Below are 144179 nucleotides of genomic sequence, written 5' to 3'. Positions count from 1 at the left end.
CAATAGAAATTATTTAGGATGTGTGGAATTATGGAATGAATTCGATCCATTTCTTGCAGATCAGTTATAAAAGTTTGGGAATCATGGAAAAGGTAACACTTCTTATTTATCAGCGAATATCTATAATGAGCTTATTGGTATAATGAGAAAACTGGTCATATAAAAATTATAAATGAAGTTAGCAAAATATTTTTCCATTAGCATTGACAGTAAGCTCGATTTGTCTCATGTTGACCAGCTAACTTTTCTAATTCGATACATAAAAGACCATGTTTCTGTTAAAAGGTTCCTGAAATTTATATCATAAATCTGAGTATTTAGCGGAAATCATCTTGAATTTTTTAGAGAATCATGATATTGCCATAGAAGATTGCAGAGGACAAAGCTACGATAATGCTTCAAATATGTTGGGGAAGTGTACTGGTCTACAAGGAAGAATCAAGGAGAAATGTGAATTTGCCACATTTGTATCATGTGTGGGATATTCACTAAACTTGAAGTATACTGGCCTACAAGCAAGAATCAAGGAGAAATATAAATTTTCCACCTTTGTAACATGTACGGGATATTCACTAAACTTAGTAGGTGTCCAAGCTGCTGGGTGTGTAAAGAGGCAACAAATTTTCTTGAAATGGTTCAGAAAGTGTACAACCTTTTAATCAAGCGCAACCCACTGATGGAATATATTGACAGAACATTCAGCTTCAAAATAGTTGTTAAATGTCTTTCACAAACCAGATGGTCAACCCAAGCTGATGCAGCAAGTGCAGAATACCACTAATCTCTTCTGAACTGCCATTACAATTTAAAAGCCTTCAAATTCCAATCGAATTAGCCTACAGTTTTACAATTAACAAAGTGCAAGGACAAACTTTAAAATATTGTTGCATCAACATCAGAGACTGGTGCTTATGTCATGATCAGCTATATGTAGCTTGTTTTCAAGTAGGAACTCCAAAAAAATTCTACATATATACTCCATAAAAAATTGAAAAAATGTATGTTTACAACCAAGTATTGTAAATAGTTAGAATATGTTGTTGGTGGATATCTACAATTTGATGAATTTAAAGAAATATGTAGTAATTTTTGGAATGAGGACCAATTTGGATTTTTTTTTACAATAGACATGACTAGTAAGCCTCTATAAGGAAAGTATGGACACAAGGTAATAAATTTCTTAACTAAATAATGTCTTTTCATCTTTAATAAATGCTTACAAACTATGACCCAGAAGTTGTCAAAAAAAGCTGGACAAAATAGAAATGTAAAGGAACAATTAAAAGAGGAATTTAAAAAATATCGAAGAAGCAACCTAGAACAGAGCATGAAAAATATTAAAAAAGAGGATCAACCTATTGTTGATGCAATCGAAAAAGCTAAAGAAGGAATTTGAGGATTTGATGACAATCTGCTGAAAGCTATTGAAAAACAGATGGTTTCTTATCACTCTCCTGATGGATTTGATGACATACTCCAATTAAACAACATGAAAGTCCACTGCATGGCTATGCATTACGCGAATCAGTAACACAAGGTGTACTGACTAAGTATGAAGAAGAGGTTAAAGACAAAAAAGCCCAGGAAAAAATAAAGGAGCATGATGTTAAAAAAATAAATGTAGGTGGAAGAATGCTAGAATTTATCAGCCATAGTGAACATAAAGTTTTTGATACATTTAAATATATTGGCGATAAACCAGTAAAATCTTATAGAGGTAAATTAACAGTTGGTGACAAAGAATGTACAAATGGACTAAAGAATCCTTTAATTAAAAAACACATCACTATGAACTATATAAATACAAAATTTGATGGAGTTGATTTATGGAATTAGGCAGATATTTTGTACCATTCAGGAACATTATATTCTGAAAAGAATCCAAATACAGGGTGATTGTAATTAAAGTTAAACTTTCAGACCAGTGTATAAACAAGGCCACGGGTTAGAATGTCATCAAAATGCAACAGAACATTTTTGGAGAAGGGGGAAAACATATAGCAGAAGAACAATAAGTAGTTACAAAATGTAGCAATAGATGGCGCTGTAAGCATCATAATTTAGTAATGGTCGACTACAGATGACAAATGAATCATTCAGCAACACCTAATGCATGCATTTGATATTAAAAAACTGTACTACTCAGCGTCTACAGGTGTGATACTGTTAGTTATGTAAGTGCATCCGTGACGGTAAGGTCATATCACATCGGATGGGAAAATCGGTTATTAATTGACCTGAGGCCAAAAACTACACAAAAAGCATCAATCAAAATGAAATCGGATTATTAATTTCTGTGTAACTGGCGCAAAAAATTTTCAATATGCTGTCCACCATTTTCTGCAACAAGTTGGAATCGACAAACAGCATGTTCCACAACTGATTGAAGTGTTTCTGGGATCATGTTCAGAATGTGTTGCGCAATGTGTGCCTTCAATGCTGCTAAGTTTGCAATCGGAACACTGAACATACATCTTTCAGATAGCCCCATGGCCAGAAGTCACACGGATTAAGATCAGGTGATCAGGATGGACAGGCTGTAGGGAAATGATGGCTGATAATTCGAGCATTTTCGAAATGGCGCTTCAGCAGCTGCTTGACTGGATTTGCAATGTGCAGAGATGCGCCATCTTGCATAAAAATAATCCCAACCACACATCCACACTGTTGCATAGCTGGAATGATGTGGATGCACAAAAGACACTCATAGTGCTTACCACAGACGGTACAGGTAACAGGACCAGAAGCATCCATCTCTTCGAAAAAATGTGGGTCTATTATAAATGATGCCGTAAACCCACACCACATAATGAGCTTTTCAGGATGAAGTGGTACTGGTTGATTTGTGTGTGGATTTTCTGTTGCCCATATTCGACAGTTCTGTGTATTGCCATATACTGCCAGATGGAAGTGGGCTTTGTCTGTCCACAAAATCTTCCACGGCTAATAAAAGTCAATTTCCATGCAAGCAAGAAATTCTAAAGTGGGTAATTTTGAATGGCTAGCAAAGACGGATCTATCATAGGATTTTACACACTGTGCTCATGGGTATTTCGAATGTTTGGGAAATTCCCCATGCCCTAAACGTTTTCACACCACCACTCAGCTCCTCCTGCACTGCTGTGGCCACTGCTTCCACTGCCATCGAATCAATTCATTTCCTCCTTCTAGCAGGTTTCACACCAAAAGAACCCGTCTTTTCTCCACACCCAAGGCATCGGACCAACACCTTTTTTTCAAACCCTTCCGTGTACAGAACTTCTGCAGATTGATGTCTGCACAGTCATCATTCTTGTAATACAACTTTACAAGCAGAGCATTCAGATAGTCATAGTGAACATCGCAGACACAAAAAGAGGAAAAGTTGTGTATCCAGCGTGTTTATACCAACTTCAATGGGTCATGTGCATGACAGGTGTTTTCAATTACCTTTTCTGACACATACAGCACCATCTATTGATCAATTTTCACACTATTTTTTCTTCTTCCATATGTTTTGCCCCTCATCTGACAATTTTCTATTGCAATTTGATGTCATTCTGATAAGTGGTGTTGTTTCTACAGCGTTTTGGAGGTTTAATTTTAATTGTAAGCACTCTGTACAATAAAATCAGGTAGAGGTATTAAATATTGTTGATGTCTATTTCCCAAAATTATTTTTTGGTGATGGTCTAATAAAGAATTATAGAAAAAAACAAATAATATGTTTGGATGAATGATGTCCACGAATTAATCTATAGATTAGCAGTAATTTGTGGTGAAGAATTAGCTGGAAATAAAAATTATCACTACGAAAAAGTTGGAATAATACAAAGGTTAACAAATAATTTAACAATTTCATTATTAATAATGACAAAGGAATTCCGTTTGTAACTAGAATTTTGAATAATTTACCTCATACATATTTTGGAAAAGTAAGAAGCATTTGAAAAGATGAGTAGACTAGGCTTTAATTAATTTGCCAGTGCTACGGATATATCTACCAGGATATGCATACTGTGTATCTTTCACCAAACTAGATGAAAGATTAACTAGAGGAGATCAAGAAATAAATCCATTAGATGAAATTTGTAAAGAGCATGATATTGCATATAGAGATAAAAAAGAGTTAGAATATAGACATCAGGCTGATAAAGAACTTCAGTTAGCTACTAAAGAGATAATGTATGCTAAAGATGCATCACTTAGTGAAAAATTACCAGCAACAGCAGTAAGAGGAATAAAGTATGGAAAGAGAAAAATGAGTATGGGCATCAATGAAAATGGTTTGGGTTGAAAAACATTAATTATCATATAATATTTATCTACGCAAATGAATAACTTCAGCATTGATTATACTTTGCCACCTAGTGGAAAACTAAACCAAAATCAGCTCAATAATGACCAATTATAAATTCTATAATTTTTTTAAGTGATGCACAAAAAAGAAAGAGATAAAAACTGGTGGCAGTTTACTCATAACACAAGGCATTCCAGTTTTAAAAAATATTTAATATCTAACTAGAAAAGAGAACATCAGGACTAACAAAACACGAAGGTGGTTTTCTTCTATTAACTCTGACACAGAACAACTTTCATGGTGTTTTCATGATAGATGTATTACCTAAAAACAAGAAAATATTGAATATGAAATAGTTAATTTGGATTCATCTGATCATGTTGGTACTCATTAGATATGCTGTTAAATGAATAATGACGAAAATCTGTATTTGACTTATTTGCTTGTACCATACCAAAACAACTAGTTCACTATTAGGAAAAAAGTGAACTGTACTAAGTATTGTGACAGTAGAAACTTTTAATGCAGTAATATGCAGTCATTTGCATATATTAGTTTTAAAACTGAGTACAGGTAAGTCTAATGAACTTTTGAATTTAGTAAATGGACATTTGTGGAAGTTATGTGCACACAGACAGCTGCAAGATAATGGTGAAATCCGCTAACGAAAAAAAAGACAACTGGAATCAAAAACCAAAGTTTTCCAAACACATATTGAAATAGAAATGAATTGAAAAACTTAGAATTTCTTTAAACACTTGACAATGACTTAAGTGATGTTTATAATACATGTGCAGAATTAAAATCGTCAACAAATTAAAAAATAGAGAATATAATTAACCAATTTCAGCATGAATTAAGTAGCATTTTCATAGAACCTAAAAGTTATTTTGATTTTAAAGATAGAAGACTGTTATCCATAAAAGATCCTGTAAATACTTATGATGCTGTTAAGAAAAATATTTGGAAAATGAGTTAGCTACTCTTGGTACAGAATCTGTATATACCAAGATTCTCACAGATTTTAAGCTAAGTAATGGGATTTATGATGGTATCATAGAACATCACAATAAAGAGGCAAATAACATGAAAAGAGGCCTGCATTGAGCATTAAATAAAGTAGATTTACTGGAAAGTGAACTTAAGTCATTAGATTTATTAATTAATAAGAATTATGACGTCAGAGTTGGTAAAGATCTAGAATACTGAAGTAAATTTAAAATTTAATAAAGTTTTGATCTATATAAATAGATAACCACATCTGGTAATTGAAGAGTAGAAAATTTACTGAAACACAGAAGCTTCACATAGTAACAATTAAAAATCAAAGACAAAGATTTGAAGGAATTTGTACAGTAAGTAAAACTAAAAAGAGTAAAAAACGGGGGTATAGAGTTGAATGATTCAAGTATTCATTATTAACGAATTACATAAAAGGATGAGGAAAAATTTTGAAATAAGAAATGTTATTTCTCTTGGTAGAGATCTTTTATGGCAAGCTGATCTAGGAAAATGGTTTCTGCAAATTCGAAAGGAATTTCATACTAAATAAAAGATATAAATATTTAATAACTAACATTGATGGTTTTTCAGAATTTCCATGGTCTATTACAGTTAAAGGTAAAACAGGTAAAAATATGGCTGATGCTTTTGGGAAATCTTTAAACTTCAGTAGTTCAAGAAAGTTATGTATGGATGATAGTAAAGAACTTTATAATAAAGAATTTCAATAACTTATAAAAATATAATATTAATCATTATTCAACTTTTTAAGAATTAAAGTGTCTGTTGTTGAAAGATGTAGTAGAACACTTAGAAAGAAAAATATGAAAAAATTTGACTTATAAAGAATTTATAGAAAGTTGATTTATTTAAAAATCTAGTTGATAAATACAATAATACAAATCATTCAACAAAAAATGAAGCCAATATTAAGCTAAGGACATACCCAAATTTTAAGGGGATGATAAAGTGAGAATCAGCAAACTTAAAGGAACTTTTGGAAAAGGATACACAGCCAATTGGTCAACAGACATATTTGAAATTGAAAGTTTACTTATTCTAATCCAGTCAGATATGGAGAAGATGTGAAAAGAATATTTTATGAAGAAGAACTACAAAAAACAAATTATCCTTATGTATATCTCGTTGAGAACGTTTTGTAAAAGAAAGGAGACAAAGTATATGTCAAATCGTTAGGCTCTAATAATTTTCATAATATTTAGGCAAATAAAGATAAAATTATTCTATAAAACTTTCGTGAGTTTTGAATTTTCCTAATGAAAAATAAATCTTAGAAATGGAGAGCTTAAAAGTAAGCCAACTGAAAGCTAGAACAAAGGATATATAGGAAATTCTAAACTGAGGAAACAACAACTAATTGATCTCATCTGGAACAATATTAAAAACAATAAGGTAATCATTTATAATATAAAGGAACTAAGAGTTAAAGCAAAATAACTAAGAAATTAAGGATATTGTAAACTACAAAAGGAAAAACTTATTGTATTGATAAGTTATAATTTAGAAAATTTGTGTTTTGAAGAAATATTTAAATTGTAACCAGGATGAACTGAAACATAGAAAAATAAAATTGTTGGTCATATTAAAAAGAATAATCTATATAAAATACAGAATGGAAATGTATATCTGGACATTTCAAGCAAATATTAACTGAAAAAATTAGTAAGAGAATATCAGAATAAAGTAGATTAGAAAATCGTATCATATTATCAAAAATTAACTGAAAATTTTATGAGAGAATTTCGAGAGAAATTAGATTGGATTTATATATAGATTGGATTTATATACCATGTGGTCAAATTTTATGTGCGGCTTCCTGGTAAAATTAAATTTGATATACTTATCAGTTGAGGAAGAATTATCTGAAGCTTTCATTATCGAATTTCAAGACAAAGGATCAGGATCTTCAGTGTATAAAAGCGAAATTTAACTATATTTTTCATAAAGAATGTGTTGATAAATGGTTAGCAGACCATTCTTCTTGTCTAATGTGTGCTATTAAAAGAATATAATTAAATCTGATGAAGATTAATTATATCATTACCCAATTGTTCTTGTGTGTAGCCATCCAAAATACTGAAATAATTGTGCCAACAAAATATGCATTTTCTCTCATTATTTGGTATAAATTTACTAAATTAGGATGATAATTGAGTCTTAACAATACTTCATAAACTGGAAGTATACCTCCAACATTATTTAAATGTTTTTGAAAATTTCTGCTTGTACTCTAATAACATAATATTTATACTTGTATTTATCATTGAATAATCTTAAAAGAACAAAAGTGGGTCTTAAATTCTGATCGATTGTTTCAGGTGCAACATGAGCTAATTGTCTATTTCTCTGCTTCTTTCTTGTATTATTTCCAAATATTTACATCCAACTCAATTAAATCTTCTATACATTTATCTCAAATTTCAATTCATCTTTAATATTGCAAGTGAGTTGTTTTATATTAAATTTTTAATTCACCATGTTCATGAATTGATAATAAGACTTCATCTCTAACCCATTTTGTAAACTATTTGGCTTTTTGTTTGATTTTAAAATTAATGAATATAATCCAAGTTCACTGATAAGTACAGTGTCGTTTTCATTAGATGTTACATGGATATTCTAATATTTTAGTGTCATCTACAATTACATTTTTCTAATTGCATATTTTGTATCTGTATATTCCAATATCTCTGCAATGTCTTTAGGTTTAAATCACAGATTTTTGTTTTCATCAATACTCATATATTCATGCTTACCATTGTATGTAAGCTTGTTGTTGAAGAGGTCTACTGACTCCATTAATATGGAAAGTATTAAATAAAATACATTTTTTCATTTCCTTTTAATATATTCAAAGTGGGCAAAGTTAATTTTTTTTCATTAATAAACAGTGTTTGTGTGGTCAGTGATTCACCCTCCTTCATATCTGTGTATTCAGTTGCATGGTTTCTTATTATGTTTTGCTTCAAACCAAGCATTTTTTAAACTTTGTTGTAGACATGCTTTCGTCTAGTTTTGTAATATACTGAACAATATGTCTAAAACTGTTTGATTATAGACCTGAATTTCTTTTTCATAAAATGTATGTTCTACTAAAAACTCGTAAATGAAATAAAAATACAGTTATCTAATGCGCAGCAATGAGAAAAGGGATTAATTTATCTATCTCAATTTTTATTTAGAATAGGGAAAAATAAAGGTTGGAGTATCACTCCACTGGGTACTCAATTGGTTGAACATAAAAATTAATTCCACTTTTCTAAATCTTATTATTTTTATTGCATGTAAAACATTTGTGATTGAGTCAGAAAATAACCTGCTAAATCAAAAAAATTATACAATAATGTAGATAATTATCCTGCTTTTTCCCAGTATTCACTACATTCCTCATATTTTTAATGATGATTGAAATAAAACCATTTTCAATTTATCGAAATTCTTTCTCCAAGTATCATATAATTTTTGTTTCTTAAGTACTTTATATCTTCTTAGAATTTTTGCTACCAATTTCAACAGCTTTGGTGATTTTGTTGTATTTATTAAATAATAATTTTAATTAAACTAAAGAAAAATTGGAAGCAATTAAATCAAAGAAGTGTAAAAATTGCGAAGTAGAAAATCAGTTGATAGTCTTCACTCACACATGTACACAATGATTAAGCATTCACAATCCACAAATCACATATCTAAGAGTAAGCACTCAAGTAGATATAAGATATGCCTTTATGATTTTAATAAACAAACAAAGAAGGCAAATGTAAGTAAAACTAAATAAACATTCGCAACGGAATTATAATTCTTAAAGACTCTAGTTTCACAGAAAGCTTAGAAAAGTACTACTTTAATGATAGAGACTAAAATAGAGCGAGGCAAAGTTGCTCAACTGCATGATTGTTGTAAAAGGAATAATTTAAGGGTTTATAACAGATATGGAAGAGATGATTAATTAAGTTAATTATTTCACATTATGTGCCACCACTACGAAAACTCTTAATAATAGGAATGTAGTTGAGCGCAAAACCTTAGGTCAATCTCTTGGTATTAAAGGCTACTACTAATTAAAGAAATTAGAAATAATTAATTAAATTGTGTTTCTAGACTTTATTTCATTCAAAACTATTCCAGAAGACTAAATCGGTATGACTAAAACATGTGCCTAACATTAATTGTTTTTACAAGTTTGAGGATGTTTTTTTTGAAAAACTAAGCCATTGAGACAAGAAAAAGCATTGAGGTTAGATAAAGTATTTTCTTCAGTAATAAACTATTTGAGCAAGAAAAAGAGTACAAATGACTGAACAATGAATTATTTGAAATTAAAGGCATAAGACCTAAACTTAATGTAAGATTTAAAACACAGTCTGTAGACTATAAAATTGTATGTTTAAGAATGCAAATGTTACTAAACTGGATACATTAGTGAGAAAACAGATTATGTAACAAAAGCTCTTAACTCTATGGTAAAGGCAGCTAAAAAAAGATCTAATTTTAGAAAAGGAGATAAACTGAATATAACAACTGCAAATCCAAAAATGTTTTATCCAGTCTCTACAGGGTATAAAGCACCAGATAATACTCAAGAATCTATTTAATTTTTTTGCAGTAGAATCAGAAATATATTAACATCTGTTTGGCCTATTGATATATAGGAGATACTGCATGTAATATTCAAATGTTATTGTTTTCCAGAGATAATGGTTGAGGAAAAAAGATAACAACTCTGGCTGATGATATAAAGATGATAATCAGTGTTTTTGTAGAGAAATAATAGTGCCATTAACGTATCATACAAACATTATCTTGAGCAAAGAACTAACAATGACATTAAAAAAATTGAGTTGAAGATAAATAAAATTTACAGAAACGGTTAACTGAAATATTATGTAATCAGTTAGGAGAATATAGTGAAGAAGAAGGATTTACTCTACACTATATTAAAAATGTTGAAAAATTATTAGATACCTGAGTAAATCTTGTATGTACTGAGACCTTCAATTCAGTTATCTAATAAGGTCCTAAGAAAGAAATAAACATACATCTATAAATAAATCATAATCATTTGGATGTAATTTACAGTATTACAGCTTCCTAAGGATCATGACTTTATTGTAGTATATACAATGAGCCATACAACAATAAAAACAAGCACAGTTGTAAAATAGAGAGAAAAATCTGTATACAATGTAATGGTTTAGTACACAGAAGTGAGGAAAATGAGATATATTGTGAAAACTGTAATAAATGTTATTACAGTGACAATGCTTGATAAATCACTAAGAAGCTTCTGATACAGCTTATAAATGTACATGACATAAGTGCATTTGTTTGAGATCTAAAGAAGTTTTGAAGTATTGTGTGGAAAATACAGTAAAACCATATACTATCTTAACAGGAGCTAAATTACTGTTTTTGGAGATAAAACAATTAGGCTTAGAAATCATGGATAATAGTAATTTTGTACAAGGTTAAACATTATTAATAAAAATATTTTATCCCTGAATGACACAACATTGGTCTTTGGGCTGTGTCATACTAAACGAATGCAAGGTTTACAAAAATCTGAACATCAACAGACAACATAACTTACTATCATAGTGACTACAAAATATCAAACAATATTGCTAATATCTATAACCCCTGTGTCGTTTTCATCACTTTCTTCCTTTACTTCACTTAGACTCTTGAAGAATCCCTTTGAAACATATGGTGTGTGTGTGTGTGTGTGTGTGTGTGTGTGTGTGTGTGTGTGTGTGTGGATGTATGGCATTAAAGACATAACATCTTCGAATTTTTTGTCGCAAGTTGGAATGGGTTTTTAAGTATCTCATTGGTAGCTGGAACAGATTAAGTTCTGATGTGCTCACCTTTTTCTAGTGACATTTACAGTTCTGAATTCATCAAAATTAGTATACTGAACCTTCACTTTTAAATGTGATGTCATTCCTTCATCAAATCAAAAGCTGTCGATTCAGAAAATCGGAACTGAGATCCATCATCATGTTTGTACTTCTTTACAATACTTATCTACAAAGGTGTCATATCTATAAAGTCTGCTCACTTCATTTTAACGACTGAAAATGGCTTCTTCTTGCATGATTCTCTAATGACTGTAATCCAGTCATCAAGTGTGTACACATAGGGGTTTTTGTTCTTAACGTGCTTCTCAATTCGATCAAAATCTCGGTCATAGGGCAATTGTCTAATCATATCTTCAGAGTCGGTCAATTGTGCATTTTTTCTTTGAATTATAAATTCATCACATACATGTGTCTGGTCAAGGCAGTTTAAAAGCAACATTAAACTCGTGATTAAAAATATCTCGAAATTTCGGATCTTTGACTTGTGGTGCATTATTTTCTTCACAATAATTGAAATAATGTTCTTGATACAATGAAGAAATCGACATTTCATGGTCGAAGTACACTTTATTACAGTTCTGTGAGTGGCTGTAATGACTAGCATACTTAGGTATATTATTTATGAAGTTGTGAACTGTCTGAATTGCTTCTGTTGAAGTTTTCCTTGATGGTTTCCCTTTTTTTTCTGGAAACAAAGAACAAGAATAAACATAATTTTAAACTGAAATGTCCAGGTCAGAGAAATTTAGTGAAAATGTGTTTGAATATGATACTTAAAGAAAGACACTGGATAAATAAACAGAGTTGGAACAACATTATGGTTTTTCTGGGGAGCAACATTAATTTAATCGTTAAATACCTCTTCTGTTTTTTGAAGAAGTGAAACGTCCAGCACACAAGTGCTTTTTAAGTTCTTAAGAGTTCCTAGATTGTTCTGATGCATATGCACACTTAAAAACGCTTCTTTGCATACCAAAATTTACAGTCATTAACCTTAACCTGGTACAAAAAAGTAACCATTCCCCGCTAAACTGCGCCTTTCCTTTTCTTTGAGTACCTAAAAAGGTAAAATATATTAATCAAAATAAAAATATTTTCTTATAAAAAGTACATGATATAAAAAAATTAATTTCATATGTTCATTAATCATAGTTATCTCCTTTGCACTTGTTTCATCTTAATATTGCTCAGAGGGTAATTATTTTGGCTACTGAAATCAACTGTATCCCAAAAAGAATGGAATATCTGCTCTACACATTCATCAATTTTGCTGCAACACTTGTTTTTACATTTACATCCAGGACCACGAATTTTAGCACCACCAGTTTGTCTTGTTTTATCAGATACGTACTCTCTGCCAGAATTTCTACATTTACATTTTTCCCTTTACCAATTGCACATACCTCTAGTTTTTTCTGCCTTCAGGTTCTTTAGCAGGTGATACTTTGGGAAACCGTTTACATTTGTCAGCATCCTTAGCCGAGTAAAGTGAATGAGAAAATCAAAGCCACTTTACCACATGTAACATATGTTAATATATTATACAAATAGCCTTATAATATTAAAAATATTACAAATAATGCAGTAATTAATGGGAGAAGTATAATTTGCTCACTATTCACACATACATATTTTAATGATCGAGTATGTAATAGTTACAATTACACAATAATTTAGACTCTGATACAATACTAAGCCTCACCTCCCAGGGTAGCCGAGAGCACTAATGTGCTGCTTCCTGGACTCGAGTAGGCGCGCCAGCCCTGGCTCGGCAGAGTAACGATGAGGCCCGTACTGCTGGGCAGCCTGGGTGTGGTTTTTAGGCGGTTTTCCACATCCCGCTAGGTGAATACTGGGCTGTTCCCCACATTCCGCCTCAGTTACACGACTCGCAGACACTTGAAAAGATTTGTACTACTCCATGGCTTACATTAGACACAGACAGGTAGGATACGCTAGTTCTGTCCTGGGGGGGGTTCAGGGCGGCTCCGGGATGGGCATCCGGCCACCCTCTGCAACTATCACAGCCAAATCAATAGGAACAAGAAAGACAACCCTAAGCCTCAATGTTTTAAATGTTTAAAAAGTAAGTATTTTCGTCTTAAAATGTCATTTTCGGATGAGTATTCATCAGAGTGACAATATGTGCTTTCACTGGACGAATAATCTTCTTCAGAACTGGACATTTTTGTCTCGGAATCTTCTTTTTCAGTTACAAATGGAAATAACATCTTTGTTTAAAGTGCCATTTAACTGTGGCTTTGGGTTGTGTCACACACGAAAAAGACTACTTCCTCACTGTATGAGAATAGCAAGTTTGAACTGCAATGCCATTTAGTGAGTGAAAGTTAAAATATTTTTGCAATAGCTCCCTCTGTTGAATAGAAGTTGAACTAACACAGAAAACGTATTTTGAGTAAAGCGTGGCTTTGGACTATATTATTCTCACCCCCTCAATTAAAAAAGGAGAGAAATGTTGTACAATTTTGTGTAGTTCTTAATATCAATTTGTTCAGTATTTCCTAAAAGTTAAGTTGTAACACTAATGGATACATATGGGTGGCGCGCGAGGTGCGCGCTCACCTCTTGCGGAGCTACCCGTGTTGCCACCCGCGCCGCCCCCTGACATTGATTGTCCTATATTGACGATGTAATTAACCAATTTGCTAGGAAGAAAAGGAGCATAGAATTCATCATTTAAGGAAGAGAGCTACAATTATAACTTTTTTATATAATAAGATGTCATTGTCTTGCATATGTGTGAAATCAGTTTAAATAAAACTTTCTTAAACTTTGCATGTGACTTGATATTTTTCATTGCAGTAAAAGTAAAGGTAGCTCAAGATATTTTCGGCACCCCCTCCCTAAGGTTTTTCTGTATCCTCCACTGAGTTATAACAAAATGCTTTGCCCGTTTCAGCATGGTAACCCAGCAGAGACCACCATAGTGAACTGTGGGCTATCAAATACTGGTGCAAAGGCTGCACAAATGCGAGCTCACGCCACCACAGTTAGAAAAGAGAGACATCCTCTTATTAAACTTCCTGGCAGATTAAAACCGTGTGCCCGACCGAGACTCTAACTCGGGACCTTTGCCTTTCGTGGGCAAGTGCTCTACCAACTGAGCTACCGAAGCACGACTGACGCCCGGTACTCACAGCTTTACTTCTGCCAGTACCTCGTCTCCTACCTTCCAAACTTTACAGAAGCTCATTCTGGAAAAATCCTCTTATTAAGTTGCTGTCATGCGGATTTAGTTAATTTTATTAGAAAACAGAAACGTAGGAAAAGTAACCTTGCGCGGAGTGCACATGCTTAACACACGCAATTCTGAGCTCTTGGTTCGTGGCACTAGGCTGTCAAGGAATTGCAGAGGGCACTATGAGTTTTGAAAACGAGCACAGAAGCAGTTTCTCACTCTTCAGCAGTGAAATCCGTAGCTGACAGCCTTCTGCTGTTTGCTGTGTTCGCCTCATCGGTGTTGTCAGCTTCAACACCACTAATTTATGAAGGTGTGCTAAAAAGTAATGGCTTCAAACTTTTCATTCTGTTCTCAATATCGGCTGAGGTGGTACATGCCATGTTTATTACTCAGTAGACTTTACCACTTCACTGACGCAAGTTGCAACCATCTGCCACCAGAGGGCTTCCAATTGCGGCATGTAACATGGCGGTGTGTAATATAACTATGCTGGTGCTTGAGCAACACCGTGCGGTTATCGTATTTCTAAGCACAGAAAACTTCATCCACGTAAGGAGCACCCTCTCCTTCAGCACGATAATGCCAGACCACACAAGAGCAATGTGACGTGTGCAACAATCCGACATCTTGATTTCACTGTCATCGATCATCCTCCATAGACTTCCGACTTGGCCCCATATGCCAATCGTCTGTTTCCAAAACTTAAGGAACACCTTTGAGGACTTCACTTTGATAATGATGAAGCGGTGCAAGGAAGTGAGGGTTGTGGCTCCGTCAACAAAGTCAAACATTCTACAGTGACGGTATCAACAAACTCGTCTCTCGTTTGGAGTACTGTGTACATCGCCAGGGCGATTATGTTGAGAAATAAATAAGTAGGCATAATGAACAAAGGTGTAGAATGTTAATAATGTTTGTTTATTTAAAAAACTTATAAGAGTTTTTGCTTGAAAAATTCGAAGACATTACTTTTCAGCACGCCCTCGTATCAGTAGGTGAAAAGCCTGGGATGGAGATAGTGGTCACGTGGGGTATTGATTTTTTCGTCGACTGTCAGCTTCGTTCTCTTTCCTGTGTCGGGTTGGAGGATTGCACAAGAGCATGAAAAATATGCGGACACCAATCAATGGATAACCCATGACTTCCCGTGTCCATATGGACACAATTATTGACTAGTTTTGTTTTTACTTCATTGTTGGCTTACAATTATTTTTAGCGTTGGCGGTCACATATTGTTTTCAGGGAGCGTTTGAATTTTACGTACATTGTGTTAACACTTCATTGTTACCATTTACACTGTGATTGTGACAGCCTGTATTTCAGGGAGTGCTTTGACGTCCGCAATGGAGTATGTTGATGTAAAGTAAGTAATGTTTTGTAAAGAACTTCTTCATTCTGGCATGTGTTTGCAGTATATCTAAATATGTCTATAGAGATTTTCATTTGAGAAAAGTTGTTATCCATCGATTCACTTTCTGTTTATGAAGTGATTATTTCAGCCGTGTCCATATGGACACGCTGGGCAGTTGCAGGGTCAAAAATGATTTCGTTTCTTTTTCTCTTTTCATATCATAACAGAGGTCTGGCAGAATCTTTAGAGCCTAGTTTGACTGTGCAGGATGTTTTAGACATCCTGTTTGAGGAGTCAAACGCTCCTCAGGCTGATGGAATTTACATCACGCCCCCTGATCCAGCAGTCCTCACAGATGAGGATTTTGGTGATGAGGATGGAGGAGGAATACCAGATAATCTCAATCCTAGACAACTCCGGGCTGAAGCTGAAATAAGATTAACAGACACACACACAGAAACAGATTTCAGAAATATAGATTACAGGAACAGAAATATGCAAAAGACCTGGGTTCATGGTGCACTAATTTCAAATTTGAAGTCTTTTCCTGATCCATGCTTTGACATGTATGTTGATAAGTCTGCAGTAGAAATTTTCGAATTATTCTTTGATGACGATCTGATATAATTCCTAGTTGATGAGTCAAAAAACTACAGACCTTTCAAGAACTTTCCAAATCCTAATATAACTTGTGACGAAATGAGGTGTTTTCTGTGGATCCTCATTCTAAGTAGTTGTAACACTCTTCCTAATAAGAGGTTATGCTGGGATTCTAATTTAGACACACAAAATGATTTTGTATGCAATGCCATGAGGAGAAATCGTTTTGAACAAATTCTTATATTTCTGCACTGTAACGACAATAACAAATTTGATGAAAAGGACAAGATGTGGAACACTAGACCCTTTATTGAAATAGTAAGAGACAAATGTAATAAGCTGTTTGTTCCTCAGCAACATCTGTCTTACGATGAATCAATGATAAAATATTTTGGGAGACGCTCTTGCAAGCAGTTTATCAGGGGGAAACCGATACAATTTGGATATAAAGCATGGTGCTTATGCACTACTTTTGGATATCTGGTAAATTTTTCCTTTTATCCAGGAAAATCACCCAATCCAAATACACTATATGATGCACAGATTGGTAAGGCTACTGCCCCACTCGTTCAGATGATAGATGATATGACACTGGATGTAAAACTACTGCCATTCCACCTTTTCTTTGACAACCTATTTACAGGTTTTTCTGTTCTGTCATACCTGAGAGAAAAGGGCTATGGAGCAGCAGACACTATCAGAGAAAACAGAGTTCCCAAATCGTGCCCAATTTCCTCAAAGAAAGCGCTAGTTAAAAAGGAAAGAGGGTATTTTGAATCCTCACTTTGCAAGGATGATGATGTTACAGTCACAAAATGGGTGGACAATTCAGTGGTTACTGTAGCTTCTACCTGTGAAGAAGTTGAACCTGTATCATTTGTAAAAAGATATTCCACAAAGGAGAAGAAGACAGTTCAAGTACAACGTCCTCAAATTATCACAGCCTATAATAAACACATGGGAGGAGTGGATAGAATGGATGAAAACATTGTCATGTGCAGAATAAACATTCGAAACAAGAAGTGGTACTGGGCTTTACTTTCTTGGCTGATTGACGTATCTGTACATAATGTGTGGCAGTTAAAGAAAGGAACGGGAGCTAGGACTACTCAACCTGAATTCAGAAGAGAAATTGTACAAGTTTACCTAAAAAGATATATGAATCCCGTAAAAGGAGCAGGCAGGCCGTCTATCAGTCCTATGTGTGGATACAAATCACGTGTTCCAAGTGATATCAGATATGATGGTATAAAGCACTATATCAAGAAAACTGAGAAGAAGAGAAGATGTGTAGGTTTGTACTGCAAACAGAAATCATCAGCTGTTCGCTCAAAATGTGGGAAATGTGATGTAGGATTGTGTCTAGAATGCTTTGAAGTGGCCCATGAAAGTCAGTAAAACAATTGATTGTGGATTATTTCGTGTATGGTGTTATAAATTGGTTTGTAAGAATTATTTTGTTCAAATTTTGCCATACTTGTATTAAAAATCTGATTAATAAAACATATCTTCAAATGTATTTCAATATCACAGTAAACATTTCAAATACGCATCTGAGTGCCTAACGTTGAAACGTTCCTGATGAAATTGTTATTCATCCAGTGACCAGTCCACATTCGAATTCACTAAGCTCTCCTGATAGACCCACACTCCGCTGACAACACTATGCCCCGCCCTCCCCCCCCCCCCCCCCGACTTCAATGACAGTCATACCGTGAAAAGAAATAATAGGTGGCTCTACTTCAGGACACAGCGTGGCCGCGTCCTTCCCGAAAGATGTCTTCCCAGAGAAACTGCATGGTTGTTTTTAGTCTTCGGTCATACTCCTCCACACTGGACTTTCGACAGAAAGCTCCAGGACTCTAAACTCGCCACGTTGGCTCTTTGTAGGCTCAGTCTGCCTTGCCATATTGGATAATGGCAGCTGGTTAGTGAATTTGAGGGTTGGAACATCAACATTAGCAACACCCCATAGAGTAGCAACACGATGGAACCAAATAATGTCGTCTAGGATAGTGACACGTAAAGGAGTTGGGCAAAAAATGGAAGCATCGGGATAAATGCATGCTTGAACGTAAATGCAGTTGCTAGCCAGGCCTGCAGGTTGCTGTGTTGTATTTGGCCACTAACGCACCCGTGCGATGTCCTCCATATGTTGCAAGTGTTGAAACGTCCCCTTTGAAGAACAATTTATACATGACTGTCCTTAAACTGATACACAATATTTTTTTTAGCGCAACGCAATCTGACTTTCAAAAATCCCTACAAAAAAATGGCCCTGACTAACATTAACCTATGCGTTTCACAAATCGCTTACCTCACAAAAATCTTGGTTACTCGAACTACTGCAATACAGCAGGCGCCACTACTGCCAGCTAAATAAAAGATTCAAACTATGGAAGGCACTAACTACTGATAGGGATAGTTAGCAAATGAAAGATATTAATAGAGAACAAACAATGTATTTACCTTAATATCATCAAAAGTCATAATATATATAGGAGTTCATGACAGTCTTACAAATTCAAAACTCCGCCATATCTCTCCCCACATCCACCACTGCTGGCGGCTCACCTCCAACTGCGCAACGCTACGCGCTGTTCACATCCAGCTGCCGCTGCGCAACACTACAATGGCAGACAACAATGCAAACTAGACACAGACTGCACACAGCACAGCCAGTGATTTTTATACAGAAGTGGCGTTACCAATAAAAAAACCTAAACAGCCTACTTACATAGCCCCCATGCTCCCCACAAAAAATTTTACAAATTGTTTTGGGCAGTGGCCAATAATGATTTGATAAAATTTTTCATAATTACAATAACAAAGAAATCAAATGCACACACTTATTGATACAATGTTGGTCAAAAGCTAAAATTTTCTCACAGTCTATAAAGACAGTCCTCATTCGTCACAGTAAAATTACAGTGTTTTCCTTTTTTTTCAAAGTCTGAACAGTAAAAGAGAATGCACACAGAAGTAGGGGATTTCCATGCAGTCTTGAAGAAGTAGTGTCCTTCCAACGGAAAGACAGTGCTGACTCTTGACATGCAGACAAGTAATGGGCCACAACACAGCAAACCAACAGCAGAGTCATTTGACGTTTTGAAGAATATTGGTAGGTAGGTCATCACAGAGTAGACCCACTGTAGTCCTGGTAGAGATTATGGTATTGGTGGGTCACCAGAGGTACAGACCCACTGCAGTCCTTGTAGAAATAATGGTATTTGTGGGCCATCAAAGATGCAGACTCACTGTAGTCCTTGTAGAAATAATGGGATTGGTGGGTCATCAAAGATGCAGACCCACTGTAGTCCTTGTAGAGATGGCCAGCAGCCATCTGTTGTGACTGTGCAGGTGCACAATCACCATTGAAGAGTCTTGTGGAGAATATAGCAAGTCCATAAACCACCACTTGTGCACTCACCAAAAAAATATATATTTTTTTAATTGTCCTTAGAACCAGCAATGCTGTTATCTAACAGTCCCTACTTCTCACATATTGTCCATATACTATGACCAACAGAAATGTGTGCAGTGAAATGTGACTTACAAGTTAATAATATGATGAACTGGTGACAATTGCAATTTTATAACATGAGAATACAATTACAAAGGTACAAAATACATCATTAAAGAACATAATAGTACAGATAACATTTGTAGTAATATGGGCTTTACAAAAGAATCGAAATAACATATACATCAGTGTTACAGGAATTATGACGTAAGTACATACATAAAAGATCAGAATAACTTTTGAAATATCAACTTCACACCTAAGCATTAAAACAGAACAGAATAAATAATGTCTAAACATCTTTACAAAGAAAATAACATATTATAAATGCAAATTATATTTGAGGATAACAGTATTCCTCATCATAGTGAATGTAGCTTGGTACTAGAACAGAAAAAAAATTTCTATGAAACAGTACACAGAGACAGGAAGAAAAGAAATATACAAGGGTACACAAACACATAGTGGGATAACACAAAAGGAAAGAACAGGGTTTGTTTTCAGTGTAACATTTGGTACTGCAGTCCAACCCAGAACTTCATTCCATATATCTTTCCTCTTATTTCAATATTTGTTTCCACCAAAAAAATTCTATCCAAGCATGCTTTCTGTATTTATATGTTCACACATTTCTTACCTCATTATTTATTTTCCATTATCTTACCTCATCATTTATTTCCAAGAAAATCCTACTTAAACCTGTTGTCCCTAAACCCTACTTTTTTGGTTCATATCCTCTTTCAAAATATCTTTTTTTTTGGCCAAACCATTTTCTTATAGCTTCTAAATGCATTTCTTCCAATTCATCGTAGTTAGTTTCTTATATAGTCTACCCCCTCTTAAGCTAACTTAAATCTACTGAGCTCAGATGCTAAACTAAGGGACGAGGCAATGCAGCAGCATAAAACAATTAACACAAACAGTAATGATAAAAAAATACAAATGCCAAAGCAAGCAGCATAAATTAGCAGAGCAATTGCAATATTACAACTAATATAAGGCAATGTGCAGGAAACAATAAAAATAAATCAATAGTAAAACTGGCTTAACCCAGTAATACAAAGTCAAATTCAGTAACACTATGCCTGGCAAGCAGCAGCAGCAAGTGCTATAAACCTAAACATGACAAAGCTCAAGCAGAAAGAATATTACACTAAAAATAACAATGCAGATAAGGGAAATGTATAATCACATCTTAGTGTCTATGTAATTAAAGTGGTGCACCACAACTATTTCTACAAAAGAAATTACCAAGTACTTGAAAAGAAAATTATATATGCAGTTACTGTTATTAGTCCCTTCTTATTGTTCTTTCCATTCCAAGAGCTCCTTTTTCGAAGAATGTGGATCATAAAAAAATTATTTATAGATCTGTTGACAGAAAGTGTTCACATTAGCAAATGCATTTAATTTTATTGTATAAAACCAATGCTGCAACACATCTGGAAACCAGATATCAAATGAAATAAGCAGTTACGCAAACCAAAGCATAAAAATATCATTCAATAGTCATGTGACATTTCATGAGTTAAGTAGAAATCTCTCAACTCTCGTAGAAAGACGCTTGTCATAATCAGGTGTGCAGATGTAAGTATCTTTCCAAGTAATGAGCGCATCACATTCTCGATGCTTTCTACAAAGGAATGTCAATAGTGAGGATAATGGCCCCTTTTTTTTTCTCTCCACCTAATGGCTTTCTTTTGTCAGACGGCTACCTCTCAGCTGGGCGCTCAAAACCATTACGTCAAGGTCACTTACCTTTCTTACTGAAATATTTACGACACCAGTTTCCGCTACAGTGGCAGTCTCATATAAAAAATTTCACAGGTCAAGAATTTGCGTTACAGATGTGTAGAAACAAAATCCTGTAAATATAACAGTGTCCAAAAAATTTTCGTCGGCATTGTGGTACATTCACGCATTTACACATTTCATAACTCTTAAAGTACGATTCTTGGTTTCCGACATCCTTTTTCACAAGGGTCAGAGTCTCTAACCACTACCCATTATTCCTTGCTTTATTACACATATACATATTCGTAGACACTTCTTCAATATTTCATCATAATAAATATGTAGCATAATCAAATTCCTCATATAGCATCAACTTATTGAGCATAAACATACCGCAACAGCGTACTACACATCGTCGTCATAATAATAACATCAAAACACCTCAGTCAAATCTCAAATTCGTCGTAGCTTTCTGCAATAATTTCAAAACCTAAAAAAAATTCTCTGCTCATTTCAATAGTGTCATCTACCTCAAACATACTTTAAAAATCATGATCCCATACCAAATAGATCATTCCAAGCTCTCATAGTATCACAATGGCTCCGAAAAAATATGAACAGTTCACAAAGTACAGGCAAAATACAATTTCATAAGTATGAAATTATCCAACTGTGTAACTGCGTAAACATGTGTCACTGATGTAGTAAAAAAAACGTTTATCTCTCAGTTAAATGATCAGATAGCTGTGTAATTTGTGTGTCAGAGAAATATGGTACCGATGTGTAAAGTTGTATAAGCAAATACCATATTAGCTAGGGCTCCTTGTGCTTGCCAAACACATGGTACACAAAGTAAGCGTGTACCCCCCTGAGGATTAATGTAATTATACCTTTCAGGTGTTACAGATTACAACAATGGAATGAAAAGTATTACGGAAAACCTTTGTATCATTGTCCTTCAAATATCTTTAAAAATAAATGCTTTAAGTACAAAATTAATCACTCAATTGCGTGTCCTGTAGCGCTAAATGTGCGTCTTGCTGTAAGATAATTCTGTGGAAGTGTCGTAATTATCGCCCTCCGAAAGCTAAGTTCTGCAGAAGTCAATGTACTTACCTCATGATAAACAAAAGTGAAATGCTTTGCGTATAGATATCTTACTTATTACGCTTATTGCCGTGATGAAGAAAGTACTGTGCTGTAACGTATTGTTGTGCTACGGAAAAGGCTGTCTCATTGTAGCTATACCACAAAAGTTACTACTAAAACATGTTTTCCTTTCCAGAAGAATTCAGAAAAACTGTGCAGATATAAAACAGAAACACCGCAAAAGCAACATTGTAAATTGTCTCTCATTAGTAGCGTCGTGATAAAATCGTGTAGCTGTCACATAAACTAACCACTGTGTCATCTGGTATCTCACTGAAAGTACTTTAAATCCAGAATGTATTTTCAAGTAAACCAAAATGTTGCATTAAAATCTCAGTAGCAGTACTGGTAAATGTTCTAAGTATGAGAGCCTTATAGTAGTTACATAACCGTGCAACTAACAAGCAAGAATGTACACACACAATAACACTGTGTCTGTTCACTATAACAATGCATTCGTAATTTCTGTTTAAATAAGTTCTCTTGGTTCTTGACTGGATATTTAACTTCAAACATTGTTGCATGTTAACAGATTCTAAGTCTGACAAAGCATACTAGAAATGTGAAGTGAAAAATTTTATGGCAAAGACAAAGTTAAAAAGCAGATTATCTTTCTATAAACGGTTTTACATGTGAAATGTGGTGTAAACCTTTACTCTTTCTAGTGCACAGAGTATCAACTTCAAAGCAATTATCATGTTGTATACATCGGTAAGGGGTGCTAAAATTTTTCTCAAGGTTAGCGTCAATGTTATTTTTCTCTGAGCCAGCCGGCGCACGCTGCTGCCTGTGGTGCGAGTCATTGTCTGTTCCTTTGTTGACGCGCGTCGTTATTGGGATTTGGAGACCTAACTTCTACAAATTCACTCTGACGAGAAGGCCCTGCCCTGTTTGAATCCCGCCAGTTCTGATGCAATTCAGGTCTGTCGTTACGAATATATCGTCTGTCGTCATGTCGGTAGATTCCGTAGTTTCTTCCTTGTCCGTCACGTGGTGGAGAATTTCTCCCTGAATCGTAACTGTGCGCCGAACTGTTGCGTCTGAAGTTATTCTGCCTCCCTTGATAATAATTGTTTTGGTTCCCATATTGTCTGATTCTCTGATTGTCTCTGTGATAGTCATTACTACGGAAATGCGATCTTTCTCTGTAACTATTATTACTCTGCCAGTGGTTGTCATATGGGTGGTGTCTGTTTTGGTCACGATTTGCGTTGTGAGAATAGCCTTGTCATGTCCAGTTATTATTTCTTTCATCGCGGAATTGCGACGGATGTGACCTGTAAGTGTTGTGCTCCTGTTGTCGCGTTCCGCGATTGTCAGTGTCAATTTCCAGTTCTTGCAACAGTCCCTGAAAAGCTTCAATGTCGTCTTTGCAACGTCCTCCTAAAATAATATGTCGTATATGTTCAGGCAATTTGATTAAGCAAATGCGGATGAGTTCTGAGGGGCTGTATGGGTTTGAAAGATACTGATTCTTATGCAACATGTCTTCAAAATATTTCATAAGACTGGAAAATTCAGATTGTTCGAAATGTTTCATCGTTATGATGCCATGTTTTACTCGGTCTTGTGTGGCTTGAGACCAATATGCTGAGAGGAAGGCATGGTAAAATTCTCCTTCACTGTGGCAATCGTGAATGACCGATCGCATTCTTACAGCTGGTTCATTCTCTAAGTAGCCACACATAAATTCTAATCTGTATTCTAACGACCAGTTGGGAGGAAATCAATGAGAGAATTGATGGAGCCATGCTTGTGGATGAATGTCGTTGCCAGAATTCTTAAATGTTTTGAATTTACGTGTAGTAATGAACAGCTTATAGTCAAAATCATCATGTCGGCGAGTCGCATATCGGTCATTGTTAGGTCGTGTCGGCCGTTCCATCTCAAAATTCGGTGCACATTGCCAATTTCTTTCATAACTTCCGAAATGCCCTGTGTTATTATTTTGCGGCTTTTCCGTATTTCTAAGTCCCTCTTCCCGTGTTGGAGCGCGAGTGTCCTCTGAAATACGTAATTCTTGTATTACCTGTGTCAGCTGATCTTGTACTTCCCAGATTTCTCTTTGGTGTTGCGTATTAATTTGATTCAGATTTTGTTTCAGTTTCCTAATTTGTTCGCTCTCTTCTGTGTCATTAAAGACTACCGGTTTTGTGTCATTCAGATTATCATCTACCTTCGTAGATAAATTATTTAGCTGATCTGAAAGTTCAACTACTTTCTCTGATAATGAACTAATTTCCTCCATGTGTCTTTCTGAACCAATTTTCAGAGTATCTACTGTGTCCTTTAAGTTTTCTTGAGTTTTTGCAAGTTGCATAACCGAATCGGTAGATGCAACTGAGTCAATTTTAGCTTGCAGGGTCTCATGATTTTGATGAACAATAGTTTGCAGTTCTTTTATGGCTGCTTTGTGATTCTGTAATGCATTTTCATGCCGCGAAGAAATAGGTTGAAAATGCTCACAAATTTGTGTTTTTACGTCATTACAGACTTTTTGACATTTCGATTCAATGTTATGTAACTCAGTAGTTAAATCTTCACGTGTTTGTCCAAGTGTGGTGTCTAACTATTGAAGATTTTGTTCCATTGTGTCTAACTTTTTGAGATTTTGTTCCACTGTGTCTAACTGTTGCTGTGTTTGTCTCTGGTGTTGTTCCATTGTGTCTAACTTTTCAAGCTTTTGTCCCATTTGTTGCATTAATTGTAATAACAATGCACTGGTGTCTGAAACATGTTCCTCAGTGCTTTTCGGCAGTGAATTTGCACCGGCAACATTCACATTTTGCAAGCGGAAAATGTGTCTTGACTCATTTGAAAAAACGGTGAGGACGCAAAACCTGAATCTACAGTATTTGCAAAATTGTGTCCTGTCATTTCGGATTCCTGACGCGAGCTGTTGCCGAGCGATCGATCGATAATGCTTCCCTGTTCTCTACCTGTTTCACTGTCTACGCCATTGTTTGCAGCCCGCTCCATTTCCCTATGCACAGTTACCAAATTATTGCTTTGAACGTCTGTTAATTCATTACACAGTGGTGCTGGCAAGCTACGCTCGTCGCCACTATTATTTCTGTTTACTTTGGAGCCTAGTGTTACGTTTTTCACACGCCATTATTGTCACAATATTTCACACGATAGCACAGAAAAGCACAATTTGAAGAGCAAAAACAAGAGAACACATTAACATAGCACTGAAAATAATATGTAGTTAATTGCAAGCGCAGCTGCGAAATACTTGGTGCAAATCTACATGCATCCCACAACAACAATGAAAGACTGCAACTACAAAGGAGATTCTCTCTACAATTACGCGCTAGCAATAAACAAAATCTACACTAATTACACAAACTACAAGAAAAAATCAGAAGATTCCAGTGAGGTATCCTCGGCTAAGGGTCGCCATATGAAACGTCCCCTTTGAAGAACAATTTATACATGACTGTCCTTAAACTGATACACAATATTTTTTTTTAGCGCAACGCAATCTGACTTTCAAAAATCCCTACAAAAAAATGGCCCTGACTAACATTAACCTATGCGTTTCACAAATCGCTTACCTCACAAAAATCTTGGTTACTCGAACTACTGCAATACAGCAGGCGCCACTACTGCCAGCTAAATAAAAGATTCAAACTATGGAAGGCACTAACTACTGATAGGGATAGTTAGCAAATGAAAGATATTAATAGAGAACAAACAATGTATTTACCTTAATATCATCAAAAGTCATAATATATATAGGAGTTCATGACAGTCTTACAAATTCAAAACTCCGCCATCTCTCTCCCCACATCCGCCACTGCTGGCGGCTCACCTCCAACTGCGCAACGCTACGCGCTGTTCACATCCAGCTGCCGCTGCGCAACACTACAATGGCAGACAACAATGCAAACTAGACACAGACTGCACACAGCACAGCCAGTGATTTTTATACAGAGGTGGCGTTACTAATAAAAAAACCTAAACAGCCTACTTACAGTGTCAGTCGTGATCAGAACAATGGTCTGTGTAGTTATGAGTGCGTTATGTCGGAGCTAAATGAATTCGAACGTGGGCAAATTGTTGTTGCTCGTACGCTGGGGCTTCCGTAATCAAAGGAGCCGAAGTGTTTGGTGTTACAAGAGGGTACCGAAGACTTGGACCCCTTACAGGGAAAGTGTTGAGTGACCATGAGTTGGGCAATGAAGACGATTGTGACGACAAATAAGAGGGCGTCAGCTGAAAAAGCCACTGAAGAACTGAATTTATCACTGTCAGCACCAAAACTACAGGAAGTGAGCTCCATACGCAGGAATTTGCAGGGCACCCCGAATTCCAAAACCGCTTATTAGTGTTGCAAATTCCCGTAACAGGAAAACATGGTGCCGAAGCCATAAAACTTGGACTATGAATCGGTGGAAGAAAATCAATTGGTCTGATGAGTCTTGTTCACATTGTTTTCAACTTCTGACCGAATTTACGTCCCATGAGTGAAACAGGGGGGTGGGGGGATGGTATCCAGTGATGATTTAGGCAAGTATTTAGCTGTATTCCATGGGGCTCATGACTACTCAGCAAGTTCGCATTAGTACCAAGGATTATGTGACCATTCTGGCTGACCAGATCCATTCCATGGCACAAAGTTTGTTCCTCAGAGGTGATGCTGTGTTACGAGAGGACAGGGCCCCTGTTTACACAGCTCGCATCGTTCAGGACTGATTTGTGAGCAAGAAGATGAATTGTAGCGACTTTCGTGCCCACCAAATTCACCAGATTTCAATATTATTGAATCTTTGTGGTCTACTCTGGAGAGAACGCGCGTGTTCGTTTTCACCTCCATCATCGTTACCCGAACGTACCACTATTTTGCAGGAAGAATGGTATAAGGATTCCTTGAAAGCGATACAGGACCTGTATTTATCTATATATGAAGATGGTATCTGTTCTTTACGACATATCTGAAAGAACAGATACCATCTTCATATATAGTTAAGGCTAACCGGCCATTGGCCTTCTTCTTCTGTGCGGATGCACAAGCATTGCCCGAACTCTTACGGGAATCGGTAAGATTGTCTACCGCGAGTAATGAGTATAATGGGCAAGAGCACTATGAATGTAGTGTGTGGACATTAAGTTGGGAATATGGGTCTCACGGGGAGCGTGCAAAGGATAAATCCCTGCAGTCCCATTCTCTTCCGTGCACTCGGTGGCTCAGATGGAAAGAGCGTCTGCCCTGTCAGCAGGAGATTCCGTGTTCGAGTCCCGATAGGGGCACACATTTTCAACTGTCCCCGTTGATGTATATCAACGCCTGTCGACAGCTTAGGGTCTTGATTTCGTTATCATTCCATTCTAGAGAGTTGCACGGTCACCGATGGTATCTGTTCTTTCGGACATGTCCGAAAGAGCAGATACCATCATCATATATAGTTAAGGCTAACCGACCAATGACCTTCTTCTTCTGTGCGGATGCACACGCATTGCCCGAACTCTTACGGGACTGGGTAATATTGTCTACCGCAAGTAATGAGTGTAATGGGCAATGGCATTTAGCTGCTCGCCCTCTGTAATAAAAAACCGAGTAAAGGAATCAACGATCAACTTGAACAGATGTCTTGTGACGTCCGCTCAGACCAAACGCAACGAACAATACCGAACAAAATGAAAAAAGAAAGAAAAAAAAAAAGATGGATAGTGCGTCTGCCATGTAAGCAGGAGATCCCGGGTTCGAGTCCCGGTCAGAGCACACATTTTCAACTGTCCGCGTTGATGTATATCAACGCCTGTCGACAGCTTAGGGTCTTGATTTCATTACCTTTTCACCGTATTTATCTATCCTGAAGCTTTTCTGAATGCCAACGGGCTTCGTATAACAAACTAATCACGGTAATTTATTGTGGTTTTAGAGTTTCTATATTTTTGTCCAATCCGTGGACCTCAGCTAATCGGAAATGATCTCTCTCTTCCCTAATCACGCACATGCGCAGTTACGGCAAGAAAGGAGCCTCGTGTAGCAGAACGTCTAATGTAGTGCTGGTGTGATGTTTTCGAAACAAAAACAACAGAGTCGGATAAAAATTGAATGTACCAACAGACGTACAGACCGAGAGTGCCATCAAGTTCTTCAAAGGGCTTGCGGGGTATCGACATTGCCTTACCGAACAGCGACAAGGCCATCAAGAGGGTCTTGAACGAGAAACGCAACAGTGTGATAGACATTCGTAGGCTTGGTTGTACCCGTGCCAACGAAGAAGAAGTATTTGTTCTTATAGTGTCATTGGACAGCAATCGAAGTGAAACGATTCATGAATTGTCCCGAGAGAGAACTGGTGAATAAATTCTTCATATTCTGAAGGACCACCTACGCATGAGAAAAACTGCGTCACAACTGCTTCCACTTGATCTGGTGGAAACGCAGAAATGACTACGATAAGATGATGCTCGTGGCCACTTGGAACTTTCTTACTCTGTACATCACGCTGGCTGAAACTTAGGTCAAACCGTACAATCCACTGCTGAAACACCAATCGAACGAATGGCATCATCACGGGTCACGAGGACGATCGAAAGTTCATAAAAACTCCAGCGCTGTGCATGTTATGGTGATTCTGATGTACGACTGTGATGGTGCTATCCTTACACACACTGTTCCCCAACCGCAAAGCGTCGCTGTACTGTTACGTCCTTCACTTTAGGAATACAACCTGCCACCAGTATTGCGAAAGAACCGGAGACACTTTCTGCAGAATGTATCCATCATTTTGCGTGACAGCGTTCGGATGCATACGGTACTTGTTCTGTTTAGTTTGGACGATGTGGCTGGGAAGTGCTGCACTATCCACGATACTTAGCTGCTGGTAGGTGTTACGGATTGTATCGTCGTGGACCATGAAATTTTTCTGTTCCTAACGTTTCCTTCAGAGCTGCGCTGGACATCTTTAGAGGCCGACAGGACTCAGCGGGACCTGGAGCACCTCTTAAGATCTCAAGCGCAGCTCTGGACGAAACGTTATGAACGGAAAAGTTTCATGAAGTTCGACTATACATCCCGTGAGACCTGGCAGCAACTAGGACATCCGATTGTGAAAGCCTTCACTGTATCGCCCACAATAATCTCACGACTTAAAACTTCATGACTTCGAATTGATTCCTGAGATGAAAGAAGCACTTCGTGGCATTTGCTTCGGAACTGTTACAGAGTTTCGTCAAGTATGAACAGGATCGTAAACTCATCGAGTTTGCATTGTGCCCACCAGCTGGCGTTACGAGTGCAGTGCCTTGACAAAATGGCGACAAAACCAGAAAAGAGTTTTTGGCTTCAAGGTAATATTCGGCGACGAAGAAACATTCCATTTATCCGGAAAGGATAATCGCCAGAGTGTGAGAGTGTGGGGCACTGAAAATGCTCCTGGAATTGTTGCGCATGAACGAGATTTTCCGAAGGTCACTGTTTTCTGCGCCGTGTCACGTATGAAGCTATATGGGCCATTTTAGTTCTGTGAGAAGACTGAGACGGATACCTCTTACCTTGATGTGTTGCAGTTGTGGTTGTTTCCACAAATGGCTGCTGATTCCGATAATTTCGTCTGCGAATAAGACGGGGCCTCCCTTCATTGGGGCATCAATGTTCATCGCTACCTAAACGACGAACTTCCACATCGATGCACTTGGAGTGGTGGTGAAGATTATGTGCCTCTGTTACCTTGGCTCCCCATGTCGCCCAATCTAACGTCTTGTGTCTTTTTCTTTTGGGATACATTAAGGACCGTGTTTATGTACCCTCACTGCCAAGAAAAGAGGAACAAGACAGGGAATATATTAATGCTACTGTGCGACCACAAACAGGATGTTGCTAGAGAAGGTTTGGAACGAACTTGACTGCCGCTTGGCTGTGTGTTGAGCCACTCATAGGAAATTTGCAGGGCGAAAAATGTAAACTTAGTGAGTTTATAGTTGTATTCATGCATCAGTCATAACTGTACATGTAATACATTGGAGAATGTAGAGCTTTGGAAATGAATGAATAATTTATAGTAGCCCTGTACGTTATATCAGTTGTAAATAAATAGTTGCCACTATTGAATTTTAACCCTCGTACAAGCCTGAAAGTGTCCACTTTGCCCACAAAAACGGTTCTCTGCACGAAGATGCCCATTTAAGAATACAACAGGCCTCATATTTCATTTAAGGGGAGTTTGCAAGGCCTATGCCGCCAGAGTCAGATAAGCCAAGTTTAAGTAGCTGTAGCTTTGGAACCAATGAAGATAATTTTCAAAATTTTTTGCAGCTGACATATTCATATTATTTATGTTGACTGAAACAGAGTTAAGAAATGAACTGCAGAAGAACCAAAGATATTAATTTATTAAAAATATGCACTTTTTACATTAAATATTTGTTCATGCAAACAGTGATCATACCCTTTCAAATCAATGCCATGAGTGTGCTTCAGTAGGTGCAGTAAGCTATAATGAAGCAGGTCATAAAGTTTCATGTAGTTACCACAAGTAGTTTTTCGAGTATAGCAACATTAACTGAAGAAAAGTCATTTTGGGAAAATCGAGATCAATGATGAAAATGATAAAAACTCACACATATTTTTAAATGAAGGCTCAAAAGCACCCAGAAGGATATTGTTTCCTCTACCTTTTCCACCTCTTTCTCAAAAGCATTTACTGTCAGAATGACCTTGCTTCTATGGTGTTCAATTCAGCTGCACGCTGTAATTTGACAACTCTTAATTCGTCTAAAATTTGCAGTCCCTTTACATTATTGCAGCCAGAATCGATGTTAAGGAGCATCAGTACTGTTATTCGTCCCATCTCTTCATCATCAAATGATAACACAGCATCACTGACTCCTCATTTCAGACTATTTAACCCCACAAGGATTTTCTTGGGTACTCATGTCCAAATCATCTTATTGAATGGCCCATTTGGATTGCAAGTGCGCCCATGTAGTAGACACATTCGGAAGGGGTCTGGGTCAGCAACATCCCTATAAATTTGCTTGATAGCTTCCATAACAACTTCAGGAATAGAATTCTTGTGTCCTGAAAGTACAGACTTCTGAATGCATAAACCATGAATCATGTCCAGTGAGGCAAAATGAATTTACTGCTTTCCTGTCATTTGAGAGATTGTGGAAGTGTGTGACACAGATTGCTTTCTCCATACCTCGCAAATCAGTTCTGTTATTCCTGATGGCCATTCCACTATACTATTGGAGTTCGTTTGTTGTTTCAACAGGCAATCGACTCCTCAATAGCTTGCCACCTGACAGCGAAGTGGCGACCAAAGTTTGCATCAGTTTTCATGAGAAACAAAGCCAAGGGGCAGACATTTTGTAAACAGCTGGGGAGCCACCGTTGTGTGCTACATACCTTTGTACGCTTTCTATAAAAATTTGTCTATAAATGAAAGAACTGAATATCCTTTTTTCTACAACTTTTTCCTTGCGTAACGCGAGTTTCAGACGTATTCAGCTGCTGAGCAATACTGACTGTTAGCTGGTCGTGTGCTATGCATGTTCAACAAAACTTTAAACTTGGTGAAATACTGAATTTGAAATGTGCAAACAAATCTAATTAAATACGAAAAGTACCTAAATGTGTACTCCGTGAAAACTATTTAACTGAAACTCAATACTGAGAGTTGCATGACATGAAGTATATTTCCTGACTTGAAATGTCCAAAAAATAAAATACTGTCCTACTCACAAGGGGAAGACCTCAGACACGGCCAACCGATTCGGCTCAAATTTGGCAGGTCGCTTGTGAACAACCTAAAACGAAGGAATCTAAGATATTTTGGGTCAACGCCCCCGCGTTTTTGAGAAAATCACCCTTAAAGGTTATGACGAGCAATCGACTCAAAATTGGCGGGATCGATAGATAATTGTAAATAGAACATTTTTCATCATCAGGTATGGGGTCCGCAAACGCATACTTTTTCAGAAATCGAGGAAAGAAAATTTTACAACTGCCACTTCTGTATCCACATGGTAAACGCTTTTTGCCGACAGCGCCGATAGCGCGATACTTCTAGATGTCCGTTGAAAATCATGTGCTACTGTGGAATGTTATGACCAACAAATATGAAAAAAAATAGCGCAACGGCCAAGGCAACTGGCTGGGAATTGGAGAACCCAGGTTCGAATCTCCAAAAAACCTAGCGGATGTTATTATTTTCGTTTGTATTTTTCCTATCTCAATTGATAGGGGTAGGAGGATTAATAAGGTAAGTAAATAAAAAAGGAATGATAATAATAATGTAGGCAAACTAATTTTTCAAACGCAGTGAGTTAGTAAAGTATCAAACTTTTAAGCTCTGTCACATGAAAACAACTCCGAGTAAGAGTGCTGCGAATTCCTCACGAGGGATCACAGATAGCCAACTGCGCGACCCTTGTTTACAGCGAGACACGGGACAGAATGTCCGCGGGGAGAGTTATGTTGTCCCACTTGCCTCTTCCTCATATCATAGTTGTGAACCTGGAAGAGTGAAGGTGTCCAGCACGAGCCTTATACAAGTCAATCGGAAAGAGTTGTTTTCCGTCATTAGGCTGCCACGAACCTCGCGGATACATGTAGTGATTTTTCCATCGTTAATGCGCCGGATGCAATAAGTTTTGTGAGTGGATACAGTGTTCTTCCGTAAGTAACATATTACGAGTACTGTATGTAGTTTGTAGTAATTATCTCGTCTGTTTATGCCGCAGTAACTAGTTATTGTTTGTTGTGTCATATCTTTCAGGTGCATAATCTGAATAATGGAGGATGTACGCCCGTCGACTAGCGCTGTAATACATAGTTGGGAGCCTGTCAGACGATGGCAAGCGGGAAGTTACTGACGCTCTGTTTAACTGTTGCAAGCCAAGACAGTTGCATTATCAATGCACTACCGGAAGCAGGCAGTTCTGTTTCTCGGCGTTCCGGATTGGCGGTGGTGGTGGTGGTTAGTGTTTAACGTCCCGTCGACAACGAGGTCATTAGAGACGGAGCGCAAGCTCGGGTTAGGGAAGGATTGGGAAGGAAATCGGCCGTGCCCTTTCAAAGGAACCATCCCGGCATTTGCCTGAAACGATTTAGGGAAATCACGGAAAACCTAAATCTGGATGGCCGGAGACGGGATTGAACCGTCGTCCTCCCGGTTCCGGATTGATAGGAGCGGCTATCGTCCAGCGATTTTTGGAGCTGACGAACGAAATGACTTTTGTTGATACTGAAGTACTAAACCATGAAGACGAAGCAGAAGGTGATTCAGTGGAAGATATCCCGACTAGTGTGAATCGCAAAATGGTCATAATACTTTGGAAATCTCCACGCCACTGGGAGTATGTGCTTCATCTGTTCCCGATGAGTATTACGAACCGGTTACTAAACGACTGAACTACGGCGTTATACCCCTTGAAGTAAAAGTAAAGGCGGTAGCGCTAGCCAGGAATCATCCAATTTGGAACTTACAGACACTGCAAAAGAATGGAGCAACAACAGCCCTGAAAAGGATGAAGGACTTGAAATTGTGGGAAAGTGATATCGTTAAAGGAGGGACAAAATACGACAAATACCAGGCGATAAATAAATGAATATACGACCGATTTGTCGAATCTCGTTGTCGTAACGAGAATGTAACAACGAGACTATTTCAGCAGTGGGCTGCAGGTGCAGCGCTTCAGTATACGGCCAACAAGGATTTTACGTTTGCTGCATCATTATCTTGGGCAAGGAATCTCAAGTCGGAGTATAATATTCGTCAACGGCACGTCACTAAATACGTCTCTCATAAGGAGGTACAAAATATAGAAGATATACAGAAAGTGGCGGCTCTTTTCAGCACGCAAACGGCGTCACTTGGGCCCGGTTTTAATCGTGATTACGTGATCAACACTGATCAAACAGGATGCGAGTATCAGTGAACATTCGACGCACGTTATCGCATAAGGGAGAAAAACGAACCCTTGTCGCAGTAGTAAAAACAAACTTAACACATTCGCACACGGCGCAATATGCCATCATAGCCTCTGGAAAAGTGTTGCCTAAGGTTTTCCTGTGTTTACAAGAAACGAATGTTACATTTGGTCCTCGGTTTATAGAAGAGGTCAATCGTTTAACCGACTTGTTGAAAAATGTTTACATTACCTGCTCCAAATCCGGGAAACTGACGAATGCGATTTACATAACAGTTCTTGATAATGTTTTAAAACCATACGTTTCTAATAACAAGTTTTGTCTAATATTGGATTCCTGGAGTGGACAAATTAATACTACAATATATGAGACAATGTTTATAGATCGCGAGGGTCAGCCGACGTGCACAGTGAAAGTAATACCGCCAAACTGCACACTTGTGTGCCAGCCATGTGATGTTTATTTCTATCGCCAGGTTAAAAACTTTATTTCCAAGCTTCAGAATTGCAGTGTGCTTCTGGAAAAACAGCGGGAATTGCACAACCGCACGGATGCAATACCTATTCACAACATAATTCATAACCAACTTTCAGCACCGATTTTTCAGGCAATGATATCGTAAGCGTGGCACGCATCAAAATTAATTCTCGAAAAAGTCATACTTTTAATGAAAACCAACTTTGCTTTCCGCCGAGTCTTCGGATGGAACAGTGTAGCTGTCGAAAGATTGCGTACATTAGATGTTCTTGGTGCCGTGAGTATATTTGTTTCGACTGTTTATATGACATGTACCATCCATCTAGTTGTTCGGAGAAAAGTGAGGACACGCAACAGTGCGTAAGAGGTTTGAGAAATTTATTTGCGTACCTTATTATTATCATTCCTTATTGATTTAATTACGTTATTAACCCTCCTATCCCTATCAATTGAGATATGAAAAAATACAAACGAAAAGAATAACATCCGCTACGTTTCTATGATATTCGAACCCGGGTTCTTCGATTCCCAGCCAGTTACCTTGGCCTTTGCGCTATCGGTGCTGTCAGCAAAAAGCGTTTACCATATGGGTACAGAAGGGGCAGTTGTGAAAGTTTCTTACCTCGATTTCTGGAAAAGTATGCGTGTTCGGACCCCATACCTGATTATGAAAAATGCTCTATTTACAATTATCTATCGATCCCGCCAATTTTGAGTCATTGCTCGTCATAACTTTTAGGGGCGATTTTCTCAAAAGTACGGAGCTGTAGACTCAAAATATCTTATATTCCTTCGTTTTAGGTTTACACAAGCGACCTGCCAAATTTGGGCCGAATCGGTTGGCCGTGTCTGAGGCCTTCCCCTTGTCAGAAGAAAAATAACTGTTTGGGATTACCTACACTAATAGCTGTAAATTAATCTGCTTGCTTACTACAGTGCCTGATAATTCTGACTACGAACTAGTTCCTCATAAGAATGCAAAGTGAGATCTGCTGTGAAATAAAAGTAACTTACCTCATGCTCAGCATGTTGTTTTGTGTCTGGTGTACTGACGTTCTCGAAAGCAAATAGAAATCATCAGATACAGCAGCTAAAAAAAAAAATACTCACAACAAAATTTTTTTTGTTTGCCAGAAACAATCTGTGGCTTCGTGTGGCGTAAGGTGCAATGCACACACGACAAAATATTCAAATCTTTGCTAAGAATGGTGGAAGAGAATTTTACTTTAAACAATGTTTCTTGAAAATTTAAACTCTGATTATTGTAACAAAAACTGTAAAATATAAGAAAACACTAGCAATTACGGAATTCCCTCGGAACAAAAATTAGAGACATACCAACCAATTGCGTTATACGTGATATAATGAAAAGAGATCAAATTAACACTAATGAGGAATGTTATTAGTTATCTGAGGGATAAAGATTTCCTTCAGTCAGTAATTCTGACAATTAAACATTTCGTTCTTGCACATGCATTGAATACCCTGAAAAATTCCTCCAAAAAAATCTTCTCCGTCAGTAGAATCAATAACATATGTTTACAATTAAGTTTTCAGTTCCATAATAAAGTATTCCAAATAATTTCTCTCAGATTCACAAACATCAAATCCCCTTCTCTGAAAACTCAACTGCCCGCTACTACGTCTCAAATAAGAATGGCCCTACCGCTGTACAACTGACTGGTGACCAAGCGCAGCACACATCGCATTCCACACGAAGTCAAGGATCTTACTCACTACTCGTGCAGCGCGCTCATTTATCCTTTGTCCAAGTGCAGTAAAACTGAAGTGTATGCAATGGCAGAAAACATATGAAATCCTTATGTCTTCTATCAATTGGTGAAAATCACAACCATGCATGTGGAGTACTTTCAAAGATACTCATGTGCACTGAAGAGCCAAAGAAACTGGAACAGCTGCCTAATATCGTGTAGGTCCCCAGCGAGCACCCAGAAGTGCCCCAAAACGAGGTGGCATGGACTCGAATAATGTGTGAAGTAGAGGTGGAGGGAACTGACATCATGAATCCTGCAGGGCTATCCATAAATCCATAAGAGTACGAGGAGGTGGATATCTCTTCTGAACAGCACGTTGCAAGGCATCCGAGATATGCTCAGTGATGCTCTCGTCTGGGGAGTTCGGTGGCCAGTGGAAGTGTTTAAACTCAGAAGAGTGTTTCTGGAGCCACTCAGGCATTTCTGGACGTGTGCGGTGTTGCAGTGGCCTGCTGGTATTACCAAGTCTGTCGGAATCCTCAATGGACATGAATGGATGCAGGTGATCAGATTCAAAATGGTTCAAATGGCTCTGAGCGCTATGCGACTTAACTTCTGAGGTCATCAGTCACCTAGAACTTAGAACTAATTAAACCTAACTAACCTAAGGACATCACACACATCCATGCCCGAGGTAGGATTCGTACCTACGACCGTAGTGGTCACGCGGTTCCAGACTGAAGCGCCTAGAACCGCACGGCCACACCGGCCAGCTCAGGTGATCAGACAAGATGCCTATGTACGTGCCATCTGTCAGAGTCATATCTAGACATATCAGGGGTCCCCTATCACTCCAACTGCACACGCCTCACACCATTACAGAACCGGCACCAGCTTGAACAGCTCCATGCTGACATGCAGTGTCCACGGATTCATGAGGGTTTTTCCATACCCGTACACGTCCATCCGCTCGATACAATTTAAAACGAGACTCGTCCGACCAGGCAACATGTTTCCAGTCATCAGCAGCCCAATGTCGGAATTGACGGGCCCAGGTGAGGCGTAAAACTTTGTGTTGTGCAGTCATCAAGGGTATAAATGTAGACCTTCGGCTCCGAAGGCCCGTATCGATGATGTTTCGTTAAATGGTTGGCATGCTGACACTTACTGATGCCTCAGCACTTAATATGCAGCAATTTGCAGAAGGGTTGCTCTTCTGTCACGTTGAATGATTCTCTTCAGTCGTCGTTGGTCCCATTCTTGCAGGATCTCTTTTCCGGCCGCAGCGAAGTCGGAGATTTGATGTTTTACTGGATTCCTGATGTTCACGGTACACTCGTGAAATTATCGTTGCCATTGTAGCAGCAGTAACTGTGTAAGAGGTCCATGACTAAGGAATTTATTGCTAGCGCACTCGAGCAGATGGAACGTCGATGGACTGCTCACGCGCTGCCTGCGATATGTAACCTACAATAGAATCGCAGACCACAGAGCAGTGTCGGCAGCAGTAGTAGTAGTAGCTCGCAGTCGGGCAGTTGGGTCAAGTCGCTCTTAGAGAACAGTTGTTTAGTTGAAACTTCCTGGCAGATTAAAACTGTGTGCCCGACCGAGACTCGAACTCGGGACCTTTGCCTTTCGCGGGCAAGTGCTCTACCAACTGAGCTACCGAAGCACGACTCACGCCCGGTACTCACAGCTGTACTTCTGCCAGTACCTCGTCTCTCTTTCAGGAGTGCTAGTTCTGCAAGGTTCACAGGAGAGCTTCTGTAAAGTTTGGAAGGTAGGAGACGAGGTACTGGCAGAAGTAAAGCTGTGAGTACCGGGCGTGAGTCGTGCTTCGGTAGCTCAGTTGGTAGAGCACTTGCCCGCGAAAGGCAAAGGTCCCGAGTTCGAGTCTCGGTCGGGCACACAGTCTTAATCTGCCAGGAAGTTTCATATCAGCGCACACTCCGCTGCAGAGTGAAAATCTCATTCCAGTTGTCTAGTTGTATAGCTCACAGAGAGCACTTGTGTCCTGTATGGAAGTACCAAGGCCAGTCGTGAAGAACGATGGCGGTGCCTGAGCGATGGTAAAAAGCGATGGTAAAAGAAAAAAATATTATTAATATTCATCGCTGCGCGAATATGTAATTTGCAAGAAGTCGCTTTGTACTATTGTTATATCAAGGCCACATGTAAATAACCTTCAATAATTTTTCAATAATAATCTTTCTTATAAAGATAACTTTTGACAGTCATTCATCTGAATTTAAAGTTTTTTACTAACTTCTCCTATCCATAGTCATGCCAACTATCATAAATAAAATCAGTTGTTTTTCATACATAACAAATCCTAGTGGCCAAAATTGCACTGGGCTGTGCCAGAAAAATTTCTTATAGGAGCAGATGTATACGCGTTATCCGGCGATTTCACAGAGGTAAGAATTTTCAATATATTCAGAATTCTCTTGCAGGGCCATGACACAGCACTGCTGAGCCAAGATTTTCCAGTTTAGATTCACAGTCAGTTAATTATTGAAAGATTATATATGAGTCACATTTTTTTTTATTGCAAGGTTAGTCACATTTTTATTGCGAGGTTACGGAAATAAATTGTTGGGAAGGTACAACCGACTTAACAACTGCGCCTGACACTCGTTGTATTGTATTATGCTTGTATTGTATTGCTGTATTTGAATAGGCATGCCTATACCATTTTCTTTCTCTCTAGACTGTGTAAACAGATGCGTGTCCAAAATTAGGTAGCTTCACAGATACACAAGTAGGATGATAAAAATAAAATGCTTCTAACGGCCATGCAGACTTAAATTAACCACCATTTGATCAGGAAAGAAGTAAGCAATAATACAGAATTTGTTTTGAAAAGTGCTAAATATTTCAAAATTTTGCTCGGAAACTCCCGTTAAATTACTTGTAAACTAAGCGTACTGAATGTTTTATTAAAAATTAACTATAATTTTTTGGTTTCTTACGGGGTGTCCAGATAAGGACTCCCTGATTTCAAAATTAAATATCTCGAAAACAAAGATCGATAGAGGAATGCAGTAAACGGTATGTTTATTGTGAAAGCTGTAAGAAGTTTATACAGCAGTTTGAAATAATAGTTACAAAAGCTGCTAACAGATGGCGCTGTAATCGCCATACGTAATAAATAGTGATCCGAAGCCCAGAGCGATCAGTTCCACTATTGAAACGTGAAAGGAGGTTAGCGTACCGAAGGAAGAGATTAAAACCATGTACTCCATTGAACAACGCGTTTTTCTGGTGCTAGAGTACCACAGGTTAGAAGAGAGTCCTACGGCCACAAGGCGAAGTTTTCAAGCATGATTTAATGTTCCAAAAGGACCCGATGCGAAAACCATTCGTACGCTCTTCGCAAAATTTCAACGAACAGGCATCGTAACTGATGATCTAGTGGGGCATGTTTGCCGCAAGCAAACCGCAGTTACGTCTGAAAATATCGCCACAGTTTCTGGAATTATTCAGCGAAATCCAATGTCATCCGTCCGTGCATCTCAGACTGGTTTGAAGCGTTCCAGCACGCAGAAAATACTGAGAAAGAGCCTACACATGCTTCCATTCAAAATTCAAACGCACCAGGCCATACCCGTACGAGCTGTGCAACAAAGGGTTGCCTTAGCTAATCAGATGCTCACAATGATTGATAGTGAAGGATTTGATGTTGGCTGCATCTGGTTTACAGATGAAGCACACTTCCACCTGAATGGATACGTGAATAAGCAGAACTGGCGATTTTGGGGTTCCGAAAAGCCATATTGGTGTGAAGCGAAACCCCTGTATTCTCCTAAAGTTACTGTGTGGGCTGCAATATGCAGCACAGGTATTATTGGCCCTTTTTTCATTAGAGAAACGGTCACTGGTGCACGTTACGTTGCAATTTTGGAACAATTTGTCGCCACACAGCAAGCGTTAGTGGATCGACCAGGTACTGAATGGTTTATGCAAGATGGAGCCCGACCACATCGGACCGAACAAGTGTTTCGCTTTCTTGAGGAATACTTCGGGAATCGAGTCATTGCTTTGGAATATCCCAAATTTACTGGTGCAGGCATGGATTGGCCTCCATATTCGCCGGATTTGATTCCCTGTGACTTTTTTTTGTGGAGCACAGTGAAAGACATGGTCTACCCGAAGCATCCCGCCACGCTGGACGAGCTTGAATCGGCGATCTCTGTGGCATGTGAATCCATTTCGGTTGAGACACTACGAAATGTGATGGCGAATTTCATTCTTCGTTTGCGCCACCTCTGTAGTGCCAGTGGTGAACATTTTGAAAACATTGTGATGTGATTGTTTGCAAAGATTGTTTCCATACGATTATTTCACTTATGTACGCTGATATGAGCTGTACAGCGTACAGCGCCATCTGTTAGCAGCTTTTGTAACTATTATTTCAAACTGCTGTATAAACTTCGTACAGCTTTCACAATAAACATACCGTTTACTGCGTTCCTCTACCGGTCTTTGTTTTCGAGATATTTAATTTTGAAATCAGGGAGCCCTTTTCTGGACACCCTGTATTAATTAGTAATTTCGGTTTGGCAAATACTGAGAGGAGATATTGTTTGCCCATCAGCTTATGACACTTTGGAGAGAGTAAGTTCAGAAGCAGACGTCACAGAATCATCGTAAAGAAGAAGGGAAATGGTGGTGTCGTATGACACGGTGAGAAATGAAGCGCTTTTATCGAAGGTCAGATCGCTTCGATGGTCGGAGGGGGCTACCAGGGCTAATGCGTAGCCGTGATCACCTGTCCCCCGGCTGCAGACAAATTCTGCTGCCGGCTGAACGGGGGTTGGCAGACGGCGGCGGCGGCTTCGGACAGCTGCTGCCTTATCGGCGCAGGCGCAGATCGCTGCCGCGCTGCCCGCTCCGGCCGTGACACAGGGGTGCCGTTTCCCGGCCAGCCCCCCCGGCGCTCATTAAGGCAGACACACCGCGCCCAATTACCGAATACCTGGTCGCATTCCGGCCGGCCAGCGCTGGGAAGCGAACACTCCGTCCAACAAGATAGCGTCACGCGGTAAACAATGCATCGGCCGCCGGGCCATTCGTCGCGTCGCTTTCGCTGCGCAGCCGGCCACCGGACCGCGAGGAATCTACGATTTCTGGCGATGGGCCCGCGGGATGCGACCGAATAAAGGACGATTCACGATGCACGACGACGCAGAGTTACTGCTCTGATCACGCGAACGGCCGCAACGATGGCTTTTTGGACTGCTGTGAGGTGGGACGTCAAAGTCCACATGAAATATTAGTTCACTTTATCATATTAATGAATAAAAGATCTACTTAACTTTGACGCACATCTCTGGCGCAGTAGTACTGGATAATTTGCAACAGTCATGGATTAGCAGAGCATAACTTGATGCACTAATTAACAGACTGTTCTCTTTAGGTACAATATTCGACGTTAACGACACCGTAAGTTTGCCTGAAAATTTAACTACTCTGCTATGGCAGAAGCTGTCGGAAGTGGTAAGGTGCCGGGCTAACATTAATTCGATTTTTTTTTAAAACAAATTTATTAACACGAAATTCCTACCCGACATTTACGAAAAACCCATGTTGCCCAACACTTTTTTTAAATGTAGGCATCACAATAAAAAAAATTGTTCAAATGACTCTGAGAACTATGGCACTTGACATCTGAGGTCATCAGTCCCCTAGAACTTAGAACTACTTAAACCTAACTAACCTAAGGGCATCACACACATCCACGCCAGAGACAGGATTCGAACCTGCGACTGTAGCGGTCGCGCGGTTCCAGATTGAAGCGCCTAGAACCGCTCAGCCACGCCATTACAATAATCCTAAGTAAATATGATCGCCGATGCAATATTGATGGCAAATGTCCGCAGCTCGTGGTCGTGCGGTAGCGTTCTCGCTTCCCACGCCCGGGTTCCCGGGTTCGATTCTCGGCGGGGTCAGGGATTTTCTCTGCCTCGTGATGACTGGGTGTTGTGTGCTGTCCTTAGGTTAGTTAGGTTTAAGTAGTTCTAAGCTCTAGGGGACTGATGACCATAGATGTTAAGTCCCATAGTGCTCAGAGCCATTTGAACCATTCACTGACAGTCAGTTTCGGTCAAGAGACGATCTTGAATACTCTGATTAACATTACATCAGATTGAAGGAAGTTGTCTTGACGTCATATACGTAATTTTGAGCTGCAGCGTCTGTCTCATTTAGTCATCAATCATATTATACATTTTTCATGATGTCACATTTAAGCTCAAGGTAGTTTCAACGACACCAATTAAATGTTTCAGCTGAAACTACGTACCTAGTCGTCACTGAAATTTAAATCCCCAAACCTGTCTTAAAATGCATGTAGTAAACCCTGAAACAAAATTTATAATGATAAATTGACATAAATTCGAATTTCAAAACGGTCTTCAGATAAAATCAGTTTAGCAGCAAACTTAAAATACACAATAACAGTTATAGCAGGACCCTACTCGCAACTTTCACATACATCGTTTTCACTCTTGGCATAATTTAAGGTTTACTCAAGTACTGTACGGAAGTACTAGACAATTTCCAACCAGCTTAGGCGCAGAGCTCCTTCAGATGAAAGCCAGGTAAGGAGATCCGAATTGTTCGGTTACCGAAGGTGATTACTTAACTCAAAGATTGATCTGAAGCACAAGAATTCATCTACGGTTAACTCATTTGGTTTACAGTGCCGAGAGCTTGCAACAAGATTTTATTTCACACTTCACTTCAAAAAAATGTTCAAATGTGTGTAAAATCTTATGGGACTTAACTGCTAAGCTCATCAGTCCCTAAGCTTACAAACTACTTAACCTAAATTATCCCAAGGACAAACACACACACCCATGCCCGAGGGAGGACTCGAAACTCCGCCGGGATCAGCCGCACAGTCCATGACTGCAGCGCCCAGACCGCTCGGCTAATCCCGCGCGCCACACTTCACTCCTGCATATACTTCTTGGCGATACGTTACACTCACCATTAAGTTGACACGATAAAACCTGAAACATAAATCGTTTGCCACCGGTCCCACATATACACACACAACATAAATGGCGCCCACAAGACTCAGTGACAATCTTCACGGCATATACAAATAAAATAAACAGATCATCAGATAATGAAAAGTAAAACAACTCAGTTTCGCACGTGGCGAAAAGGTACTCGTCCATAAATGCAACCAGGACGCAGCTACAGTTTAATGAAGACTGTACAGACCTTCCAGCTTTGCTATGACCGACAACCTCTTTCGTATAACGGATAGAGGATCCGAAAGCGTAGGTACCGTTCACTGTCAACACGTTTACGAATAAAAAAAAAACTTTCTGAAGCGATCCGCAGGCTGCAGATACTCGTTGGTCCTAAACAATGATGTTGACTGCTGTAGCTGAGGTCTTGTATTGGATTGAGCTCTTGCAAGCCCTACGCTAATATTGACGTCAGGACGAGGGCGCTGCAATGCTGGGAGGGAGGCGTGATCTTCTGGAACGCCTGCGAATTGCAGCGAGCCCTCGCTATTGTCTGCGGTATCGATTTGCATTGCCGACTTTGCTGTGGCATCGCGGTCTCTGGACGGTGCCACAACCACGGCCAAATGACGGTGACTTCTATAACCACTTTTACATCCCCATACGTACTCCGCAAGCTACCATACGATGCATGACGGAGGGTACCGTGTACAACCACTATTGACACTCTTTCCTGATCCAAGTGGAGAGATGGGAAAAAGACTTTCTACATGCTTCCCTCGAGCCCTGATTTCTCTTTGGTTCTCAGTCCTCATGTGAGATAGAGAAAGTGATTCCCCGATGATTTTACAAACTTTCAGCTATGATGGCCAGGGCTAAAAGTATCATTTTGAGGTATGAGGTACTGGACCAGAAACAACCGAATGGAAAGCTATAGGCGAAAATCGTTCTGGTACCTTCGACATTGAATACATGTACCGACACAACAGGGTTTCCCAGTCTCTTAGCTTACCTGAGCCACATTGCAAGAAAACGAGTATTTTTTGGCTGCATCCTATACTTAATACGAACCGTGATCGCCGAGGAAAGAAAAGTAATGGACCAGTGAGAGAATAGCATCGTATGCTGGGAATTTCAGATTAAAAATGTTCATTTTATCGTAACATTTCATAAACACATTTGTTTGTACCCATACCGAGATATGTTCACTTCTTGGGCCCACAGATTGAACACCACTGTTATAGGATATGCATTCCCGCCGAGCACTTAGGTGTAGAGGTTAGGATAGTAACTTGACTGGTCCAGTGCAGATGGCATATTGTGTACGGACGTGAGAGAACCCGAAGTACAATGTCTGTACTGTAACAGACTGCAATCTACGTTTACAAGTGGAAGTACTGACGATTTTCGTGTGTAGGCAAGCAGATGGAAGCACCAGAGAAGCGGAAAGGATGCACAGGACCAAATATCCGCATAACAGAAGACATCTGGCTCACATGTCCAAGGCTGTTCCAGTGATTAAGAGAAACAAGGAAATTGATACCACAGGACAACGACCGAGAAGCATGACGAACTACACTGACTCACATACTAGAAGGTGCAGTACTTGCACGAGCATATAAGAAGCATGCAATCAGCACTCAATCAATTGCCAGTGAGATGAATGTTTCTCAGAGTACTGTGTGGTGAGTATTACGGAAGACGTAGTTACACTCCTACCGTCCACAGAAAGTGCATGCTTTACGTCGTACTAATTCTAGAGCTCATATCATGTTCAGCCAATGGTTCTTGCATTATCTTTCAGTCAACATTCGCTTTCCTGTGTATGTACGTGGCGTGTTTTTTTAATAAGTACCGTTTTGAAATTGAAAACAGACGTGCTAACATATCTCAGTAATTTTATTTTTACATGAAAGCCTGTACCTTAATCTACGCACTGACGCCATTACAGTATGATTCTTCCTTGTTTACGTTGTATACTGAGTGTTTAAGATGCCCCCGATAATCGTTGAGTCCTGCCGACTGTGAAGTACGGGCTGTTATAAGATTTATTAGTGCTAAAGGCCTAAAAGCGATCGATATTCATCGTGAGATCTGTGCAGTTTACGGAGAAAACATTATGAGTGATGGAATGTTAAGAAAGTGGGTGAGAGCATTTAAAGATGGCAGCACAAATGTGCATGATGAACAACGGAGTGGGTGTCCATCGGTCGTTAATGAAAGTTTGGTGCAGAAGTGGACAATAAGGTGAGAGAAAATAGACTCTTTACGATTTCCTCCTTGCGGGATGACTTTCCTATGTTTCTCGTAGTGTTTCGTATGGCATTGTGACCGAGCATTTGAATTACCGAAAATTGTGCGCACATTGGGTACCGAAAATGTTGACGGATGCGCATAAAACCAAACGTTTAGACAGTGCATTGACTTTCCTTGATCGGTACCACGACGACGGTGATGATTTCTTAAGCCAAATTGTTACAGGTGATGAAACATGGGTGGCCTACGTCACCCCAGAATCAAAGCAACAGTCCATGGAAGTTGAGCAAGGGCATCGTTTTGCTGCAAGACAATGCCTGTCCACATGTGGCGAATCAGACCAAATATCTCAACATATCTTTTCGATGGGAAACTCTAGATGATCCTCCGTACAGCCCCGATCTTGCGCCCAGGGACTACCATCTGTTCCTGCACTTGGAGATACAGCTGGGCGGTCAGCGTCTTCAAGACGATGACGAAGTTAAAACAGTGGCGATGCAGTGGCTAACAAGTCAGGCGGCAGACTTCTAAGAGGAGGGTATTCAAAAACTGATACAACGTTATGACAAGTGCCTCAATATTGACGGAAATTATGTAGAACAGTAGATTAAGGTACAGGCATTCACGTAAAAATAAAATTATTGAGATATCTCAGCACGTCATTTTTTAATTTCAAACGGTACTTACTTAAAAAAACTCGCCTCGTACTTTTGACGGACGACGCCTGTTTAATCAAAGACTGATTGCTAAATAGTCCCAATAATCGTGTTTAGGCTGGTGAGAATCCCCACGCTGCAGTTGTGAACAGTGATCAACAAAGATTATGTCAACGTGTGGGTAGTCGTAGTCAACCAGTACGTACTAGCCCCATTTCTTCTTCCTCCTCACTGAAATGCATCAGTGTACACAGTGTTTACCAGAGAGATACGGCCCATATCCCTGGAATACAACCCACTTTTTTATTCGTTAACGGATGTGGTTCCACCATGATGGACTCCCACCTGTACCAGACATTCCCTGAAATGTGGACAGGCACAGAAGGTCCTGTTTCGTGATCAGCAAGTACATCTGATGTCACCCCACTTAATTTCTTCTAGTGGGAAATGCGAAAAGTCTTGTGCACGAAATGCTTGTCAAGGCTGAAGATGATCTACTGGCATGAATCATCGCTGCCTGTGATACTGTTCAAGCGTAGCAGGGGATATTGAAACGGGTACGACAGAACTTTGTGCGAAGATGCCATGCCTGCATTACGCTGGGGGATGCCGTTTTGAACAACTATTGTAAATGTAGCTCCTTGTGAAATTTGTACAGGTAAATAGAATTCATTATTACTGTGCCGTAGGATTTCCAGTCTCTCTGACACATGTTACGTGTGTCGTTACTACTGCCCGCCTCACCTAGGACGGCGCTTCCGCGCATAGAGGCGGAGCGGAAAGGAAGCGTGGGGGACGAGAACTGAGCATGCGCGGCAGCAGAGAGAGGGTAAACAAATTCCACGTTGTTGCGGACAACAGCCAGGCTCGTTTGCCTACGGTATATTGTATTATACGTTCAAGTCTATGAGGGGAATAATAAATATTAAAGCAAGTTTAGATCAGTTGTCATGAGAACACGTCTTGACGACGTCGCGTCGACTGCTTCACAGATTTACCCTGTGTGACCCCGGGAGGTGAGAACAGCTGACACAGCTTTGTGAGGACGTGGAGTACAATCTTTCTCAAAATTGCAATTTTCTAACGATAAGGTCATTGAAACTGCTTGCAATAATTTCCATTTACTGCGATTTGAACTGCATCATAGGTAAAAATTTAATACACAACAAAATTAACTTCAAGCACAAACCTACATCATTATATTTGCTTGACAACTACTTCTACTCAATAGAATTTTTAAAAATGTGTAAGTTGTATGTGTGTGGATGTGTCTGACTATAGTTAAGAGTAATGGCGGTGTGTAGAAAAGAATTAGTGGTAGAAAAGACTACTGTAAAGGACTATCGTAAATATTGTCAGTAAGTTGTCATACTTTTCGCTGTTAACGGGCATTATGAGTGGAAACTAGCATGTTCGATATTACAGTGAGAGATCGCATTTATAATCCACTGAACAAGCAAACAATTAACCATCATCTGCGAATAACTCCAGGGAATGCTGATCGATAACATCGAAAACCACCGATATCTCGACAAGTAACAGTTAATGTCATTTTAGGGCCTTATCCAGCTCATGCCTTGAAAATGACAGGGATTTACATGTGGAAATATCCGACTTACGATAAATTTATTCAGCTGCATTCTCGCGTGTTATTAAAGTATACAAAATGATGGAAGACGCTTAACTTCTTGGGCAATATTTTGAACGTTATAGTCGGATAACTAAAAGGATACAAAGTCCTAATCAAAAAGGCTAGGAAGTTCTCATTATTATGTATGCAACTGATATGTTGCCAAACACATTTTTTAAACCACAATTCTTTAAAACTAAGAAATATTATTACTTTGTTCCAAAGTCTATATCGTAATACAATCGTCACCTCTATTTGACTCTGTTTCTGAACGATCTGATTGTAAATTTACGATGTTAGGTTCAAGGCCTATATCCGTCATCACTCCCCTGTCAATTTCTTCTTTCCGAAGTTTTTCAGCATGCCGCAGGGACAGTGCGCACGCTGCAAATGGATGCCTCATTATCTATTGCCTCATGCACAAGCGATTGACTGTATGTTATCTCGAATGTTTCCTTTTTTTTTCCTCCCACATAGCCTTAAAACCCTTTGCCCAAAATAATTCTATGGTGCTGCACTGACAGTGACACAGGGGTGACCCCATTCACGCGCAAGGAAGTAAAATTTGTACGTCCTGTCACGTGGCTTGTATAAATTAACGAGCTGCAGGAGATCAGCATGAGTCTGTTTAATACGCTGCTTAATACTTTTATTATTAAGCTAGGGAAAAATATCCGCTTTTCTGGTGTTTGTACTTGATGTTTTTTCTATAACAGTTGAATTATACACATCAAAAAAAGTTTTGCATCACCCCAGTTCCCAGAACTCCTGAAGACAGACGTTGATTGTGGACATTGTATCACAGACACAGTCCCTTTGACTGTTCAGAGATGTCATCAAACCCGCCCAAAGATGGGAACAACAATGCATGAGCTGCGCCTATCAGACAAAGGGGGTCCGACAGCCGATCAGTTCCAGTCATTCCACCAGGAAGGAGGTATACGGCTCGTGTTGTCTTAGTTCAACTATGCCTAGACGGTCAATACCGCGGTTCGATCGCGTCCGCATTGTTACTTTGTGCCTCTCAACGAGGGAAGTGTCCAGGCGTCTAGGAGTGAACCAAAGCGCTGTTGTGCAGACATGGGGGAGATACAAAGAGACAGGAACTGTCGATGACATGCCTCGCTCAGGCCGCCCAAGGGTACTACTGCAGTGGATGACCGCCACCTACGGATTATGGAACGGAGGAACCCTGACAGCAATGCCACTTTGTTGAATAATGCTTTTCGTGCAGCCACAGGACGTCGTGCTATGGCTCAAACTGTGTGCAGTAGGCTGCATGATGCGCAACTTCACTCCCGACGTCCATGGCGAGGTCCATCTTTGCAACCACGACACCATGCACGCGGTACAACAAAATGCCGAATGGACTGCTCAGGTTTGGCATCACGTTCTCTTCACCGATGAGTGTCGCATATGTCTTCAACCAGACAATCGTCGGAGACGTGTTTGGAGGCAACCCGGTCAGGCTGAACTCCTTAGATACACTGTCCAGCGAGTGCAGCAAGGTGGAGGTTCCCTGCCGTTTTGGGGTGGCATTATGTGGGGCCGACGTACGCCGCTGGTGGTCGTGAAAGGCCGTAACGGTTGTAGGCTGTACACGTGAATGCCTTCCTCCGACCGATAGTGCAACCATATCGGCAGCATATTGGCGAGGCATTCGTCTCCATGGACAACCATTCGCGCCCCATCGTGCACATCTTGTGAATGACTTCCTTCAGGATAACGACATCGCTCGACTAGAGTGGCCTGCATGTTCTCCGGACATGATCCCCTTTTGAAAATGCCTGGGATAGATCGAAAATGGCTGTTTATGGACGACGTGACCCATCATCCACTCCAAGTGATCTACGCCGAATCGCCTTTGAGGAGTGGGACTATCTGGACCAACGGTGCCTTGATGAACTTGTGGATAGTATGCTACGACGAATACAGGCATACATCAATGCAAGATGACGTTCTACTGGGTATCAGAGGTACCAGCGTCTACAGCAGTGTGGACCACCACCTCTGAAGGTCTCGCTGTATTTTGGTACAACATGCAATGTGTGGTTTTCATGAGCAATAAAAAGGGAGGAAGTGATGTTTATGTTAATCTCTATTCCAATTTTCTGTACGGGTTCCGGAACTCTCGGAACTAAGGTGATGCAAAACTTTTTTTGATGTGTATAATTGGCAATAACCGACTTCGAAGCAAGGTATGACAAGAATTGTGAATCACGTCACGAAAAAGGGTTCATTTCCGAATGGTAATTACTGCTGTTTTCTTACACATAAATACAAGTTTATTCTCAGAAACAAAACCGGAAGAAGAGTCAGCATGCAGAATAATTATCCGAGAACCTATTCCTATGATAACATTAAAACTGCTAGTATCATCACTCATTTACCAGCAGATTTTCTTCGAATGATCCTAATTGATTCATGGTTCATCAAGGTAATACACCGCTGAACTACCTCATTCTCTTGCATCGTGAATCTTTATATGGGATATAGTTCGTGCAGCACCAATATCACTTCTTAGAACTAAAAACTCTCTTCTTAACGTATCTGGAACCAACGACTTTTAAAATTCTTTACATTGACGAAGCTGCACAACCGTAAAACGTTTATGTGATGTCGGGCATTCATCATTCACCTAAAACACTTTAAAACATCGTTGTTAAAACCATCAATTTCTGTTACAGGTTCCTTGCGATTTCGATGCTTACCAGGCGGCAGGAAGCTGTTTCTACGGTTCCCTCACACTTTCGTTTACAATTCTTTGTACAGTTCTCTTGCCGACACCACATGGTTCTGCAGTCCATTCTTTTGTTTTCAAATGTCAACAGTGGGAGACTTGCTTTCAAATTCACGTTTGAAAAAGTTGTAAATGCGGTAAATAATCCGCCTCGCCTGCTTATGAAGCACTTCACGTTTATAGCCGTCACCTGACTTTTTTTTAATCGCACTCAAACATTTATAAGATACACATTCACAGCTATACTGCTGCAAGAAAAAAAAGGAAACAAAAAAATCTGACAGTTGAATGAACAATTCAGTTGTCGGGATTCAGTTCCTGGGACATTTCTTGAGGATACATTTGTTTCCAATGAATTCTGGCCTTCCATGACAACGTACAGGGTTCTATTACTTTAAAAAATCGTTGTGTCAACCAGATATCTGAGAACTTACTCTGTGAGATCTGACCTTCGTTAACAGTCTGCAGTGTGGCTCTGTGTCAAACGCTTTCTGGAAGCCTGTTGTGCTTCATTCATGGTTGGCAGGATATCGTGCGAGGAAAGTGCAAATTGAGTTTCTCGCTATAAGGAACGTCAAAATAAAGATATGTAGCCGAATTGTCGGAATGCACACTTTAAGAAAAGAAAATTGGCAAACGATGCACACGAAGTAATTATGCGACTGGGACGGAAATCGGTAGATGTGATGTACGTGAGCAGACGGATAAGTGATTACAATTTCAGAACAATTGTATGATTTATGCAAGATAAAGAGCTCCACAAATGGAACAAGTTAGTAACATGTTGGTCCACCTCCAGCCCTTATGCAACCTGTTATTCGGCTTGACAGTGATTGATAGAGTTGCTGGATGTTGTCCTGAGGCATATCGTCACAAATTATGTCCAGTTGGTGCATTAGACAATCAAGATCCCAAGCTGGTTGGAAGGACCTGGCCATAATGTTACAAACATCCTCAGTTGGGGAGAGATCCGGCTTTCTGGCCAAGGTAGGATTTGGCGAGCACGAAGACAAGCACCATCCAGAAGGGTCCCGCTCTGAAAAGAAATTTCACCCCAGATCATTAGTCCTGGATGTCGAGCCGTATAGCGGGCGACAGTCTGGTTGATATCCCACCGCTATCCGGGGTGCATCCAGACACGTCTTCGGCCTGGAGTGTCATTGACTGGAGTAGAATTGTCTTCGGTAATGAGTCCCACTTCGAACTGAACCCCGATGGCTAGCGGAGACTTGTCTGGAGATGCCCTGGGAACGTCCGTTGAGTTTCATTTTCAAAGCTACCCTGAGGAGCTGGTCCGGCGGGGTTTCTTACGTGCGGCTTAGCGATTGATTCCTGCAGACCCATGCTCAAGGCAAGCGTTCTTTCCAATCCGGTGGAAAATTTTCAGCAAGAGGAACCGAACGTTGTCTTCTGATTGGAGGAGACACCTTGTATCATTGAGAAATTCGTCTTGTCGACTGGTCAGTTCTCCCTCTCCAAGTTACTTTGGGTCTCTGTGCACGAAGGCGAAGCAGATTGGATTTTGCACTTAGTTAGCGAGTCGCTGTTCTGGAGTAAGTTGTGTATGACCTATAGCTTTTGTGTGCACTTGGACAGTGATTTTGGATGGGAATTAGTTGCGATTTTCGGCTAAGGAATTCCAACATCCTCAAAAAAAGAAAAAAAAAAGAAGGAGAACCATGGCACAAATATCAACTTACGAAACTGGAAGTCAATGATACGTAATATCAGAGAAAGTCAAGTCCCGCTATATGAAACAAATCACAAGCGTCAGGAGGCCAGCGCATTCAAGACTGGCTTACGTCTTGATGAAAGAAACTTCCATCACAGAAGACATCAGAATCAAAAACACAACTCTATGGGAAACGATTTCTACGCAACCGACCACATAATGACAAAAGGGAGGAAACAAACAAACTACGAACCCCGAATGTCGTAACACGATACGCAACGCATGGATTTCAACACAAACCCTACCAAAACAAGAGATTCCACCAGCCGTTGAAGACTTCGTGCGTGAGCTGTGCAATAAATCCTGTGAAAGATATCATTAAAAAACTGCAGAAAAAGAACGATGTCAATAATAAAACTATGTCTAGAATAACGTAACTCTGTTTTGTCTTTGTATTTGTATTTGCATTTATATTTGTTTTGTATTTGCACATTGCGAGTGTTTTCATTAATAATTTTGCAAAGCTCAGTCCGTGATCGGACGATCTGAAATCCGGAAGTTGGATTTCCGTCGCGTGATTTCTTTGTGATCGAAGATAGGGCTAAATGCAGTTAACGTTTAGTGACTTCAGGCGATCTGGCATTCAGGAGAAGTCAGAGAATGATAAGCACTGCTTTGTGCAATAGGAAGCTCGCGGCTACGAAAAGTCCTCGTTATATAGCATACTATGTAAGAATCGGTTGCCAATATTTAGACGTTTTAAACAGTTTAATAGACCGTGGGTGCCTTTTAATATAATTATGATTTATTGGGCTTTTCACCCCAATTACATTTGTTTCCGTGGAAGTACCTTCAAAATAGCGGAAAAGCTTGTAACATACAATGGCCACCAGTGAACCCGTACACAAGGTGCATATCGATCAACTCTTCATCAATAAACCTATTCATACTGCTCTGTATCGCTGTTAACGGTACCGCTGAAGTCGACCCCAGACAGAACCGAACAATGCTGAAAACAGTCTCGAAGAGGAGTGTGGGCATTACTGTTGTCAACAGCATGTAGTAAATGGAACAGGTTTGTTTCCACACCAGGCAGCGCAAATCGACAACATTTCGACTGTGGTGTAGGTATTTTCAGTGAACTACAGGTCTGGAGCTAAAGTGGAGTGACAACTCAAGCGAAATGCGGTTAATCAAATGAAACTATATGTAAGCAAACCTCTCCAGCCAGCTGCGGTGGCCGAGAGGTTCTAGAAGCTTCAGTCCGGAACCGCGCGACTGCTACGGTCGCAGGTTCGAATCCTTCCTCGGGCATGGATGTGTGTGATGTCCTTAGGTTGGTTAGGTTTAAGTAGTTCTAAGTTCTAGGGGACTGATGACCTCAGATCTTAAGTCCCATAGTGCTCAGAGCCATTTTAACCATTTTTTTTAGACCTTTCCAAGCATCAAACGTCGATGATGTATGTATGCCGACTGAAGTGACGAATGAAAATTTTTACCACGGCCAGGAGTGGAAACTGGGTCTCCTAATTACTAGGCAGATGCGCTAACCACTACGCCACCCTTGTACTGGGGCTTTGTAGGACTACATGGACTCCCGTAGCACACCTCGCTCCTCAACGAAAGTCCCGTGCACGCCTCAGTAACCTGGTAATCCCCTAAACTCCAACAGCTTTGCAGAGGCTCTCCAACAGTATTGGAACGTCAGCATCGAACCAAATGGGGGTTCCTGCCTGAAACCCGGGCATAACCGCTTTCATCTACATCTACATCTACATCTACATGGATACTCTGCAGATCACATTTAATTGCCTGGCAGAAGGCTCATCGAACCACCTTCACAATTCTCTATAATTCCAATCTCGTATAGCGCGCGGAAAGAATGAACACTTATATATTTCCGTATGAGCTCTGATTTCCCTTATTTTATCGTGGTGATCGTTCCTCCCTATGAAAGTTGGTAATTTGAATTTCGTGAGAAGATTTTGTCGCAACGAAAAACACCTTTCTTTTAATTTCCAGCCCAAATCCTGTATCATTTCTGTGACACACTCTCCCATATTTCGCGATAATACAAAACGTGCTGCCTTTCTTTGAACTTTTTCGATGTACTCCGTCAGTCCTATCTGGTAAGGATCCCACACCGAGCAGCAGTATTCTAAAAGAGGACGGACAAGCGTTGTGTAGGCAGTCTCCTTAGAAGGTCGGTTACATTTTCTAAGTGTCCTACCAATGAAACGCAGTTTTTGGTTAGCCTTCCCCACAACATTTTTTATGTGTTCCTTCCAATTTAAGTTGTTCGTAATTGTAATACCTAGGTATTTAGCTGAATTTACGTCTTTTAGATTAGACGGATTTATCGTGTAACCGAAGTTTAACGAGTTCCTTTTAGCACTCATGTGGATGACCTCATACTTTTCGTTATTTAGGGTCAATGAAATGAAAATATATGGTTCCAGAGACCTTTTCTAGTCTAAAATGTGTATGATGTATATATGCGGACTGAAGTGAAAGATGGACCACATAGCTTCATTTGAGTAAAGCACATGTGCCTGGGTTTCAAGCGCGATCCCCCGTTTCGTTTGATGTTGAGGTACTGTTCCGATACAGTTGGAGAGGCTCTGCAATGCTGTTCAATCTTAGGGGGAATAGCAAGTAGGCTGAGGCGTGAATGGGAATATGGATTGAGGAGGGAGGCGTTCTAGGGTACTCCGTGCAGTTGTACGAAGCCAAAGTGCCAAAGTGATGTAGTATTTAGCACATCTGCGGTTTGGGTTGGGATGGGTTGGGTTGTTCTGAGGGAGGAGACCAGACAGCGAGGTCATCGGTCTCATCGGATTAGGGAAGGATGGGGAAAGGGAGTCGACCGTGCTCTTTGAAAGGAACCACCACAGCATTTACCTGGAGTGATTTAGGGAAATCGCGGAAAACCTAAATCAGGGTGGCCGGACGCGGGGTTGAACCGTCGTCCTCCCGAATGCGAGTCCAGTGTGCTAACCACTGCGCTACCTCGCTCGGCCATCTGCGGTTTGGGTTCAACAGATGTTGTATAGGAGTGAGTCTGTCTTCTCTCTCTCTCCATTTTTTTTTCTTTTGGACTTCAAAAACTGAATTAAGTTACACGCTAAGACCATTACGCAACGAGAGTGACGCGCTACCAGACGAGAGTGCATGTTCTGGGTTTCCAACTGCAGACGAACTTCTGTTGCGGTACGAAATCAGGTGCGTCATAGTGTGGGAGGAAAATGGAAAAAGTATTCTAAAGCTGAAGTACGCGCGACGGCACGATCCTTGTAGACAGAATGTTTAAACTGCACATAGATTCACCGCGTGTGGACCAAAAGTGATGTCGCCTCCAGCTGTAGAGAAATGGTTCCAACAATTTGATCAAGGTCGCACAGACGTGGGTGGTGCTGTCCAGGAAGAAAGGCAATCAACCACAAACGACAATGTCGCGGCAATAGACGAACCGATTCACAGCGATAGCAGATTTTCCGCAACACAACGGTTGTGAAGTTGCTCCAGTAACGAGAAGCATATTTCTACAGTCGAGGACTTGAACAATTGGTAGAACGTACCGACCGTTATTTATACAGAGACTTGATGGCTACGAGGCCTGTTCAAAAAATTCCGGAACATTTGTAATTTCGCGCCAATGGTTTGTTCAAGCGAAATGCGGTTGGCATCCCTGCACACGCATGTTTAATGTGTAGCTGCCGGAAATTTCATCGTTGTATGTCTTACTTATTGGTCAGTGCTGTATTGGGTAGAACGTTGTGTCGCACAGTTTGCGAATTTCGAGATGGCAGAGTTAGTGGAGCAATGCGCCTGCATTAAATTTTGCGTGAAACTCAAGAAAATCTTTACAGAGACACAGTAAATGATGCAGGAAGCGTGCGGTGATGAGTGTTTAAGCCGTAATCGGTGGTACGAATGATTCATACGGTTTAAAAATGGCCGGACGGAAGTTAAAGATGACCCTCGATGAGGACGCCCTACGACCTCTACCGACGACGCTCGGTTCAGGGACGTCAACGAAATTGTGTGTGCCGATCGAGGACTGACTGCCTGAGAGATTGAAGAAGAAGGAAACATTTCAGTTAGATCATGTCATGATGCTGACACAGCATCTGGCCGCCAAGTTCATCCCACGGATCATGAGTCAAGATAGCTGGTGATAAGACGTGGGTCTAAGGTTATGACCGAGCGGTTCTAGGCGCTTCAGTCTAAAACCGCGCAACCGCTACGGTTGCAGGTTCGAATCCTGCCTCGGGCATGGATGTGTGTGATGTCCTTAGGTTAGTTAGGTTTAAGTAGTTCTAAGTTCTAGGGGACTGATGACCTCAGATGTTAAGTCCCATAGTGCTCAGAGCCATTTGAACCATTTCTACGGTTATGATGTTGAGAGCAAGGTTCAATATTCACAATGGGTGGGGAAATGTTCTCCAAGACCAAAAAATGCTCGTCAGATCAAGTCAAATGTCAAAGCCATTTTTTGATTATGAAGGATTAGTTCATAATGAATTCATGCCACAGGGACAAACTGTTAATCTATGGTCTATCGGGACGCGTTTCGGGGCCTGCTAGAAAATGTGAGAAGGATGAGGAATGAAGTCTGGCGAGACAATTCATGGCTCTTGCACCACGATAACGCACCCGCACATTCATCCTTGAAAGGACGAAGGTTTGCAACGATAGACGAGATAAAAGAAAATTCGTAGACGGCGCTTCGCGCGATCCAGCAAAAATGTCATACCAAGATTGCTTCCGGAAGTGGAAACGGCGTTTGGAGCGGTGTATCAATTTCAGAGGACAGTTTTTCGAAGAGGACTATCCACAATAAGTAAAACGTAAGCAGAGAAATATTTTGTGGACAAGGTTCCAGAATTTTTTGAGCAGACCTCGTATGCTGAAAAACTGTCACGTATCTGCGTCGCTTTGAAATGTAGTGCAGCGCTCAATAAAGGCCTGTCATAATAATGTGCAACTTACTTTTTCAGGTCCACTCGTGCTATTGCTTCAAAATTTGTCGTTTGCTGTTGTAAACGAGTCAGTTAAGAAATTGGACGAGCAGTTTGTTAACAGCTAGCGTTTGAGAAACAGCGTTGTGAAAGAACAGAAATTCCACGTTTGTTTTCGTTGAATGGCTATTTTTTTGTGGCTTTAGTAACGGCCTCGAATCGCTTCGTCCAACTTTTTTCTAATCAGTCATTTTCAGAAACGGCTGTTTACGACTGATTTGCAGAATTCTGTTATTGTGATTCTTCTGCAAGGAATTTCGTGAAAGTCGATCAATATCGGTAACTATTTCAAAAAACGTCCACCTGGTGCCCTACATAACTCCAGATGATCGGCGCGTGACAGGGTATCATTAGGTATATCGAACACTTCCGCCTTTACGTGAACATATATTTAGCTGTTAGAAATATCTGTTTTCTATGACTACCTCGGAACCCGATTCCATTTGCAGGCTGCCTTTCTAGCGGCTATCAGGAGCAACAAAAATTTGAGTTCAATATTTTATACTGTTACTGATGGAATTTAAAAATGTATCCCGTGAGGTTATGTTCATGACTACGTTTTACTATACGAGGTGCGACAATAAAGTAATGAGACTGATGTGAAAAAAATGTTGCTTACCATTTTAGTCAAGTTTAGTGTTGTCTCCTTCAAAGTAGTTCCCTTCTGATTTAACACACTTTGTCCAGCGGTTCTGCCATTGATGGTAACATTTCTGGAACTCATCTTCTGTACTATCCTCCGAGACCCTTGTCACAGCTTTATGGTCATCTTGTGTTGTTTGAATGATTTCCCTTGACCGCCGTTTTGACTGTTGGAAATAGAGCGATATTTGGTGAATAAGGTGGCTGTGGTAGTACTGAAATTTGTTTTGAGGTTAAAAATTGCTATACTGACAGAGCAGTATGGGGTGGCGCATTATCGTGATGCAGAATCCAATTATCAGCAATGTTGGCACGGACACGAAGAACTCTTTTACGAAGTCTTTCTATAATTTCTTTGTAGTAATATTGGTTAACTGTTTGTCCAGGAGGCAACCACTCTTTATGAACAATTTCCTTTGAATCTAAGAAGCGCACAAGCATGCATTTCATTTTTGAGTTTGACATGCGAGCTTTTTTTGGTCTGGGTGATCCCTTTGAGCACCGTGCGAATTTTGGCATTTTGTCTCTGAATCTTACTGAAAAAACCAACTTCCACACCAGTGATAACACAGCTCAACAATTCTGTATTGATTTACGTTTGCTCTAACAGATCGGCTGCCACATTTTTCTGTTTCACGCTGTTGTGGTGTGAGATCTTTGGGGACAATTTTTGCACAAATCTTTCTCATACCAAGATCTTCAGTTATTATTAGACGAACCGTTTCTTGGTTCAAATGGTTCAAATGGCTCTGAGCACTATGGGACTCAACAGCTGCGGTCATCAGTCCCCTAGAACTTAGAACTACTTAAACCTAACTAACCTAAGGACACCACACACATCCATGTCCGAGGCAGGATTCGAACCTGCGACCGTAGCAGTCACGCGGTTCCGGACTGAGCGCCTAGAACGAACCGTTTCTCAATTGATGTTCAGTTCTTCAGCAATAATTTCACGGATAATCTTTGATCAGATCGTACGAGTTCGCGCACCCTAGTCCGTGAGGTTGGTGGTCGTCCACTGCGGTCTTCATCTTCAATATTCGTTCTGCCTTCACTAAACATTTTATGCCAACGAAAAACTTGAGCTCTTGACATAACCTCCTCTCCAAAAGCCTTCTGAAGCTTACCGTAAGTTGCCGTCGCGTTTTCACCCAATTTACTGCAAAAAGAAATGGCATACCATTGCGCAATATTATGCGGTTCCATTTCCATGACGAGAGACACAAACATGTGTTGTTAACTCATTACAGCACAACTCACGACTGAGCAGTTGCATCGATGTGCCGCTTGGACTAGAAGCAGCTTATAGACCAAGGTCAAAGATATTGTGCCTACACAAGCCTGCAAGGTTGCTACATCTTGCAAAGAAAATCAGTCTCATTACTTTATTGTCGCACCTCGTACATGGGACGGACCTCCTTTACTCTTGACTGGGTGCACAGGCTAAGACATGCGAAGTTAAGATTTCTGTATTAGAGTGAAACCTAATACCTTGACACTTGCCTGTCTTGCGCAGGATACTTCTTAAAAAAGTTAAGTATTCCATTTACAAACCGTGTGTACGTCTTTAGGCAGCATAACTCATGGCGCTCGAATTATCCCGACTATATTCAACCATTATTTGAGACTTAGAGCACTTAGCGACTTTCGAGAAATTTTACTCATAAATTCGAACCTTTGCGAAAGGTTTTCTCGCTGACACCCTCCACAAAATGATGAAAGGAAAAGAGTTTATCGTTTATTACACTTTCGCTGTTTATGCAGTAGAACTGCAGCATCAGACATGACGTTCTAATTTATTACTTATTCACTACAAACTCTGTTGACAACACATTTTGCCAATCATTGTACGACAAATAGTTCGGGTGATATGACGTTTTATACATGGAAGTTCGATTCTTCAAAACATTTGGCGCGTGGGAGGTCTACCGATTTCATACAAGCCGAAAACTACGCACCAATGAACTTTTTGTGTTCCAGTATGGCGCAAAGCCAACAAAGGTGTTTCGTTTCACGAAGCTTTTCCAGGAAAATGATTGTATATTACTTTCGTTATGCTAGTCATGTTGTGACCATTGCTTTAGTGGATAGAACAGTAAATATTAAATAGTATACAACAATTTACGTGCCACCAGTGATCCATTAAGTCAGGAAAAACAACCGACGATGTCGCATAACAATACCAGCTGTTATACAGCGCCTCAAATAATGAATTACTTGACGGTGGAAAAACGTGGAATTCAATAATTATCAGCTAAAGACTTATTTTTGTTCCCTTACATCAAATGAAAATCTCTTGGACAGTATGCAATCATTCCGAAATTGTGTTTTTGAGATAGTTACAGAAAGTGGAAAGAGATGTTTCAGAACTGGTTCAAATGCTAGAAAAAGAATATGAATTTTCAAGGTGAATATTTTGAGAAACAATGAGACCATTTATACCAAAATAAATGTTTACTTTAATTGTTTTTTGTACAGGTGTAAAAGGGACCTTCATAAATATTATATGAAGCTTATACCGTGCAGACACACCGACAGTTGCTATGTGAATTGCTTTAATAGTACATTTATTAAGTGAAGAAACATCACCAGAGTGAAAACATGTTAACATTACGCTTTACAAATATGTTTATCAAACCCATTGTGTCAAACGTTAGTTAAAATTCCATTTGAGGAAAAACCACAAATTTGATATCTGTAATGGGAAACATGCTGTGTTTCAGCATTATAACTTCACATTCTCTACTAATCATGTATATTTGATTTTAAAAAGTTTATTCTTTTGTGTTTCTAGAATTTTGTGTTCAGGTTCTCGATCTCATTTATTAGCTTATTTTTACTTACGTTTTTTAAATTATGATTCTTTTCTTGAGATTTGTATTTAAGGTTTGCTATGTTTATCCTAGATGCACTAATAAAAGACATCTGAATCTGCATTCTGTGATGCGATTTTCTCTTTCTCGCTGCCACATTACATTAATATGGTCATAAATAGACACTTAGAAACCGTGTACACATGATGATAAATAACACTGTAACATTAGCTATAATTTCGATCTTAATAATACGGTATCAATATGACACAATGCATTACCATTATAATGAGACTTAATTACCTGTTGAATGGCGCTGTATGAAAATAGTATTGTTTGTGCACCGCTCTCCGCTATTTCGCCTCGGTTGGAGTCGGGTGATGTTCGTAATTCCTGCGCTTTTTATTCGGTACAGTGACGGTGTTCGTATCGTTTACATGCTCCTCCAAAATTGAAAACAAATAAGAAATGTAAATCATAGAAGTAAGGTTGTTCGAAGGAGAGGCACCAAGTCCTACAACGGCTGAGCGTACAGGGATGGTTGCAGAACGGAGACACAAACAACGTTTGAATTTAATTATCAAGAATGTGCTCCTTAGACACTGAAATGTGAATTGCGTAAATGTAGTTTTCCACCGTACTCTTTTGATTTGTACAGAGCCATTCTGTCGTCATATATTCTGCTCTGGCTATTGCTATGTCTATTCTGAGAAATTGTGTGTGGATGTGTACGCAGTGAAAAGTGCCAGACGAATCCAGGTTTAACTGGCGTCCGTACACAATGCTCACAGCTCAGACGGATTTCTGTACACACGGTATGTGCTTTCCGTTGCCTATGTGGAGCTCGTCTTCGAATTTTCATCAATTCGGCGATATCCAGTGCCTCGTCCGAAAATGGTGGTGGTATGGTTATTGAACTGTCACATTTAGACCTATCAAGAATATCAAGAGTGAATAGCACCTGCAAAGAAATGCTTGCAAAAGGGTAGAAATCATAGTCCGTTAAGTGGCAAGTTTTTATTATGGGTGATTGACAATCAGAATGAGCGCGTATTACTCTTGGCGACGTATGAAAAAATGTTCAAATGTGTGTGAGATCTCATGGAACTTAGCTACTAAGGTTATCAGTCCCTAAGCTTACACACTACTTAACCTAAAGTATCCTAAGGACAAACACACACACACCCATGCCCTAGGGAGGACTCGAACCTCCGCCGGGACCAGCCGCACAGTCCATGACTGCAGCACCTTAGACCGCTCGGCTAATCCCGCGCGGCGGCGACTTATGTTACATGATGAAATCCAGTACTATACTCAAAGCTGTATATTCAGATATCAGACATCTGGCTTTCCGTGCTCATGGAATTTGCTCTGTAGTAGAAATTATTCATAGGAAATTTCAGTCTGCTGAAACTTAAGAATTTTTAAGATGTTTGTTGAAAGATGTTTGTGAAACATATAAACTATACGACCAGTTGCAACTAACGTTCCACTAACGCTTCGGATCACAGGCTGAGCACAATGACTTACTACAAGGACAATTAAAAACTGTTAAGTACTGTGAATATGTTTATCCTCAAAAAGCAACATCAGTTCGAACTCCTAAAGATGTGACTAAACGCCTGGAAATAAATGCTAATATTTTCTATCTCTCTAATCAGTTTTTCCGTCTCTTGTCGATCATGGCGTTTGAGAATAGAGTTCAATTTTTTGTGCTTTATTGCTTTCAGACTGAATTCTAGAAGAACTGGTAAAGAAGCAAAGGGAAAAATTGTAAAGTTTACTAACTGCACTTGGTGTATTGCTTTTGGGTGCAAAGACGAATAAAGTTTATGGTTGTCTAACACGTGAACACGCTGTCTGTGCGAGAAACACCATTCTTTCAACAACACTCCGCAGCAATGGAATGTGTGTCCTTGTCTTGCATTGATAGTGTGTACGCTAATCTTACTTTAAATTTGAGCCTTTTAAAGGTGAATGGTAAGTTAGATGAAATGAGTGGATTTCTTGATACGTACGTATACTGACTGTCCTGCCTTTTACATTTCAAACAAATATTTCCGCTTCCATGATGTTGTTTGGAAGCTTTTTTAAGAGGAAATATCGGAATCATTGAGTGAATTTAGGCATTCTTTCCGTCTTCGTTCATCATACAGTATATTCCAAAATGAAATTTTCACTCTGCGGTGGAGTGTGCGCTGATATGAAACTTTCTGGATAATTAAATCTGTGCGTCGGACCGAGGCTCGAAGTTGGTTGTTGTTGTTGTGGTCTTCAGTCCTGAGACTGGTTTGATGCAGCTTTCCATGCTACTCTATCCTGTGCAAGCTTCTTCATCTACCACTACCTACTGCAACCTACCCTTCTGAATCTGCTTAGTGTATTCATCTCTTGGTCTCCCTCTACGATTTTTACCCTCCACACTGCCCTCCAATGCTAAATTTGTGATCCCTTGATGCCTCAAAACATGTCCTACCAACCGATCCCTTCTTCTAGTCAAGTTGTGCCACAAACTTCTCTTCTCCCCAATCCTATTCAATACCTCCTCATTAGTTACGTGATCTACCTACCTTATCTTCAGCATTCTTCTGTAGCACCACATTTCGAAAGCTTCTATTCTCTTCTTGTCCATACTAGTTATCGTCCATGTTTCACTTCCATACATGGCTACACTCCATACAAATACTTTCAGAAACGACTTCCTGACACTTAAATCTATACTCGATGTTAACAACTTTCTCTTCTTCAGAAACGATTTCCTTGCCATTGCCAGTCTACATTTTATATCCTCTCTACTTCGACCATCATCAGTTATTTTGCTCCCCAAATAGCAAAACTCCTTTACTACTTTAAGTGTCTCATTTCCTAATCTAATTCCCTCAGCATCACCCGATTTAATTCGACTACATTCCATTATCCTCGTTTTGCTTTTGTTGATGTTCATCTTATATCCTCCGTTCAAGACACTGTCCATTCCGTTCAACTGCTCTTCCAAGTCCTTTGCTGTCTCTGACAGAATTACAATCTCATCGGCGAACCTCAAAGTTTTTACTTTTAATACCTACTACGAATTTTTCTTTTGTTTCCTTTACTGCTTGCTCAATATACAGATTGAATAACATCGGGGAGAGGCTATAACCCTGTCTCACTCCTTTCCCAACCACTGCTTCCCTTTCATGCCCCTCGACTCTTATAACTGCCATCTGGTTTCTGTACAAATTGTAAATAGCCTTTCGCTCCCTGTATTTTACCCCTGCCACCTTTAGAATGTGAAAGAGAGTATTCCAGTCAACATTGTCAAAAGCTTTCTCTAAGTCTACAAATGCTAGAAACGTAGGTTTGCCTTTTCTTAATCTTTCTTCTAAGATAAGTCGTAAGGTTAGTATTGCCTCACGTGTTCCAACATTTCTACGGAATCCAAACTGATCTTCCCCGAGGTCCGCTTCTACCAGTTTTTCCATTCGTCTGTAAAGAATTCGCGTTAGTATTTTGCGGCTGTGACTTATTGAACTGATAGTTCGGTAATTTTCACATCTGTCAACACCTGCTGTCTTTGGGATTGGAATTATTATATTCTTCTTGAAGTCTGAGGGTATTTCGCCTGTCTCATACATTTAGCTCACCAGATGGTAGAGTTTTGTCAGGACTGGCTCTCCCAAGGCCGTCAGTAGTTCTAATTGAATGTTGTCTACTCCCGGGGCCTTGTTTCGACTCAGGTCTTTCAGTGCTCTGTCAAACTCTTCACGCAGTATCGTATCTCCCATTTCATCTTCATCTACATTCTCTTCCATTTCCATAATATTGTCCTCAAGTACATCGCCCTTGTATAAACCCTCTATATACTCCTTCCACCTTTCTGCCTTCCCTTCTTTGCTTAGAACTGGGTTGCCATCTGAGCTCTTGATATTCATACAAGTGGTTCTCTTCTCGCCAAAGGTCTCTTTAATTTTCCTGTAGGCAGTATCTATCTCACCCCTAGTGAGACAAGCCTCTACATCCTTACATTTGTCCTATAGCCATCCCTGCTTAGCCATTTTGCACTTCCTGTCGATCTCATTTTTGAGACGTTTGTATTCCTTTTTGCCTGCTTCATTTACTGCATTTTTATATTTTCTCCTTTCATCAATTAAATTCAATATTTCTTCTGTTAGCCAAGGATTTCTATTAGCCCTCGTCTTTTTACCTACTTGATCCTCTGCTGCTTTCACTACTTCATCCCTCAGAGCTACCCATTCTTCTTCTACTGTATTTCTTTCCCCCATTCCTGTCAATTGTTCCCTTATGCTCTCCCTGAAACTCTCTACAACCTCTCGTTCTTTCAGTTTATCCAGGTCCCATCTTCCTAAATTCTCACCTTTTTGCAGTTTCTTCAGTTTCAATCTGTAGTTCATAACCAAGAGATTGTGGTCAGAATCCATATCTGCCCCTGGAAATGTCTTACAATTTAAAACCTGGTTCCTAAATCTCTGTCTTACCATTATATAATCTATCTGATACCTTTTAGTATCTCCAGGATTCTTCCAGGTATACAACCTTCTTTTATGATTCTTGAACCATGTGTTAGCTATGATTAAGTTATGCTCTGTGCAAAATTCTACAAGGCGGCTTCCTCTTTCATTTCTTCCCCCCAATCCATATTCACCTACTATGTTTCCTTCTCTCCCTTTTCCTACTGACGAATTCCAGTCACCCACGACTATTAAATTTTCGTCTCCCTTCACTACCTGAATAATTTCTTTTATCTCGTCATACATTTCATCAATTTCTTCATCATCTGCAGAGCTAGCTAGCATATAAACTTGTACTACTGTAGTAGGCATGGGCTTCGTGTCTATCTTGGCCACAATAATGCGTTCACTATGCTGTTTGTAGTAGCTAACCCGTACTCCTATTTTTTTATTCATTATTAAACCTACTCCTGCGTTATCTCTATTTGATTTTGTATTTATAACCCTGTAATCACCTGACCAAAAGTCTTGTTCCTCCTCCCACCGAACTTCACTAATTCCCACTATATCTAACTTTAACCTATCCATTCCCCTTTTTAAATTTTCTAATCTACCTGCCCGATTAAGGGATCTGACATTCCACGCTCCGATCCGTAGAACGCCAGTTTTCTTTCTCCTGATAACGACGTCCTCTTGAGTAGTCCCCTCCCGGAGATCCGAATGGAGGACTATTTTATCTCCGGAATATTTTACCCAAGAGGACGCCATCATCATTTAATCATACAGTAAAGCTGCATGTCCTCGGGAAAAATTACGGCTGTAGTTTCCCCTTGCTTTCAGCCGTTCGCAGTACCAGCACAGCAAGGCCGTTTTGGCTAATGTTACAAGGCCAGATCAGTCAATCATCCAGACTGTTGCCCCTGCAACTACTGAAAAGGCTGCTGCCCCTCTTCAGGAACCACATGTTTGTCTGGCCTCTCAACAGATACCCCTCCGTTGTGGTTGCACCTACGGTACAGCCACCTGTATCGCTGAGGCACGCAAGCCTCCCCACCAACGGCAAGGTCCATGGTTCATGGGGGGGGGGGGGGGGGAGGGGGGGGGGGCTCGAAGGACCCTTGCCTTTCGCGGGCAAGTGCTCCACTCTCTGAACTATCCAAACACAACTCACAATCCCTCATCACAGCTTTACTTCCACCAGTACCTCATCTCCTACCTACCAAACTTCACAAAAGCTCTCCTGCGGAGGGGTTGTTTGTGGTGCTTGGGTAGTTCAGTCGATAGAGCACTTGCTCGGGGAAGGCAAAGATGGCGAGTTCGAGTCTCGGTTCGGCTACAGTCTTAATCTGCCAGGAAGTTTCATATTTTATATTGTTTGTTTGTTGAAATATGTCACTTTCTTGTTACTAAAATTCTTCGATCACGCATCCATTCTTTGTGTACTAGTTTTTCTCCATAATCAGATAAACTTTGTCGATGAGTTGTTCCTGTATTTTTTTGTATCTCATCGATTAAGACAATTTAGCCGGAGTGCGGATCAATGCCTTTTTCAAGCTGTATTCTAGGGTATTTCAGAATATTGTGGAACACTGGAAAACATTCGTTAACATTTGAGAATATTCCTAAAGTTAAAAACATTGTAGAACAATTTCGAATTTTTTCCCGTAAGAAATACATTGATGCGAAAGATGTGATGGCGACCACCTCAGAAAATCATATCTCACAATCAACATTCACACCACTGCACAACCACTTTAGTGCACAACGAGGGAAGCAAGGATGGCACCAGCACAATAGCCAGTAATTGTAAGTTAGTGGTTTTGGAGGTATGGTCAACTTCAACTCCAAACAATTTAATTTGCATTGATTATACGTTCACATTTTATAATTTTTGGTTCATAAAAGTAAGAGTTTGTTTGCTGTTATAGATGCACTGTCATTCATTCGTTGAAATGTAGTGTTTGCGGAAGAAATATGAATTATTGAACATTTCCACAACCAATAACACCTCGGTTCTTACGACTCAAAAGACAAATTTCGAGTAGAGTTCGGGAGGGAATAATTAGGAATTCGTGGAAACCTGTAATGACTACACGAGGCATGTTCAGAGAGTAAGTGTTCGGTAATCAAACTGTGGTTTTTGTTTTTAGAGGATTGGCAATACTGAGTAGTGGACGGGGGAGGGAATCCCCTGACCAAAGCGAGCAAGGCAGCAACACGTTAGTACGTAAACTCACGTTATAGTTTCCAGTCGCGTGAAAGATACCGGTAAAAAATCCCGACATGTACAAGCCACGTGCTGCTATCCGCTTCCTAGTCGAGGAAGACACACGACAAACCAAAATTTTTTCGCAAATCAAAGAGGTTTACGGCGAAGATGTTATGAACGGAACGAGTGTGTTGAAGTGGTGTAGGGAGTTTAATGGAGGCAGAACAAGTGTTCACGGTGAATAGGGATCTTCCGTGTTGACTGATGAGTTAGTGCAAAAAATCGGAGCAACTGTTCATGAAGACCGCCGACCGTAGTAACAAATGGAGCAGTTGCAGATTATTTGACCTCATATTAGTAGGGGTCAGCCAAGTGAAAGGGAAAGAAGACAAGGATTTCTGGTCAGATGAGTATAGCGTAACAGCAGCAGAAAATGGTGTAACGGGCGTAGGATGAATAGAAAGGTAGGGCAAAGGTTGTGTTACAGTGAAAAGTTCAGTGATAGGGTTGTTCTTATCAGAATCGATAGCAAACTAGCACCGACAACAATAGTTCAGGTATACATGCCGACGTCGCAAGCTAAAGATTAAGGGATAGAGAAAGCATATGAGTATATTGAAAGGGTAATACAGTACTTAAAGGAAGATGCCAATCTAATAGTCATGGGGGACTGGAATGCAGTTATAGGGGAAGGAGTAGAAGAGAATGTTATAGGAGAATATGGGCTTGGGACAAGGAACGAGAGAGGGGAAAGAATAATTGAGTTCTATAATAAATTTCACCTAGTAATAGCGTTTATTTTGTTCAAGAATGGCAAGACGAGGCGGTATACTTGGAAAATACCGGGTGAAACAGGAAGATTTTAGTTAGATTACATCATGGTCAGACAGAGATTCCGAAATTAGACCGGATGATACCGGAAGATTTCAGTTAGAATACATCATGGTTAGACAGAGTTTCCGAAATCAGATACTGGATTTTAAGGCGTACCCAGGAGCAGATATACACTCAGATCACAATGTGGTAGTGATGAAGAGCAGGCTGAAGTTCAAGGGATTAGTCAGGAAGAATGAATACGCAAAGAAGTGGGATAGGGAAGTACTAAGGGATAACGCGACACGATTGAAATTCCCTAAGGTTATAAAAACAGCAATAACAAATAGCTCCGTAGGCAGAACAGTTGAAGATGAATGGACATCTCTAAAAAGGGAAATCACAGAAGTTGGGAAGGAAAACATAGGTACAAAGAAGGTAGCTGCGAAGAAACCATGGGTAACAGAAGAAATACTTCAGTTGATTGATGAAAGGAGGAAGTACAAACACGTTCCGGGAAAATCAGGAATACAGAAATACAAGTCACTGAGGAATGAAATAAATAGGAAGTGCAGGGAAGCTAAGACGAAATGGCTGCATGAAAAATATGAAGAAATCGAAAAAGAAATGATTGTCGGAAGGACTGACTCAGCATATTGGAAAGTTAAAACACCTTCGGTGACAAAAAAGCAAGAGTGACAGCACTAAAAATGCAACGGGAATTCCACTGTTAAATGCAGAGGAGAGAGCGGATAGATGGAAAGATTACATTGAAGGCCTCTGTGAGGGGAAGATTTGTCTGATGTGATAGAAGAAGAAACAGGAGTCGATTTAGAAGAGATAGGGGATCCCGTATTAGAATCGGAATTTAAAAGAGCTTTGGAGGACTTGCGGTCAAATAAGGCAGAAGGGTTAGATAACATTCCATCAGATTTTGTAAAATTATTCGGGGAAGTGGCAACAAAACAACTGTTCAAATAACTTACGGGTTTGCTGCCGGGTGACGTCGTCGGACACCGCCGATATTTCGACAGGAGCACACCCTGCCAGTCTCAAGGCACAAATGTAAGGAAGAAAAAATGTGCAAGCAAATTTAATACCTCGGTTCATAGAGGAGAATCAAGGAAGATACCACACACAGAACAAGTGTCAACACAACCGAAGATAACCAAAGTCGGAAATATCGATGGTTACTATTAATCAACAGGTGAGGTAGCACTAATTTTGTCCCTCTGTTTTTTGAGGAGAGACAGAGCCGGATTCCAAGCAGCATTTAAACAAAATCCACCATCTCCTCAAAAAACAGAGGGACAAAATTAGTGCTACCTCACCTGTTGATTAATAGTAACCATCGATATTTCTGACGTTGGTTATCTTTGGTTGTGTTGACGCTTGTTCTGTGTGTGGTATCTTCCTTGATTCTCCTCTATGAACCGAGGTATTAAATTTGCTTGCACATTATCTTCCTTGCATTTGTGCCTTGAGAATGGCAGGGTGTGCTCCTGTCGAAATATCGGCGGTGTCCGACGACGTCAGCCGGCAGCAAACCCGTAAGTTATTTGAACATTCGATCCGCCGGGAAAAGTTAAGGTCTAACAAAACAACTAGTCACGTTGGTGTGCAGAATGTATGTCTGGCGACATACCATCTGTCTTCGGAAAAATATCATCCACACAATTCCGAGCTGACAAGTGCGAGAATTATCGCACGATCAGCTTAACAGCTCATCCACACAAGTTGCTGACAGGAATAATATACAGGAGAATGGAAAAGAAAATCGGGGATGTGCCAGATGACGTTCAGTTTGGCTTTAGAAAAGGTAAAGGCACCCGAGAGCCAATTCTGACTTTGCGGTTGATAATGGAAGCAAGACTAAAGAAAAATCAAGACGCGTTCATTCGATTTATCGACGTGGAAAAGGCATTCGACAACGTAAAATGGTGCAAGATGTTCGAAATTATAAGAAAAATAGGGGTAAGCTGTAGGGAGAGACGAGTAATACACAATATGTACAACAACCAAGTGGGAATAATAAGAGTGGACGACCAAGATCGAAGTGCTCGGATAAAAAGGGTGTAAGACAAGGATGTAGTCTTTCCCCCCTACTGTTCAGTCTGTACGTCGATGAAGCAAGGATGGAAATAAAAGAAAGGTTCAAGAGTGCAATTAAAATTCGAGGTGAAAGGGTATCAATGACACAATTCGCTGATGACATTGCTATCCTCAGTGAAAGTGAAGAAGAAATACTTGATATGTTGAATGAAATGAACAATCTAATGAATATTGACTATGGACAGAGAGTAAATCGAAGAAATACGAAAGTAATGTGAAGTAGCAGAGATGAGAATAGCGAGAAACTTAATATCAGGATTGACGGTCACGAAGTAGATGAAGTTAAGGAATTCTGCTGTCTAGGCAGCAAAATGACCAATGATGGACGGAGCAAGGAGGACGTTAAAAGCAGACTAGCACTGGCAAAAAGGGCATTCCTGGCCTAGAGAAATCTACCAGTATCATACATAGGCCTTAATTTGAGGAAGAAATGTACGTCTGGAGCACAAAGAATTATGTGTTAGTGAAACATGGACTGTGGGAAAACCGGAAGAGGAGAGAATCAAAGCACTTGAGGTTGGGTGTACAGACGAATGTTGAAAATTAGGTGGACTGGTAAGATAAAGAATGAGGACGTTCTGTGCAGAATCGGAGAGGAAAGGAATATGTGAAAAACACTGATAAGGAGAAGGGACAGGATGATAGGACATATGTTAAGACATGAGGGAACGACTTCTGGATACTAGAGAGAGCTGCTGGCAAAAACTGTAGAGGAAGACTGAGATTGGAATGCCGGCCGCTGTGGCCGAGCGGTTGTAAGCGCTTCAGTCTGGAACCGCGCGACTGCTACGGTCGCAGGTTCGAATCCTGCCTCGGGCATAGATGTGTGTGATGTCCTTAGGTTAGTTAGGTTTAAGTAGTTCTAAGTTCTAGGGGACTGATGACCTCAGATGGTAAGTCCAATAGTGCTCAGAGCCATTTGAACCATTTTTTTGAGATTGGAATACATCCAGCAAATGACTCAGGATGTAGGTTGCAAGTGCTACTGTGAAATGAAGAGGTTGGCGCAGGAGAAAAATTCGTGGCGGGCCACATCAAACCAGTCAGAAGACTGATGACTGACCCCCCCCCCCCCCCCCAAAACAAATGTTACTAAAGCCAATGGCCAAGATAAGTGCTGTCCATATTGGCTAGCACTTGAATGGATGGTCGTCCGAGTATGCCAAGCGCTGTTGAGGAAGAAATGTACGTCTGGAGCACAAAGAATTATGTGTTAGTGAAACATGGACTGTGGGGTGCACTCAGCCCTTGAGGCCAACAGAGGAGCTGCTTGATTGAGAGGTAGCGCCTCCGGTCATGAAAATTGACAACAGCCGGGAGAGCGGTGTGCTGACCACAGAGTTTGTGACACTCGCACGGAGTGACACGAAAACGGAGAGGGAATGTGTTGACATAAGTGACGAAATATAAATCTGTCAATTTAAATGTCATCCTAAAACGGCAGTCATCATAAGGCTGCAACAGTCGTAAGAAATATCGTTTTTTCTTACTTAGGTGCCCTCCCGTTCTTTTCATCATCAAGATATTAAAAAGAGACATTGAATTTCATTGTCTGTTCTTATGAATACAACAGTCTGAAAACCAAATTTGCTACGAGACGCATTACTTGTATCTGCGAAAAGCCGGTTAGCCCGGCAAGAGCCCCAGGCTCAGTGCAAGTGTCACCCCGTGCAAGTGTTCCAACCCCCTAACCACGTGCCCCTTCATATCCCCATACAGTGACGCCTATCATCTGATGATGACACGGCGGTCGGTGGGTACCGTTGTGCCTCCCGAGGCGTGTTCGGACGGAGTTTTTAGTTAGATTTCTAAACCCTCACAAAATTTACAATTGCAGTAGGTTATAAAATAGAACATTTTGTACTTAATTTAGTTTGTAAAATGACATTGGAGATCTAATGATGGTAATTAACTAATGCGTAACCTATAAATTATGACTTCCTTTGAATAAAATGTGGTGCAGTGAACTCTACGATGTTTAGTAGCAACGTAACATTTCTTCCCCCTTTAGTGTTTTACTGTTAAGGAAGGCCATATGAACCACGCTTACTTACTGCATGCCCGAGGAGAGTAACAGCTGCTCCAGAGAATCCCACAGCAAGTGCACTGGCGCGTCTCTGCGACCGGCAGAACCATCTGACATCACTGGAAAGTAAGGGAAATAGCAGTTTAACGCCCTGTCGGTGATGAGGTCATTAGAGATGGAGAACAAACTTGGGTTACGAAAGAATGAGGAATGAATCCGGCAGTTGCCTTTACAAAGGAACCATCTCGATATTTGCCTTCGTAGGCTAGAGAAAACACGGATATCTGTAATCTGGCTGTCTGGACTGGGTGACTGGGGTGTGGACCCCGCTCCCCCCAGAATGCGATTCCAGTGCGTGAACCACTGGGCGTTCTCACATGGTGTAGAGGGCTGGAAAAGGGATTATATATTTCATAGGAGTCCATGTAAACCGTATGTGACTAACTGGGTTTAGAAAGTCCTGACAGATGACCAGAAGTGCAAGTGAAGACTGATTACATGCTAGGACCGCTTAATGTGGATTCAGCAAACAGAGGTCTTGCGAAAGTCAGTCTAGCTCAGTTCTTCCATGAGATCCATAGCGCTGTAGACAACGGCGGGGAGCTGAGGCTGATGCCGTGTCCTTGACTTCGGGAAGGCATTTGACAGTCTCGCACTGCCGTTTAATGAAAAAACAAATACGAACTTACGGAGTATCGGACCAGATCTGTGACTGAATATCAGATTTTCTTGCAGATAAAACTCAACACGTCGCTCATAAAGGAAAAAAGTCGACAAATGTAATTTCTGGAGGACCCAAAGGAAATGTGATAGGATCGTTACTCTTTATAATGTATATAAGTGATCTAGTAGAAAGCGTCGGAAACTCTTTAAGAGTTTTCGGAGATGACACGATTATCTATAAGGAAGTAGCAGCACCAGAAGACAGTATCGATTTACCAAAGGGCCTACAGAGGATTGATGAATAGTGAAGGCTCTGATTTACCAAAGGGCCTACAGAGGATTGATGAATAGTGAAGGCTCTGGCTGTTGAGCCTGAACGTAAATAAACGTAATGTATTGCGAGCACATAGAGAAATAAATCCACTACTGCACAACGACACCGTTGATGACAAATTCCTTGAAACGGTAAGAACCGTAAAATACGTAGCAATATCTGTCCGGAGCGACTTTCGTTGCAATGACCACTTAAAACAAAGATACTCGCTTATGTCCGTGGATTTTCCCATTTGTGGTCCTTGTTGCCGTTGCTAGAATGATTCTCAATTCCTCACTGCTCCGCTGATACAGGATGGTCAGGAATAGGTTGAAAAGCTTGTATGGGTGTTGCAGAATAGATTGTGCTGAGAAGTAATCTTTAAGAAAAAAAATCGATGCGTTGCGCCGCGTCCGAGATGATTAGCGTTGGAGTTGCGCGCTCAAATCCAAGCGGTATGCCAGATAAAATTTCTGTCAATTGTGCTCGTAGCATAGGTGGTGGCACTCGAGACTGCTTTGTCTTTGGGTCTGTTTCGATCCTTACTACCGTCCCACCTCCAATTTTTGTATCGCTCTGTTGTTCCGTCTTAGGAAACCGAACGAAGTACACGTTTGGCAACACCGTCTCTGGCGACCCGCTTCAATTTGCGCGCGCAACAGCGCAATTAGCTAACTTCGATGCTAATTACTTCGGAACGCATTAAATTTGTTTCTTGACAGTTGTTTCTCAGCACAGTCTACCCTCAGCACCCTCACAAGCTTCCAGACTTGCTGACTATCCTGTATTCTTTTCTTATCGTGTTATGTACCCTCAGCGTTACCAGGGAGCATTCAATCTCTCGGTTGGCAATGGGCCTAATGTTTTCGCTCGTAAGTATACCTTGGAAAATCAATAATATGTGTTTTAAAAGACACTGGCACTTTTTGGAAGGCCATCTTCTATGAACTGTGCCACACATTTCTTCCCATAGAAGTAATATTTATTCACACAGAGTGTGAACATTACATTTTTATCTTGGTGATTGAATATGCGATGTTCTCGGTGGTCGCTTTTTGTAGACGAGTTTCTTCCAGGTACGGTTGTTTGATATTTCCGGTATTTCTCTGCTGTGAACCGATGATTTGTTTCTTTGGCATTAAACGGCCACCTATCGTTTATTTATCCCCTGTCGACGATCCACAGCAACATGTATTTGTCTCTACCGAGTCTGATTACGATTTTCGGCGATTCTTATCTCAGCCGAAATTTTCCATAAAGTGTGACATGAAGCAATGAGAGATCTCATTCAGGTGAATAGTTCCTGGTAGATTAAAAATGTCTAAAGAACGTGCACATTCCGCTGCAGGGTGGAAGATTTACTCTGGAACAACGCCTAGGCTCATTTAAACCAAACTTCCGTCCTATTATTTCTTCCGGAGTTGAAGCTGTGAGAGTGGATTGTGAGTCTCTTCTGGACTGCTCAGTTGGTAAGAGCATTACCTGCCAAACGCCAAGTTTTTGTTTCATCTTCCGGTCCCGCGTAGAGTTGCATTGGCAGGGTAATTTGCGCTGCCAATGCATAGATGAGTGATACGGAATCAACGCACTCGACAGGCTGAGAAGCGGATGAAATTGCTAGAACACAACATGACTCCACGAAACTACGAACTCCATTTCAGGCTGTATACGGAGTTTACAATTCCACAAGCAAAGTTCTTAACCGCAGCGCCTATCGTTTGGGTAGAGCTTTTCTGATGACTGAATGAGAACACAGGTCGCTTCCGCATAGAAAGACGGCAGCGGACCTAATTCAAAGAATCTAATCTAACTTAAAAAGATAAAGGCCTTTCCTGGGACATAACGTCCTTCTGCATTGCGACTATCATGAATTCCAAAAACATCGTCAGGGCGAGAATCTACTCGCACTTTTTAGATATGACAGGCTAGTGGGTGTAGGGTAACAAGGTGCATTCAGTGTTTCTAGACTTCAATTAAATGTGACTCCTCCGCCAATTACAGAGAGTCCTATCGTACCGAATACCTCGCGATGTATGACCGGAATGAGGTCTTGAGAATGCAGTGCATTATTATGTACTGGAGAGTCTTCCAAAGTCACAGACAACAGCGGCAATTCTATTTAAGTCATAGCCATTCGGAACTTTATGGAACAGATGCTTTGTGCAAGGATTGCCAAGTAGCTCTTGATGCCGAGAAATGTAAACTTTCGCACGTCGTGAAAAGCAAAACAAAAAAACTAAAGAATATGACCATCCGATTAATAAGTCATAACTGAGCTGCAGAACTTCATTTGCTTCTATCGAAATGGCCGGCCTCTATCCAGTGGTAGGCTCCAAGGGAACTGCACTATGTCTAAGAGGGAGACAGCCTTTAATGAACGACATCATGGGACCACTACGGTAAAAGCTGCTGTAATTACACTACCCGATCGAAGTATCTGGGCACCCCTATGTAATGCGCAGTTGACCACTAGATGTCACTAGAGGCAAGCTCGCAACTATAAAAGGAGGCGAAGAGTGTTGTGTTCTCAGAAGAGGAGCAGTAGCAACACAGTGAGTCGGGCAGGAAAGTTTACAAGAGAACATTCACAAGGTCAATAAACAATCTTGATTAAATTTGGCGGGTGTGTACAAAGGACAAAATAGTGCAATACGAAATCTTTTGTTCGCGCCCAGTTCCACTTTTAAGGTAATTTGGCATTTTAGGTTTAGAAGGAATATTTTCGAAACGATGACATATAAAAAACGTTTCTCATACAAAAATTTATAGGCAATTAACGTTCTTGAAAACATAATCGAGTTTTGTAACAATTAGAAATTTTGCAAAACACCCAGCCACCATTAATTAATTTTGAGAAATAAAAACTGTTGTAACAACATAAATTACAGAAGCTTTCAAGCTACATGAGTCTATGTGTTTTTGAAATATTTTTGGAAAATAATCTGTACACATTATGCTGTCAGAGTACTTTCAATATACCTAATTAAAATATCAAAACATTCATTATCAATCTAGTTATTTAGTTTACTTATATTTGTTTTATGTTTTGAATTGTTATTTTACGTTATACATTCATGTTTATTTGTTTTTTAGTTTATTGTTTCACATACGTGTATTTTGTTAATAAAATAATAGGTAACCAATTATTATGATACAAAATCGTTACAATAATGATAATCTGTAACCAAATTCTTAAAAGATAACATTTCCTTAGACAATGTACACAAAATGAGCGAAATTTCTTCACGTAATATACCCGACGGAGAAGACAATATAAAACAAAATTCAGCAAGATTTCAAATTGTCACGTATGATCCTTTAAATATCCTGATTTTTCTCAGGCGTATTTCAGTACATCGATAAGCCTTGACGAAGAGAATTGATTGTGTACTCGCTTCATTATATTGTCTCTCAAGTAGAATTGACATCATAATCAATCAACAGAATTAGATCTGACAGTCATCTCACGAAGGCTTCCGATATCGAAAGCTGTATACGTCCAACTGGTGTACTGGTGTCATCGAGCCCTGTGGGATCACCAGATGAACAAGTCCCTTGTCCTCAGGTACGACGTTCTAAACGGTTCATTCACACTGGCCACCGCAGGAATCTAACAATAATACAGAAAACAATTTTCAAATATCTTTCGACCTGATAAGACGTTTGTTTAACAGATTTCGAAGTTGTCACATGGGCAATAGGGTTTAAAATAGAGGTTCTCGTATTCTCAGTCCAAACTCACTATTAGTTTCCTTTAAAACCATGAAAAGCGGTTGTCAGTGTGGAAAAACTACTTTGAGCGTCTTGCTCAAGAACAAGAAAAATCTGGTGATCCCAAATGGCTCGATGGCACAGGTACAGCAGTGGAACACATACGGCGTTCGATATTGGAAGAACTTTGTGAGAATATTTTCAGAACTAGTTCTGTTGAATGATTATGATGTCAGTCTCCACCGTTGAAAGAATACAATCAAGCTGCAGTTACTAGTACGTAATCAATTCTCTTCGCCAAGGCTTACCAATGTACTGAAATATGCATGATACAAATCAGGATATTTAGAGAGTCACCCGTGACACTTTGAAATCCTGCCGAATTTTGTTTTATATTGTCTTCTCCATCTTGTATAAAATGAACGAAATTTCTTCACGTAATATATGCATGAAGAAATTTCGTTCATTTTATGTGCATGATTGAAAAAAAGTTGTGTTTCAAGCATTAATTACAGAGTATCATTATTGTAATTATTTTCTACCGTAATAATGAGTTACTTATCGTTTTCAAATAAGAAAATACACGTATGTGAAACGGTAGACTAAAAAACAAATAAAAATATATGTATAACGTAAAATAACTGTTTAAAACGTAAAACAAATATAAGTAAAATGAATAATTGGAACAGTAACGAATGTTTAGGTATTTCAAGTAGGTATGTTGAAAATAGGTAACACCGGTTCCCGTCAGATCACTGAAGTGAAGCGCTGTCGGGCTGGGCTAGCACTTGGAAGGGTGACCATCCGGTCTGCCGAGCGCTGTTGGCAAGCGGAGTGCACTCAGCCCTTGTGAGGCAAACTGAGGAGCTACTTGACTGAGACGCATCGGCTCCGTTGTCGGAAGAGCGGTGTGCTGACCACATGCCCCTCCATATTCGCATCCAGTGATGCCTATGGGCTGAGGATGACCGGCGGCCGGTCGGTTCCGTTGGGTCTTGATGGCCTGTTCTGGCGGAGTTTAGTTTTTACACTCCGACAGCACATTGTGTGAAATTTATTTTCCAAAAATGGTATTTCAGAATCCAGTTTTGTTACGCAGAGATGTATGTGACTTGAAGCTTCTTTAATTCATGTTGCAACAAAACTTTTCATTCTTCAAAATTAATTACTGGTCGTGAAGTACTTTGAGGAGTTTCAAATTATTATAGTAGTTTATCACACAGTTTTTAAGAATATTAATTACATGTAAACATTTATAGAAAAACATTTTTTATATATCTACATCTACATCTACACACATACTCCGCAATCCACCATACGGTGCGTGGTGGAGGGTACCTCGTACCACAACTAGCATCTTCTCTCCCTCTTCCACTCCCAAACAGAACGAGGGAAAAATGACCGCCTATATGCCTCTGTAGACACAATATTTTTGCCAACTGCAATGAAGACACTGCCTCCTATGGTGTCTAATCTGTCTTTCTGATACACGTTCCAACCCTCACTAAATATTTCAGAACTTCCTATCTCAGGGTTCAGCCAGGTCCCAGTCCCTAGAATAATTTGCGCGCCACACGCTTCCTGGAGGGCAGTAAATTCAGGAAATTTATTCCAAACACTCTGAAAATGTACTGCTAATATCTTGAAAGCTGAAGTGTCTTTACACTGAGCGCGTCCTGATTTCCCTGCCTGCACGTCGACTGGTGAGTGTTCATCAGGACACCTCTCACTACTGCCTAGCCTAAAAACCCCCATGTGCACGCCACAAGTACTCTGCTACCCGAGTAGCCGCTTCCTTTGTGTAGTGCACCCCTGACCTATTTAGGGCCGTCCTACAATTCCCCACCCAATAGCGCAAGTCTAGAAATCTGCAGCCAAGACCGTCACAGAGTCGAACGAAGCCTCTGGTTGAGACCCTCCACTCGGCTCCAAACCAAAGGACCCCGATCCACTCTGGGAACGATGCTGCAAATAGGGAGCTCTGCTTGCACCCCGCATGCGAGGCCAGCGGTCTTCACCAAATACGCCTGCCGTCTGTACGAACTGAGGATAACCTCAGAACCCAAGCGACAGGCATCATTGGTGCCGACGTGAGCAACTACTTGCAGACGATTACACCCCGTACGCTCGATAGTCACAGGCGAGGCCGCCTCCACATCTTGGATGAGGCCCCCCAGCAGACAAACCAAGTGCACGTTGGATTTCTTTCCAGCCCTGTACGCTATTTCCCTAAGGGGCTCCATCACCTGCCTAAGGTTGGAGCTCCCAATAACCAGCAAGCCTTTGCCCCCGTGTGCCTGCTCGGGCCCTGCTGAAGGAGCGGCCACCTGCCCACTGACAGGATGAACGGGCGAGGCCAGCTGGCCAGCCTCCACATTGGCTCTCCGCCTCAGGCGAGGCGAACGCGTTGCAGTCCGCCACTCACCCTGAGGTGAGGGCGGCCCCAACGCGCCGGGTACACTAGAAGGTGCCTCGGCGGCTGAGTCAGCGGACACAGCAAGTGACACCTGGGGTGTCTCAAGCGACGCGCCAGACCCTCCGCTGTCGCTGCACCTCGAGGCAGCATCCTGAAGGCGACTGACCGTGGCCAACAGCACGCTCAGGTGCTCGCGAACCGCGGCCAGTTCCTCCTGCGCCCGTACACAACACGCACACACCCTATCCATCCTACTGCTAATATCTAACGACTCCACGAATTTATACTCTACGCCTATCAATAAGCAATATTACTCCTCTCAAATACGAGAATACGCAAGGATTTTATGTAATTAAATATGCAAGCGCACAAACACTCGGAAAGAAATTAAGAATCAAACTACAAAACAAATATGAAAGCTAAATATGCGACTCGCTACTGCACTGCTGCTGCACTGATAGTTCACCAGCGGCTGCTCAAGGCTCACTCACATATGACCGTTTCGAAGATATTCGCTCTAAACCTAAAATGCCAGATTACTTCTTGGGGTGTGTTTTTCGCCTTAAAAGTGAAATTAGTCATAAACAGAAAGAAATATATATTGCACTGTCTTGCCCCCTCTACGCACCTGCCAAGATTCCTCAAAATCGTTTCATTGACACTTGGGAATGTTCCTTGTTAGCGACTGCGAACGTGAACTAGTCACTGATGTCGCCTAAGTAACAGATTTGTCTGACACATTTCTACATCTACATCTGCATCTATATAATTACCCACCAGGTTAGCCGAGAGTGCTAACGCGCTGTTTCCTGGACTCGGGTAGGCGCGCCAGCCCTGGATCGAATCCGCCCGGCGGATTAAAGATGAGGGCCGGTGTGCCGCCCTGCCTGGATGTGGTTTTATGCGGTTTTCCACATCCCGCTAGGTGAATACCGGGCTGGTCCTCACGTTCCGCCTCAGTTAGACGCGTCGCAGACATTTGAAACACGTTTGCACTATTTCACGATTTACACTAGATGCAGACAGATGGGGTACACTGATTCTGTACCGGGGGAGGGGGCGGAGGGGTACGGGGTAGCGGCAGGAAAGGCATCCGGCCACCCCTTCCAATTAACATGCCAAATCCGATTTAACTACGCCGACCCAGCGCACACTGCGGGACACCGGCGCAAGAGTAAGAAGGAAAGAATCTGCATCTACATAATTACTCTGCAATTCTTAATTAATTGCGTGATAGAGGGTTCATTGATCCACCTTCAAGCTATTTCTCTACTGTTCTACACTCTAACAGAGTGCGGGAAAAACTAGCACTTAAATCTTTCTGTGCGAACTCTGATTTCTCTTATTTTACCATGATGATAATTTCTCGCTTTGTAGGTGGGAGCCAACAGAATATTTTCGCATTCGGAGTTGCCTTCTTATAAAGCTGACCGAGTCGACTGTTGGTGACGTGAACGTGAACTGCAAGCGCGAAGGAACAACCAGAGCTAAACCAAGGCCAGTCAGCCCTCCGCATTGCTTCACGGTCCCTCTCCGTGTACTGATGGGAAGGGACCGTCGAGCATTGCGGAGGGTGGTTGCAAAAAACAGCATGAAATCAGTGGAAGGAATCACTCGTGAGTTGCGAAGTGCTTTACGTTTGGCGAATGTGCATTGCTAACACTGCAGTACGGAGGAGATGGTGTTACGATACGGGGAAAGTTTTACGTGGTAAGAGTGTGGTCCCATTATTGAGCTTAACAGAACCCTGGAAGCGGAAGGATGTGAACACATTTTGCAGCAATGTGTACTGCATAGAGTAGAGAAACAATTCGGAGACGATGACTGCGTCAGCATGACAATGCTACCTGTCATAAAGCAGCATCTGTGAGACAACGGTTCGTGAACAGTAACAATCCTGAATTGGACTGGTCTGCCCAGAGTCCCGACCTGAACCCAATGGAACACTTCTGCGGTGAGTTAGAACGTCGTCTTCGTTCCACTCCCCAGCGTCCAACATCGCTGCCTTCTCTTGTTTCGGTTCCTGAGAAAGAATGGGCTCCCATTCCTCCTCAGACATTCAGACACCTCTTTGAAAGTGTCCCCAGTACAGTTCAAGCCCTCATAGAGGCGAAGTGTCCACACGCCCCATATTTATGTCCACCAATTGGTTCTGGATAATTCTCATCACATAGCGTACCGTATATATGTATTCACTGGCAAAACGTTTCGCTCAAGTGACCATCTCCAAATCTTGGATTAACATTACATTAGATTAAAGTAAGATTCCTTGGCGTGAAATACTTCATTATTTTCAGTCACAGCATGTGTCACATATACGTGCATCTACACAGAAGCGCCAAAGAAACTGGTATAGGTATGCGTATTCAGATACAGAGATATGTAAACGGGCAGAATACCGCGCTGCGACCGGCAACGACTGTATAAGACAGCAAGTGTCTGGTGCAGTTGTTTGATCGGTTACTGCTGCTACAAAGGCAGGTTATCAAGATATAAGTGAGTTCAAATGTGGTGCCATAGTCGGCGCGCGAGCGATGGGACACGGCATCTCAGAGATAGCGATGAAGTGGGAATTTTCCAGTACGATCGTTTCACGAGTGTACCGTGAATATCGGGAATACGGTAAAACATCAAATCTCCGACATCGTTGCGACCGGAAAAAGATCCTGCAAGAACCGGACCAACGACGACTGCAGCGAATCGTTCAACGTGACAGAAGTGCAACCCTTCCGCAAATTTCTGCAGGTATCAATGCTGGGTCATCAATAAGTATCAGCGTGCGAACCATTCAACGAAACATCATCGATATGGGCTTCCGGAGCCGAAGGCCCACTCGTGTACCCTTGATGACTGCACGGCACAAATCTTTACGACTCGCCTGGGTCCGTCAACACCGACATTGGACTGTTGATGACTGGAAACATGTCGCCTGATCGGACGAGTTTCGTTTCAAATTGTATCGAGTGGTTGGACGTGTGCGAGTATGGAAACCATGAATATGTGCACCCTGCATGTCAGCAGGGGACTGTTCAAGCTACTGGAGTCTTGTAATGGTGTGGGGCGCGTGCTGTTGGAGTGAAACATCTAGATACGACTCTGACATGTGACATGTACGTAAGCATCGTGTCTGATCACCTGCATCCATTCATGTCCATTGTGAATTCCGACGGACTTTGGCAATTCCAGTAGGTCAATGCGACACCCCACACGGCCAAAATTGCTACAGAGTGACTCCAGGAATATTCTTCAGAGTTTAAGCACTTCCGCTGGCTACCAAACTCCCCAGAGATGAACATTATTGAGCAAATCTGGGATGCCTTGCAACGTGCTATTCAGAATAGATCTCCACCCCCTCCTACTCTTATGGCTTTATACACCGCCCTGCAGGATTCATGGTGTCAATTCCCTCCAGCACTACCTCAGACATAAGTCGAGTCAATGCCACGTCGTGTTGCGGCACTTCTGCATTCTCGCGCGTGCCCTACTCGACATTAGGGAGATGTACCAGTTTCTTGGGCTCTTCAGTGTATATGTGTATTCATTGGCAAAACGTTTCACTCAGCTGACCATCTTCAAGTCTTGGATTAACATTACATTAGACTAAAAGAAGATTCCCTCGCGTGAAATACTTCATTATTTTTAGTTGCAGCATCTGACACATATACGTGCATCTATTATCATACACAATGTGTATCATTCAGCTAGTGCAAAAGTCGACGGCCCTTTGCAGTGCACAGCATACTGTCTGGCCAATGTCGCATCGTATCATGTGATACATGGAACACTGCGGGCGAGTTTTGCACTTGGTGACTGATGAAAAATGTATAATATGATTGATGACTAAATGAGACGCTGCAGCTCAAAATTACGTATCTGACGTCAAGACAACTTCCTTCAATCTGATCTAATGTTAATCAGAGTATTCAGGATCGTTGCTTGACCGAAACTGACTGTCAGTGAATAAATATGTATTACAGCCGTTTTTAGTGTTTTATTTATGGCGTTCTTTAAATACACAGAACTTGTGCAGCACTGCTTAAGGAAAAACCGACTGCTTTCTAAGCAGCTATACAGGCTATAATGAATAATGAATTACTGCTCAATGGATCCAACGTCAGGTTGTATTACCTGGTGACATGGAACGTATACAAAAGGAGGAGAGTGCAAATATCAGCTGTTTGTGTAGCTGACTGAAGAAAGCAATAGAAATCTCAGGAAAATTTCGAGTGGCAGACACGGGAAGAAAAGCTCCTTTATCTCACGAAAACGTTACGGTAAGAGATTTGAGCTCGAAAACTAAGCAATCTTCAGCTCCTGTAAAATCAATGGAGATAATATCAAAGGTTAATAACCGCCGGCACAGAGGCATGTGAAGAATCATTAATCTCAAGCTTTATCCGTGGATGGAACGTAAAGAAAAGATATGGAGCAACGAGCAGCACTCTCCGACACCCACTTAGTGTGATTTGCACAGCATAATTGTAGATGTAGGGGCTCCGACGTAATTGGACTGCCGGATGTCGTTACGCACTATTACAGTTCCGCTCTCCCTCTATCTCTGAAGATAATCGCCTTAGACATCACTGCGAACCAGGTACCGTTTGCCCGAAGCACTATCTCCCTCCTATTAAAGCGACTGGGGTGTTTATATATTTAGTGTACTTTATGGAACAAATGAGCGTAATTACGAGAAGTGGTACGATAAACAAAGATATACGTAAACTCAGACAATTTCTGCAGTCTGGAGCTCCATTTGCTTTTCCTGTACGCCCGTAATGACAGAGCTTTGAATCACTTCGATGTAAACTCTACAATGTGAGTTACGGATGCAACGAACTCCTGGTGTCATAACCGAATCTTGATTATCTCTGATCAGCTTTAATCTTGAACCTATATTTTTGTTGCCGCGTGGGATTAGCCGGGCGGTCTTGGCGCTGCAGTCATGGACTGTGCGGCTGGTCCCGGCGGAGGTTCGAGTCCTCCCTCGGGCATAGGTGTGTGTGTTTGTCCTTAAGATAGTTTAGGTTAAGTAGTGTGTAAGCTAAGGGACTGATGACCTTAGCAGTTAAGTCCCATAAGATTTCACACACATTTTTTTTTATATTTTTGGTTGATTCTAAGGTGGTCGTTGCACAAACTTTCTTCGTGTCCAGCCGACCTTCTGTAAGCCGAATAACAAATGGCAGTAACTAATTGCATCAAGATGTGCGGAATATTTAAGAGATCATACGTGAGTGCCAAATTAACAATCTGAGACAGAGTATTGGGAACCATTAATTCAATACGGTGTACTCTGGTCATATGTAAAGGCTGTTAGAGGCACGAGATTAGTGTGCAGCCATTCATGTATAGCAAGGGGACGAAAAGTAAAAGTACAAATATAAAAGCAGAAATGCTGAACTCTGTTTTTAAATATTTTTTGCTTAAACGAAATGCAGGAGTACTGTCCCAGGTTAATTCTCGCACCGTTTCAGAGACGAATAATGTAGGTACTAGTGTCAGTGGAACGGCTGAAATCTCTTAAGTTAAGCGAAGCTGCAGGGCCAGATGGGATCGTAGAAAATTTGTGGCCGAGTTAGCTTCTCGTTTAACCACAATATACCGTCGATCCGTTGAACAAGAAACTGTGCTTCGTAGTTGGAAGCCAAACTTTGGGCTGAGATGCTGAAAATTGAAACTTTCTGGCAGATTAAAACTGTTCGCCGGATCGAGACACGAAATCGGGACCTTTCACGTGGTGGGAGGGCCGTTCGATAGCTCAGTCGGTAGAACACGTACCCGCTAAAACCAAAGGTCCCGGGTTCGAATCGCGGTATGGCGCACAGTTTTAATCTCCCTCGAAGTTTCATATCAGCGCACTCTCCGTTGCAGAGGGAAAAATTCATTCTAGAAACATGTTGCAGGCTGTGACTAAGCTACATCTCCGCAATGTCTTTGCTAGTCGCGCAACGTTCGCAGAAGAGCTTGTAGCTTTTGTGAAGTTTGGAAGGTAGAAGATGGGGTGCTGGCTGAAGTAAAGTTGTGAGCAGGGGTCGTGAGTTGTATTTGTGTAGCTCAGTCTGTGGATCACTTGCCCACGAAAGGCAAATGTACGGAGTTCATGCTTCCGTCACTCACACAGTTTTGATCTGCCACGAAGTTTCATATTAGTGCACACTCCGCAGCAGAGTGAAAAATTCATTATGCTAAAAATTTCTGAAATTGGATTAGTGAGATGAATGTTGTTCGAGGTTTAGTGTCTCGGTCAATATACAAATACAAAAAAGTTTGTCTTATAGTCATGTAAGCAGCAGTCAGTGGATCCCCGACAAGCTACGCTAGAACAGTATTTGTTCAAAGAAATCCAGAGGTAAGATGTATGATTCCCAGTCGGTCCTGAGACTTTTTCTGTCACTTATCTCATCTTTCACTTCTGACAATGAGTGACGGGTCATGTGAAAAATGTCAAGTTGGACTGCAGTTCGGGTACCACATAAATCTATCCCCCCTCCCTCCGTTTTACTCTGGGTAAATTAGTCCAGAGGTGGGAGAAAGGCGAGGTCATATAACCTCCAATAAGATATTCCCACTAGAGCACTGCAGGTTGAGGAGAGCTTTCCTTAGACAGGGTGGTCAGAAACAGTCTGAAAAGCTTGTAAGAAGAACTTGTGCTGATAAATAATTGTTAATAAAACAGTTAGGTAAGTTGCACCGTTCCTGAGTTATTTAGCATTGAAATTAGTTAATCAGATTGTTATGAGCACAAATTGAAACATTTGCTTGCGTTAGAATTCGGTAATACAGAGACATCTGTGGATTCGTGAGTTACTACTTGTTGAAATGCTCATTACGAGTTAAAATGTGCCGTTTTCGGGAATTTTAAGTTTAATCTAGGTGAGGAAAAGCTATGTTTATTTGGTTTAGGGAAACCAAACGAAGAACACGTTTGATGACACTGCCTCTGGCAGGCTGCTTGAATTTGCGCGCGTGACGACCTACACAAAAACTGTTAGTCCTACAGAAGAAATGAACAGGAATTTCTTGTAGGTAATTTAATGTAGCTAAATTTTATACTGGTATGCGTTTCCGAGTTATTCGAGAAAAACATACAAAGGTGAAAGTGAAGTGCATCAATTATATCGTTGTATACGTCAGGCCTCCTGACTACGAAACTACTGTGCTTTTAAGGGTTAATTTTGGATCGAATTGTCAACATAATTAGTTTTAGCGTAACGTTTACAAAAGTAATTTTTTGTGCACTACCTTCAGGGGCACGTTGAAACTAATAATGTTAACGAAGTAGCTGAGTTTGCCAGTGGCGTGAGAGCCCAGGCAATAGAGAACAAGAAAGGTCGACTGTCGGGAATAGTTCGAGTAGTCGGAAATTTTTGTGCGTTGGTAGGAGAGAGTGTCAAGAAGTAGAAACCCTGAATCGTGAGGGATGACTGTGTCGGTGTATAACTTTACCACTGCTACTGTTATACCATAACCCTACAGGTTTGAGTCAGTACGTATTATCAAATGTGGTATCATTAACTTTTACATATACTGCTCTTTACAACACAACATACATACGTAATGGAACTATTTTGTTAATAAAATATGGTATAAAAAAGCAGTGCAATGTTACCCTCTGAAGAGAATCTTGTTGTTTTGACCGTGATATGCCTAAAGGAGGTTTCCTATCGGACGTGATAGTCAGGATTACGTAATTGTTCAACAAGTAACAAATAGTATTTTACCTACTCAAATTGCTCAACTAATGAAGAAAAAACAGTCGCCTGCCTAGTAGGCATAGGAATATGTAACATTCCTGTTTCAAGAATATAGGTATAAATAACTTCAGTGGAAAGACACAGCCTATACTTTCTCACACTGGATTGCAATGAACCGTCACAAGCATATGGAAATGTGAATGTGGGTGCTGACAGTCATAACAAAACAACCTATTTTCATAAACACAACAGATACTGACACACACTTTCATATGCAAGACTTAGTTAAACTGAATAGTTTCAATAACATTACTATTGAATTTCACTGCTGGATTGTAAATTTGGGCATAGGTTTAGTCTCACTTTAACAAAAGCTTTCATACATAACATGAAATTTAAATATAGTTCACTGGCAAATATATTCTCACTGTTCTCTGAAGAAGTTACTACTGTCATAGGTAATGATCCTTCCGTTAAATTTTCTGTCGTTGAGCACAAAAGATGGATCCTCTTAAACTGACAATATATTATTTAACACACACGTAGGAACATGAATTTAGCAAGTCTGAGTAATTAGCTTTAAACAGTGGGAGTCTTTGAACTTTGCTGCTGTGAGGCACCAACTGACATAATTTAATAAAACACTTACTCGCCGTTTGTACTTTTCCACAGGCTGTACAATGATTATTTACTGTGGAGAATACTTTAAGCCAAGGTTTCTAAAATAAATACTTTTGAAACTAACTTCAAATAGAATTAATGCCTGTCTTTATTGCTTCAGACTGTTATTTTAAGATCAATGATTCACTTTATGCTTTTGAAAGCCCACAAAACTTTAAAGTAAGCAGTTTCAGTTACTGAGATACTTTCAGTAAACAGCAGTAACAATCTTATATAATTTTGCAACACTTACATTGAATTTAAGTACTTTCTTCTTACTGTGTTGTAATGGCATTATTCAATTAATAATTGGGCTTTAATACTTTCAGAACAAGGACCCTCGGTAAGCATAGTTAACAAGGAAAGGACCCTGAGCCGGCCGCGGTGGTCTCGCGGTTCTAGGCGCTTAGTCCGGAACCGCGCGACTGCTACGGTCGCAGGTTCGAATCCTGCCTCGGGCATGGATGTGTGTGATGTCCTTAGGTTAGTTAGGTTTAAGTAGTTCTAAGTTCTAGGGGACTGATGACCGCAGCTGTTAAGTCCCATAGTGCTCAGAGCCATTTTTGAAAGGACCCTGAGTGGTTATGTGATAAGGAATAATTCAAGGTAAGTTATCAAAGTTTTTGTTTTAAATTACCTTATTATTGGAACCAAACAAAACATCCAAATAAGCAGTCCTTCACTTTACATTTCTACAACTCCTTGGTTCCGTTGCAGTGATTGCTCATTGTGGTGGCGAGTACATCTTGGCAGGTGGATTTGCAATCGGTAATGTTGAGCTCTGTCATTTCTTGGTGGCGATGATCCTCAGATTACTAAGTACAATTTCCAGAACAGAGCCAGCAAATTAATCCATCCGAGGATGGGAGAAGAGGAGTTTGTGGCACAACTAGACTAGGAGAAGGGATCGGTTGGCAGGACATGTTCTGAGGCATCAAGGGATCACCAATTTGGTACTGGAGGGCAGTGTGGAGGGTAAAATCGTAGAGGGAGACCAAGAGATGAATACACTAAGCAGATTCAGAAGGATGTAGGTTGCAGTAGGTACTGGTAGATGAAGAAGCTTGCACAGGATAGAGTAGCATGGAGAGCTGCATCAAACCAGTCTCAGGACTGAAGACCACAACAACAACAATCCGAGGATTTGGACAGTGGAAACCAGCACACAAAAAGTCTCTCTCGGCACCAGCACAACACACTGTTCGAACATAAGCTGTTGGCGGTTCGGTAGCTCGTCTCCGACTGACTCCTGATTCACCTTTCTATCCATGCCAACCACATTTTGCGCGCGCTGCAACTTTTCGTTCCAGAGGGGAACCACAACACCTTTTATACATATAAAGAACTAATAACCCTAAGTGAGGATCAGCAAACACAGAGTAACAAGATATTTTGAACAAAACATGTCATTTGCACATATTGACAGTTCAACATAAAATTGTTTGAAAAATTTTCAGTTATATGTAATAAGTTTTGTCTCCTTCCAAGTGAGGCAAAGAATTTAACTAATAAAGACAATACATTTCACAGTACTTTATCAGGACATCAAAGTTTTTACAAAGACAAAACGCAAACACTCTTATGATATCGATTCAATCAAACAATATTTACAACAGCTTAACGACAGAATGTTGAATAAAAGAAAGGCAAAATAAATCAGTAGAGCCTTAGAGTTCTGGTGTTACAGGTGCAGCAGCGTCTGAAGCTCTTTTGTCGTTTTACTTGAATAACTCAAAAACCATGGGCTCCAGCAAAAACATATCCCCATACAAGATGTAATTATATTAAATATCCTGCAAAAAGACCCTGTTAATTTTTTTCTCTGGGATGATAATTTGCAAGTAGTGAATGAAAGAATACGAAAATTTTGCGTGTGGTCTGTGAAGGCCGACTATAACGTTTCAGGTTGTGTAAAATGACAGAGCTGGGGGCAGCTGAATCGCGCTGTATTAGAGTCCGCGCGGGATGTGGTGGCTGATGCGCAGTGACGAGTTTTCGTTCAGTGCGTCAGGCGAGGTCATTCATTTGTTCCGAGGGGGAGGCCGATGCTGTCTGCCACCTTTCAGACGGTCTGCGATGACAGAATGGAGACGCACAATCTATTGGAATCTTTCTCAAAAGGTTATACGGAAACTAAAAAAAAAATAATTTTTACTTTAATTGTAGCTTTGGATGTCAGTTCATTATGATGTGCCCATCATTTCGTTAATCATCGTAGTAGTTGTGAAATTTACGTGGAAGTAAGACTGCGCGAAATTTGAAAAAGTTCGCAATGAAAAATACGGGTCGCCATGATGTTACGCTTAGAAAGAATGTAATTTTTAAGCTTCATCGATAGCTGGTGAAACGAGAAATGTTTTGGGTTTTGGAATAACATGTTGTTGTTGTGGTCTTCAGTCCTGAGACTGGTTTGATGCAGCTCTCCATGCTACTGTATCCTGTGCTAGCTTCTTCATCTCCCAGTACCTACTGCAACCTACATCCTTCTGAATCTGTTTAGTGTATTCATCTCTTGGCCTCCTTCCACGATTTTTACCCTTCACACATCCCTCCAATACTAAATTGGTGATCCCTTGATGCCTCAGAGCGTGTCCTACCAACTGATTCTTCTTCTAGTCAAGTTGTGCCACAAATTTCTCTTCTCTACAGTTCTGTTCAGTACCTCTTCACTCGTTACATGATCGACCCATCTAATCTTCAGTATTCTTCTGTAGCACCACATTTAGAAAGCTTCTATTCTCTTCTTGTCCAAACTAGTTATCGTCCATGTTTCACTTCCATACATGGCTACGCTCCATACAAATACTTTCAGAAATGACTTCCTGACACTTAAATCTATATTCGATGTTAACAAATTTCTCTTCTTCAGAAACGCTTTCCTTGCCATTGCCAGTTTACATTTGATATCCTCTCTACTTCGACCATCATCAGTTATTTTGGTCCCCAAGTAGCAAAACTCCTTTACTACTTTAAGTGTCTTATTTCCTAACCTAATTCCCTCAGCATCACCCGATTTAATTCGACTACATTCCATTATCCTCGTTTTGCTTTTGTTGATGTTCATCTTATATCCACCTTTCATGACACTGTCCATTCCGTTCAACTGCTCTTCGAAGTCCTTTGCTGTCTCTGACAGAATTACTATGTCATTAGCGAACCTCAAAGTTATTAATTTCTGCTCCATGGATTTTTATACCTACTCCGAATTTTTCTTTTGTTTCCTTCACTGCACATAACATATGTGAAGACAATACCCATTTATTTTGTACCAAGGATGTGCTTTTTCATAAGATAATGACCTTGCTTTTCCTGAGTTCCTCACTTAATAAACTTAATAATCCACTGTTTCAGAATTATCTCAAATCACGTCTGCCCAACATGTTAGTGAACTGACATTGTGTAAACCTCTCTGTGTTTTGGCAAAAGAAGTAAATTTTGTCATGGCAACAAGAGAAATACGTAGGTTTTACTCGAAATTCGCCACATGTGACACTTCTCTGAAAGTTACAAATGGTTAACAAATCAGGCAGAAATAAATCGCTGCATTTTCGGCGGGCCGGCCGCGGTGGTCTAGCGGTTCTGGCGCTGCAGTCCGGAACCGCGGGACTGCTACGGTCGCAGGTTCGAATCCTGCCTCGGGCATGGGTGTGTGTGATGTCCTTAGGTTAGTTAGGTTTAAGTAGTTCTAAGTTCTAGGGGACTTGTGACCTAAGATGTTGAGTCCCATAGTGCTCAGAGCCATTTTTGAACCATTTTCGGCGGAAGTCTTATTAGATACTAACCAAATCAGTGACAGATCTTTTTGAATGGTCACCATGCAAGCTTGTGATTGTAGGCTTCAGTTTAGAGCGGCACTTCCCCCACAGCGCTCGGCATTTCCCCTACAGCGCCTGCCCACAGCCCCCAACCACTACTGGTCTCGCCACGCGTGCACTGCCATCTGTGTATCTGATGGCCACGGTATTCTGCATGGGCTTACAGTATATATTATAATTAAAAACGAAAACTGAAGCTGGTGAAAGTGTACAACAACAGAAGCAAAAACTTTCCGGTAAACATGGAGTAAGTCGACTGCAAGATAACTGCGAAAGTGCGGTAATTTCAGTACCAAATATTGTTATAGTTAGTATGAATGTAAACTTTTCGATTAAGTCCCCTTATAATTGCTCTCTAAAGTCAGCCATGGCGTATCTTACAGATAAATACTACACTCCTTTAGCACGTTACATGTTGCAATTTACTCTGCATTCATACCTCCCAGAGGAGGTATTTCAGTTGTCATCCTCAGATTAGGATGCGATATGCAGTGCGTTGTGAATTTCTTCAAACAGCCCCAGGTAATTGCGTAAATCTTAACAAGACTCTACAACATGCGTCGCCACTTCTTCAACTGTATCAATGAGGACGCCGTACATTTCACATTTACAACATCACAGGCAGAAAAATCCAGGTATCTTGGAGGCCAAGATACAGGCATCACTCGCCCTTTGCTTAAGAAAAGGAAACATGATTCATATTAGACTGTAATGTAGGGGGATCTTTATTTAAATCATACGACTAGCTAATTTCGACGACTTGTCATTTTCAGGCACATGTTTAATATTACGTATTACATGTCTTAATTGTGCTTCTTGGTCCGTTAGTTACCGTCTTACATCAGCAGCGAAATGTGCCAGTGGCCCTTTACGCAAAAGCCACATTCCCCGACCACGGGCCATGAGTGAAATTTGAACTCATTTAAATGGGGACTCAATCGTATAGTTTACATTTCAAATACATATGTGCTGACTAGGACAATGTTCCTTAATGATGGTAAAGGTGGATCATAATAACACTTTCACCGTTATATCGCAAACCACTGGATCGCATATCCAAGTTTACTGGAATATTTTTGCTTCTATTTTCGGACACATTTATACGTGTTAATTTTCGCTATTAATTAAGAGAGCCCATAGATGTCTAGTCGTTTAAGACCTATCAACCTTTTTTACTTCTTTGATGGTTCAGGACACGGAAACGTGGTTTTCCATGAATGATAGTAGGCAGAGAGGTAGCTGATTTTGTTCTGTGGCCAATACTCTTTTAGGTTTTCCATCAGCCGAGATACTGAAAAGTTATATTTTGTAAATGTATTTACATACTTATTTTCGTTATCGCTGCTGTGTTTTTAATCATGACTGCTCCGCTGTCTATTTGCACCAAAGAAGAGCAACGTTCAGTGATCCGTTTTCTGTGGTCGGAAGGCGTATCAGGGGCCGAAATTCATCGAACACTTTCGATACAGTACGGGAACAGTATTTTACCATAACAGAGTGTCTACGAATCGATTGAAAAATTCCGAAATGGTGACACAAGTGTTACGCACTGGACGATCGTTTACTGCCACAACTGAAGAAACCATTTAGCGTTCACGTGAAATGATTCTCTTATACAGAAGATTAACTATTGACGAAGTGGCACATCGTCTGCAAATTAGTCACGGTTCTGCCTACGAAATCATCCAAACAGACTTCGGTTTCATAAAGTTTGTGCAAGATGGATCCCAAAACAACTCATACAGTTGCATAAACAAACGCTCTTGGACATCTGCAAAAAACGTTTGGATCGCTATGGTAACGAAGGGGACAACGTCTTAGACAGGAGTATTACTGGTGACGAAACATGGATACATCCTTACGAGCCGGAGAGTAAACGGCAGAGTATGGAATGGAAACATCCAAACTCGCCGTGCAAGAAAAAGTTCAAGACCCAACCGTCCGCAGGAAAACTGATGCTTACGGTTTTTTGCGACGCAAAAGGTCCAGTACTGGAACATTATGGGGAAAGGGGCACAACAACAAACAGTGTACGTTACAGTGAGATGCTTACTGCCAGGCTGAAGTCGGCAATTCGAAGGAAACGCCGAGATTTGCTGTCAGAAGGTGTTGTGGTGTTGCACGACAACGCCCATCCGCATACTGGTGCCCACACTGCTGAAACGCTCCAGAAACAGAAATTTGAAGTACTGGATCATCCTCCATATGGTCCCCATCTTGCCCCTTCTGACTATCACTTACTTGGTCCACTCAAACAGGCATTAAGGGGCTGTCGATATGCCTCGGACGAAGCAGGGAAAAAAGCGGTGCATTCCTGGCTCGCAGCTCAACCGAGAACCTTCTTTTATGAGAGCATCAGGAAGCTTGTACAACGATGGAACAAGTACGTTGAAACGCAAGGGGACTATGTCGAAAAATGGTGTTCTTGTAAGTTTCCTATTTGATTACAATAAAATTTTATAACTACTTTGCGGATAATAATTGTCTTGCCCCCGTACGATAACTGGCGTTTGCACGTTTGAAGGCTGCTCGATACAATTTGCAGGATGTGCAATATAGTGACCTTCTACGTGATGCACATCAAATTGGGCCCGACAAAAATTAAAGTGTTTTCAAGGGAAGCAGCGGATGGTTGCATGACTTCAATCTTACAGAACTGGAAGACGTAAGATAACGAAATATCCAACAAAGTGTCAACTTGACGTTTGACAACAAACTGCGGAGTCGGCCTGAAAATTTATAGATGAGATAAATAAACTTATCCCATCGTCCAGTAAGGAATTTGTTTTCAACTCCGACAAATCGGGATATGAAGAGGAAATGCGTATGAAAAGAATATTGGAAATTTGAGGTACCAAGAAATTTGTATCAAGATCGGCTAACACCAATGCCTTAACGCAATCGTATGCAGTTATGCCGACTATTAGTCTGGATGATAAAATGGCTAGAATGTTATACACTACTGGCCATTAAAATTGCTACACCAAGAAGAAATACAGATAATAAAAGAGTATTTATTGGACAAATATATTATACTAGAACTGATATATGATTACATTTTCACGCAATTTGGGTGCATAGATCCTGAGAAATCAGTACCCAGAACAACCACCTATGGCTGTAATAATGTCCTTGATGCGTCTCGGCATTGAGTCAAACAGAGCTTGGATGGCGTGTACAGGTGCAGCTGCCCATGCAGTTTCAACACGATAGCACAGTTCATCAAGATTGGTGACTAGCGTATTGTGACGAGCCAGTTGCTCGGCCACCATTGACCAGACGTTTTCAATTGGTGAGAGATCTGGAGAATGTGCTGGCCAGGGCAGCAGTAGAAAATTTTTTTGCATCCAGAAAGGCCCGTAGGGTTTCGCAGGGATCGAATGAAGGGTAAAGCCACGGGTCGTAACACATCTGGAATGTAACGTCCACTGTTCAAAGTGCCATCAATGCGAACAAGAGGTGACCGAGACGTGTAACCAGTGGCACCCCATACCATAACGCAGGTGATACGCCAGTATGGCGATGACGAATACACGCTTCCAATGTGCGTTCACCACGATGTCACCCAACACGGATGCGACCATCATGATGCTGTAAACAGAACCTGGATTCATCCGAAAAAATGACGTTTTGCCATTCGTGCATGCAGGTTCGTCGTTGAGTACACCATCGCAGGCGCTCCTGTCTGTGATGCAGCGTCAAGGGGGATCCAATATAACAACGTTTCACCAGGTAACGCCGGTCAGCTACTGTTTGTGAACGTCGTGTTCGTGGTGTAGTAATTTTAATGGCCAGTAGTGTATATTGTGCTGCGAGAAGTGGGAGGTGCTCAGCCCCTACATTTCTTTTTCGCGCGCATGAACTTTCAAGGCAACAGTGAATACTTACGTCACAGCGTGCAATAGTGGGAAAACGAGCGTAAGAGAACTACAACTATGACATGAGCTTTGCTTTTGGCTGGTCAAAAGAACTTCCTTTTGCAGAATGAGATCTTCACTCTGCAACGGAGTATGAGTTTCAACTTTCATTTACTTGATTCCTGGTCTGCGTATAAAAATCATACTCCCTTAGAGCAAACTGTCCCTCCTGAAAAGTGTGTGACATTGCACTTCATGCCACCTGGAACCACTGAGCAGATCAACCTTTGGATGTTCGTTTTTACTGTGCCTATAAAACATTTTGTCGCACAATCTGTGGCTACACCTTAAAGGATAACAAATTTCACGATAGGCTCCACGACAGACTGTTTCGCATTCGGTTGCAAGTCGTCACATTCCATCAATTCTCATCACCCCGTCACGCCAATATGATTCTATACGCTCTCTTTAAGAGTGTATACCTAGCTGAACGTCCCACACGGTTTGTAACTCCCAAGGAGTTCGCTTTGGATCTTGTTGGTGAGAACCTGTGGCGTGGCGTGCCATTTTTCATTCGGTATTCACGGTGCAGGTTAACAGTTAGTTTTAAAGATTTCTTGAATATCGATTATGTCCATTTTATGAAGTGTAAAACATAGATTCCATTGAAGGTTGATCTCTGCTGCTCCCGGACACTCATTTTCTGTCGCCCTCCTAATGCACATGGTGAGTCATTAGCAGTTAATATTTTTCCTGTTATAATTGTTAACACCACACTTAGAAATGAACTTTACTAAAGATGAACTTGTGATCTTTCTCTCAAGCGGATCCTTGCAAGACAAAACCTATTTTCTATATTTTTGACAAAAAAATTTAACATCTGCATTAACAAAGGTTACGTCACTGCACTTGTCCTTTCAAGAACTTTCGAATTCTATTAAAAGTCTATATCGTTTCATTAAAAAACTACTTCGTTTGATATTTCGGTTGGTATGAGAGTCAAAAGAATTACAAATGCAACATAATAATGTGGACATCTCCTTACTATCACTTCTCTTGTCTAGTTTCAATATATTGAACCGTTTACGAAATAAAAGTGACTCACTATACAGGGCGTTTCCTTAAGAACGTGCAAAAATGTAACAGGACATAGAGAACGCTCCACTGAACAATTTGATGCAGGGTTTTTGTTACTTTACTTGTCCATGAGGTGGCTCTGTTGTATCGTATTTACCCCTGTTCCATGGCGGAACGTGCTATGAATCAACGACAGACTCATTCGATATGACGGTGCACCGCCTCACTTCAGAGTGGGTATCCGCAGCTATCTCAGTGGTGTATTTCCTGGTCGCTGGATTGGAAGGGGAGATACTATTCCATGGGCTGCGAGGTCACCTAGCCTGAATCCTCTTGATTATTTCCTATGGGGATATCTAGAATCACTTGTGTATGAGACCCCAGTGGATACAGAGATGGAATTAGTTGCCAGAATTGCAGCTGCCTAGTCCCCAGCGGATATGGAGATGGAATTAGTTGCCAGAATTGTAGGTGCTTAGACCCCAGTGGATATGGATATGGAATTAGTTGCCAGAATTGCAGCTGCCTAGACCCCAGTGGATATGGAGATGGAATTAGTTGCCAGAATTGTAGCTGCTTAGACCCCAGTGAATATGGAGATGGAATTAGTTGCCAGAATTGCAGCTGTCTAAACCCCAGTGGACATGGAGATGGAATTAGTTGCCAGAATTGTAGCTGCTTAGACCCCAGTGCATACGGAGATGGAATTAGTTGCCAGAATTGTAGCTGCCTAGACCCCAGTGGATATGGAGATGGAATTAGTTGCCAGAATTGCAGCTGCCTAAACCCCAGTGGATATGGAGATGGAATTAGTTGCCAGAATTGCAGCTGCCTAAACCCCAGTGGATATGGAGATGGAATTAGTTGCCAGAATTGTAGCTGCTTAGACCCCAGTGCATACGGAGATGGAATTAGTTGCCAGAATTGTAGCTGCCTAAACCCCAGTGGATATGGAGATGGAATTAGTTGCCAGAATTGTAGCTGCCTAAACCCCAGTGGATATGGAGATGGAATTAGTTGCCAGAATTGCAGCTGCCTAGACCCCAGTGGATATGGAGATGGAATTAGTTGCCAGAATTGTAGCTGCTTAGACCCCAGTGGATATGGAGATGGAATTAGTTGCCAGAATTGCAGCTGCCTAAACCCCAGTGGATATGGAGATGGAATTAGTTGCCAGAATTGTAGCTGCTTAGACCCCAGTGCATACGGAGATGGAATTAGTTGCCAGAATTGTAGCTGCCTAAACCCCAGTGGATATGGAGATGGAATTAGTTGCCAGAATTGTAGCTGCTTGGTCCCCAGTGCATACGGAGATGGAATTAGTTGCCAGAATTGTAGCTGCCTAGACCCCAGTGGATATGGAGATGGAATTAGTTGCCAGAATTGCAGCTGCCTAGACCCCAGTGGATATGGAGATGGAATTAGTTGCCAGAATTGCAGCTGCCTAAACCCCAGTGGATATGGAGATGGAATTAGTTGCCAGAATTGTAGCTGCTTAGACCCCAGTGCATACGGAGATGGAATTAGTTGCCAGAATTGTAGCTGCCTAAACCCCAGTGGATATGGAGATGGAATTAGTTGCCAGAATTGTAGCTGCCTAAACCCCAGTGGATATGGAGATGGAATTAGTTGCCAGAATTGCAGCTGCCTAAACCCCAGTGGATATGGAGATGGAATTAGTTGCCAGAATTGCAGCTGCCTAAACCCCAGTGGATATGGAGATGGAATTAGTTGCCAGAATTGTAGCTGCTTAGACCCCAGTGGATATGGGGATGGAATTAGTTGCCAGAATTGCAGCTGCCTAGACCCCAGTGGATATGGAGATGGAATTAGTTGCCAGAATTGTAGCTGCTTAGACCCCAGTGGATATGGAGATGGAATTAGTTGCCAGAATTGCAGCTGCCTAAACCCCAGTGGATATGGAGATGGAATTAGTTGCCAGAATTGTAGCTGCTTAGACCCCAGTGCATACGGAGATGGAATTAGTTGCCAGAATTGTAGCTGCCTAGACCCCAGTGGATATGGAGATGGAATTAGTTGCCAGAATTGCAGCTGCCTAAACCCCAGTGGATATGGAGATGGAATTAGTTGCCAGAATTGCAGCTGCCTAAACCCCAGTGGATATGGAGATGGAATTAGTTGCCAGAATTGTAGCTGCTTAGACCCCAGTGGATACAGAGATGGAATTAGTTGCCAGAATTGCAGCTGCCTAGACCCCAGTGGATATGGAGATGGAATTAGTTGCCAGAATTGTAGCTGCTTAGACCCCAGTGGATATGGAGATGGAATTAGTTCCCAGAATTGCAGCTGCCTAAACCCCAGTGGATATGGAGATGGAATTAGTTGCCAGAATTGTAGCTGCTTAGACCCCAGTGCATACGGAGATGGAATTAGTTGCCAGAATTGTAGCTGCCTAAACCCCAGTGGATATGGAGATGGAATTAGTTGCCAGAATTGTAGCTGCTTGGACCCCAGTGCATACGGAGATGGAATTAGTTGCCAGAATTGTAGCTGCCTAGACCCCAGTGGATATGGAGATGGAATTAGTTGCCAGAATTGCAGCTGCCTAAACCCCAGTGGATATGGAGATGGAATTAGTTGCCAGAATTGCAGCTGCCTAAACCCCAGTGGATATGGAGATGGAATTAGTTGCCAGAATTGTAGCTGCTTAGACCCCAGTGCATACGGAGATGGAATTAGTTGCCAGAATTGTAGCTGCCTAAACCCCAGTGGATATGGAGATGGAATTAGTTGCCAGAATTGTAGCTGCCTAAACCCCAGTGGATATGGAGATGGAATTAGTTGCCAGAATTGCAGCTGCCTAAACCCCAGTGGATATGGAGATGGAATTAGTTGCCAGAATTGTAGCTGCTTAGACCCCAGTGCATACAGAGATGGAATTAGTTGCCAGAATTGTAGCTGCCTAAACCCCAGTGGATATGGAGATGGAATTAGTTGCCAGAATTGTAGCTGCCTAAACCCCCAGTGGATATGGAGATGGAATTAGTTGCCAGAATTGTAGCTGCTTAGACCCCAGTGGATATGGAGATGGAATTAGTTGCCAGAATTGCAGCTGCCTAGACCCCAGTGGATATGGAGATGGAATTAGTTGCCAGAATTGCAGCTGCCTAAACCCCAGTGGATATGGAGATGGAATTAGTTGCCAGAATTGCAGCTGCCTAAACCCCAGTGGATATGGAGATGGAATTAGTTGCCAGAATTGCAGCTGCCTAAACCCCAGTGGATATGGAGATGGAATTAGTTGCCAGAATTGTAGCTGCTTAGACCCCAGTGGATATGGGGATGGAATTAGTTGCCAGAATTGCAGCTGCCTAGACCCCAGTGGATATGGAGATGGAATTAGTTGCCAGAATTGTAGCTGCTTAGACCCCAGTGGATATGGAGATGGAATTAGTTGCCAGAATTGCAGCTGCCTAGACCCCAGTGGATATGGAGATGGAATTAGTTGCCAGAATTGTAGCTGCTTAGACCCCAGTGGATATGGAGATGGAATTAGTTGCCAGAATTGCAGCTGCCTAGACCCCAGTGGATATGGAGATGGAATTAGTTGCCAGAATTGTAGCTGCTTAGACCCCAGTGGATATGGAGATGGAATTAGTTGCCAGAATTGCAGCTGCCTAGACCCCAGTGGATATGGAGATGGAATTAGTTGCCAGAATTGTAGCTGCTTAGACCCCAGTGCATACGGAGATGGAATTAGTTGCCAGAATTGTAGCTGCCTAAACCCCAGTGGATATGGAGATGGAATTAGTTGCCAGAATTGTAGCTGCTTAGACCCCAGTGGATATGGAGATGGAATTAGTTGCCAGAATTGCAGCTGCCTAAACCCCAGTGGATATGGAGATGGAATTAGTTGCCAGAATTGTAGCTGCCTATGATGTGATTCGAAACACACCAGGGATATTTGGCAGGGAGAGCCATAATCTTGTTGTCTGATACCATACTTGCAATGAGGTTGATAGCCGCCAGTGTCAGCTCATTTTATACGACACAGTACAAATGATACGTTTAATGTGCCAATGATGGTATTTGCAGTTAACTAATATGAATAAAAAGTACACAGTAATGTGATTTTATTCCTATTATCTCCTTAAGCTGGCTTCTCCGATCCCAGGTTCCCTACCCCTAATTGTTCAGTGGAGCATCCTCTGTGTCCTGTTAAATTTTTGCACGCCTTTACAGAAACAACGTGTATAAACAGCTGAACCAAAATCCGCGCACTCAGACGCCTCAGCGCGATTTCTCCCATACTAACAGTACAAAAATGCCCCCAACAAAATCTTATACCGTGTAATAGGAGCGCCACGTGAAGTATTCAATACGTCTCGTCCTCTTACGCCACCGGCTTATTCGACTATTTCGGTAACGTTTTTAACTACAGTTCATGTACGCTTAACTCTTACCGTCACGGTAGTTTCGTAATAAGAAGACCAGACATTTAATCTTATGCTGTTAAAATTCGCGTTATTTTGAATTCAGATTTTCAAAAACGTCAGTTGGTCGTTTTGTAAGTGCTACGACAAGGTGGTTTTAGTATTCAGGTATGATTTTAGACAAAATGTCTAGCAGCTCGCATGCACTGTAGCTTATGAAGCTTTTGTAGGCCAGTTCGAGGCTGTTTCACGGCCTGATAGACAGTAACTGTCCCGTATCAATTTGTTCGTCCCGACTTCCCCAACATCACCATGGTGTGCTGAAAATAGTTATTATATGCAACTTTTATATATACACCGTTCAAAAGAATTAGGGAAACACGTGTATCAACGGTATGTTAAATGTATTTTGATACAGGCGGTATTTGTGGTCTTATTGCATGGGTTGAGATCTTCGCTTTCAGTGTAGGAAACAATGAAAATCTTTCACCATTTATTGGCTGTGCTATGCGTTACAGTGTCAGGCGACCCCTCAGAATGAAGTCAGTACCTGTGTCCCTGTGTGTCCTAGTGAGAAACACATATTGCAATTGTCATTTGTGGACGCTGTATTCAACCGAGCAGATGTAATGCAACGTCTTAATGCAGCGCAAGTTACAAGGGCGGTCTGTTTGATCCAAAGTGGGTGGACTCTCGTCGGTCGTGTTGCTGCAGATATCAATTCCTTTCCATGTGTCATCCGCATGTTGTGGACACGCTACGGGGAGACAGATCAGTACACAAGGCTGACGCATTACAACCCCTCATGAAAACGGATATCTGGTCATCTCTGCGTCGCGCGGATACCACCAGAGCATTGCAAGACGATCTCAGAAGGTCCACTGAGGCCACTGTGTGAACAGGTTAGATAAAGGACCTTACTCCACAGACGACCCCAATTGGCACGACATCTTGCAGCTCGCTTTCAGTTCTACCATCCCCATATCAACTGGCAACTTCGTCATGGCGAAACGTGTTAGTGATAGACGAGCCAGATACGCTATGGCACACGCTGATGGCTGTGTTCGTTGCGGAGATTCATAGTGAGCGGTACCTGCCAAATATTCTCCCGGGAAATCGTCAGATTTTCAAGGTTCTGCGACTTCTTGTGGAGGCTACAGTGCTGACTGCTATATGAATCTTGTCGTTGTCCACGGTCGTCTTAAAGCCACGAAGTACATCAGACAGGTCCTGCTGGATCATGTGGTGGCTGCTGCATACGCTGATGACCCTAAATTCCTTCCAGTGCCAGGGCTTATGTACCGGGCTTAAGCAGTGATGTCTTGTGATGCCTAGAGATTGAAGTTATGGAATGGCCGGAGGTGAGTCCCGACCTAAACCCATCGTGCATATGTGGGGCATGCTTGACAGACGTGTTCGTGTCAGGCAGTGGTAAATGGTCGCGAAGATCGTACGTATTATTAAAGCTCTCAAAAAAGCACCCAGGATGACCGGGTGAATGATTGTTTCCGCTTTGTTTCCGACACCTGTCGAACATTTCACTTCTTTTTACGTAAACGATCGTGGATGTAAAGGTGTTTTTTTGTGTGTATAATTTGTGAAAGATAAATGTACGAGGCGTGTTTTTTAAGCAAGTACCGTTTTGCCACACCGCGGACACAGCGGTGCCGTCGGCGTTTTGCGCATGCGCACTGGGTACCTACATCTGTTGTCGACGGACTGTCGCCATTACAGTCTGATTCTTTCTTGTTTACATTGTGTACTGAGTGTTTAAGATGCCTCCGATAATCGTGAGTCGCGCCGACTGTGAAGTACGGGCTGTTATAAGATTTCTTAGTGCTAAAGGCCTAAAAGCGATCGATATTCATCGTGAGATCTGTGCAGTTTACGGAGAAAACATTACGAGTTATGGAATGGTAAGAAAATGGGTGAGAGCATTTAATGATGGCCGCACAAATGTGCATGATGAACAACGGAGTGGGCGTCCTTTGGTCGTTAATGAAAGTTTGGTGCAGGAAGTGGATAATAAGGTGAGAGAAAACAGACGCTTTACGATTTCCTCCTTGCAGGATGACTTTCCTAATGTTTCTCGTAGTGTTTTGTATGGAATTGTGACCGAGAATTTGAATTAGCGAAAATTGTGCGCAAGTTGGGTACCGAAAATGTTGTCAGATGTGTACAAAACCAAACGTTTAGACAGTGCATTGACTTTCCTTGAGCGGTACCACAACGATGGTGATGATTTCTTAAGACAAATTGTTATGGGTGATGAAACATGGGTGGCCTACGTCACACCAGAATCAAAGCAACAGTCCATGGAATGGCGGCATTCAGATTCACCCAGAAAAGTGAAGTTTAAGCAGACAATTTCTGCCCGGAAAATCATGTGCACAGTTTTTGGGACAGAAAAGGAGTATTGCTTGTGGAATTTCTGCCTCGTAATGAGACAATTAATGCAGCAGCTTACTGTAAGGCATTGCACAATCTGCACCGTTCAGTTCAGAACAAAAGACGCGGCAAGTTGAACAAGGGCATCGTTTTGCTGTAAGACAATGCCCTTCGGCATGTGGCGAATCAGATCAAAGATCTCATCACATCTTTTCGATGGGAAACTCTGGATCATCCTCTGTACAGCCCTGATCTTGCGCCCAGTGACTACTATGTGTTCCTGCACTTGAAAAAACACCTGCGCGGTCAGCGTCTTCAAGACGATGACGAAGTCAAAACAGTGGTGATGCAGTGGTTAACAAGTCAGGTGGCAGACTTCTGTGAGGAGGGTATTTAAAAACTGGTACAACGTTATGACAAGTGCCTCAATATTGACGGAAATTATATAGAAAATTAGAGTAAGGTACAGGCTTGCATGTAAAAATAGAATTATTGAGATATCTTAGCACGTCTTTTATTAATTTCAAAACTGTACTTACTTAAAAAACACGCCTCGTATAATTTGATAACGTACCTAGTCCTCAGCTATTGCTCAGCTGATTATGGCAGATGCCCCACTTCTTCTGATCTGTACGTAAAGTTCTTGTTCATTCTCTATCACACCTACACTCCTGGAAATTGAAATAAGAACACCGTGAATTCATTGTCCCAGGAAGGGGAAACTTTATTGACACATTCCTGGGGTCAGATACATCACATGATCACACTGACAGAACCACAGGCACATAGACACAGGCAACAGAGCATGCACAATGTCGGCACTAGTACAGTGTATATCCACCTTTCGCAGCAATGCAGGCTGCTATTCTCCCATGGAGACGATCGTAGAGATGCTGGATGTAGTCCTGTGGAACGGCTTGCCATGCCATTTCCACCTGGCGCCTCAGTTGGACCAGCGTTCGTGCTGGACGTGCAGACCGCGTGAGACGACGCTTCATCCAGTCCCAAACATGCTCAATGGGGGACAGATCCGGAGATCTTGCTGGCCAGGGTAGTTGACTTACACCTTCTAGAGCACGTTGGGTGGCACGGGATACATGCGGACGTGCATTGTCCTGTTGGAACAGCAAATTCCCTTGCCGGTCTAGGAATGGTAGAACGATGGGTTCGATGACGGTTTGGATGTACCGTGCACTATTCAGTGTCCCCTCGACGATCACCAGTGGTGTACGGCCAGTGTAGGAGATCGCTCCCCACACCATGATGCCGGGTGTTGGCCCTGTGTGCCTCGGTCGTATGCAGTCCTGATTGTGGCGCTCACCTGCACGGCGCCAAACACGCATACGACCATCATTGGCACCAAGGCAGAAGCGACTCTCATCGCTGAAGACGACACGTCTCCATTCGTCCCTCCATTCACTCCTGTCGCGACACCACTGGAGGCGGGCGGCACGATGTTGGGGCGTGAGCGGAAGACGGCCTAACGGTGTGCGGGACCGTAGCCCAGCTTCATGGAGACGGTTGCGAATGGTCCTTGCCGATACCCCAGGAGCAACAGTGTCCCTAATTTGCTGGGAAGTGGCGGTGCGGTCCCCTACGGCACTGCGTAGGATCCTACGGTCTTGGCGTGCATCCGTGCGTCGCTGCGGTCCGGTCCCAGGTCGACGAGCACGTGCACCTTCCGCCGACCACTGGCGACAACATCGATGTACTGTGGAGACCTCACGCCCCACGTGTTGAGCAATTCGGCGGTACGTCCACCCGGCCTCCCGCATGCCCACTATACGCCCTCGCTCAAAGTCCGTCAACTGCACATACGGTTCACGTCCACGCTGTCGCGGCATGCTACCAGTGTTAAAGACTGCGATGGAGCTCCGTATGCCACGGCAAACTGGCTGACACTGAAGGCGGCGGTGCACAAATGCTGCGCAGCTAGCGCCATTCGACGGCCAACACCGCGGTTCCTGGTGTGTCCGCTGTGCCGTGCGTGTGATCATTGCTTGTACAGCCCTCTCGCAGTGTCCGGAGCAAGTATGGTGGGTCTGTCACACCGGTGTCAATGTGTTCTTTTTTCCATTTCCAGGAGTGTATATCTTTGTCTTAACCCTTAACTGGTCCGGTGAAAAAAAATTGCATTAAAACTCTAGTGGAGTCTGAGAAACCCCAATGATTGAAAATAAGATGTTATCACAAATAATTGCATTTACTTGTCAAATGAAAATGAAATGTCGTGTGACGAGGGCCTCCTGTAGGGTAGACTGCTCGTCTGGTGCAAGTCTTTCGATTTGACGCCACTTCGGCGACTTGCGCGTCGATGAGGATGAAATGATGATGATTAGGACAACACAACACCCAGTCCATGAGTGGAGAAAATTTCCGACCCAGCCGGGAATAAGATACATATTATTAAATGTGAATGTGTAATACATGAACTATGTGTATATACATAAATCATGTGTGATTACATAATTAAATTGTGCGTGTAAAATAAGCCATGTTATTTTGCACAGTCTGGGCAAATACACACACTGTGTTCCAAACAAAGCAACTTATGACACTTCACAGAAGAAAATTTTGTCTTTCTGCCTTTTTCTCGAGGGCACAACTGACAACGCCCCTTTATAACACGCGGCTCTGGACGCCCCAGTCCTTCGTGTCCACCTCTATTTTTTGCAACAACCTGTTGCAGCTCCCTTGGAAAATATCTGGTTTCATGTCTATCCATATGCTCTTTGATAAGTGCCATTCCTAATGAACTCAAAAATTTCCTTCTTGGCATCTACTGTGCTGTTGAATTAGGCTTGCAGTATGACACAATAACACTGTTTACACCAGCAATGTCCAACATTGCGAAGAAAATAGCGATAGGCCATCTCCTTGTGCGTCTCGAAGTAGTGTATGTACCACAGAGCTGGTCGAGGGTACCCGCCCCACCATTTGTCTCATTGTAGTTGGTTATCATTTCAGGTTTTCCAGAGTCTGTTATCTTCTGGTCGTGATGCATGCTAGACAATAAAATAACTGCTTTGTTCTTCTTCGGAACATGTAAACAAAGCGTGAGGTCTGCAGTATGTCCAGAGAGAGAAGATCCAATTTGTCTAGGCTGGCTACTTTTGAATTCTTGTGGAATTTCACGATTGTTGGCTCTCACTGTTCCCAGGATGGCGAGCTTCTGTGTTTTCAATTTCTCAGCAAGTTCTATGGAGATGAACCAATTGTCAACAGTCACATTTCGATTTGTCCCTTTGATGGGTTCAATTAATCGCAGCACTGTTTGCGTTGGCACTGACATATTTCTGCAAACTTCACTCTCTGAACCAATATAAATGAAAGCATTATTGATATAGAAGTCCCTGCAATCTGCAAGGCATAGAACTTTTATTCCACATTTATTAGGTTTTTTAGGCATGTACATTTTCAAAGGGCATCGTCCCCGAAATGGTACCAACATTTCGTCAACAGTCACAAAACTTCCACCAACAAAATACTGAATACAATTATGGATGAATGCATCCCAAATTTCACGAATAGGAGCAAGTTTATCTGTTTCCCTTCGCTCTGCTCGTCTCTGGGCACAGTCAAACCGCAAGGCTGCAAGAATGAACAAGAATCTCTTGACACTCATAGCGGCCCGGTAGATCTCTCTACCTGTACCATCTGAAGCAAAAAGGCTAGAAACATCTTCGATTCCTGATGTCAATACACCTACCAGGTATAACAGTCCTACCACGCTTTGATTTCAATCATGGAGAATACCAAAACTGCCAGCGCCATCTGTTGCCTAGATGTAGAGGTACGTGTAGAAAGAAAAGTCCTGGGGTCTGTCAGACCCTACTAGACCAGTTAAGGGTTAATGTACATCTCAAAAGTGTTCGGTTCGTGTAATTAGTCCTAATGTCCTGCAAGTTATGTAATAATTGATTATTGTTATTATTGTTGACGCTAGGTAAGAGTAGTTCAGAAATTAAACACATATACCGCAGAAACATCGGACGAAATGCACTGACCACAAAGAGAATTACGTCGAAAAATGAATGTTATTTTTCTCTTAAAAGTCGCCTGTCAGGTCAGTATCTCTTCGTCCTGCCCTCGTATTTGCTCGGAGGGCCTGCCGAGGCATGCGCGGGGTCGCGGTTTCGTTAAGCGGACGCGGTGGCCGGCGCTAATGGGCCGTGTGCCGGGTTTTTCAGAGCCGCCCGGAACAAGGGCGCCGTGCAGCGCTCCGGCGTCGCTAAACGCAAATTAGGGGCCCGCCGGCGCGTAGCTTAGCCTGATTTACCGCCGGCGATCGCCCCGTAATTGAATCTACACATGCCCGCGCCCGCGTCTGCCCCCGCTGATCAGCTGTATTGTCGGGCCTGTCGCACGTGAACCGCTGCTCACGCGGCTAATTACTATAATTCACACGTCGCGGCGTGACTGCAGGGGCCGGCTGCGTGGTGCGGCCGCCATTGACAGTGACACCGCACTCCAGCCCTGAGCCAGACCACCTTAGATGTCGTTCAAAACTCCACTCGTGCTGGCCGTGCTGTTCGTCCGCCGCTGACATACACTGAAGCGGCAAAGAAACTGGTATAGGTATGCGTATTCAAATACAGAGATATGTAAACAGGCAGAGTACGGCGTTGCGGTCGGCAACGCCTATATTAGACGACAAATCTCAGGCGCAGTTGTTACATTGGTTACTGCTGCTACAACGGCAGGTTATCAAGATTTTAAGTGAGTTTGAAAGTGGTGCTCTAGTCGGCGCACGAGAGATGGGACACAGCATCTCCGAGGTAGCGATGAAGTAGCGATGAAGTAGCGATTTTGCCGGCTGGAGTGGCCGAGCGGTTCTAGGCGCTACAGCCTAGAACCACGCGACTGCTACGGTCGCAGGTTCGAATCCTGCCTCGGGCATAGACGTGTGTGATGTCCTTACGTTAGTTAGGTTTAAGTAGGGGACTGATGACCTCAGAAGTTAAGTCCCATAGTGCTCAGAGCCATTTGAACCATTTTTGAAGTAGCGATTTTCCCATAGCCCATTTCACGAGTGTACCGCGACTGTCAGGAATCCGGTAAAACATCAAATCTCCGACATCGCTGTGGCTGGAGAAAGATTCTGCAGGAACGGGACCAACGACGACTGGAGAGAATCGTTCAACGTGACAGAAGTGCAGCCGGCCGTTGTGGACGAGCTGTTCTAGGCCCTTCATTCGGGAACCAAGCTGCTGCTACGGCCACATGTTCGAATCCTGCCTTGGGCATGGATGTGTGTGCTGTCCTTAGGTTAGTTAGGTTTAAGTAGTTCTAAGTCTGGGGAACTGATGACCTCAGATGTTAACTCCCATAGTGCTCAGAGCCATTTGAACCATTTGAACAGAAGTGCAACTCTTCCCCAAATTGCTGCAGATTTCAACGCTGGGCCATCAACAAGTGTCAGAGTGCGAACCATTCAACGAAACATCATCGATATGGGCTTTCGGAGCCGAAGGCCCACTCGTGTACCCTTGATGACCACACGACAAAAAGCTATGCGCCTCGCCTGGGCCTGTTAACACCAACATTCTCTTGATTACTGGAAACATATTGCCTGGTCGGACGAGTCTCGTTTCAAATTCTATCGAACGGATGGACGTGTACGCGTATGAAGACAACCTCTTGAATCCATGGACCCTGCATATAAGAAGTCGACTGTTCAAGCTGGTGGAGGCTCTGTAATGGCGTGAGGCGTGTGCAGTTGGAGTGATACGGGACTTGCGATACGTCTAGATACGACTCTAACACGTATGTAAGCATCCTGTCTGTCACCTTCATTCATTCATGTCCATTGTGCATTCCGAAGTTGCAGACCGGGGTGGCTGTGGGTTTCTGGGCGCTACAGTCTGGAGCCGAGAGACCGCTACGGTAGCAGGTCCGAATCCTGCCTTGGGCATGGATGTGTGTGACGTCCTTAGGTTAGTTAGGTTTAATTAGTTCTAAGTTCTAGGCGACTGATGACCTCAGAAGTTAAGTCGCATAGTGCTCAGAGCCATTTGAACCAGCCATTCCGAAGGACTTGAGCAATTCCAGCAGGACGATGTGACACCCCATACGACCAGAATTGAACTCTTCTGAGTTTAAACATTTCCCCTGGTCACCAATTTGAACTCTTTTGAGTTTAAACACTTCTGCTGGCCACCAAACTCTCCAGATATGAACATTATTGAATATATCTGGTTTGCCTTGCAACGTGCTGTTCAGAAGAGATCTCCACCCGTCGTACTCTTACGGATTTATGGACAGCCCTTAGGATTCAGGGTGTCAATTCCCTCCAGCACTACTTCAGACATTAGTCGAGTCCATGCCACGTCGTGTTGCGGCACTTCCGCGTGCTCACGGTGGTCCTACACGAAATTAGGTAGGTCTACCAGTTTTTTTGGCTTTTTGGTGTATCACTGTAATGTGTTATGTAGCAGTAGGAGCGTGGTGGGATTGGTTTGAATGCGTGCACATTGTTTTACAATATGTATTAAAAACCATTGTTGCAGCTATGAACAAGATACATTTCAAAGATAATAAACAGAAAAGTCTTTACCACAGGCAAAACACTCGAACATGAAAATAATTTTGCTATATATAACTAATTTCACAGTTTGATTCATCTGCCCATACCGATAGGTTTTATACAACCCGCGAAACTTTCAAATACCAAATGGAAGATTTTCATACTCTCTCTGTCGTTATGTGTAAACTATTATCGCTACAGGAAAAAATGAAAAGGACCTTTCTGTAATACATTCAATGTAGTTAAATTTTGCACTGGGATACGTTTTCGCTAGAGGCTGTAGTTTTTGAATTATTCAAGAGAAACGTACAAACCTGCCCTTCTAACGTGTTTTCTTGAATTACTCGAAAACAGTGGCCCCCAGTACAAAATTTAACTACATCAAATTTTCTACGTAAAGGTCCTGTTCATTTTTTCTGTAGGATTAATAGTTTGCGCATAGCAAGTGAGAGAATACGGAAACCTTGCGCAAGATTTTTCAAGGTGCTGAGGGCTGCATATAAACCTATCGGTATTGGCAACTGAATCACCGTGTATAACACTAACATCCTGCTCTGGCTTTCCACAGGTAGTACTAAACATCTATGACTAGACAACTGAGTGGAGTTATCGTTAATGTACGGAGAACAATGTTATGTAAGCAGCAATCCAGAAGCTAATCCCTCTGTTATGGGCTACTAGGATAACTAGTAAAGTAAAGAAGTATTGTATAGCCTGTAACGACCTATGGATGCGAGTGCTGGGAGCTTACCGGGAAAAATAACACAAATTGGGAGCGAATTTTCTCAGAAGATCGTGAACAAATAACTCCATTACATCATGTAACAAAAACAACACTAAGAAAATGACCCAATCCAGAAAAGCATCACAGAGAGAATAGAAGAACAGCAATGCACCGAGTATGGACATACAGTGAGAATGAGAGATCCTGGCCAAAGATGATCTTGATGTACCAACTTAGCAATATATCAAAGATGAGGCAAAAGAGCATATGAAGACTTTTTTGTTTTTAAATTAGAAAGATTAATGGTGAACAACTAAAATGACGAAAAATATATACAATTTAAAAACGAAGATTGCAGCGTGGTGTCATTTTTCTACGAAAAAGAATTGGAGTGTTCACTCTCACTTAACATCTGAAGGACCTGCACTGGGTGAGAAGTATTGTGGGAAGAGAGAATATGTTCCATAGGGGTGACAGGTGTGGCTAAAAAGACAGGGGTCTGTTTGGTAGGGAAACTATGGAGATGATAGATAGGAATGAAGTGGAGAGTGGGAATATAGAGTAGTGTGGTTTGTGGGTATGTTCGTGGTTACAAGAGGAAATGGATAGGGGTGGATGGACATGGGAAAGGACAGAAAAGCTCTGACATGGAGTGGAGAAGGGGGAGGGGGTGGAGAAGAGTTAAAGTTGCTAGGAGAAATAAATATTGGGGCATATCTCTTTATGAAAGAAAGGGAATTGATTGAAGTTGCTTTGAGATAGGATATGGAGTATGTGTAGGTGTTGGGATGGAGGAATGTGTTTGTGAAGCTGAAGGTTCAACTTCATAGCAGGGTTGGTGATCAGTGGGATGACAATTGGAGTTATTGGACTGTAGTGAATAGTATAGGAGATGCGGAGGTGTTTAATGTGTGCATGTGGGGGGGGGGGGGGGGGGGAGATTACAGAATGGTAGAGAATCCATGTGGGGGAAGATAAACGGACATGGAAAGTGAGATAGAGTGCATGGCGTTTGAGGATTTGGAGGGACTTATAGAACCGTGGTGGGGCAGTGAAACATGCAACATTTACATAGCAGAGGATGGGCTAGACCAGGGTTACATAGGTCTAGAGAATAGTGGAGTGGTATAAAGTAGTAGTTTTAGTCTATTGTGGACTTTCTGTTGGATGATTAATGCATAAGCTTTCTATGTTAGTTGTAGGTCAAGGGTTAGTCCAAGATATTTTAGTGCATTCATTAACTAGCTAGGAGGATCATAAATGCCAATGTAAAAGTCATGGAGGCAAAAGGTGTGGGTGGTCTGTCCTATAATAATTATTGCCTGGGTTTTGAAGAGGTTGATCTTGAGGAGCCATTGGTTACACCAGGCGTTAAACTGACTGAGGTGGATTAGGAGAGATTATTGAGATTCTTTTGGCTTGTGGTAGAGGGCAAGGAAAGCGGTGTCATTACTGAAGGTGGTGGACTGGTGTGGAACGTTTGGGCGTGTTGGAAGTGTAGAGGAGACAAAGGAGAGGAGAAAGGAAAGAGCCTTTGGGCATTCCTACAGTGGGATGGAAGGTACAGAAGAGAGAAGTGTTAGGTAACTCAATATCATCACTTTCATATAACTTAGATGATTTGAACTGCGCATGCCAGGAAAGTTCTCAGGAGGCATGAACGTTATCAGTCCCATATTTGATTGGTGTGTGGTGTGATATCTCAGGGCAAAGATGGGAACTGTGAGCTACTGCACTGCTAGATCCGTCAGACTGCAGCACCAGTTGGGCACGAGCTGCTACCACTTGCTGGCCGTGTGACTCCAGCGCCAGTTCAGTTTACTGTGTGACCTTTTCCTGCATTTCCATGCAATACTCTTAAACATTAACTCTGTAACTGTGTGACTTTGTTCTTATCAGATTAATGTCTGATTTATCCTACATTGCAGCTCTTTTAGGTAGTCAGTGGAAGCTCACACCGGCCACCTGGTGACAATAGCCTATTCAAGTGTGGCGCTGCTGTTGGGTGCCCTTATGTGATTCCGAGTTCTGCCCCTCACCGCTAGATGGCAATGGCTGTGTTCTTTTAACTTTATGTCGACTTTTTAACTGTCCCCCATTGTCCCCGTATTAGCGTATCTTTTAACTCCCATCATCTCCATTTACTGTATTTTTAATTCCCCCTTTGTACCCACATTTTTTGTGTAAGAGTTCCCTTGTATTTTTGTTAAAGCCATTTGACTGAAGAGCGATGGACTGTGAAATTAGAATAAAGGAAAAAAAAGTTGCCCCTGCCACTGTCGTTTTACGCAACCTGGATTGTTACAACTGCCCTTCATATACCACATGTGAGATTTTCATATTCTCTCGCTTGTTACACACAGCAAGAGTAATAGAAGTTTTCTGTAGGAAATATAATTAAATTTTTAACTGGGCTACGTTTGCACTACAGGCCATAGTTTTACAGTTATTCAATAGAAACGTTCAAAAGTGACCTTCAGAGGCATCCCAACTCCCTCACTCAGCCGCCATCGCTCATGGTTTCCAAGATGCTGTTCATGGTGCTCCCTCCTACCACTGTACAAAAATTTTCGACTACACGAATTACTTCTCACTTTCGACCTTTTTGGTCTTTATTTACTGATCTTATTATGCCACGGGCTTGGTCAAGCACTTATAAATTTTAAAACTGGCGTTTGTGTAAATTTTACCTAAGAAGTTTGTGAATTTTAAGAGCATAAAGTAAACAAGTGGTTCAAATGGCTCTGAGCACTATGCGACTTAACTTCTGAGGTCATCAGTCGCCTAGCACTTAGAACCAATTAAACCTAACTAACCTAAGGACATCACACACATCCATGCTCAAGGCATAAAGTAAACAATGACATCGCCCTATTCGTCAGACTCTCTGACTACAAAACTACAGTGCTTGTAAGGATTACCTTTGGATCGAACTGTGAATGTAATTAGTTTTAGGGTAACGTTTACAAAAGTCCTGACTGGTGATGGATTAGTGTGGCGGAGGAAGCACGCTTGCAGGTCTATTTACTTGAATAGCTCGAAAACCGTGCCTTCCAGCAAAAAGGTGTCCTAGTACAAAATTTACCTATATTAAATTTCCTACGAAAAGGCGCTGTTCAGTTTTTCTGTAGGACTAATAGTCTGAGCGTAGCGAGGGAGAGTATATGAAAATCTCGCGCGTGGTTTATGAAGGCGAGATATAACACTGCGGGTTGCATAAAACGACGGCGGTAGGGGCAGCTGAATCATCCTGTATAAGTACGGATAGAAAATTTATGCGTATGATTAATAATGAATCAAAATAATCAACACGCTTTACACTCAGTAAGATATGAACCCCTGTTAAATATTCTTTTTCCAGCATCAGACACAGTTCAAATAAATGATAATATATCCCTGTAGCAACTGTCATGCCTTAACAGGTTTAAACATTTCTTGGAGGGTGTGTAGCTAACTGGCGGCAAAACCTGGCAAACAGTGTACATGAGTGTCATAGTGGAGTCCACACTTCCAGCCTCAGTGCCAGGTAAAAGCCGATGTCGCTCATTTATCAGAAATTTTGGCCACTGTCACCATGGTAGTTGGTGCACGGTTAGGATGGGAAAAGCAGACCAGTTAAGACCGATAACTATGTTTTACTTCTGGATAACCGGTATTTTTTTAGTTTCGGTTATAACAATTGCAGTTCTCGCCCTTTAGCGCTGGCTACTTGCAATGTTCAAATAGTGGTATGATCGCCATTTACAACAAGATTTTTGAGCAGAGTTTCAAACAATTAGAATCAATAGGAGAATACTGGTGGTTTTTTGCAATATTCAGGCACTTGCCACTTTTCGAGAAAAGCTGCGAACTGTGGACAGGCTAAGTTTCCTTTTATTTGCCTATTTAATTTCATATTTTCATTCTATGTATCTTTGAGAAAGACAATATATTTTAATCTCTGTGCGATTTCTATGTTTGTTAGAAGAAATAACAGGAATAAAAAAACGAAAATCGGTTTTTTCACAAACCGGTTATTTTGAGCGGTTTTTACAATCAGGTTAAACTGGCTTGAAAAAAAAAAAAAGACATAACTGAAAACCGGTTGTTTCAGGGATAACCACCATCCCTACTCCGCGGCCGCGACGCATGTCCTTCCGCCTCGGGCAATGAGGGGTCAACCGTGCCCTCTTTTTGGCTCAACTGTGTCACTAACACTACCAACAGGAAATTCAAACCCGTGTCTGGGGTGAGGTCGGGTGAGTTGAGCGCCGGTGCAAGCTCGCAGTTCCTCGGTCGCTTGCACGGTGCGCTTGGTGCAGGCTCTCCCGCCGCCGGCGCACTGTAAGGCACGGAATGTCGGGCCAGGGCGTATCGCTTTCTCTTCGAGCGTGCCGGCGACAGGCATGGGGGAGTGATGCGTCATACATAGCCCCTCCTTCCCAAGGGGCTCTTTCCGTCTTCCCGTGGTGCCAGACGCCAAGTTCGGCATTTCCCGGACCTGCCCGAGTGTTGCCTTGCATCAGACGGGAGAGCTGCGACCCAACCCGATGGGAAAGCGACACTTCGCCGCGCCCGTGGGTAACTGGGACGTGTTCTGCCAAACCCAGGAGGTGGTGACGTCGCCAGGTCCAGGTTAGCTGGGTCCACACCGCTGAACGACTAGGTGACCGGCCCACCCTTGGCCGAGAGGTGGAAGCTCGGGCTAGTAAGCGGCGAAGGGCGAGAGGTGCATCCACTTCTCTGGAGAGTGTGGTGTACTTGCCGAAGAGTGCTGGGTGAAATCGTCGATGATGGGACCACTGAAGGGACCAGTACGCGGCAGATCAGGATGATCTTGGCCTAGGGGCGAGGCCGGTGGGCGAGCTGCAGCAGTTCCTCCCCTCCCCCCCCCCCCCCCCCCTCCACCATGCCAGAGGAGCCGGTCTGGGGCAAGAGACATGCTCCCAATCCATTTCGCTTGTCAATTAACAATTAAACATGGCTGAAGAAGAGAAACGAGAATCGTGTGCACCTGCAAGGGGCCTGGGGCAGACGGAAGAGTGTGTCACCGAGAGACATGCCAGGATAACGCAGTACTTGGAGACCAACGTGAAAAATGGCAAGATAAGCCAGGCTGCGATTCTGGCAATAAAAAGTGAACTCACCTCTTCGGCTATTGCTCACGCGAATATCAAGGGGCGGGTCTGGGAACTTGAGAAGGAAAGCGAAAGGCTGCACAAACACCCAGTCAAATCATGGGCAGGTGTGGCATTTCAAGCTGCCTCATACAACCAGAGAGACGATAGTAAAGGTGTCGCAAAGACTGGACACAGTTACCTTCTTGATCCCTTGCTCGGTCAAGACACAAAGAAAGTACAAGAAATTTTACGACAATGATCAACGCTGCCAAAGAAAAAAATAAAGGTCAATAAAGCCAAAGCAACTAAATATGCAGTAATAGTAGATGTTACAACAGAGGAGGACAAAAATAAAATACTAAACAATCAAAAACTATGCAAACTCGTCAAATGTGAACCACCAAAGAAGAAAAATCCTCTTGTTATTATGTACGACATTCCAGTTATCATGGATCATAAGATCATAAAATTTTGATGATATGAGTGCTGAAGAGTTTAAGAATGAATTCAAATTAAGTTTTAAAACCGGACCTAAAGAGTGAGACATGGTTCACCATGTAGCTGAAGCATCTGGAAAAATGTGGAGGAAACCTTACGGCTATGGGCAAGATTTACATTGATTTCCATGCTATAAATGTGAGGGACTATTTGGTGGTACCTCGCTGCCACAATTGTCGAGACTTGCATCACATACATAAGTACTGTGATCGGAAGCCAGTTTGCTCCAGGTGTGGAGCGGAAGATCTTATTAAGAGAAACTGCAGTAGACCAGGAATTTGCATTCCCTGCACTAAGAGGGGCACAAAGACGTGTAATGCCGCTGGGAGAAACTGCCCCACATATAGGATGCTGGAGCAGAGATTAATATCCAGGACCGACTATGGCTGAAACCACAACAGCACACAGAATGCCAAAAAGAAAATCCCCGTGCAAGAGGCGAAGGGACGCGGAAAGGACAGCAAGGTTCAAGCACTTTTTAACTATGGTCACAGAAGGCAGAGCACGAAAGATGGAAATGGTGCACGCATGCGTTCAGACAAACTCTTGTGAACAAGTGGCCGCTCTCTCTCCCTACTGCCGGGGACACAGACTGCCAGAAAATCGGGAAAGGCAAGACAGGGGTCCTGTTGCAGTGGGTCGACCGATGATTGTGCAAGGGAACTCTGCACCAGGACAAACGGTACAGGTTAGCGCAGTTAGCAGCACGAATGCTGAACAACGCCAAGCCAACCACTCATTAGAAGATTGGAAGTAGATCCTGTTAGTATCTATCCCAATCTCGAACATTCCATGCAGCTATCCTGCCTGAAGGAGCCGGCTGTCCTGACCACAGCACTACGACACGTGGTGCATGTAGGACACAAATATTACTGAAAAGTCACCTTCTCAGCCATGAAGGCTGTTGACAGTATATAGTTGAAGACTATTAATCTCCCCACTGACTTCGGTGACCTGCATGACCTTGTGAAGAAATTTTCCGAAAGATGCAATGAAACATTTGAACTATATGAAATTTATAATCAGTCAGTCCTTTCTAATGGAAGAACAGCGTTCGACTGGAGAAAAAACTTTCCAGAATCATACGTGCACACATATTTCCCATGACAACAGGAATACAGATAGGACAGCTAAACCCACTTAATAGTAGACTGCTCATGCTGAAGCTTCGGGGGGTGGTGGAGGAGATGAACCTTGATGTGCTCTGTCTTCAGGAGTCATACTCTCTTGCAGGGAAGATAGCATTTGCCGCTGTAAATTGGCGAGTGGCAAGCTTTGGGGGTGACCCGAAGGCCACCATCATAGTGGTAAACAGAGCATTAAGAATCACAGTGCAATCACTCTTGTCAGATGAACTCTGCAATGTTGTAGAGCTCCAGTCGCCAGTAGTGATCATATATTTGGTTAACAAATACTTCCAGTACAGAACCGATATAGATGTATACCTAGACCAACTAGTACAGGTAACCATGGCGATGAGAGGGCGCAAGATTGTTGTGGTGGTAGATGTGAATGCTAAATCCCCCTATGGCACAGTAGCACCCAGGATGAAAGAGGCAGTAAAATGGAGGCGATTCGGCTTCTGGCCGGGGCGATCTGCTCTGACACAATTGTCCTGGCAGCCAAGGTCTGTGGGTCGTCCTCACATAAGTATGTAGTTGGCATCATGATTGCCAGTGGTGCAATTGACAACCTGTGGTGGCCTTCGCTTTTCTCCTGCTTGCGGGAGAAAGAGTGTTCAGGACTGCTCACCTACACTGACCAGGGGGAGGGGGGGTGAATACACCACCATTGATCTAACGTTGATGACACCAAATATTGCTGGCAACGTCCAAAATTGGATGGTTAGAGACAGGGTCACCACAAGCGACCATAACTTAATCACTTTCAAGCTCTCTGACAAGGAGTGCCGCTGGGATGTAGGGTGGGACGTGCAGCTCAATTATAACAAAATGGACTGGGAACGCCTTGCAAGAGAGTTTGGCTCCCCGACATGGCCGGAAGGGGACGAAGATGTCAACAGACAACCCGAAGAACTGGTGAAGGTACTCACTAAAGCAGTGAGGGCAGCTGTACCAACCAGGAGCAGAGCTGTAACGGCCTCTTCGTCACCATGGTCTGCAGAACTAGTGCTGATGCATCAGTCTGTCAGGAGGGCGAGCAGGTACTACCAGCTAAGTGTCGTCTGGGAAGAGAAACAGCGATGGTTGCAGATATACAGAGAAGCTAAGGAGCAGTTACAGAAGGAGCTGAGAACAGTATGGCTCCAAAGCTGGGAAAGGTATGTGCAGAGCCAACAGGCTATCGATCCCTGAGGCGATCCTTACAAGATAGTAAGTGAAAAAATCAGGTCATCTATGGTGCTGTCCACCATCAGGGATGGGCACCGATTGACAGGACCCTCGCAGGAAACTGCCGAGGTCCTCCTCCGATCCCAGCTCCCTGACGACAACGAACAAAAGGATACAGAAGAACAAAGTCTAATTAGTCAGGAAAATCACAGAGGATACGTGAACTACACTGTGCTGTATCTGTTCTCAGAGGAAGAAGTGGCGCCAGGGAGGTAAGGCCACAGGACCAGACGGCAGACGGCATTGTAGCGGAGGTGGTGCAATACCTCACTCCTCAACTGGTAACACCTTGAACAAGAATATATAATGAGGCACTGCGCCTAAGGCTGTTTCCCTCCATCTGGAAACAGGCCAATGTTGTCATCATTAAGAAGGGCCATGACAAAGACCCAAAAGAATTATGGCAGTCTGAGGAGCTATTGTATGGGAAGGGAGATCTGGCTATCGTTCCCCTAGCGGAAGTGTTGGCGAAAAGATCACGAAGGGGTGTCCGCAGGGCTTGGTCCTGGGGCCACTCTTTTGGGATATAAACATGGAGCCTGTCCTGGACATCCTGGAGAGCAGTGCAGATGTACTAGAGGTGACAGCCTACACGGACGACTTCCTTCTGTAGGTAGGCGGCCACATCCACGAAGATCTAGAGCCCAAGGTGGAAAGGGCAATGACCATTTTGGCACAATGGTGCCAAACAACTAAAATGAAGATAGCACCCAATAAATCGACTTACCAGTTATTAAAGGGCCAACTGGCCAGGAATCCGACAGTACAGATAGAAAGCTCACCAGTTATTTGGCATTGCGAGGCCTGATGCTTGGGTGTTGTCACAGATGGAAAATGGTGTTTTGCCCAGCATATCAATACGGTGACCCAGAGTTCTTTAGTAGTACTAAAGAACTTAATTGCGATCGGACATAGGAGGTTTTACCTACCTGCAGAATTAGTCAAACTATATCAGAACACTATTCTAACCTCCACCGTGGGTGATGGGTCAGGAGTCTGGGCACACAGGCTCACGAGGGTCATGCCTACCATGGCCGTGAGAAGGGTGCAGCGCAACATGCTATTGCGTTCAGTTCGGCCTTACCGACCATCTCCGTGGGGGGAGGGGGGGACATTGCTGGTGCTCATGGGGCTTTGTCCCTTGGACGTAAAAATAAGGGAACAAGTAGCTTGATACTAGGATAAGAAAGGGAAAATCGAAAAGACCGAACAAATTTTGGGGGTTCGTGCAGGGGATAAATTCGCAATCAAAAGAAGGGGGGCAGAACTATGGCAAGAGTATAGGGATAATGAAGACACCGGACGAAGGACTTACCAGCTGCTGCCTAACATCAAAGAACGGTTACTACTCTCACATTTCAAACCAAGTAAAGCGTTTCTGCACTTCCTCACGGGGCACGGACCATACCCAACATATCTGTGCCGGTTGGGGAAGAGGGCTAACCCCTCGTGTGACTGTGGCGCCGAAGAAGGCACTCCAGACCAAGTGATCTACGAGTGTCCTCCTTTCGATGATGTAGCCGCCGAACTAAGACAACAATTACCGAACAGAGACACCTATCACCTGATTAGAGACCAAACCACCTTCACAATCGTCAATAGTCTCGCCAGCGAGGTCTCATCAAAAGTCCTGCTAGAATACCGAAGAGAGAAGTAGTGATCGGTAGGACATAGAATGATATTCTTCGCACGTATCTCAGGTTGCCGGGACATGGACTGGCCGATCGCCGTGACGGTCGTAAACCGCCGCGTCCTGGAACAGAGGGAAGGTGCGAAACTCAAAAGTAGGGTGTAGTCTTCTTGCAAATCTCTTGTAGTACCTGATTTCAAGTTAAGGCCAACCCGGTGCCAAGGGCACGCCCACTGGGGTTAGCTCGGTGGACATGGCCAGATAAAGTAGGTTTGTAGAACCACTGGCACACCTGTAACGTTGCAGGAGTGTAGCTTGGCAGCGAAGTTAACTTAATAATAGTAAAGTGCTGCTAAGAAAGTGTATTGTATTGTAAATGTTTACGACCCACTAATATATACGGTGGTGGATTAATGATGTATTCATATTATTGTTGTTGAATAAAGAATTGGCTCTGAGCACTATGGGACTTAACATCTGAGGTCATCAGTCCCCTAGAACTTAGAACTACTTAAACCTAACCAACCTAAGGACATCACACACATCCATGCCCAAGGCAGGATTCGAACCTGCGACCGTAGCGGTCGCGCGGTTCCAGACTGAAGCGCCTAGAAATGCTCGGCCACACCGGCCTGCAATAAAGAATTAAAAAAAAGAAATTCAAACAAATTCAAACCCGGTAGCACCACTGGAAGGGTGCCGTGTCCATCACAGCACATAATCTCATCAGTGTAAGTATTGTTTTAACTTTCGTAGACGAACGATTTGTTTGCTTCGTCATCGTTTAGAGCCAAAAACATTATACACTATACTCACTCACGGCCGGGGGTTACATTGAAATATATTTCCCCCTCTGGCACAGAATGACTGTTTTCAGGATAAACCTAAACGGATTTTTAACATATTCCTCTTTCAGATCACAGCACTTTGCATAGTTTTTTGTTTCCACAGTGCTGCAAATTCTGGCTGTCAGCTGTGAAACGATCTGTATTGTCTTATTATTTTTCTGCCGCTCATCTTCTTTTGTTGCTTCAAATCATTTGCAGTCGATTTCGAAGCAGCTACGGCTTCATCTTCAGGCACTTTAGCACTGTTAACAACGTCATATGCCACTCCAAATTTATCTTCTTATTGTATGCAACCACTCTCCAGTGTGTCAGGTATAAGAATGTCTTACGATTACCACACTGATGTCAAAACACACGAATGATTTTCAATAAATATAATTAAATATCTTTACAGTAAAATATAATTAAATATCCACAATCCACTTCACTGCAGTTTTCAGTCCTCTTCGTACAATTACGCGCAGCCTTCGGAGTCCTGCCGGCCGCGGTGGTCTAGCGGTTCTAGGCACTCAGTCCGGAACCGCGCGACTGCTACGGTCGCAGGTTCGAATCCTGCCTCGGGAATGGATGTGATGTCCTTAGGTTAGTTAGGTTTAAGTAGTTCTAAGTTCTAGGGGATTGATGACCACAGTTGTTAAGTTCCATAGAGCTCAGAGCCATTTGAACCATTTGAGCCTTCGGAGTCCATCACGATATTTTCTCTGGGCACACAGTTGATAATACGATGTAATAATATGTCTCTTGCGTTTAATTTTATTTCTGTAGACTTCGATTTTAATGCACTCCACACGCAAAAAATCTGATGGTGTACTGCCAGGCAGCACTGGTGCTCAATTGACGAGACAGGTGCAGCCGAGGCACCGGTCAGAAAATGTTAGGGCTGGATTATTTGTTGTCTGTAGGGATTCTGTCATGCTGCAGAATAAAGAGTAGTATTGCGATGAAACTAGGGCCTTGCAATAATATTGACAACTTTTTCCCAGGAAGGCTTCATACGGTAAGACAACATGCAAGCTTTAACTTATAAGCGATCATAGTGCACACTCGTTTACAAAAATAATCTACAGGAAATGAGTTAATGCAAAGGAATGAGACTTTCCGTCGGACTAGCAATGTGCTACAGAAAAGCTGATGATCTCGTTCAAGTGAAAGCAATTTCATTACGATGTAAATTGAATAAATCGGCAATTAACTTCTTGGCATAGACAAAAAAGTTGCAGGCATCGCCTACGTGAAGACGTTGCACACGGCGATGTCGAAAAGAGTAAGTGCCGTATTGACTCTACGTTTGCAATCTTTTTAATGTGGAATTACGCCATGCACGGAAATACACTGGTGTCCAAAATTAAAGCAACAAACGGAAATTTTTCAAGGTTGCGTTTATTTTGCCACAAACCAGTATAAACAGGTGATAGAAAAGTAGAAACAATGTAAATAATACAGAATGTAAACAACTGCAAAATGCATAACGGTAGACAAAAATGTTATTCGTTTTTTCCAACTTAATGGACTAGCGCATACATTCCGACAACTGGTTAATGTGCTCAGTATGGGGTGTGATTACGTTTGGCAGTAATACAGGCGTAACGACGGGGCAGGCTGTGAATGATGTCATCAATCTCATGTTGAGACAGTAATACCCATTTTTCCTGCAGAGGTGCTCCGAAGTCTTGGAGAGTGGTTGGTGGAAGCCGACGTGAAACAACCCGTCTCCCTAGTGCATCCCAGACGTCCCCTGTGGGATTCAAATCGGGAGACCGAGCAGGCCACGTCATGCGTGCAGCCTCTTACGTTTCCAAGAAAACATCAGCCACCCGTGCTGAATGAAGTTGAGCGTTATCGTCCATCAATACAAAGTCTGGATCCACAGCAACTCGCAACAACCGCACGTGAGATCCCAAGATCTCGTCACGAAACCTGACAGTAATTAAACCTTGTCGATTCACTTGTACAATTTTATGTACAGGTGCTCGAGTGGTCAACATAATCCCTGCCCATACCATTAGGCATGCTCCTCGATGTCGGTCTCTTTCCGCAATGGTTGGTTCAAATGGCTCTGAGCACTATAGGACTCAACTGCTGAGGTCATTAGTCCCCTAGAACTTAGAATTACTTAAACCTAACTAACCTAAGGACATCACAAACATCCATGCCCGAGGCAGGATTCGAACCTGCGACCGTAGCGGTCTTGCGGTTCCAGACTGCAGCGCCTTTAACCGCACGGCCACTTCGGCCGGCTTTCCGCAATGTTTGGGTCCCTAAATCGTGTTCCAGGTTCCCTTCAGACGCGAATCCGTGGAGAATCACTCTCCAGACCTAATTGAGACTACAGCAGCTCTCCGACAAATGCCGCTCTGCTGAAGCCTTCTGTACATCGTTTGCCTCGATACAACACGTGCAATGGATACTGCGAGGACAGATGCCAGTTGCCACGCAGTACTAAGGCGGTACCGTCGTCCCCTTACAGCCAAATAACGGTCCTCTCTTTCTGATGTTGAATGTGGTTAGCTCTGTCCTGGTCTTCGGGATACAGTTTCGGTCTCTACAAACTGTCGCCAAATCTGAGAAACAACAACGATTCACATTAAGCCACCTGCGACTGTCCTGCTTCCATTCTCCCTATGGCCCTCCATCGCAGAGAGTCTGGTAAGTGTCTTCTCTGTGACATACTGTACCGACTGTGACTGTGTACACAGCGATTGTGGATGTGGACTATTCAACAAATACTATCCCTTTTGATAGATTGTCCTGACGTCATCGTTGGCGTGGTTGTCCGTTGACCAGAATGCCATCTCCCGTGCAGAACACGATCGTACGGACATCTGTTGACAGTTTGTATCGTGAATTAGACACAGGACGGGGAAATAGCGGTTTGCTGCTTTAATTTTGGACACCAGTGTACTTACAAGGAGAGGCTACGATCTTGAGATCACGGATTTACTTCAAACTTCGTACACCTTTAGTAGGCCACTAAAACTACATCATGTGCAAGTAGTAAGTGCACTACTCCGGCAATTACGAGAAAATCGCAAAAGAAGTTCTACGCGTCTACTATGTAACTGATGTATCTGTGCGTAGGTGCTGGACGTTAGCGTTCACGGTGGTCAAGTGGCAGTCGGCCTTTGGCTGTGGCGAGGCGCACACGCCTTGTTTGCGTCTCGCCTGTTATGCTTGCTAGCGAGCGAGCATTTGTTTACGTCCGCGTAGCGGCTTGTTTCAGAGTCTGATTGCATTGACCGTCATGGCGATTTCTTACCGCTGAGACACAATTAAAGTAACTTTTCCATTAGATCACGAACGACCGAAGGCGTATGAAGTTGAACGTTTTATACGGGATGAAATGCGTCTCCCGCCACAAGAAGTTCAAGGAATACATTTTTCAATCCTTAGTACTACTGTGTACATAAACCTCGCGAATGACGAACTGTGCGCCGACGTTGTGTGGCACCCTCTAACGATCTCAAGTTCGTATACTCTGACGGACATATGGGGACTGTAGTGGTTGATCACGCTGGTTTTGGCCTCCGAACGTTGCGGGTTTTCGAATTCCCGTTGAAGTACCGCCAGACGCTGTGGTGGCCGCTTTTAAACCGTACGGCAACGTTTCCAGTCACTTGGCTGAAACGTGGAAGACGTTCGAAACGTACCATGTCCTCAATGGTGTCCGTCACATAAAAATTTAACTACCGAAACCCGTGCCTCCCTTCTTGGTTACTGCTGGCTGCAGGGCTGTAGTCATGTATGATGGCCAGCAGCGCACTTGTTCAGGTTCTGCCCAGGAAGGCCGTTTCCGTTCCGAATGCCTCCGACGTAGACAGGCTCAGACGCCGACCGGATACGTCGCTCCTCCTGCAGCGCCTACTGTTACCTCTGTCTTATGCACCTGCAGCGGCAATGCCAGCTATGCACCCTATTCCGTGTCGGCTCATCGCTCCTCTTGTGGGGCCCACTGTTACCTCTGTCTTATGCATCTGCAGTGGCACCGCCAGCTATGCTCCCTATGCTGTGTCGGCTCATCGCTCCTCTTGTGGGGCCCACTGTTACCTCTGTCTTATGCACCTGCAGCGGCACCGCCAGCTATGCTCCCTATGCTGTGTCGGCTCATTGCTCCTCTTGTGCGGCCCACTGTTACCTCTGTCTTATGCATCTACAGTGGCACCACCAACTATGCTCCCTATGCTGTGTCGGCTCATCGCTCCTCTTGTGGGGCCCACTGTTACCTCTGTCTTATGCATCTGCAGTGGCACCGCCAGCTATGCTCCCTATGCTGTGTCAGCTCATCGCTCCTCTTGTGGGGCCCACTGTTACCTCTGTCTTATGCATCTGCAGTGGCACCGCCAGCTATGCTCCCTATGCTGTGTCAGCTCATCGCTCCTCTTGTGGGGCCCACTGTTACCTCTGTCTTATGCATCTGCAGTGGCACCGCCAGCTATGCTCCCTATGCTGTGTCGGCTCATCGCTCCTCTTGTGGGGCCCACTGGTACCTCTGTCTTATGCACCTGCAGCGGCACCGCCAGCTATGCTCCCTATGCTGTGTCGGCTCTTTGCTCCTCTTGTGCGGCCCACTGTTACCTCTGTCTTATGCATCTACAGTGGCACCACCAACTATGCTCCCTATGCTGTGTCGGCTCATCGCTCCTCTTGTGCGGCCCACTGGTACCTCTGTCTTATGCACCTGCAGCGGCACCGCCAGCTATGCTCCCTATGCTGTGTCGGCTCATTGCTCCTCTTGTGCGGCCCACTGTTACCTCTGTCTTATGCATCTACAGTGGCACCACCAACTATGCTCCCTATGCTGTGTCGGCTCATCGCTCCTCTTGTGGGGCCCACTGTTACCTCTGTCTTATGCATCTGCAGTGGCACCGCCAGCTATGCTCCCTATGCTGTGTCAGCTCATCGCTCCTCTTGTGGGGCCCACTGTTACGTCTGTCTTATGCATCTGCAGTGGCACCGCCAGCTATGCTCCCTATGCTGTGTCAGCTCATCGCTCCTCTTGTGGGGCCCACTGTTACCTCTGTCTTATGCATCTGCAGTGGCACCGCCAGCTATGCTCCCTATGCTGTGTCGGCTCATCGCTCCTCTTGTGGGGCCCACTGGTACCTCTGTCTTATGCACCTGCAGCGGCACCGCCAGCTATGCTCCCTATGCTGTGTCGGCTCTTTGCTCCTCTTGTGCGGCCCACTGTTACCTCTGTCTTATGCATCTACAGTGGCACCACCAACTATGCTCCCTATGCTGTGTCGGCTCATCGCTCCTCTTGTGCGGCCCACTGGTACCTCTGTCTTATGCACCTGCAGCGGCACCGCCAGCTATGCTCCCTATGCTGTGTCGGCTCATTGCTCCTCTTGTGCGGCCCACTGTTACCTCTGTCTTATGCATCTACAGTGGCACCACCAACTATGCTCCCTATGCTGTGTCGGCTCATCGCTCCTCTTGTGCGGCCCACTGTTACCTCTGTCTTATGCATCTACAGTGGCACCGCCAGCTATGCTCCCTATGCTGTGTCGGCTCATTGCTCCTCTTGTGGGGCCCACTGTTACGTCTGTCTTATGCATCTACAGTGGCACCGCCAGCTATGCTCCCTATGCTGTGTCGGCTCATCGCTCCTCTTGTGGGGCCCACTGTTACCTCTGTCTTATGCATCTGCAGTGGCACCGCCAGCTATGCTCCCTATGCTGTGTTGGCATCTCTTGAGGACGCGCTGGACGTTTTGCCTGTGTCTCCTACACCCCTGCCGTCAGCAGGCACAAGCTGTCTGTTCCGACACCATGGTTGTTGATATTGTAGCGGTACCTACTTCTGCATTTTACCATCTGGCCACATGTTGGACTATAGCCACCCGCCATCCGACGCGGAACAGCATGTTAGGAAGCAACGGTTGCTGAGGAAACAGAAGAGACAAGGCTATACCCCTTCTGATGACTGCATCCATCGGATGTGTGCACAGGATGACGACCCTGCAACTGATGGTGCGCTGTCCTCTGACGCCCTGCCACCTGACGACGTGACGTCCTTCCCTGCATCCATCTAAAGTCAGCGTCCACCTCCGGACACCGACCTTCCACTGCCTGTGTCTGATGCAGATGCCTCCCTTTCTGTGTGTGACAGTACCTGTAGGCGCACCTCTGGTACTGTTCCACTGAACCGGTCTGTAACACGTCTGTCTCCTGGACGGACGACGTCGATGCGGAGGATAGACAATCTGGAGATATACACAGCGATGGACTCCCCTTGGCGGGGTCGGCTCCCTCTCCGTCTCAGAGATGTGCCCTTACCCCGTGTTTGAATAAGAAAAAAAATCAAATGTGTGTGAGATCTTACGGGACTTAACTGCTAAGGTCATCAGTCCCTAAGCTTACACACCACTTAACCTAAATGATCCTAAGGACAAACGCACAAACCCATGCCCGATGGAGGACTCGAACCTCCGCCGGGACCAGCCACACAGTCTATGACTGCAGCGCCTAAGACCACTCAGCTAATCCCTCGCGGCGTGTTTGAATCGACTGTCCTCCTGGCAGTGGCAGCTTTCCAGACTTATCGCATAGCCACGGTCAATGTCAACACCATTCGTGTACGCCACAAACTGGCTTTACTCCATGACATGCTGTAAGCCGCGGACGTTGACGTAGATATCATTCAGGAGGTGCATGTTCCAACTTTCTGTGCTCCCCATGGTATTATTGCACATGTGTCTCATGCTTCCGCCACTGGTAGTGGGGTGGCGATCCTCTTACGTGACGGTATCCTCGCTGATGCAGTTACCTAACATCCTGATGCCAGAGATATGGCGCTCACGTTTAGTGGCGTCAGAATCCTCAATGTCTGTGCGCCATCTGGTCGCCGCCATCAACGTTACACCTTCTTCTCAGAGACAGTTACGCCTCTCTTCCTGGGTCGGCAGGATGCATTGATAATGGGAGGTGATTTCAACTGCACCCAGGCACTCAAAGACCAACTACCACGTCGCTCTCCGTGCGCGGCGCTAGCGACAATTCTCAAGCACCTCAGCATAATAGATTCTTGGGAGCATGTTCATGGCCGGCCGAAGTGGCCGGTTCTAGGCGCTACAGTCTGGAATCGCCCGACAGCTACGGTCGCAGGTTCGAATCCTGCCTCGGGCATGGATGTGTGTGATGTTCTTAGGTTAGTTAGGTTTAAGTAGTTCTAAGTTCTAGGGGACTGATGACCTCAGTCCCATAGTGCTCAGAGCCATTTGAGCATGTTCATGGCGATCGTCTGGTGTTTACGCATTTCACTAGCCATTCATCCAGCCGACTCCATCGTCTTTCCAACTCCTCCTATATTGTCAGTGGGGTGCAGGCTTCTGAAGTCTGGCTCACTGCATTCTCTGACCATGACGCATATATCTGCGCCATCAATCTCTGCCACGAATGGGTGTGGTGCGGCCGTGGACCATGGAAACTGATCACGATCCACCTTACTTCGCCCGACTGCCGGCAGCTCATCGAGACCAAGTGGGCAGCTTGCCGTCGACTCTGTAATGCCTGTGAGTCTGCCCTGTCATGGTGGGTGCTCTGTGCAAAACCTGTTCTACGCAAGGCGTTGATTGGTCGCAAAAAGATGTTCAAATGTGTGTGAATTCTTATGGGACTTCACTGCTAAGATCAACAGTCCCTGAACTTGCATACTACTTAACCTAAATTATCCTAAGAACAAACACACACACCCATGCCCGAGGGAGGACTCGAACCTCCGCCGGGACCAGCTGCACAGTCCATGAATGCAGCGCCTTAGACCGCTCGGCTAATCCCGGGCGGCCACGGGCAGTGTAATGATACCCAGAGGGAAATGGGGGTCTGCCCTCCATGCACATTATGTTGCGCTGTAATCTGTACGTAAACCAGCAGTGTTCTCTCATTTAAATATATGGCCGAAAGAGTCAGCCTACAGGAGTTGTGAAACGAACCCTATCGTCCAGGACCGCGTGCCACAAAGGGTGCAGATTCACCACGAGATGGGGAAATTCACAGGCGTCTATTCTCTATTGAGGCCTAAGCGCTGTAGTGTGGAAGTTAGACTGACGAGAACCTACGTCATAGGAAAACCAAGTAAAAGCCGTTTGTGGTCGAGGAAACGTAGCAGCGTTGAATATGACGGACCAAAGATCGGCTATAAAGAGAAACATTTATGAAAACAATTCTGTAGTAATGCAGGGAGTCAACACACAGTTATTTTAATCTGCCAACCTCCATAAATTTTCATGGTGATCCAATAAAACCTGAATATTGATCATATCTATAATAGTTTAGGATTTACTGTTAAAGTGAAATAACAAGTTCTGTAACGAAGACCTGAATGCTAAAATCTGAACGCTTTGGTCGATCTTAACATCGACATTTAATATAGAGTCGCATCATTAAAATGACAAACGTTGCCGGCCGAAGGGGCCGTGCGGTTAAAGGCGCTACAGTCTGGAACCGCAAGACCGCTATGGTCGCAGGTTCGAATCCTGCCTCGGGCATGGATGTTTGTGATGTCCTTAGGTTAGTTAGGTTTAACTAGTTCTAAGTTCTAGGGGACTAATGACCTCAGCAGTTGAGTCCCATAGTGCTCAGAGCCATTTTTTTTTGACAAACGTTGAAAAGATCAACTCTGTAACTTTATTTGTTCAAAAGATATACAGGGTTATTACAAATGATTGAAGCGATTTCACAGCTCTACAATAACTTTATTATTTGAGATATTTTCACAATGCTTTGCACACACATACAAAAACTCAAAAAGTTTTTTTAGGCATTCACAAATGTTCGATATGTGCCCCTTTAGTGATTCGGCAGACATCAAGCCGATAATCAAGTTCCTCCCACACTCGGCGCAGCATGTCCCCATCAATGTGTTCGAAAGCATCGTTGATGCGAGCTCGCAGTTCTTGCACGTTTCTTGGTAGAGGAGGTTTAAACACTGAATCTTTCACATAACCCGACAGAAAGAAATCGCATGGGGTTAAGTCGGGAGAGCGTGGAGGCCATGACATGAATTGCTGATTATGATCTCCACCACGACCGATCCATCGGTTTTCCAATCTCCTGTTTAAGAAATGCCGAACATCATGATGGAAGTGCGGTGGAGCACCATCCTGTTGAAAGATGAAGTCGGCGCTGTCGGTCTCCAGTTGTGGCATGAGCCAATTTTCCAGCATGTCCAGATACACGTGTCCTGTACCGTTTTTTTCGCAAAAGAAAAAGGGGCCGTAAACTTTAAACCGTGAGATTGCACAAAACACGTTAACTTTTGGTGAATTGTAAATTTGCTGCACAAATGCGTGAGGATTCTCTACCGCCCAGATTCGCACATTGTGTCTGTTCACTTCACCATTAAGAAAAAATGTTGCTTCATCACTGAAAACAAGTTTCGCACTGAACGCATCCTCTTCCACGAGCTGTTGCAACCGCGCCGAAAATTCAAAGCGTTTGACTTTGTCATCGGGTGTCAGGGCTTGTAGCAACTGTAAACGGTAAGGCTTCTGCTTTAGCCTTTTCCGTAAGATTTTCCAAACCGTCGGCTGTGGTGCGTTTAGCTCCCTGCTTGCTTTATTCGTCGACTTCCGCGGGCTACGCGTGATACTTGCCCGCACGCGTTCAACCGTTTCTTCGCTCACTGCAGGCCGACCCGTTGATTTCCCCTTACAGAGGCATCCAGAAGCTTTAAACTGCGCATACCATCGCCGAATGGAGTTAGCAGTTGGTGGATCTTTGTTGAACTTCGCCCTGAACTGTCGTTGCGCTGTTATGACTGACTGATGTGAGTGCATTTCAAGCACGACATACGCTTTCTCGGCTCCTGTCGCCATTTTGTCTCACTGCGCTCTCGAGCGCTCTGGCGACAGAAACCTGAAGTGTGGCTTCAGCCGAACAAAACTTTATGAGTTTTTCTACGTATCTGTAGTGTGTCGTGACCATATGTCAATGAATGGAGCTACAGTGAATTTATGAAATAGCTTCAATCATTTGTAATAGGCCTGTAGTAAATTTAAGTTATTAGTATTTACAGTTGAGCATCAGATCATCATTTCCTCCACACAAAACACGATGAACGATGACAGCGTGACACCTTATTCTATCATTAGGTAATAGAATATTTACTGTAAGGTTTAGTGCATAATAGTTACTTTTGTTCTTTGTTTATGTATCAGAAAGCACATTGGTGCAAGGCTACTGGCCGTGACATTCAAAGTAAAGAAAGAAATTGTATTGCTTTCATGTAAAAGAATTTAACGTTTACTATGTAATGGATATTATTGTTAGAACGTGAAAGTGGTCAAGCTTTGATTATTTAAACATGTTAAAATGTAAAATAATGTAGAATAAGCTGTAGCCAATCAATGGACGGCTTCAGGAAAGGAAACTGCCCGACGGGCAGAGGTGCAGTGCTGGTGCAGACGCGAAAGTGGAAAGTTCGGCTGGAAACACTAAAGGGTACGCGACGCGAAAGCAGAGTCTCGATCTTTAGGCAGCTAGGAAGTGAAACGACTTAGAAACTTTCGCATTATGTGGTATCGCGGAACTTAGTCTCTGACTGGTGAGCAGCCGCGCGCCTGGTGTGAACTCTAACTTTTCGCGGAGATAACTTGTATTTCGCGATGAGATTGTGAATGATCGAACTGTGTCAAATAGATATGCTCTCGAGTGTAACAGTAACTCTAAATACGACCACTTTCGCTATTAGTTTGCTTTCTGAATAAACATTATTCTAACCAAATCGCAACTATGTGACCAATATCATTTATGGGTCGTTAATTTAGTTCCCGATATTATTATTGCTGTTATTATTTGTATTTCGCAAATTTGCCATCAGGCACACAATTTAACCAAAGGGTCACAAGTGTCTAATTTAGGGCATATAATGCAACACGTGAGTAGTGGGACAAAGTTCATGTCATCCCACTCAACATTGTTGCCAGATATATCCAAGATGGCGGGGATGACTTCATCCAAGATGGCGGTATGTAGACTTGGCAAAAGTACATGACCTCATCCAAGATGGCGGCTGTGGAATCATTCAAGATGGCGGATTTTGGCGGAAAGGTAGGACAATTGGGCTACCCCCACTGACCTAACCCTCCTCCCATTCTCTCCCCCCATTAAAATTGCAGGAAATTCAAATTCCAACAGGATAATGCATCACACCACGATTATCTCGACCAACCTAAGAAAATGGCGGGAAAATAGTTCACTTGGACTACCTCTACTAACCTAACCCCCTCCCCCTCCTAGAAAATGGCGGGAAGTTCAAATTACATCAGGACAATGCAAGACACCTAAGAAAATGGTGAGAAAATAGGTCACTTGGGCTACCTCCACTAAATCACCAGACTGCCACTTTCTCGAAGGATTCACGGGAAAAGGACTCAACCAGTACTGGACATAAGTCTTTATTTATGCATTACAGCCATCCAGTGTGTGTGCTCACCACGAGGTGTGGACTCCAACTGACTTAGTACTCAGTACCACCACCAGAGGGCGCTCTCACCCGTGACATAATCCAAGATGGCGGCCATAATGTCATTTGATGATGCAAGTACCGTTATCCAAGATGGCGGCAACAGTGTGTTTGCCACAAGGTCTGGCACTAGTGCACAGTACCACCACCAGAGAGAACTATCGTCCATTCCGTGATGTAATCCAAGATGACGTTCTGGGGTGGGGGAAATGGTGGGAACCAATAGGAACCTTAATCCAGTCACATGCTCAACTTCAGCCAGTAGGATGGTAGTATCTGGCGACGTCATTGTAGGAGATATAGGTGGGGCTCAGCAGCTCTGGGACCTCAGTGTTGTCCAGTCAGTCAGCAGCAGCAGCAGAAGAAGAAGAACCATGAAGCACCAACAGCAGTCGCACTCCAGCACATTCATGCAAAACAGGATTAAACGGAAAAGCAAGTATCCCGTATCACATTTTTCTCTCTGGTTAGCCTTAGTATTATTATTACTATTATTATTCAAAGTTTTCATGTCTTGGCCCATGTCTAATGCTTACAACGCTATCTGACTTTTGTTTACATGAATCCACAGTGAGGCCCAATTCTATTCAAGTAGAATCAACTACGACCAAGTACACCACAAACTATGGTACACTGGAGAACAGACAGCTGTGAATATTATTTAACAACACTACGCTGGTGCAGCAATACTTTACCTTTTCACCTTGATTCAGGTGGCAGCAGAAAACGGTGCGCCTTGGGCGAGGAGTGGCGCGCTGCAGCAGCTGTAATGTTCTGATATGTCCACGAAAATTTGCAAACTACATGGACTGGCGTTCTGATTATTAGAATATGAGAAACTTCCCTGTCAGAGCCCGGAAATCCCGGCAGATTTCAATGTGAGGTGCACCTTTTCGCTGGTCTGGCCAAATCAATATAGCTAACAGGCATGATGGTGCGTGCTGGAATTGTCAAACGTCAGACGGTCTATTCAGGACGAGCGAGTTCATCCTCGTGACACGTGATAGGTCCGAGATGATGTGAAGCTCCACTGTTGGTACAGTAGCAAACTGCCACTGGCTCTCAGTCCACCACAAGTTGCAGACCACAACTCTCACGTACTAGGGAAGGACCTGAAGTTCTCTACCCGGAGAGGACCAGAAGACGAAGACATCAAAGAATCACCACCACTTTCCACCAAGCCTCAGTACTGGAGCCAAATGAGCAAAAACGAAATCGCCTCCCCACTGTACTAACCAGTCGTACTATCCTCTGATCAATGAATCTCCCCCCTTGACTACTCTGTTGGCCTGGTAGCCAATCCAGACACAACAGAGGGGTTCCCACGCTGTGCTTTGCATATCCTGAGAGGAGCCAATCAGCGATTCAAAATCTCTCTTATATGAAAAAAGAAGTTGTTAGACTAGATAGGCATTGTTTCCACGCTAAGCATGGCCACGTTTCGGCAAAAAAAACTTCTCTCTAGACGAGACCACAGTCCCTCATTTATGGAGAGATCTAATCTTTCCAGGCCGACCATTTCCAATTTTTGAAAGAAGTCTGTTAAGCTTCCCATACTGTCGTGCCCGTCAATTATACGTATTTGTCGCTCGCTAAAAGAACCCGACGACTTCCTGGCGTTAGGGGAGTTACAATCTTGTCTCTACTAATCACAGCTGCTCTGTTCGTATCGTCCTAGCTTCTAACATGAGAATGCTCAGAGCCGTATGACACCCCTCCCCCCACCCCCACCGCCATTTCCACAAAAGTTCAGATTACAGCAGTCTGTCTTAAATGGGTTCCTCCATCCACTTTGCCACGGACTGTTGCCTGGCCCAGGTAAAATGTTTTGTGAATCGGCGCCCTCCTGATCCACCCGTAAGAGGAAAGAGGGGAGAGCCACGGACGAAAGTCCCTCTGCAGGTAGAGTCCGTAGAGCACTGCTTCCCAGAATCACTCTCACAGCCTGCAATCCATCTCTCTCCTCGTTCTGCGCTATCTCCACTGTGCCCACAGTTTCCTCGTGTAAAAATGTCACAAACCATGCATAGCAAGTGGGGTGTTGGGAAACACCGAGATCATGACTGAAAATATGAATATTAATCTGTCAGTCTAGTTAAAGCGATAGCGTTTCGTGCCACATCTCAAAATCTGTGTACTGGAGCAGATCTCGAACCTGGGACCTTTGCCTTTCACAGGCAGGTGCACTATGGACTGATCTATTTCTTTAAATTTTTTGTTTAGTCCTTCCATTTTATCCTTCATTCGTGTGATTCTCTCGCCAATATCGCCCTCTTCTGCGCCAGCGGCGAGGTTTCATCTCCTCAAGAAGGGTTCCTTAAGAAGAATCTTTCTTTTATCCTTTTGTTGAAGGTCTTCTTCGTTCTTGGGGCAAACAAAACCGCATGATTCAAAAAGAAAGAAAAGATTTCAATTGTTTATATTGAACTAACTATGAAAGGTAAAAGCACATTGCACATGTCACTGGACAGAGTAAGGTTCAAAGTTTTGACACAGCTGCGCTGTTGTTTGTTTCTAACAACTTGGCGACTACACCACAAGAGACCCAGTTGTGTGTGTGTGTTGGAATTTGGGTGAACTAAATCCACTGTTCAAGTGTAACCAGCATTCCGATGTCGATTCACCACGGAGGCGCGATTGCATATGCAAAGGGAACATCACTGGTCGGCCACGCAAATCTGATGAAAACATCGGGCTTATGCGAAATGCATCGACAAGGACGCCTCGGAATTCCTAAGACGGGCAGATCAGGAGCTTCATCTCCGTCAGAGAACGGTGTGGCGTGCTCTTAAATGACTCCTGCATATGAAGCCTTAAAAGTTGCAGTTGCTGCAGCAACTACGTCCTGACGACCGTTAACAGAAGGTACGAATTTTGTTTTCAGTTCTCATCGGGAATACTCATATTTTCGAATGAATCAACGTTTAATCTGTCGGCTAAAGTAAACCGACAATTGTAAGAATCTGCAGGTCACATATCCTGGCGTCATCGTCGAAGATGAAAGAGACTCACGGAAACTGAACGTATTTTGTGCCGTTTGTGTGCACAAACCTGTATGACTACACTGCTAATTACACAAAGAAAGATGACAGAAATAAAGTATATCTTGGTCCAAAAATACTGGGTAAATCATGGCCAATCCTCTCTTGTATTTATTACAGGATAATTCCCGCCGGCCGCGGTGGTCTAGCGGTTCTAGGCGCTCAGTCCGGAACCGCGCGACTGCTACGGTCGCAGGTTCGAATCCTGCCTCAGGCATGGATGTGTGTGATGTCCTTAGGTTAGTTAGGTTTAGGGGACTGATGACCACAGATGTTAAGTCCCATAGTGCTCAGAGCCATTTGAACCATTTTGATAATTCCGTTTGCTTACAGTTCGTAAATGCTCTAAGATGGAACTTAGATCGATTACGTGGCTTTCAATGTCTTGATACCGTTCCTGATACAGACGTAGTGAGCGTTGCAGAAAAAAAATCGGTAAGGGCGGCTGCATCACCCTGTATAAAAATCGTCAAATGTTTTGTGAAATGATTTGCGTAAAAGTAAAAAAATATTATGTATTAGAGAAACATTTCGTACATCTTTAAATGATGCTCGAACTCATAAACAGCAACTAAGGTGCCAGTCGAGAATTTAAAGTTGAATGTTTAACTTAGAATGTTAAACTGTACCAGAGTGGTCCTTTGCGCGGTCACACGAGCGCGTGCGCGTGTGCACGAGAAAGCTGGTGCCCCGGTGGGTTGATGTTCGTCCTAATCCGTGGGATCACAAGGTGCCGACCAGCGGCGTCCCAACAGGTGCGGGCTAGCGGGAGCTGGTCGATCGGCGAGAGCCGTTAGCTGGACCCCGGCCGGGCATTAATCGCAATCGCCTCTTATTTACGAGTATCCCCGGCGCGGGAACGGAGCCGAGGAGGAAGGCGGCAGCGACGCGTCCTCCGCGCGGCTCAGTTCAGAGCTGTGGCGGCGCGCGCGTCAGGACGGCGACCTTGCGAATTCGTCGAACATCTGTGCCCGCGCTGCCCGTCCGGTCACTGCGGCCGGGATCCGCCTTCTCTCTTTTCGTTTTCTCTGGCGCTCGCGGAGAGTGGGGAGGGGAAGAGGGGGGGAATAAAAAAGAACGCTCTTCGCCTTCCATTCTTCTGGCCTTCCAAGAAGGAATTCCTTAAAAGCTTATCTGACCCCGAAATATTTGTTTTCCACCGAGTGCGTGTAATTGACATGCGTGTTTCTATTTGTGTCTTCCTAATTAGGTAGACTGCGCCAGATCGTAATTCACTCCGCCAGATATGACCCCCTTTCTAGAAAGACGCTTCGTTATTTCTGTATGATTTCGTTGGGAATGAAACATATTTCTGCGTCTCGGACACTTACTTTCACTTTGCTGCAACACTTCTTTGTTTATTTTACTTGCAGTGCCGAGACAATTAATTTCCACATTTATGTCAACGTTATATTTCAGCCTTTTATAACTTCTTTCTTTTTAACGTTACCTTTGCTTCTTCTGTGATGAATGTACTAATTATGTCACAAGTATAGTAAGGTAATGAGGTTGGGAATAAATTTTTACCTAAGGTTATCAAGATTGTGTCAGAGAGATGAGAGATGTAAACTTACTATAACGCCGCAGCGAATTCATTATTTAGTAAGCTGGGAAGCTAAGCAAGGCCTACTTTTAACTGCAACTCATACCTGTTACCCATTGTCAGATATCCTGTAACGAATGTATCCATACTAACATCAGTGTAAATTTAATATTATTAAAAGTGGCAGCAATACAGCCTGGTCGACGTCATGTACACATACATAATTTTACACGTCAGTGTCTTTAAGAGTACATTGTTTTGGTTTTCTGTCTGAGGACTGGTTTGATGCTAGTCTGTCCTCTACAGACCTCTTCATCTCCACCTAACTGCAGCAGCCGACATTCATTTATCTGAAACTGCTTACTGTAGTCAATTCTTGGTCTTCCTCAGCAATTCCCCGTCTCTCCTCCCCTCCTCCCGCACCACTCACACACATTGTCTTCAATTATCAAACTGACATTCCATTATTTATACATCACGATCGCAATTTCGACGTTTTGTCATTGTCAGTTACTATGGAAGCAATCAGCCCCCCCAAAAATTACACAAAGTTTACAAATTAACCATAAAAAAATAAGAATGTAGAATTATTGAAGTGGGGCTACAGTACCCACTGAACAACATGAAGTTGTATGTTATCTGGATACCACTACCTCACATAAGTAATTCTACATTCTTATTTTTCTTTATGGTTTAATTTGTAAACTTTGTGTAATTTTTTTGCGGACTGATTGCTTCCAGACCAACTGATCATCACAAAACGTTGAATCGTGATATACAGGGTGTTACAAAAAGGTACGGCCAAACTTTCAGGAAACATTCCTCACACACAAAGAAAAGATGTTATGTGCACATGTGTCCGGAAACGCTTAATTTCCATGTTAGAGCTCATTTTAGTTTCGTTCTTCCAACTACGCTCAATGGAGCACGTTATCATGATTTCATACGGGATACTCTACCTGTGCTGCCAGAACATGTGCCTTTACAAGTACGACACAACATGTGGTTCATGCACGATGGAGCTCCTGCACATTTCAGTCGAAGTGTTCGTACGCTTCTCAACAACAGATTCGGTGACCGATGGATTGGTAGAGACGGACCAGTTCCATGGCCTCCATGCTCTCCTGACCTCAACCCTCTTGACATTCATTTATGGGGGCATTTGAAAGCTCTTGTCTACGCAACCCCGGTACCAAATGTAGAGACTCTTCGTGCTCGTATTGTGGATGGCTGTGATACAATACGCCATTCTCCAGGGCTGCATCAGCGCATCAGGGATTTCATGCGGCGGAGGGTGGATGCATGTATCCTAACGGAGGACATTTTGAACATTTCCTGTAACAAAGTGTTTGAAGTCACGCTGGTACGTTCTGTTGCTGTGTGTTTCCATTCCATGATTAATGTGACTTGAATAGAAGTAATAAAATGAGCTCTAACATGGAAAGTAAGCGTTTCCGGACACATGTCCACATAACATATTTTCTTTCTTTGTGTGTGAGTAATGTTTCCTGAAAGCTTGGTCGTATCTTTTTGTAACACCCTGTATAAGCGGAGTGGCAACATTTAGTAACTTTACCAAAGCTGTGGACCCAGTCCTTATAAAATTTTGGCAGTTCCTTGATACTTCAGGATGTGTCCTATTAGCCGATTTCTTCTTTTCATCAAGTTGCATCACAAATCTATTTTTCGTCCTGTTTAATTCAGTACCTCTTGATTTGTTTCTCGACTTGCCCGTGTAATTTTCAGCACTGTTCTGCCGCACCACATTCAAGAGTTTCTGTTCTCTTCTTGTGTCCACGTCCTACTTCCATACAATATATACTCCAGACAAATATCTTCAGGCATTTACAATGATTTTATTTAGATGCATTTCCACAAATGAGTTTCTTTTTGTATTTCACTGGGAGTGAACGAGACAATGACAACGCGGGATCGTCTTTCTCTATTGATATGGAGCTTTGCAGTGAAAATCACCGCGATAAAGGGTTACCATATTACCCGTTTTTACCTCGGAGGGCATACATTTTTGAGGCCCTTCCCCGACCCCTCCCCCCACTCAGTTTTGGAATTTTTTGCAAAACCACCCATTTTTAGTATACAATAAAATGTATTATTTATTTATACTTCAAAGGATAAAAAGGACACCTCACGAAGACATTAACCGAATGGGACGACAATCGGTAGATGTAATGTATGTACAAATGATAAGAATTCCAGAAAAATTGAATAGTTTATTCAAGAGAAACTAACTCCGTGCTAACAGTCGTCAGAAGTCCCAACGATACCTACCAACCGCTGTGTCAGTCTCAGCTGATAGGCGCCACTGGATGCGGATGTGGAGAGGCATATGGACAGCACACCGCTCTCCAGGCTGCTGACAGTTTTCGCGAACAGAGCCGCTACCTCTCATTCAAGTAGCTCCTCACAAGGGCTGAGTGCACCACGCTTGTCAACGTCACTCGGCAGACCTGTACGGTCATCCATGCAAGTGCTAGCACAACAGCGCTTAACTTTGGCGGTGTGACGGTAATTTCCACTGTGGCAAGCCGTTTGCTAATCAAGAGAAAAAGTTTCACATATTGAGCGAGCCAATACTGCGTTAATCCACCGTTGGTCCTTGTGCAAGCAGTAATTTGGACTGGCATTGATTGAATTATTCCACGTCCTCCTGAGGGATATTGTGCCAGATTCTGTCCAATTGGTAAGTTAGGTCGTCAAAATCCCGATCTGGTTGCAGAGCCCTGCCCACAATGCTCCATTGGGGAGAGACAGGGCGACGTTGGTTGCCAAGGTGGCATGACGATAAGCAGCAGAAATTCTCGCCATGTGCAGATGGTCTTTATCATGCTGAAATGTAAACCCAGCATGGCATGCCACGAAGGGCCACGAAACGGGGCGTAGGACATCGCTAACATATCGCTTTGCTCTAACGGTGCCACGGCTGACAATGAAAGTGATCCTGCCGTAAAATGAAATGGTACCCCAGACCATCACCCCCGGTTGTGGAGCCATATTGCGGGCGACAATCAGTTTGGTATCTCACCGCTGTCTGGGGCGTCTCTAGACATTTCTTCGCTGCTCATCGAGGCTCTGTCTTATCACTGAAGACAATTCCAGGTCGCAGACGTTTCTGGGGATGTGTCAGACAGCGGTGGGATACCAGCGCGACAATCGCATGCCATACAGCCTGACAACCAGGAGGGTACTATCTTTTCTCAGCAGCACCCCTTTGATTCTCATCAAAAAATGGTTAAAATGGCTCTGAGCACTATGGGACTCAACATCTTAGGTCATAAGTCCCCTAGAACTTAGAACTACTTAAACCTAACTAACCTAAGGACATCACACACACCCATGCCCGAGGCAGGATTCGAACCTGCGACCGTAGCAGTCCCTCGGTTCCGGACTGCAGCGCCAGAACCGCTAGACCACCGCGGCCGGCTGATTCTCATCCGCGACACCCTTACTGCACAACGTTACGTCGACGATATTCTATGCACCGTTTCTTTTTTCTTGCCCTTCATGGCAAGCCATGCTGGGCTTACATTTCAACAAGATAATGATCACCCGCATACGGCGAAAGTGTCTGCTAGCTGTCTTCGTGCTTCCTTGGCCCACAAGTTCACTGGATCTCTCCCATACAGAGAATGTTTGGGACATTACGGGCAGGGCGTTCTAACTACCTCGTGATCTTAACGATCTAACACGTCAATTGGACAGAATTTGGCGAGATATCCCTCAGGAGGACATTCAACAACTTTATCAATCAATGACAAACCGAATAACTGGTTGAGTCAGAGATGGGCCAAAATGTTATTGACTTGCTCAACTTGTGAAACTCTTTCTCTTGAATAAATTATCCAAAATGGTTCAAATGGCTCTAAGCGCTATGAGACTTAACATCTGAGGTCACCAGTCCCCTAGAATTAGAACTACTTAAACCTAACTAACCTAAGGACATCGCACACATTCATGCTCGAGGCAGGATTCGAATCTGCGACCGTAGCAGCAGCGCGGATCCGGACTGAAGCGCCTAGAACCGCTCGGCCAGAGCGGCCGGCGATAAATTATCCAATTTTTCTGAAATTGGAATCGTTTGTTTGTCTGTCCTTGTACATCACATCTAGCGATTTCCATCCCGTGCGGATAATTCGTTGGTGGTGCGTCGTTTATTTATGTATCTTAGAGTGTTTTTTTAAATCCTGGATCTCTGGCAACAGCCATTCGGGAAATTTATCGCAATTTTAGCAGTCCTTTTATAAATATATTTTGCTAAATGTTCAGTGGGCGAATGAGCTGCATAAGCTCCCTGTTGAAAATGTATGCTGTTGTTGATTGTACTGTACAACATGAAAAATGTAAAGTTTGTTTAGTACTATGACAGAATTAACTGCACAAAATATTTCCTAAAAAGTCCAAGGAGAAGAAAAATATGTGAAATAAATCATATTATCTTAAGTCCCCCAGTTTTTGAGCTTTAAAATATCGTAAGTCTCCCCCTATGTGTTAGCCGACGGCCAGCGACCGTGAGAAGTTGGGAGCCACGTTTTCAACAGTCTCGTTCGTTTCACTCTTAGAGCAGGGATATTAATGGAGTAACCATAGTGTACAGTGCACATGATCAACACTGAACGGAAATAGTGATGTCATTCTGATACGAAACTGTTGTTTACATTTTGTGCTAAGACATAAACGTCAATATTCCTGATATTTTCTCTGAATTCATACATTTATTTCTTAGTAACAGCAATAGTGTGAAATTGTTGTTACTACGGATGCGATCCGAAATTTTTTAAAGGAGGAAAAGTTTATTTTCACAAGTAACGTTTAACTCCAGTTAGCAGACTAATAAGAGGTTCTCTATGTGTTGATTAATATCGAGACACTATAATGAAGGCATAAAATGGTAGTTCTCATTGAAGTGACTGTGTTGTCATATATTTAAGAGACAAGTGCTAGGTAAATTATCTAGTGTGGAAATATGCCACCAGTCGATCTGTTCAGTGTATACACATTTCAAGCAATTTTCATCTGCAGAAAATACTTTCGTATTATACAGATCTCTAAACTATTGTGTTTATTTTATACAGTCACAGTACCAGCACCCTAGACGTCACATTTCCCCAGTGGAGTGATCTGTAATGCAGTGTATCACTGAAACTGCATATTTTGGTAATGCGCAAGTATAAACACAAAAATCACCAAATACGAATTGTTGGATCTGCAGACACTTAAATCAAGATGGTTGATACAAGGATTCCTTCTGTCAGCCAATCACACACAGGGCACGTGACCTTACCAGCCAATCACAGCATAGTTCACATGACTGAGGTGACTGAATATATTAATGCTATTGCTGCTCGTTTCCCTTACAGTTACTAAAGCTATGCTGTTAAGTCTCAAACTAACCACAACCTCGGTCACGTGTCCTGTGCTGTAATTGGCTGATGAGATCACGTGTCCTGTGCTATAATTGGCTGTCAGAAGCAAGCGAAACAGCTGTAAAGTTAATTTCAGGGTCTACAAAACTAGCAAGTCATAATTCCTAGTTTTTGTATTGATACTTGCGTATTACGAAAATAAGCAGTTTCAATGATAGACTATATTAAAGATCTCTCCAAAATGCGTCATTTTTGGTTCAAAATGGTTCAAATGGCTCTGAGCACTATGGGACTTAACTTCTGAGGTCATCAGTCCCCTATAACTTAGAACTACTTAAACCTAACTAACCTAAAGAACAGCACACACATCCATGCCCGATGCAGGATTCGAACCTGCGACCGTAGCGGTCGCGCGGTTCCAAACTGTAACGCCTAGAACCGCTCGGCCACTCCGGCAGGCTCATTTTTGGTACGGTTTGTTATGTTAGAGAGTCGGAAAATGTCACGTCAGTCCATAAAAACTTTAATTGCAGTAATAATTAGAAATTGTAGAACTAGTAACTATTACATAGAGAATGAGTTTGTGCGATTGATATTTTAGAGTCCCTAAGTATGAGGGAAAATTAAACGTATAAAAACATATGGAAAGTAAAAACGGAACGAGTTGCTACATGTCATAATTCCAAAGTCGCTGTTTTTCGGGAGACTTTCACTTTGGCGTACCAGAAGTCATTTCGCAATACTGCAGCAGCATAATTTATTAAAACAGAGATGCGCCAATACGAAAAAGTGTAATATAAAGTCCAAAAATGTAGGTGGCTATACCTTCTTTTTCTTAGTGTAAAAAGTAGTGGTGTCTGAGCTGTGACGCTTGTCGTAAACCCTTGCATTTACCTCTCAGAAGCTTTAAGAAAGGTCCATTCCAGATATCGAATACAAATACTCGTAATCAAAATATATATGAAATGCACATACAAAATACATGATACTTTTGAGTGGTATCTGTGTGTACTAGCGACGTAATTACATTAAAGATCTGAAGGGCACTTACCACCAAATATTATGTGACATCAGAATCAGATGACTGTTAGAAACAGTGTATGTTGGCGACTGTGCATCTGAATCTCACCCCATAGAGGTTACTCTATGTCTTTATTGCTAAAATTCAAAAACTGTAATGCGAACACACTGTAATTGTACCGCGTAATTCACCTTAAGAAAATTGGCAGTTGTTGTCTGACTGTAGAGGCAAGTACTTTTCTGTA

This window comes from Schistocerca serialis, chromosome 5 (assembly GCF_023864345.2).
Source record: "Schistocerca serialis cubense isolate TAMUIC-IGC-003099 chromosome 5, iqSchSeri2.2, whole genome shotgun sequence".
Taxonomy (NCBI): Eukaryota; Metazoa; Arthropoda; class Insecta; order Orthoptera; family Acrididae; genus Schistocerca; species Schistocerca serialis.
The sequence above is the reverse complement of the archived record's forward strand: the minus strand, read 5'-3'. Positions refer to the sequence as shown.